We start from the raw sequence: 120,974 nt of genomic DNA, 5'->3' as shown, positions 1-120,974 counted from the left end.
CCTGAAAACTCACGCAGAAAGTTAGGTTGTGTGAGAAAGATCCATTATTGCTTCTTGTAGGTGACTAATGCCTTTAATCACACTCCCTAGTACAAGTGTCCCCCTTCGACATTTGATATGTAGGAGGTATAGCGTAGGGTGAATTAATATCAAAACCCTTGATAGCCTGATCTGGCGTGTTGGAGAATACTAGTATAAGGCAAATCACCTATTCGTTTACCCCCAGGCGATGGATAGAAGTTAATATAAACCCTGTCTTCTACCAAAACTTCACCCTACGCCTTTATTTTAAGGCCTTTATTATCCAGACCACTACAATCTCCTCTCTGTGCAAAGCGGCAGGTGGGAGGTTGGAATCTCAGATATGCCAATGTGTCTCTACAGAATATTTGTGTATTCCGATCCTCTGCAACTGCATTTTAACCATTTCTCATAAAAAAGGACTCAGAATTTAGAGAAAACCCACCATTAGGCACAACTGTGTTCGGCAGATAGCATCTATCATTCCCAGCCACTCGAAGGCCTATCTCTGGAAAGAACTACAGTAATTAATATAGAGAAGGTAAAAAAATGGTTATCTGGGGTATCTAGTTTGCCTTTTTTTATACGTCGTTACCGGACCAAGAGCCATACACTGTACAGATGGTCTCACCCTTCCTCAGGTAGGCTAGAACGTGAAAACAATGTTTCCTGGGAATGGTGGAGACAGAGCAGACAAACTGTACCTGCGAGATGACTTGCGTTACCCATGCTTTGCTGATGTCGAGATCATCCCTATTGAAGCACAAGTCTGTATGATGTCATTATGGTTCATTAGGAGTACTTACTGATGCCAAACCTAGTTTTTCCTGTTGGGAGAGACCTGTCAGAAGAATAGTGTTGTTGTTGAATAAAAAAGTCGTCTTTTACTTATAGGAAGGCAGATGCTTCAGTGGCCATAAGCAGAGAGAATCAGCGGATCCTTTAGGAAGTGGTAAGAATTATGGCGATCCCATGGTGGGGGAGGCATGTGTGCCTGCCATTATCAGTCAGTACTTTTCCTAAAATGTCTGCTCCAAAGCCTGTTGTTGTCTACACTTGACGAAGAAGTCCTGAGATCTTATTGCCGTGGGCCACATGAGTCACTATTTTGGAAACAACATGCGAGTCGTAAAACACACCAACAGAGCTTGCTAGTGAAGTAATGTGGTCATTTCATACAGCATGGATCACTGAATATGTGAAATGCCAGTACAAGTGAGGTCATATTTTGTTCTCATTTAGAGATCTCACTGAAGAAACTGAATGACAACAAAGGGGTTCTATCTCAATAGCATTAATACCATCAGCCGATTACTATAAAACAAAACAATCTTTAGCGCCTGTCATTTTCACAAACAAAACAAATTCACCATCTTTGGTTTACAATTGCATCCTATTCATCACCATCCTGAGCATGGTGGAAGCGCATCAGCAAGGGATATTATTTTTATTTATTGTTTTATATAGCGCCATCAAATTCCATAGTGCTGTACAATGGGTAGGCAGGACATAAGAAGTAGTATATAACATAACAATTTGACTTACAGAAACAACAGGGGAAGAGGGCCCTGCTCAAAGGAGCTTACAATCTATCCCTGATACCCTGTCTTGATGACTATTAGCTAATGCATAAATGGCACACAAGGCACATGGTTAAATACATAGAAGTGGATAATACATCAGGAGTGTCAGATCAGAACACTTTAAAAAAAAAAGCCATATCTGAGAAGAGGGACAATCTTCCTCAAGATAGAGGAGGCAAAGCGTCAGATTTTTTTATGTTTTATAAACACAAAAGTTATCACATAGACCATCTTCCTGGATCTTATATCATCAACTATTTATAAAGTCACTATTCTGGTCTGGCTTTTTCTCAGACCATGGCCTGCGATGCCCTCTTTCGATTGCCTTTATACAGACCACATAGTGGTTTGGAGGGATCATAGTATATTGTATATAAATACAAGCACTATTGACCAATTCAAACAGATGGTTGCACTTATAGTATTTCCTTATCGACTTTTATTTACAGAAATAACAGATCTCTAACTGGGTCATGATTGATCAACTTAATGGTTGTAGGTGGTTTAAATGTCCATTCGTCTTTTCCAAACAGTAGTATTTATGCACCCAAGATGACTTCTTTAAAGAGTACAGCTGGGGGAGCCTACATGACAATGAGCCCAAGGTGTGGTTTACCAAACGTGGAGGAATATCTACCAGGGCTGAGCTGGCAACAACTCCTCCTCTCTTTTAAGGATGTTGGTCCAGTTTGCCCACTTTTATCAAAAAGTCAGAGTTCAAACTACTACTGCCATAACTCCCCTTCCAACTCTCCATTTAGTGCATAAACTTCATTGTGAGCAAGGAGGGCTGAATTCTTGCCTGGGTCTGAAAATGTGAAGGAGGGAAGGCTTGCACATAATACACTCGACAGCGGGCACCCATTCTTGTACTGCAATACAACTAGACGACAAAGAACGCTACACCACCACCTAGGTCCGACAGTAGCCTATTACTAATAAATCCATGCTAGAGCTTTCCCTCCATCCGCCTTATGTTAACCCAGCCCTGATAATGAAGAAGCGGCAAAATGTTGCCCCCTCATGTATGTATCCTGTTTTTTGAAGCTTTATAATTGTCTGAACACGTATCGTTATGAAAGCAAGGTGACACTTGCACAAAATAAGCCAGCGCTATGGAAAACACCACCTTATGCGTTCTGGTAATAAATAATTACAGAGGTAATTGGCAGCAGGTTTTACTTGAACATTGAAAAGCCATAACCACCCCTTTGCATTGTAAGGGGGTATTTTACAACCCTACAACCTTCCAACATTTTAAATGTCCAAGTAGGCAGAAATGTGTTTACCTTCTGCGCTATGTATTAACCCCCAGCAGCCCCCTCTGCTTATTAAAAGGTGCCTGTGCCTTTAAAGACACAATTCAACAAGCTAGGCCTCCATAAAACATTTGTATTAGGATCTATCTACTTCCATTTTTCTATTTCTAATCCATGGATATGTAATTATGTTAATTGTCCTATCCTAGTCCCAAAGGAAGAAGCTCTCAAAGGCTGGAACCTCAGGTGTGTTTTCCAAGATACTGCTTCACCTAACATCTCTCTTTGAGAGAGTTTCTTCCTTTGGGACCAGGATAGGACAATTAAGCAGCGTATCCTTGGATTAGAAGTAGAAAAAAGGCTGAAGGAGATACATGCTAACACAAAGGCTTTATGGCGGCTGAGCCTGATGAAAGGCTTTACATAACGCAGAAGGTAAACACGTTTCTGCCTATTCGGACATTTAAAATGTTGGAGAGTGCGAGCTGCGCTTACGATAAGGGCTCAGTGTCAGGTAAGAGGGAGCAAGAGTGTGTGAATGAATGTGTGTGTTTTAGCATTTAGTGTTAGAGTGTCAGGGGTAAGCCTATGGCTAGTGCCACCTGGGAGGGAGTATTAGAGATATTGAGTATGTCTGCATGTGAAAGTGTATGGTGTTAGAGTGAACGTGTGCAAGTCAGTTTCCTTGTTAGTATGTGTTAGTTACAAGAGGGGACAACGAATAAATACTGCACCTAGACGTCTAACCCTAGGCTCATCCCTTCCCAAATTGTTAAAACTGTATTAACATGTAACACCATCTGTGTCCCTCAATTCCATCCCCCAAACAAGTTATAAAAAATAATAAATGTCAGAGCGTTCTGAACACATTGCAAAAGTAAATTTGCAAGGAGGACTCGCGTCGTGATTATACAACCATGTGTAAATTGAGATTGTATGCAGAACAGGTGCAGTGTGGGACGTAGCTGTATTTCCCCCTCCACAATGGTCTTTGTTTTTGTGTTTTTTAAACTTCGATCAGTATAAGAACAGCTGCAGCTTTCCCACAACACAGACTCACACAGCAGATAAGAAATAGCCACTTGGCAGTCTTTAAATGGGGAAAAAAAATATCCAGCACATGAAACATGCTACTCTACAATTTGTAGCGCCCCTTGAGACTGGAACGTCTGACCTCCAGGACCACGTGTCTATGCTTGCCATTGCTCATAGTCCAGTACTCTGGAATCTGTTTACTATATCAATACCGAAAGTTTTTTTTCAACTGCAAAAAAGGGCACTGGAACCATCGAATGCACATTAATGCATACGATAGCTGCGTGGTTTCTCTACATTTTCTTATTGATCCCTGCAAACTCTGAAGAATCTCTATCTTTGCTCCTTTCCTCAGCTAAACGACATGCGGGAGATGCGTTCAGCTAAACATCTCCATGCAAGCGAAATAGCTGCCACTGGTGGGCTCCAGCACTGCCTCGGGGAACACATCTGGTGGGGGTTCAGACCCTGGCCGGCATGTGTGGAAAGCCGCCAATGCATTTCAATGGGTACAGAGGATGATGCAACGAAAAAAAACCCTGATACTTTATTGCATTATGCAGCAAGAGAACATCTTCCTTGCCAGACACAATAGGCAGACTCAGATTAGATTGTTTTGGAGTGGGGGGCACAGACAGAATAAGATTTTAATTTTACACACTTTGACATGCATCGTATAAACAAGCTCTTGTGGGAGACACCGGGTGGCTTAGTATTCTGCATTACTGGCTACGGCTGAGAAACACAAGTCCTTAGGTGCAAACACATGGAAAAGCCGTTTTGTGACATTTGTGAGCAAGTCCATGAGCCACACTGGGTAGCAAAGAGCTACATCAGCATAGAAAAAAATATTACATGATACAAAATTCTGTGAAGGGTACTTGGTAATGTTTGTACATCACTAAATGTAGAATAACAGTGGAATGGCACCTTTAAAAATGTAATCGGAATTTTGATTCCCAGTAGCATGTAAAACAAATGATCACATGCTACTACATACTTGAATAGATAGGGGGATAATTTTTAATGAAATACAGTAACTGAAGTCAAATGAAATGTAAAACACAAACACGCAATTAAAAAGCAGACAGTTCCCTTGTATAGCAAGTCTGTACTAAGTGGGAATGCAGATTGAGGAACATCAGTATGAATGCTTCAGTCCTGGAGTCCTTGGCTATATCTCAAGCGCTCAAGGGCAAACAAAAAGAAACTCCTGAGATTCATTATTTTACAGCGACCCGGGTCCTGATTCCAAGACTGGTAAGGAATAGGTTTCCCCACGAAATGTTTGTCACGCTTGTCCTGCAGTTTTGTTTCAGTAATAAATGGAGAAGTAAGTGTATGTAATAGCTGACGCACAAAAAACAAACACACTGTTTCTTGGTATTTTGCTAATTTTTATTAAAAGGTTTTTCAGGTCTCTGGATATCGGCTCTCCGATGCTGACCGCTTTAAATTCACCTTCCGCTCTTATAAAATATTATTCAATGCTGCTGCCTTCAAGGTTTCTGGCTCATCTTCTTGAGGGTCTTATTCAACTGTGAAGAACAGGAACAGTTATAAGCAAAGCAAATCTTTCAGGATTCTTCCACTTTATTTAATCTTTTCATGAGATATGCACACAAACTACAAATCAAAGCAACAGCATCAAGTAGGCTTGCATATGCCAATTTTGTCACAAAATGTGGAGGGGCCCCAACAAAGCAAACTAAAACAAAGCAGAGAGCTCGGAAATTTTTGTTTACATTTTGCCATTTTTTTCTGTCACAATATAGAAATTATTCTCTCCGTAGATCAGTCTGCATTATTCTGGCCTTGTGTAGTACTTCCACGATAGGGTGGAGCCTCAGGACACCACAGAGACAGCCTCCCCCTATTCCTCCAATCAGGGTAGAGGTGGAGCCTCAGGACACCACAGAGACAGCCTCCCCCTATTCCTCCAATCAGGGTAGAGGTTGGGTGCCAAGGCTCCACCCACACGGAACTATTACACCAGGCCAGGCCAACACTGGAGACACAGATCACCAGAGAAGACAGGAAAAAAAATAAAGGAGAACATGAAGCAGAGACATAGAATGTAGGGAGACAAAGCGTGTGGGTGAGAATTTCGTTTCCGAATGGGAAAAGCACTTTGAATTTCGTCTAAACAGAGAGGACGGGAAATGAAATTTGTCTGAAAACAAATGGGCACAAGTTTCTCTGATTACACGCATACCAGGTATAGAGGAATTTATTATTGCCATCTACAAAACTAAGCTACTATCAAACTGATTTACAAACAAGGAGAACAAACATCCAAAGTGAGAGCTCTAAGCCATTTGACTTGTCACTACTTGACCCTCACCTCCTCAAATTTGTGGATTTGTCGAATGAAGAAGTCCCCATACCGCCGAGCTACTTTGGTATCAGCAATGTGAATCATGTCCTGAAAGAGAGAAATCTAAAGTTGTCAATCATTGGACCAGCTTTAAACACCTATACAATGGTCAGGTAATGGCTATTTTAACTTTTATCATTCTGTAATAAGATGGTTACCAACGAAGAAATTTCCCAGTGAAAGACAATGCTTCATAATAAAACTGGTGACACTAACTCGCCTAACAGAGGGCAAGGAATCAGACATTCTTTGTGTACTTATTCTGCATCAAATTCCTTCAGTGCAATTGAGGATTTGCATTTTTTATGGGTCCACCGCAGGAATAGCTGTTAAGACATTACATATAAATGGTGGCCGTCTGTCTTTTCTCTCGCAACCCAATTGTCTTTATAACAGAGTGCAGAGATTGTTTTTATTCATGTTACGGTTAATGGATTAAGACAATGGCCGGTCCAATTTCCTCACAAACTCTATTGATGCGATTTGTTGACACTCTAAATACAGTCAGATAACATTGTGTTACACAGTTACCTAAATGCAAAAACAAACAAAAACAATCTGATGTAAAACTCAGTGTGCAATGGAACTACAAACATAGGATTTCAGATGTTCTGGAATCTGCTATCTTTAATTAAATATACCTTCTACCAGATTGAAATTACTAAAAACCGGGGAACTTTTCAGGTTAGGGCCAAGCAATGCCACAATAGTTTAATTGCTAAGAAACCAAAACAGGTTAATAATTAGACTTTTGTCACGTAAACACTGATTGCCTGTTATGATATAGATGTGCTACACAAACTACACAAACGGGGGTAAAATTATGCCACACTTGATATTCTAGTATCTGTTGTCAAACACCTCTAGGCATTTATGGGGCAACAAAAACATGCTGGCGTTTTCTGTAGGGTTGCAACTAACGATTATTTTCATAATCGATTAGTTGGCCGATTATTACAATTAATCGGATTAAAAAAAAAATTAAATTTAAAATAATTTAATAAAAGTAACGTAGGACGTAAAAAACAAACAGCAGAATAAAAAAAAAAATTTGATAAAAATGCATTTCTTGTTTTTATTTCCCAGCCTGCCCCCCCCCCAGTTATGCACACTTGAGCCCAGGGGCTTGCCACACTGCCTGCCAGATATGCCACGCTGCCCTCCGCACATATGCCTTACATACCCTATATGCCATATACCCCCAGATATGTCACTCCGTCCTCCCAAGGTATGCTTTATACCCCCCCGATATGCCATAGTGCACTCAGATTTGCAGACAATACTTTTATAAATAAATACAGGGTTAATCTTCACTGCCCCAGGATTTAGATTCCCCTCAGTTTGCCCCCCTTTACCTCTAACTGCACCTTAAATTAACCCTCAGCATTAAATTAACCCTGAAGAGAAGACCCCATTAACCACAACTGCCCCTAAATTAACCCTGAATACCCCATCAACCAAAACTGCCCCTAAATTAACCCTAAACACCCCATCAACCACAACTGCCCCTAAATTAACCCTAAACACCCCATCAACCACAATTAACCCTAAACACCACACTAACTATAACTGCCCGTAAATTAACCCTAAACTTTCAGCAGCCCAAATATACATTTTTCTGATGAGTTCTTGAGCTGCTTGGTCAGTATAGGAAATAGGCGGGGCCAATCGGCACTTTGGCCCGCCCCTTTCTCCCTGTCCCTCCTTGCAGCCAATTGCCAGTGACTGCAGGGAGGGACTGGAAGAAAGAAGTGGGTGGGCCAATCGGCAGTGACTGCAGGGAGGAACTGTAAGTAGGAGCTGCAGCTGTGAGTCGGACTAAATGGATTATAAAACGAGGGATATCTTTCAGAGCATTTGCGCTGAAAAAACCCTTATTTTATAAATTTATAAAAATCGATTCAACTAATCGATAATGAAATTCGTTGGCAACGATTTTCATTATCGATTAGTTGTTGCAGCCCTAGTTTTCGGTAAAGTTTATATACAATGTCTAAGCATCACCAACGTCTTCAAATCAACTGGGTTTTTTAGCTATTCCTTATACTGAATTATTTTCTAGACATGAAAAATGCCATCTAAATCACAACTAAAAACTTAAAGTTCTACATATCAGATGTTGGTATTTTGTAGGTTTTCCTCAATTAACGTACATGAAAACTGAAAGATCATTTTGTCCATTATAAGAAATATCACAATGAGTCACCTTATCTATGTAGAAATCTACTTCTGAAGCAGACTGGAATTCACCCTCCAGAGCAGAGATTCCACTGGTCCAGACCAAGTTCTTCATCTTGTGTTTGAAGACCAGCAGTTGAATCCGGAACTCTTGCTCAGGCAGATCCAAGAACCCGGCCAGTTTGGCCACTGGCATAGTTGTGTAGAGTTTCAAGAAGCTGGAACACAAATCGGGTTTAATGTTTGCAACAAGGAAGAACATCAAACTATTTGGTAGATGTGGATCGCCGCTCACCTGCGGATGGTGGAAAGCTGGGCCTGCTGTTGAACTTCATCCAGAAAAACTTTGAGTTGCTGCAGGTAAGGTTCCTTGTGGTAGTTGGGATGAACATTTTCATAATTTGGGACCACTGGGGACAGGAACTTGGGACAGGCGTAATTGAACAGCTCCTCGTAGATCTGAGCATCGCTATAGAAAAACAAGAGGGGAAGACGGTAGTAAAATTTAGCTGCTGATTTAAAATGGATGAGTTCCCTTCAGTGTGTTATATCCACCATTTACTTAAGGATGTACCTGGTTATTACATTTTAAAAATAAAATCTCCAAATTCTGCTACAGCCTCTCCTCATAAGCCTTAAAACACAATAGCAAGCTTTAGTCAGGAGCTGACATTTATATGTATCTGAAGGGCAAAAGGGCACCAGTCCGGGCAACTTTAATCCTGATCTGTAATGAGATGGTGGGGGGGTCATGGCTACTCGCAAGCAATAGCCAAGTCATTTTAATAGTCAGTTATACTGGAAATTTAATAGCTCCGGCCCGCTTCTGGAGTTGTGATGCAATGACACCGACTTTACTGCGTGCAACAGACTCAAGCTAGCAGCTTTCACTCCCAGATTGGGAGAAAAAAATCTCTGCAATCCAAAGAATTTATGGTGCAAGACAAAACTACTGGCCACATAAGAGGAGGACTGAGAACAGGCTGAGCAGGTCCACCTCGCTCCTGTAAAAAACTACATCAAGGCACCATCATTGTGATTCCATGTGGCAGGTGGACACTTATGTCCAACAGGAGGTGGAATATAGCAGACATCTATAATAAAACAAGAGAAAGTATAGCTTCGAGGGTATCATAGGCACGAGTTTGAAGGTCAGTGAAGAAAAATAACCTGAGCAATTCCCCCTGTAACAGATATGACCACATTAGCACTTGTTAGGGATATTAATGAGACAAAATAGGCAAAACCAATATTTTATCACATACGCAAAATAACGACGCTATCAAATATTGTAGTACCACATCCACAATATGAATTTAAGGAGATACCCTATATTTTATCTCCGATCCTAAATCCTTTCAGATCGCCGAAATTATAATTCAAATCAGATATATATCACAATAATAATCAATCAAAAATATTTATTGTAAATACAATTTATAAAATCTATATATGAGTCAAACAGTGCATAATATAAAACACAAAGTTCTTAAAACATGTCAAAAAATGAATCAATTCAAATACAGTATATTATCGATAGTTATCAATATGAATTGGTACTTTGAGTCTAACACACAATTAATTTCCATCCCACTCAGCAACCAAAAATTGATAGTAATCAGGGCAGTAATAAAGATATCACTATCTCTCTAATATTAGTTCAACTAATATAACAAATTAAAAATAATTTAATTGTGTCTCAAAGTATTTGTGAAGTTCCTAATAGATGCAAATAATGTCAAACTTCATCTATAGGTAAAAATACCTTTTCATTATTGTTATTATCACGGGTTATAAGATGCAGTCTCACAAGCCGTCATATACAATAATGCAATATACTACTTCCCAGAAACAGGGAATTCTATACGAAGAAGACAAAATTCATCTCTATTCAGAATAATAAAACAATTATAATTACCACCACTTGTTGCTGTTGTCCCACCGATCCTTGTAGAAATTAATCCAGGTTCATTGGCAAGAAATTAAGTGGAAAAGAATATAACTTTCTACCAGTTATATAGGTTAGAACTCAAGTAACTCCAAGAGTGAAATATGGTGCCAGAATCTTCAGATTTCAATTCTCTGGGGTAAATTTGGTGAATCAGTCCGTCAGGGTCTGTCCATTTCAGGGTGCGATCTTAAGGTTTTTTTTTTATTAAAGACATAAGCTTTTAAAGACAGGGCTTATTATCAAAGCCTCCACCTCTTGATTGGAATTCTCCAATCATAACGGTGGGTTTTACCCATTATAATTAGGATTTCTACTCATATTTACACCGTTGTAATTTCTTAATTTACCTGTGAGAGACGCTCTGGTTTAAAAATTAACTTAAAACCATTACATATGTGTTTGGAATTTATCCTTGGTCACCCTAATCGCCAAATGTTACTTCCTAGATAGTAACTCAGGTCTTGGTAGTCTTCCCATGTATCCCCCATTCCAAGTTACATTTCTAAAGATATGCAGTGTCTACTCCTTAACTTTCTCATGGAAGATAACATTAATTGTATCATATATACGCTGAAACATCATTATACATGAATACTCCTTTGTTCTCAATTATAGAGGGAACAAGGACAAAAAGAAATAATCACTACATAATTAAGTAAAATAAAACGGCTCTGACTCCATTTTGTGTTCATGTAAAGTACAGAATATATGGAATACATGTTTTCTATCATAAAATATCCGACACACTAACACTGAGGGCAAGGTGCCGACATTCAGATTCCATACTGGAAATATTAGGAAAAAAATTGAAAGTTTTAGCTATACGTTAAGGAGGCAATAAAAGTAAAATATGTACACATTATCCAATAAACCTGCAACACTTTCCTCCATCTTCCCGCAACAACCCTGCAGCTGAACCCCAAGCAAACACCTACACCGCTGCAAAGAAAGGTATACGGATCGGATCAGGAGATCTCCACATTCATCTGTAACGGTTCTGTTATTTGGCCTATTTATGCCATTCCAGTGTTCGCTTAGATTTTTTTTTTCTTTTTCTGTTCCAATAACCCCATATCTGCCCTCTTATTGCCTCTGTAACATTATACGTAACACTCTACTACAGCCTCTCAAAGCCTGGAATGCATTCCTCCATCTTTCCACAATTCTGTACTCCTTCCTACTTTCCGAGGGAGAGCGAACGTGAGCGAGTGCGCTTTTTCACCTGACCCATTTATACTTAAATTTCTTATCTCTTCACCACCGACTATCCTCAATTGGCTAAATTGTTCTACACCTTTGTCCGCTACGTCTGGACGACTCTCCTGACCCTCCACATGTTTCTCCCGTGCTCTCTCCCCCATATCCTATGTTTCTCTATCCCCCACTCCTAGATTGTAAGCGGGATCCTCTTTAATGTATCCGTTTGACGTAGTTTGTCAATTCTAGTTTTGTCGTACCCCTTGAATATATATCTACTGCATGAAGCACTGCGTAAATAAGAAATGCCTCTGTACAAAAGCGAGTAGAACTAATAAAAAGCGCATTAACACTGAAAATTGGACACATAAAAACAGAAGTTTACGTTATGGAGCAAACTAAAACCCCCAAACTATCCATATGCCAGTATAAATTTAAGTAAACGTAAGTGTTTAGTTGTCATGGCGATAACCAGTTTCTCTTGTGCAAAAATCCCAGAGCCAAAATTTTGTGCGCACAATATCTGCGCCGCATAAAGTATAAAAAAAAATGTTTTTTGCACGTGTGCACTCTCTAAAAAAAGCTATGTGCGTGCGCACAAAGCTTAGAGGGAACACTGGCGATAACTCAATTCTAGGTCTATACAAACACACATACTAAGTTATCCAGTTACACTTTAGCAGAACGCTCAGACAACACTAAGATACAAAACCCAATAGTCTTGTTATCAAATTATATCATTCAGAACAGCTGAAAATCATGCGTGATGGCCACCATTCCCTTACCCTTTCTGCATCCGTAGCATCTTGTCGCCATATTTCTCTCTCAGCTGAGTGTGGATGCTTTCATCAATTCTCATCGGGTACATGGTGAGCGCTATGGCCAGAAGACCATGCATCTGCTCGTTCTGCTTGTTAATCTAGGAGAAATTGGGAGAATGGAGAAAAGGGTCAGTACAAGTTGCTATGAAGACAGCATCCACGCAAGGTAAAAGTGCATAGTGTGTTAGTGTGAGTGTGTATTAGATACTGGGGATACAGGGTGTCAGACAGTCTTGGCCCTCCCCTGCAACGGAGAGGAAACCGAACAGTAGTGAAAGAAATCTAAAATGGAGAGAAAAGTAGGGTTTTTCTAATCACTAACAGCGAGGTTCTCACCATCTCATATTTGTATGTAGTCCTTTGGAACATGCTTTTTGTTCTCTGGATATACAGCAGGATGTTGGCAAACACACGTATAGCGTCCTGATATCTTCGCATCATTAGGTATGCAAAGCCCACGTAGTAGTAGGTAGTGACCTGGCACTCGGGAACCCGGGAGTACATGCTCTGTTTAGGAACAACATGAACACACTTAATACACCATGACTGGTAGATCTGCTAATAGTTGGAGAAGTCCTTTGCACAGGCACGGAAAAATACACTACTTGAATTCTGCGTAACCTTTGTCTGAAAACAATCAGTTTAATAACTTTTTAAACGAGATGCTTGTGCTCAAGATTCTGATTATGGGCTAGAGCTGTGCCCCCCCACCACCACCTTATAGCAAGGCAAGATAAAACACCATACCTTTTTATTGAGCTCTATGTTCTCCAGCACCTTGATAGCTTGGTAGTAATCACCAAGCAATGAGTGCAGTCGCAGCAGACCAACCAGGCTGAAGTATCCAAGCATCTTGTAGAGGGAGTGACGTCCATATTCCCCAGCTACACTCTCAGGATCCCCTGAAACAGACAGCCATTAACTTATACACTTTCCAGTATCCATGCAGATCTGTCTGCTGGAAGCCATATGAACAGAAGCCACACTCCAGCAAAAACACCGGTCTGCGTGACAAGTAGTCTGAATGAACAAAGCAATAATCAGAAACTTAAGGAGAGCTAGTGCTTCAGGGGAAAGGAATAATCATGCAGACCCCGACTCATTTTATTATTAAGTATGTATTGGTTATGTGAATCTGCTTATTAAGCCTGAAGAACTGTAAAATAGATATGGGGAAAAAGTGACAATTTCAATTTAAGGATCCATGCATCACACAGGTTCCATCTTCAAGAGCGAGGTCACTCATCTCTGGATAGCTACACAGACCATGTATACATCAGTATATGTAGATGCCAAAAAATGGGTGACCTGACCCTTGATGGTATGGACACTTAAAATCAAAGTTACTGGTCGTGGGGCAGACAAGTAATTGCAAGGGGCTACATAAAGACAATGCCAGAAACTCTGGCAAAAAAACTAAAATCTATATACAAAATGTTACAAGATTGTGTGTAAAAAAAAAATAAATAAATAAAAATCTAGAATGTTTAATCTGTCTAACCTCCACTAGTGTAAACCTCCAGCTGGCGGTTGATGTTGGATTTGTCCACCAGAGAGTGTAGAACATTAAGAACGCTGTGCACATTCCAGATTTTAGGATTGGAGCGCAGAAACTCAATCTCCTCTTCTGACTTCTTAGCCGTTTTGCACCGGTACTGACTGAAGGACTGGAACTGCGACAAGAAGAGAACAAAAGATGTGATGGGTTACAACATAGGTAGTGTGATTAATGATGTAGGCTAGTGAGGTAGCTCCAATACAAAACAAGGTAAAGAGTACTTCACATACCTGATATATAAATTCATCAATGATATCCCATAGCCACTGGTTCGGTAGTTCAAGGGGAGCTGGGCCATCTGCATCTGAAAACACATTACAATACATATTATATACATATACGAGCAAGTGGACTCCTGTCGGCCAGGTGCCAGACTACATGGTTTTTGTAAACACGCTAACCTACCAAAAAAAACCCCACAAACGCCATGATCCCTCCACATACAGAGATAGCAAGTTAACTTGTCTGTAATCAAACTGTGGCCCCTTGATGCAGCTTGACTGTGTAAAGTTTGGCAAAAACCCTACACACGTATATCTTGTATACTTACTGAGGATGTAATTAAACAGGTTGCAGTAATTATAATAAGACTCAAAGCGCTGCTCCAGCGTTGGTCCACCCTATAAATAAATAAAAAAACTAAAAACATTTGCAGAAGTTCAGTGGGGGGGTCATGTCTGCAGAGATGCGGACGAAGAAAGAAGAACAAAAAGATGAAGTAGAGAAGAAGCGGAGCTGCTAGTCACGGAGGCAGAGAAGGTAGGAGACAGAATTAAGCGGGAACGAGAATTAAGTGGAAAAAAGGGTGAATGTGGGCCTCTGACAACAAATGTTTCCGAATTGTTTTAATGTAAGGAAGTTTTACTTCATGGAGAGGTTAGTAGATAAATCAATATCACACCAGATATGGTAGAGGCTAATACTGCAAATGGAATTTAAACGCACAGGATAAGAGTAAAAGTTATCCCGAATCTAATACAAGATGAAGGACTGATTAAGATCCGGGTCTTGTCTCAGGAAAATGGGGTGACAAGAAAGTGGGGTGACAAGATGGGCTGAATAGTTCTTATCTGCAGTCAAATTTCATGTTTTTTTCCCCTCAAAAAAAATAACACATTTTGGAGATATACACGCGTGTGAATGTTTACTTGGAAAATACATCTTTATTTCTTAATTTTTCAACACGGACCTAGATTTCTTTACAACAGCGGTTTGGAGAGATGTCTACATGACATGTATGGAGCTATAAACCCATATATCTATAAAGATATTAACAAGTTAACCCGGGCTCAACAAACACTCAAAATAATTTCCAAATGTATCTACCGCTTCGGATACTTACGCTGACTTTTGCATATATGTGCCTGTAGTAAAGTTCTTTGTACAGGATCAGGAACACGGCATCTGGAAATAATCAGAGAAAGTACTGCTTCTAAAAACACATTTACACTTCATATTTTCAGTAACCCTGTAATGATTGGACACATCATGCAATGCAATCCCCTTATATTCCCGGTTCATATAAGCATTGTTTGTATTGTTGGATTACCAGATGATTTATTTAAACAAATATATAAATTAATTGAATAATTGTGATGCAGCCGGTTGTATAAACTTAATGTCTCAGTTAAGGGGAAGTCTAGTCACCTAGTAGTGACCAGATGGCTGGTGATGTTAAAGAGGCCACATCCCTCCCCCACTGCTGATGTCGGCAACCAAGGAGAATAAACTGGACGAAAGTCTAAGCTTTTAGTGCGTGTGCGCAGTATCCGAGCACCCTTGACTCAGTTATTGAGTACATGACACCAAGAGGCTTCCATGAGTTAAAGAACACAGCAGAGTTCATGCACTTAAGGGAGCACCAAATATTTCCCAACAGGGACCCGACCGATTAATTGGCCGATCATTTTCTACCCGTTACCTCCTTTCTTAGCTAGCATCAGATGACTGCCCAGAATGGGTGTAGACTGATTAAAGCCCCATGTTGTCTCCTAAATGGGTTCACTTTTACCCTGTTATGACCTCTATGGAACTCAACTCACCATTTCCAACCTGTGGGGCAATGGCTTCTGCCTCAGGCCAGGGAGAATTTTTGAAGAAACGCTCGGTCAGTTTAGTCCAGCTGTAGAAAGTTTGTTTTTGTTAGTGGTCGATTTTAACAAAACATAGTACGCACACACAACAGTTAGATTACACACGTGTGCATGTCTAAAGTGTATTAGTATATATAGAGTAGTTTTTCCAAATTGTCAGTATATAGATAGTCACTCTACTCCCTTCTATTTCCTCATCTACACTGACTCCCACAAACTTATTTTTCAACATAAGGATTTTTGGATGAATGAATGCAGCTGGAATGTGTGTCAATTATGAAGATCGGGGCTATAACACTCACCTGTTCTCATAGATGTCTTGAATCTCGTAGACCTTCTGGTCAATCAAATCACTGGACACTCTGCTAGCCTGCAGCTCGTATACCTTCTGGTCAATGAGGTCAGAGACGGTCTTATGGAAGTACTGAATGAAGTTCTTAATCACTTCAGGTATGACTTGGTAAGTCTGCTGCTCATATTGACGCTCATATGCTAGATCTTGCTTGGGGTCGCCTTCAAAAAAGGAATAAGTCATTTCAATGAGACTCGCTATAGGGCTTAAGAGTGAATAGTTTTTTGTGTTGACTTTATTTCTGTTTCAATAAACTGAGAATTGACAAAAAAAAAAGAAAAAAAAAAGAGAATAGTTTTTTTCTTACATGGAAGGCCAGATCTTTACCCAAAGCGAGTGAAAAGGAATCTTGTATTTTAAAACTACCACAGATTGAGCCGCCATGTTTAACAGATTTGCCATTTTCTTATTTCCACTGAAAGTGTAATCTCTAAGAAATAAAACACTCAATAGCCTCTCAGTTTCCATGGCAACAGACTCCTTTTGTCACCCCAATTTTCAGATATCTGCCAATCCTGCTCGATACCAACATTTCACTTGGGAAACATAGTAAGTTGCTTGAACAGCCCATTGGGGTCCTTAAATAAAATATACTAAAATAACAGAACACACTACGAACAAGATCACCTTAAACACCAACTAAGGAAAATAATTGGACGCAACTTAAATGTATTAAAAACCTGAGACATACCTGTGTGCATGTCATAGTCCGCCTGGTAAGTATATGGATCGTAAGAAGTCTACAAAGAACACAGCATAGTTAAATCCCTTATACAAATCTATCAGGCATTTTAACAAACTACAAACTACAGTGTAAGTGCACTACAGTTTATTTAAAAACTTATTTTTCTTTAAAAAAAAATCTTTAATGCTACCTTTGGGTATAAATCCACATCTGCATTTACATACATGTGTATTTATAGACAAAACAGAACTATTGATCTGAAGAAATGGTTTGGCATAAAGTGAGACTCTAGAAATGGTCGCCAGATGCGTATTTCAACTGGGACGCTTATAGAATATACACACGGCAGGGCCCCCCCACAATGTTTTTTTTTATCTTGCGTCCTCGATATACACCAAACCTCCCATAAACTGAGTTGATCGCTTATTATAGAGCTCTTTTTGCCAGATGTTCAGCTGAGATATTGTTATACTGCAAATTTCCCAGAAGCCAACCCATCGCTTCTGCCGATCATTCATATCCACTAAAGGAACATAATTTTGCGTCTAAAATGGGCTCGAAAGCAATCACAACATCTTTATAATAGTTCAACTACTCACACTCGCATCATATTCTTCGGTAGGAAAAGACATGATGCTGCAGCACAAACCGGAGATCGTCCACCGGTAACAACAGCACACAGCAAGAGCAGAGGAGGAGGAAAAGAGAGATGCACATCCGGCGTTGTTCTTTCACGTCACTTCCGGCAGTGAAGTCGTCCAATCACCATCGCCATAGCAGTTGTGAATACCGACAATTCCTTTGTTACTCTGAAACTGGTTGGTTAAGGAAAAGTGCGACCAAAAGTGAAGCACATGTGCGGCTGGCTGGATCCCTGGTATCATTAGCATGCACTGGCGGTTAATAATATATGAGAAAAGAGTATAATAATACACAGGACACGCGGGTTGGTTTGTGCCGTCCGTTTAAAGCAAGCCTCTTTAAAACTGGACTTGTTGCTGCTCTGGACGTGGATCTGCAGTATGACAGATGCCGATCATAAGCACATCCCACATAGTGAGGGTTTTTTTATGTGCTGGTCAGCAACTAGTTAAAGTATATGAAGTACAAATAAATGCATATATATATATATATACACACACATACACACACATACACACACATACATAGTTATAGAGAGAGTTGTATGTGTGCTTGCTGCATACCTCCAAAGTGTCTCATTTTTTTTTAATATCCAGATCCTGTTTGTTCTGCTAATGTTAGTTTTGAGACCAGCTATATAGCACATGAGCATTATTTCACACGTCAGTTTACCGCTCCCTTCCTTTATTATATGCCTTTTTAATCTATAATTGGAGAAATTAGGATGAGGTATTGCAGCAGGCAATTTCATCAGAAATGTGTATGGGCAGTGGCTGGGCAACTGCATCAGAACCCAACCTGCTTAAAATTCAATATGCAGAATTTATAAAATTCACTTGTGACAGGATTAGGCCAGTGAGACCCAATGTGTCGCTAATAATTGATCAGGTTGCAATATTTTTTTTTTATTTGTAATGTATTAAAAACTAAAATGTTTTTATTCATAGTTTGTGTGTTATTTTTTTACTTTGGATGACCTCTGTGACAGCTGTCACTTGTGGGAGGGGGACATTAAGTGGCTATCGTAATGATTAGATCCCTTCTATCGGAGTGATCTGATCTTCATCAGCCCACTCCTGACTAGCTCTTCAGCGCCTTTGTAGATCATCCGGCCAGCTTCTCCACCTGCAGGAAGACTATAAGATATCCTGTGAATGTTAAGGCATATAGTTTGTGTATATATGGTATCTTAAATATACAGTCAATCAAAGCATAAACTATGGTTGCCAAGTGGCTAAAGTGTGGCACACAAATAACACATGTTTGGGCTTGTCATTTTGTCATCCTTCCAGGATTGAAAACCCAAATGATGGACACAACTATGCCGGATTAAGAGCATCATGGGTGCTGAGGCTGAGGATTTTGGTGGGCCTTTTTATGGAAATAAATAAAATAGAATAGACAGAATCTTAACTCCTTGGCATCCATGTGTACTGGATAAAGAGAACATCAGTGCTAGGCAAATAGTACAAGATAGAATTTTATGTGATGGGATTGGGAGTAATCAATACACTAAAAAAAAGTCATCACACACGGGACGCCTGAAGCCACAATTTAGTGCGATTAATCCTTTCAATAAAATACGCAGATTGGAATAGATTAAATCACACAATGTCTTTACTTTTCTGGTCACTGATTTCTGGGCCTGGAAAGTTTTGTCCTCTGAAGTATAAGTGTTTTATTGCTGGATAAGTAAAAATCTGCCCCCAAACAGCCTGCCTATGGCATTTTTGCCCCCAAACAGCCTCCCTGTGGCATCTTTCCCCCAAAACACCCTGTCTGTGGTATCTTTGCCCCCAAAAATGTACGTGTCATGACTCCGGTGGATTCCTGCATCCCCTTGGCAGTACAAGAGACACAGGTAAAGCACAGGTAAGTAGCAGGCCCCTGCAGAAGTGAAGGCATAGGTTACCCGGGCCCATTAGTGTGGCGGGCCCATTTGCAGTTGTGACCCTCCACGGTTGCTGCAGCCTAAAGGGGCAGCTGCCCCTTTTGCCATGCGTTAAAGACGGCTCTGGTGGTTGCTTCGGCCATACATAGGCCCAGTCAATGTGGTCCTGATTGGGCCTATTTTCAGGTAGGGACCTGGAGCTGCAGCTACATCAGCCCCTACGTTAATCCGGCCCTGATAGGATGTAAGATTGCCAGAATGGCCCCCTTTACCTAGTGTATTTGTTTGTCTTAGTCCAGGGGTGTCGAACATGCAGCCCGTGGGCCAAATTCAGCCCGACTGAGGACAATGCAGATGTATATATGCTCCCTGTTTGATACTTGAAGGGGCTCAGCGGCAGTGGCCTCCTTGGCAGTGGCTTCCTTGGACTAGCCCTGACCCTCCCCAATTGCGTAGCGTTAACCCCTTCAATGCTGCGATCGCACCAAAGACATTTTAGTGGTTAATGTTTGTGTTTTCAGTACCAAATCACAGTCCAAGCTGTGCTCATACGGAGCGCCAGAATCGAAAGAGCAATAATATTATCGTGAATTGCGGGCAGGTTGGGTCATATTTTCTCTCAAAGAAAAATGAACACGGCACGCACACATACATATTTCTAATCTAATGGCCCGCTGCAGAACAGACTGCCCTCGCCTTAGATCTACCTTCGAATGTATTGTAAAAATACAACCTAGCGTAATAAGCTATAAATACATAATTATAAAGGAAGCAATTAGTTCACAACGCCCTGGAGTATTTATGTGAATGAATGGCTGCTTACAGAGGGAACCTGGCCACCATTACAGTTATTCAACATGCTCTGTGTAGCCATATCATTCCCTTCCCTTGCATGCTAGCATGACCAGGGCTCATGTTCCCTTTCTGTGCGTCACTTTTCCCGCGAATACAACAAATAAGCTCTGACAGTAAATGGTCTGACACGGCCTGCGCGCTGACAGCCAACGATCGCCACTGTCAGTATCCCTCTGTGAGGCGAGAAAGCGGGGGTAATGGGGGGGCGTGCTTAACCAGCGCTCAGGTTCTCATATTCTATTGGTTAAATGGCCTTGCGCTCTAGGCGCAGCTTCCGCTCTCGGTTCTGTGGTTGGCTGTGACTTTCGTTACCGTGACAACGAGGGCCTTGCGGTTTCATTGGAGCCTGTGGTGGGACGAATGGAGCTGAGTGAGCAAAGCAAAAACACCATGTCCTCGGAGCTGGGGCCCGGGGCCACAGGCGGGGAGTTATGCTTGTCAGTGGTGCCCGAATTATTGAGAGCGTTATGGGAGGAGCCGGACAAACCGCGGAGGGGCCCTGTAGGTCGCGTGAAAACTCACCGACAGCACCGTCTCCGCCCCAGCCCATTGGGTAAAGAGATTTACGGTAAGGAGGTGACACACGTCATTGAATCTGGAAGTATAAAGCCGTCCGAACGTGTAGTTTAGGAATGCTGGGCACTAATTTCATGTAATTCTGGGTCAGGGTGCTAAATGTGTTGTTTTTATCTCCATTTATGGTATCCTTTTATAAAGAACATACTTGACGTATTGGGCATTGCTGATCCCTAAGTCACTGGCCTTTTCACCAGCCCTCATTTTTTCACCCCTTAGCACCCCCTCCCTTGGTGGAATTCAGTTATTGATGCCAATGTTTTTGATGCAAGACTTTAATATCTGATGACGTGTTAATGACAGGCCATTGATCATATGATTTACATGCATAACTTTACTTGCTTGGCAATGGAGCAAAGACTGGAAGGATAACATGGCTTATTTCCCAAATGTTTTCTCCGTCCCCAGCTCTGCGGAAGTTACGGGAAGCAGCTAATGGCAATGATTTGGATACAGGTGTGTATTAATGTCTATATAGTATATATGTAACTTATACGGAGGAGATTGCATCAGTTCCCTGTGTGTCTTATCTTTTACTCTGTTGCTTTCTTCTCTTTTTCTAAGTCCAACGTTTGCTTGATGAGGGTGCAGATCCCTGCGCAGCGGATGATAAAGGCCGAACAGCACTTCATTTTGCATCTTGCAATGGGAACGACCAGATTGGTAAAATAGATTTGATGAGTGAAGCTTTTATATATCTAAAAGAACATTATACCAAAAATTCATGCATAACCATATAGATTTAATCAGGTCTTACAAACCATTAACTACGGAATGTATTTTTATGATACGGTAATTGTAAAACACTGTTTTTTGTGAAAGGGCTCTTTTTGCTTATGTGTTTCACTAACATCTCAATTTAGAGTTGCTGTAAAACTGTCAATCCCTTGTATTTCATGACATGTTGATGTAAAATATATTCTATAATACACTGGACTGATAAAGTTGTCTACTTTTATTTTTAGTAAGATTGCTCCTGGACCATGGAGCTGACCCAAACCAAAGAGACGGACTGGGAAACACACCATTGCATTTAGGTACAATAAGAAATAAATATATATATATATGTTATTCCACCAGGATATTGCATCATATTAATTGTCATTCTTTTCACAGCTGCTTGTACCAGCCATGTACCAGTAATCACAACTCTTCTCCGTGGAGGTAAGTTTCCATTAGGATTGTGTTTGGGGGTATGGTGACCATGTTGGTCGTGTTTTCCAGGACATATAAATGTGACATATTGCTGACCGGCCCAGATAAAATGCTGCTCTGCAGTATAGGGGGGATGTATAACTGACTAATTGGTTCCCGTCCATGTCTATACATCCCACATACTGCAGGGCGGCATTTTATCTGGGTAGGCCAGCAACATGTCCTGGAAAGCATGGTCGATGTGGTCACCCTAGTTTGGGAGGATTCTGTCAACTTGTCTGCAACACCCTTCTCCTAGCATAAGTACATAAAATAGTTTTCCCCTTGTTGAAGGAGCCAGAGTGGATGCTTTAGACCGAGCAGGGCGGACCCCATTACATCTCGCTAAATCAAAGCTGAATATACTACAGGATGGGAAGTCACAAAGTTTAGAATCTCTGAGACTGGAAGTTAAGCAGGTGAGTGAAAAAACTTTTTTTTTTTTTTTTTTAAGTATACCTAACGCCACAGAGCACTTTCTTTTAGTTCACCTTCATAAACTATGCTCTTTTTTTCTTAGTGTAATAGTTTTAAGATTTAAAAGTTATTTATAAGACAATTTTACCACTTATTAGCCACTATAGCTACTTACACCTTTTATTTTTGACTCCCTTTGTGAAGCTGATTCCAGGGTGCGCACAACACAGAGGTCCTCCCGTTGTCACCCGCGCAGCCCCTTGGCAAGTGACAGCAAATGCAGTTATAGCACAATTAAAAGATTTATTTTGAAAATGCTTGAAATTGGACTTCTTTTCATTTGTTATATATGTAGTTATTGCATATATATATATATATATATATATATATATATATATATATCTTGTATTTACAGTATGTTGGTCTATCCAGGGTTGTTTGGAACAAAACGTCTGTAATCAAACAAACAAACGACTAGCAAAAAATTACAGATGTGTGGCAGATATAATTCCGGGCTTCCAGATCTTATTGCCCTGTCATAAAGTAAAATCATTATAAACACACACTATATAACTAGGATATAGTGTGTTTTTTAAAGAAATATTAATCGTACCAATTCTCTTTGAACAATGTTTTTTCTGTTCAGAAACGGTTAATGCAGAGAATCAAAATAATCAATATAACTATTTTCAATAAAACCGGGCTGATTGTCGTTGTCATTCTAATACCTAGATAATTCAAATGTTGCGGGAATACTTGGAGAAGCTGGGGCAGCAGGAACAGACGGAGCAGCTGGACCAGATCTGCTCTAGGCTGCAGAGGACTAGCACCAAGGAGCAGGTAATTAATGCGGGATACGCGAAGAAAAGCTGCAAAAATACCCACATACTATCCCAATCTGGCAACATAGGCGGAGATTGAATGCTAAATAATATTAAGGAACATTCATTCCTTATTAATTTGCCTTAAGTCGTTTATTTGATTTTCATCGGTATCGGTTACGTTTTTAATCGTTGAACTGTGAAGTAGTCTCGTAACGTTCATGAGTGAGACAAACGAAAAGCGACCTACAAACAGGCAAATAAACATGGAGTACCGCATAAATTCTGAAAGATCTGTTTTAGAATACGGTAGCACTTCCCACCGACTCCTCAGAATTATGACGTTTTTAGCAGCATATATATCTACCATTATCGTGTTTTGTTTTGTACGACTTTACTATGTTAAAAGTAATTGTTGGGTATGTACAAACCACATAAGCATTCACGTTGCCAGCGTTTACATTTGATGTGTGATGTGCTTGCTAGTAACGGAGAGGCTTCTAAACACTTGGCTTGTGTTTTCAATCACACTTTTTATATTTCCATGTGAAATTGTTGTGCTGAAATGGTTTGCTGTATGTAAGTGCGTAGATCATGTGCCCGTTAACATTAAGCTGTCCTTTCCCTCGTTTTGTCTTCAGGTAGACGAAGTGACAGAGCTTCTGGCCAACTTTACGTCACTCGGCCTCCAGATACAGAACATGGAAAGCAGGTAGTAGCCAGTGGTGCTTGACGGCAATCGGTCAGAAGTCTCCTCACTTTGTGGCACAAGGAAGCACAACCAAGAATGATTTAGATGTGAGATTTCACGATGTCCGTCCCTCAACGACAAAGCATATGCTGACTTATCATTATGATGAACGCCGGGATACATTTATAATGACGATATCAATATTTATTCGATAAATATAAGCTGGCATTTGTGGAACTGTGTTCGATGGGCCAACCCTGTGCATCCTAACTGATGTTAAACATCCAGGAACAGTTCTGGAGTTTATTTGAATCTACAATGGCTGCCCCAGCCAGCTGACAACACCTTGCATCCATAGAAAGTCTTGAGAGACTAACTCCTCATTTTCCACTTATGTCTACACAGGAGTATTATTGTTGTTGTGAGAAAATAATGTGATACATGTTACTATGACAATCTGTTTTACCTATTCCCTTGTTTGAGGTGCTACCCATTTTTATGTGTGTGACTTTTATTGTCCTGTGCTTATGGAGAGGAAGATGTACATTGCTGTTTTGTTACTGGTAATCCCTCACCAAATGTGTAAAGCCGTTACCAGTGAATTATTGCACGTTTTAATCCATACAAACAGTCCTGAATGATGTTGTGTCTCAACCTGGGTATGTCTGTGTTAATGCATGGCTCCCTTTTTAATTGCATCGTATCCTCCATTCACTTATTCTGTAAAGTGACGATGTGTCTGTCTGTTTTTTCTGCATGTGATTTTGAAAGTTCAGCGTGTACCGTCTTGCCTATTATTCACAAAATCCAAAAATAAGATACGAAATAATATATTATAAAAACGACTAAAATGTCTGAAGCTTATATATGTTTGAAGATGGAGTATGTTATAAATATTGTTTAAAGACAGACTTAATGCTGCAGAGGGATCTCCAGCTATAAAAGTGTATTATTATACAGGGTATCGTTCATGTTTTCATTTTTGTTTTACTTTCCCCACTGTGTATCCTCCTGGCTGTTATTTGGAAACAGATTATTTTATTTTATTAAAGCTTGTGTGTTGTTTATGTACGACTTGTGATCCAGAAATGTTATTCTTGAAAACACAAATTAAGGAAGAAACTGATTTTTTAACTCCCAAGTTTATCTATCCTAAACATGTTTTATATTGCATAATATTACATTGTTTAAGAAAAAAAGTTACAGTCTAGACATAAACATGAGGTTTATATAGTAGCAAAATATTGTAATATTTCCATTTAACATTATAGCTCTACTAGCAGGGGGAAAGGTTTAAAAGTGAACCTCTCACCATCGATCCAAGTAGCAGGACTATCCCATTGCTATGATGACAAGACCACCTTAAATGTTTAACGGTTGGTTAAGAAACCTAATTAAATAAATTTGATCATACAGCTACATTAGTTTGAAATTTTCACAAAAACAGAAAATTATATTTAAAAAAAAAATAAGTGATCGACTATTAGGTATGAGTTACTGGATGAACTACCTCTGGTTTATTGAAATTTTATTATACGTCATAATTTTGTGGCATTAAACGATATTTAACTGCAAAGAGCATATTCCATACCGCCAATTCACTAGGTCTGTCATGTGACCGGAAGTGATTGTTGTACTGTCAGCTTCGCAAAGCGACGTAGAGCTGCATCTTGCGTTCCACGGTGGTTAAGGGCACGTCCAACGTCTGCACGCCTTCAGCTTGGCTTTCTTCTTACATGATGGCGGGAAGCCGAGGATTCGCTTCGGTTCGAACCATTCTGCCGGTCTGAGCTACAAATCGCAAGGTGTGAGGCATAACCGGGGGGAGAGTTTTGTGTAGAAATAGCAGCGAGCTATGCACGATGGGAAATGTAGTCCCCAAAGTCATTTTTATTCCGCATGCCGGAAAGTGTAACCCTTTAATGTCTGCTGCGGCGTTATTAAAGTTGTAAATCTGTCATTCACGAACGTCCTACGTTCATTAACTACGTACTGCCCCGATTGCTGTGAGCTTTGACCTGTCCTAGCAGATGCTGTTAAACGTACCCCTGCCCTGCGGTAATGTGCATATGTATTTGTCAGACATTGTTCTTATTTTATTATAAAGAGGCTTTATGAAATGCACCCATTCATCAAAAGGTGTAGTGGTTGCAGAAACAGACACGTATGGGCTCATGTTTACACACTGGATACATTCATACATTTCCAATAGCCAAAGAATGACAGTCCTGCTTAGGGGTTAATTTAGAATTTGAATGGGATTTTGTGTATCTGCTGATATATATAACTGGCTAAAGTATGTAGATGGACCTTGATCTATTTACATATTGTGATTTATAAATCGATTTTCTTTTGTTTATGTATATATTATTGGGACACTAAACTGTATAAAATACACTCTTACTGAAAAGACTCCTAGAAAAGAGGGAGAAAGCGGGGACGGAGGGATTGTGGTGCTGATGAGGGAGAATGGTTTGGATGCATGGCTAACGGGAGTATCCCTATGGGTCGTGTTAACAGATTTCAGACTGATATGGTCAGACTTATGGTTCCCATAGGGGTTATAATATATCATCGAGATGTTCCTTCTACAGATTTGATGCCCCAAGATACCGCCAGCAGACCTGGATACCTGATGAACCGAGTTGGTTATGGCATACAGTGACCTCAGAGGTAGGTGCAGAACCTTAAAATGAATACCCTCTGGAGAGCAGCATTTCCCATCCCCAGTCCCAACACAGCGGTATTTTTTTTTAATGAAATCTGTGCTTTTGTCACATGAGCCAACACACTTCTATAGGAGTGGAGTTCTGGATCTCTTTTATATACCGTAATTGCTCAGTTATCTTAAAAAGCATTTTTTTAGGACTACGATCCATTTCATAGCTTGACATTCACATGTACGCAGTTAGATTTATCCTTTTATTCATTATGATTTCACACAAAATGCTGCTTAAATTTGCATGGGACGTTATAAAAATCTGTAACAGAATACATCAGCGTATACAGTTTTGTTGATTAGTATAAAGTTATGATTATGGCAAGTTTGCTCTAATAAGAGTTTCTTTTCACAGTGCCAAACTGCTGCAGACTTTAAGTGTTAGATACTCGACTTAAAATCAGTTCTTGATGCATGCACAGAAATATTTTAAATATTGGTATCTTTAAAAAAAAAAAATTTGAGATCAAATGAAGTTTATTAGATACGTTATATTTTATGGTGGGGGAACTATTAGAGGCGTCTTAGAAGGGGAAGTAACGGTAACCAAAAAGAAGTGCAGATATTATCTAAAACGCATACCAGTTTGAATGACATTCTTGCCATGAATTAAACTATTTAGTATTTCTTATCACATTTTGCTTGGGATGTACATAGGAAAATCTCTTAATTTTTAGATAGTTATTTGCAAAATAACCTTAAATCACTACTATATTGAGCCAGTGTGGTGATGACCTAGTTTGCTAAATTACATCTAATGATGGCTAGATATCTTTTTTTGTTGTTGTTGCTAATTGTGCCCTCCTTACCTAATTTATCGGTTTGTCTTAGTCTGTCAATTCTAGTTTTCATACACCTTGAATTTATATAGTGTATAAAGCGCTGCGTAACTTGCTGGGCCTTATATAAATAAAGGATCATCATTTGCATTCATGCATATAAGAATACTGTGGAGAACACTGTGCATTTTGGAAAATAATTATACTTAACATAATGCACATTGTTTTTAAACAACGCATTTTGGTTCCAGTCTATGACAAGGGTGTCCAGCCTTACCCTTAAAGAACACAATTCTAGGATGCTATTAATATGCATGAAATCAGACAGTTTTAAAGTTATACGTTTCATCATGCAGACATGCTGTGTTGGCTGTCTTGTTCACGTTGGACATCCCTGCCCTAGGAAGCAGTTGATAGAGAGAACCCGCATGAAGCATTTTGAGACATGGCTGCCTACATGGGCCAGTGCTTTCTGCCTTAAGTCTATTTGTCTTTGCCTGTGTCTTTCATCTTACCTCTCGGCCAGCATCCGAGAGTTTGGACACAGAGCGTGGGATGGAGGATGTGGGGTTGGCAGCCGGCAGGACCCAGCGGGAGAAGAAGCGATCATACAAAGACCTTCTGCGTGAGGAAGAAGAGATTGCTGAGCAAGTTCGAAAGTCATCCAAAAAAAGGCCCAAGGTGGGGAGGGAGTGGGATACTTCAATTGTTATTCTTTCATTGGGCTACATGTTTTTGTGCTTGTGGAATAGACCTTTGTTGTTTGCACAGGCAGAGACACTTTTTTTTTTTTCCACTCGTTATATGATTTGGTAATGTTTGGCAAATTATATACTTGGTATGCACATCATTGTCATTCTCAGATGAGAAGAAACCCAATTATAATTGGGCACCTGTAAATTTAACTTGGCCAAATTGATGCTCTTCAGTTCCTAACATTTAACCCTTTTCTAAAGAGGTACTAAGAGTGAAAATACCAATGCCATCTTTCCAGCTTTTCTCCCATTTAGTATTCCCTAAATAATTAAATGATGATGCCGTTGTAGGAGTACAGTGTTTTGCAACAGATCCATATGATGGTTTTCTGTAGCCTCTCAGATTGATTTAAGATTATCATTTTCTTGCAGGAGCCAGACTTTCTTCCTCCAGGATCAGAGTCACACAAGAAGAAAAAGAAGCATTCATCAGATGATGCGTTTTACACAGGTAGGAGATGGCATGCGCCCATGTTTTTTTTATACTATAGAATATAGGCCTCCAATTACACTGTTGAATTCTGAAGTCAATCCCATTTCTAGAATATCCCATTCTCAGACCACCTACATCCTTTCTTTCATGTTCCATACTGCATGTCAGTCTATTTACCGTTTATCTCGTCTTCAACAACGTAACCTTTCTTACTTTTTTATTTATTTGCTAATTTGTACCTTCACCATCTCTGTATTTTAGACTCTGGTTCCCCAGACTTTATAAAGAAGAAAAAAAAGCCTCCCCTTCCTGGCCCATCCTCACCTTCCTCAGATACAGCAATGGATCTTCTCAAAGCTATCACATCATCACAGACTTCCTCCAGCAAACCTCCCAGCAAAAAAGCTGAGAAAATCCTTGCGCCCCCAGTAAACTTTCCATCCTCCTCCCAAATACCGAGCAAAGAGCATCGTAAAAAAATAGGGGACATGCCCACCGAAGATCCTTCTCACCGAGCAAAAAAACCTAAACCTCTAACTCTGCGTGAACCAGATGGATTGAAAATGAAACTCATCCTTTCCCCCACAGAAAAGACTGAGGAACCTGCAATCTCACCACAAGTAAGCCCTGTGCTCAGCGATGGGCCAGGGTCTAAGAAAAGCAGCAAAAAAGTGCAACGGGAAGAGTCTGAGAGCAGAAGTAGCCACAAGAAACACAAGAAGGAAAGCCATGCCCCACGGCACGGTGATTCAGCCTCTTCCTCTGGCGGGGAGCTGGAAGCTGGAGAATTGGTGATCGATGACTCTTTCTGCGAGGTGAAGAAAAAAAAGAAATCGAAGAAAAGTAAGAAGAAAAAAGATAAACATAAGGATGAGAAACACAGGAAACACAGCAAAAGCAAAAGAGAGCATGGGTCTGACGGAAGCCCAACACAAATTCCACCACCGACACTGCCCTCATCCCCGGCCCCTGCAGGTGTTACACCACCACCGGCAACTCTGTCACCACCCGTTCTTATCACCCATGCAGAAGTGCCATTGGACAAGAAGAAGAAGAAAGAGGAAACCGATAAGGTAGGGATAGTCAAGCCACTTAGTCCTTCCACCCAATGAGGTTTTAAGTGAATCTACCGTTATGTTGCTTAGTTCGGGTGGCTTTTCTTAAGATGGGCCGAGGACAAGGGAGAAAACAGAACAGGGAATTCAGTAGAGAATATCGGCCCTACCGCTCTGATAAATTTAAGCTTCTATGATCATGTGACCATTTAAACTTTAAGCTAAATATCTCCAAAACACTTACACTGATTCCCAAACAAAAAAAAATCAAAGCTTTGGTAATTTTAGTGAATGGGTTTAGAAATTCTAAACACTGTGACAGTTCCTCTTTATATATGAGGTGAGTTGCAGTTTTAACTTGACAAATGATCTATATGTCATAAAGGGCCAACAGTAATGAACAACTACAGCAAGGACAGCTTTGTTGGCCACATACATTGTATAAGTAAATCCCCCCTGGATCTTATAACTTACATAACTTAACATTTTTGTTGTGAAAACCTGTTAACCAAGAATATGGATCTCAACATAAGAAAACCACTATTTTGTATTATATTATGATCACATTATGGATGCAAAGGTAGTGCTAAAGACATCCAACTCAAGAAGTAAATGTTGATCTGTTTTTAACCGTACTTAATTCCGTCGGACTATGTGTAAGTTATACATGTTTATTTTCCTTTTATTTCTCAAAAAGGTTTCATCGCAGTAGTCATTGTATTCTTATAATATTTTAATTTTTTAATGTCTTTGCCCTTGCTTGTGTATTTTTCATATGCCTGTTGAACAGCCCAAGAAGAAGAATATGTCTGCTTACCAGGTTTTCTCCAAAGAGTATCGAGGCAGCATTATTGCAGAACACCCTGGGATCGGTGAGATGATTAACTCCTTAACGATGAGGTTCGGGAGTCGTAGTAGGGGATGGCATGTCTAGAAATAGTTATATATAACATATTATATGCATAATTAATTTACAGAAGACCTAACCAATTATTTTACATTTTTTGCTGAATGGCTTAATAGATCTGATAAAACTAACTGATTTATAGAAAGTTAGAAGGGTCAGTGTTTTTGGAGGGGACACTGATAATTATGGCATTTGGCCAAGGAAGTGCTTGCTGAGAAAACACTTGATGCAATAGACAGTTAATTGTTTTCCTTTTTTCTGTAGACTTCGGGGAGTTGAGCAAAAAACTGGCTGAGGTGTGGAAGCAGCTTCCTGAAAAAGACAAGCTTGTAAGTTGACTGTCATTAACCCTATTCGGCCCTGGGGCTTTCTCTTTTTAAAATACCCTAAAAAAATTTGTCCAAATTTTTTCTACACAGTAGGTGCCATCGAACAATGACCCAATTTATGTTCGGCAACATCACCTGATTACGGACATACCCCACATACATATTTTTTTTATGTTCTAGATGGTCACATCCATCTCTTACATAATACCCTATAGGTTAGTTTTTTTAATACTTCTGGCTTAAGGGGTTTAGGGGTAGTGAACGGTGGGTTATACTTTTTACGCGTAGTGCCAGGGCAAAGGGAATGTAAAGGCGATTTTTAATGATTTTTTTTCTGCAGTTTGAATAGCGATGCCTTTACGGATCACTCATACATGTTATGGATGCCACAATGACATCACTGAGCTCACTGTATTGTTTGTTTTTATTTTATTTTATTTCTCTTTTATTTATGGTTTGTTTAACCCCCCCCCCTTTTTACTTTTCCCGTTTGTAGGGAGAGGGAGAAGTGTTGTTTCTTACGATCTTTCCTCCGATCCCCACCGCACTGATCACACTGTGATCAGCGAGCTGGGTACACCCATCAGACATTTATTCTGTGAAGCTTCATACTGCAGTTGTGTCCTTTTTAGTAGTACACAGCTTCCATTTGGGATACCAGATACCATTTGTGGCCTTTGACATGAGATGCCTTGCATTATACCGTGTATTGCTGAAAATAAGACAATTTTTAGCCTTTTGGCACCATGAGGCTACATTGCATGCAGAGTAATAATAAAACATGCAGAAAAGCTAATTAGACAGTAGTCGTTGAGTGTGCTGCTTGTGAGTTGTATCAAAGAAACTCACTGAATGAAGCTATGTTTATATTGTGTATAACAATGCTGTACATCACGTTGCCCCTATTAATATAAGACATGGTGAAAGCCGACATAGCCTTACCATTGCAAGGGCAGGGTGTAGAATGCTATCCTGATGGCTATAAGTAGTACTAAAGATTATTTGAGGTTATTTATAAACAATGTCATTTATACACAATGGAGGTTATTCATGAAAAGCAATCCTGCTGCAAAAGTGGCCTAAAGCCATTTGGCATTTGCCTGCCTTAAGTTCTCTTGTTGTGGCCACAGGCTTGGAAGCAGAAGGCTCAATATCTCCAGCACAAACAAAATAAAGCAGAAGCCACCACAGTGAAGCGCAAGTCCAGCTCATCGGAGGCCACCCCAAAGAGCAAAGGTATTAACTGTTCCAAGCGGGAAATAACACCCAAGTGTCCCCTCAAGGATCCTTGCTTGCATTATTGTTCTTTGCATTACTCTACACGTGTGTTTTTCATAATATATATTTTTTTCTCTCTCTGTCTCTCTTCAGGTTCCCCTTCTGGTGTCTCTTCGCCTCACAAAAAATCTCCAAGCAGTGTTTTGTCCTTCTCGTCCTCCCCTGCAAAAGTCCCGGACACGGAGCCCATTGATGTGGCTGCCCACCTACAGCTGCTAGGAGAATCTTTGAGCTTGATAGGCCATCGGCTACAGGAGACCGAGGTATGGATGTTGGTATCATGCGGAATCCACAACAAAGCGATTAACTTTTGTATTTCACTTACAATATATGTAAAAGGGATGAGGACCCCTGCATAATATGCATATTTTTGTTAGGATTGGTTAGTATTAGTGATGTAAATGCCGTTAGTGACAACTGACGTGCCTGGCATGTCATGCAGTGAAAATAGCTTAGAAAGCAATCTATGATTTTGTTGCAATGCCTTGATGTCGAGGCATTTAGCAACACCAAAAAATATGCAGGCTCGCCTGGTGTTCGCTCTCCGCAGCGTTCACACGCCTTTTAAATAGGGCACTGCCCTTCTGGCAAGAGCTTCGGAAGTGATAAGTAATGGCTTCTGTCGTTCAGTGGGTGTTGCTGGATGTCGGCAACATACAATGATATTCATTCTTCCTAGGCAGTGATCTTTTTTTTGCTGTCTTTACATTTCTTTTCTAATAAAATTATTAATTTATAATTATATATTTAAATAAAATAATTTACATTTAATTAATGAAATAAACTATTTTTTAATTAAACAATTATATTATTATGTGTGTGTGTGTGTGCGCATATAATGAAAAAAGATAAATACATTTACAAAATACATGTTGCTGAACATGTTGGTTTTTAGTAACCCCTTAAATTATCTGTTACATTATACTTCAATTGCAATCGGTGTGAAAAAAATAACCAAAAGATATTACCTCTGGAAACTTTGGCAAAGATTGGAGGTAAAGTGGCTGCATGAAAAGTGTCGGAATACCCTGTACGTTTGGGTAGGTGATTTGGGGTTTCATGACAGATATCAGTGTTACAATGCCACTATTGCTAATTTTGAGGGAAAATGGTTTTGAGATTACAATACGCTACTTGTACTTACCTAGAAAACCTAGAAAAGCATTGTGTGTGTGTGTGTATGTATATGTATATATACCGTATTTGCTCGATTATAAGACGACCCTGATTATAAGACGACCCCCCAAAATCTGAATATTAATTTAGGAAAAAAAAAAGAAAAAGCCTGAATATAAGACGACCCCAAAGGCAAAAAGGTTTACCAGTAAATGTTAATTCATGTAAACTATTTTTTTTAATAAAAGCTATGATTGAGAAAAATATATATATTTTTTTATTTCTTGTATTTTCCAACCTGTCCCCCAGTTACGCACATCTGCCCCCAGGCTTGCCACCCCAATATGGCACTGTGGCCCATGATATGCCTTTTAACCCTCTATATGCCACTGTGCTCCATGGTATGCCTTTTGACCCCCTATGTGCCACTCTGCCTCCAGAAATGCCTTATACCCCTATATCCCATTCTGGCATTTAGGGGGTTAAAATGCATATTATGGGGCAGAGTGGCATATAGGGAGGTATAAGGCATTTCAGGAGGCAGAGTGGCATTAAGGGAGTTAAAAGGCATTGTATAGAGCACTCTGCCTCCAGAAATGCCTTATACCCCTATATGCCACTCTGGCATTTAGGGGGTTAAAAGGCATATTATGGGGCAGAGTGGCATATAGGGAGGTATAAGGCATTTCAGGAGGCAGAGTGCTCTATTAAATGCCCCCTTAACACCACTCCAGAAATGCCCTATGCCCCCATTTAACACACACACACACACCCTATACCACCATTTAACTAACTAACACACACACACACACACACTCTCTCTCCCCCCCTTCCCCCTCTCTCTCCCCTCTCAGCCCTCTCTTACCGGTGCGTCCAGCCGGGGCAGCGGGTTGACGTCGCCTTCCGCTGCAGCCGCAAGGAGGTGGAGTTGGCAGCGGGGGTTTGTATGCGTCCGTCGCGTATACTTTCCCCGGCTGTCAGAGGTCAGAGATCAGAGTTCCCCGCACCGGTGCAGGGAACTCTGGTCTCTGACACTCGGGGAAGGTCTACGCGACGGACGCAGACAACCGCCGCTGCTAGCCACACCTCCTTCCGGCTGCAGCGGACGTTGTCTGCGCGGATCGCGTAGACGTCAACCCGCTGCCCCGGCAATACTGCAGGAAGCACCGGTAAGTGTGTGTATGATGGGGGGGGGGGGACAGGAGGATCCAGGTCCCCTGCAGCGGTGCGGGGATCTGGATCTTAGTCTCCTAATCAGACCTCTATTTGAGGTCTGATTAGAAGACGACCCCGATTAAAAGAGCATTTGCTCTGAAAAAAACCTTGTCTTATAATCGAGCAAATACGGTATATATATATATATATATATATATATATATATATATATATATAATATAAATATATTCAGGGTTTTTCATTGGTTTTTGTATATGATTTTGTGTGGTCAATTTTTCACTATTTTTGTACAAATATATTGAATGTTATTTTGGATTTGTCTCTCATTTCTACTTGATGGTAGGGCATGGTTGCAGTGTCTGGTAGTCTGTCTGTCCTTCTGGATTCCATCCTTTGTGCCCTTGGTCCATTGGTCTGCCTCACCAGCCATGTTCCCCAGTTGAATGCTTGTCCTAAGCAAGTACTGGTAAGCACTGGATACTTACATTTTAAGTGACAATGTTTATTTGTTAAAGCATAACTACATTATTTAATATATACCATAAATACATTTTCACGGTCAGTTTGTAGACCTTTGTGCAGTTTTTGCTTGTGTAAACTTGCATGCAGGGCCATCTTTACCTTGGCTTTGTCAAATCAAGTTTTGATTGGTTTGTCAAATCAAGTTTTGCTGTACCCTTTGAATATCTATTGTAAAAACTAATCTCAACATGAATTCACTGTGTTTGTTTTTATGGATATGATGTGTAACCTTGTGTCCCTTTCACAGTCTAACACACTGGACAACATTGCCTATGTGATGCCTGGCTTATGACCACAGACATCTCCAGGAAGATCAGTGGCTCCTGGATCTCAAGAAACAACTTTTATACTTGTACAGTGCTGTATTATATGTACACAAAGTGTGAGCTATTTTATATGTTTTTGTGTTTTTATTGTGATATTTAGACCAAGAAAAAAAGGTGTATGGTGTTTTTAAAGGACTATAGTGGTTGTATGCATTGCATTGAAACATTGCTTTATACCTGGCAGAGTGGCCACTGTGACAAAACAAGCTCCATACCTTCATCATCTTAGTGATATCGACAGATGGCTTCCTACCAGCCCATTTTTAAAAATAAATAAAAAATGAGACCAGTGTCAGAGCCTGAACAATAGCCTGTTATGGATTCCTAACACTGAAATGGTAAATAATATGCCTAGTTTGGAGATATTAATTAGCGGAACTGTACCTTAAAGCAGACTACTAAATGATATGGTCAACAAATGTTTTTATGTCGAGAGGGATTTTATTAAATGAACATGATGCGCTGCACAGAAAGCGAATAGCTTCATTCAACTCTTAAATGGCAAGTCTTGTGTAAATGTCATTGTTTTAATTTTGTATATAAATAAAAATCCCTTAATTGCCTGTCAAACCAGATCTTACGGTGTAATTCTTCATACACTGTGCATTGTTTATTATTGTTAGAGCAGACAACACTCCAACCCCGTCTCTCTGAATATTCCTTCTCTCAAAATAAATGTCTAATACAAGGTGTTTTTCCATATTGAGTCTCACGTAATACCTCAGTGTCTACATGGTGATCACAGACCTAAAAAGGAACTACCGGTACTGTGTTTAAATTTGATGCGTTCCCTCAGCGGCTGGGTGCCCTGCCATCTGCCATACTAAAGGAACATCTATTCTGTTATATTAAATACCGAAGTCCCATCCAGCCTCCATCTACACTTCTGAGACTTTCTATGTGAAACACTCTACAGAGCTGCTTGGCCCAACTCTTACACTTTCATCGTAATAACCCAATACACAGAGCATTCCGATGGGCGAGTTTTATTTTTTTTGTACGGGAGGTGCTGTCCTGGGACAGGGGCAAGCATTTAGGTGGGCCCTGGGGATCTGCCTGCGATCAGCCCTGCTACATCCTTTTGCAGTGTGCCAGATCTTCTAAGTGGCATGCAGATGTTCTAGACCTTGGGTTTGTAGCAAACACAGGCTGTTGTATTGTCATCTGGTTTTGGTGGCTTTAGTTAGCTGCCATTTGATGGCATTCAATCAGTAACAGTATTGTAAAAGGTTAGCGGTGCCTCGTTCTGCTGATGCCCACCTATTCACATAGATGGGCCACGATAGCCCTAACCAGCTGTTGGGCACACTGGACTTTAATCGATCAGTGATGTTGTTTCATGTCACTTGTTGCTCGCCATTCCCCAGTTTCTGTTACCGTCCAATAATCTCCGAGGGAGGAGCCCAGCACTCCAGACGGGTGAACGCAGTTCAGCTGATTAAACCCGTGTGACCAGCACGCGCTTCCTGGGTAGGCGGAGCCTAATTAAACTGGGCGTTTGCTGGGCGAAGATCCGCTGAATGGGCGTGGCCGCCAGAGCGAGGCTGGGTCATGTGATCACACCTCACAGACGAGACAGTGGTTGGTGTTGAGAAGCCGCCGAATTAGGGCAATGGACTTTCTACTGGGAAATCCGTTCGGGACTACGGTCGGCCAGCGGATAGGTATGTTACCGGTACTGTGCTAATACAGAACTAGCGAGAGACTCGGTTATACACCGCTTCGCGACCACTTACTCTTTAGCACCTCGGCCAATAAGAAGTTGCCTCGTTCTGGCGATAAGCCTATCAGCTTCCGACTAGAGTGGTCTTTGGCCAATAGCGACAGAGTTAAAGTTGTAACTATCCAATCATCTTAAGCATTTCGTTGTAGTTTCAAGTGTTGGCCAATAACTGTCCGATATACCTGTCATGGGGTGGGATTGTGTTTCTGATTGGTTTTCAGCTTTGTCAAACGCAATATTAACTCTTTATTCAAATTCATAAACGCGAAGAGCTTAAAAAGACCCCCCCGTGGCCCTGCGTGTTGACTTGTGTGCCAGCTGAGCGTATGTAACCAGCTGCAGCTGTTTTAAGAAAAAAGTGAGCATTGTGCTCCCAGTATTTTATGATAGCTGCATACATACATACATGCATGCATGCATGCATGTGTGTGTGTGTGTATATATATATACACACAGTTAATATGACAAACCTGTGGAAAACATGGGTGCCTGTATGACATTTACTCGGCCACAAGCCTAGTGCTGCGTTCCCCTCGCTATACAAGCTGTCCCATCATAATTATTCTACCTGTATGCATTTGGCGCATCACAGACATAAGGGAAACTGACTTTAGATCATTATTATTATTGTATATAGCACCATCATATTCTGTAGTGCTGTACAGCGGGTAAACATGATACAACAAGTTGTTATATAACGTAACAATTCGACTTGCAGAAACAGGGAGTACGTTGACGTTTAAGTGAAGCAGAAACAATCTGATCTGGTTAATATTCTTATTATTCTGGTCATGTAAATACTAAATTAATGTGGGGGATATTGCAGAGCCCCCATGTTCACCCCCCCCCGTGATTTTATTTCCTTGCCAAACACATCCCCTGGCAAATGATATACTTAACACCAGTCAGCTCCAGCACCGATTCATTAGACCCGAGCGGTCCTGTCGGTTTCTATGAGAGCACTTTAAGCAGCCAATCAATGTTGAGAATCGTTACGCCACTGAGAAGGTGGGGGGCGGCAGGTTCTCTGAGGTCCGTCATTTATTTAGTAACGTTTGTGATCGATGCGTATTAACCCACGCAGCAGTCATTTTATTCTGTTCATGTAGCGGTCCGTATCAATGAATGATGCAGTACCAGAAAGCTGTAAATACCAGACAGACGTTAAAGCAGGTCCCTCGTTGGTAAAGCAGCATCTTCGTCTGTGCATTGATTAGGAACGTGGCGTGCTCAGATTTTGTGGTGCACAGCGACGTGTACTATTACTGAAATTGCGTTAAATATGCAGCGTATTCATACGGCCTTCTCTTATGTTATGCAATACACAATATTTCTTTCTCAAGGACTGTCATAGGAATATGATATATTGTATAACTGTGTTATCTAACAGACCGAGATAAAATGATATTGTTACAGCTTTTACTGGTGTGTGCGTGTCTGTGTGTGTTTATACATATACATATATATATTACTAAATTAATAATGGTGCGACTACCCATGTATGGCTCCCTCTAACCTTTAACATCTTGGTTTTGTTACTTGTACAATAATCATTTTGAGAACACGGTTTGTACTTTAGAAGCCCGTCACAGCTTTCACCGTTTGCAGACAGCAATTCACTCATTCTGCAGGGAATGACTCCATTTTCGGTTTGCTCAATAGATCTTCACTCAAGTTCCCACTACCGGTTTCATTAGAGAACCGGCATCTCTGACCGTAAGAGGATTGAGAAGAGATTCCTTTTTGCACTTCATCTAAAAACCGATTGGCCAATGCAGTGCTGACAGCATCAGCAAGCGCCCGCAGATGGGATGAAGCAGACATAAAACACAGTTTATCTCCATAGATACACAATATTTAATTAAAATTCTGGCATCATATGCACTTCGATGCATACATAAGTTTAGAGGCCGCCAGGGGGAAAATGGTCTCATCGGTTTCAATGAAAGTGCTCTCCTGCCACTGATTGGCTGCTTCAAGCTGCCAATAAGTGTTGAGAATTGTCAGACCATAGAGGCATGCTTCCTAAGTTACTTCTGTGAGGCTGTCATGGACTTATTTCCCTGTAATGTAAGGAAGTCTTTCTGTACCAAGAGAGTGGTAGATAAATGGAACAGCCTATCAGAAGTCATAGAGGCTAATACCAAAGCTATCTTCAATCTAAGGACCCATGAGTCTCTACATGAGGAAAAATGGAAGACTAGATGTGTTCTTACCGACCATCAAACTGTCCCTTTGATCATAACAGGCTTCTTCTTGAAAAGATAATCCATAATAACCATTAGCAGCCATAACCTTGTGCAGCGAGGGGCCGGGTAATGAGAGGGATACCAGAGATCACAGTACTCCATCACTTGGCCACCAGGATATCTCTGAACACAAGGTCTGATCTTCCTCATTATCGACCTTTGTTTATGGTATTTTTTTCTTCTCGGTGTCCATTCAGCATATCAGCTCAACAAGGTTTTCTTATTATTTTTTTCTGGTAATATTTGTTAGCAAAATAAATAGGTGCAATATAAGTGACTTGTGATATAGAAAAATCAAAAGTATTTGTTAAGGGTGAAAATAAGCTTTCCTACATGTGAATATTTGAACTTTAATGCAATTTGCTGTTTTTTTTCTTTTTGTTGTAAGGCAGTGTCACACTTTGGAGTTTGCCCCAGTATTGTTGCTGTCATATTTTCATAGATATGAACCAGTATTTGTACCAGGAATGATCATTGTTCAAACAGTCACTGTAGAAACCAAATTTCTTTTGGATAGCACAAAATTTGGAATTTTGCGCCAGAATGAATATGGTTTTAAGGGCTGGTCTTGGGGTTTCTATTCCTAGCTGAATAATATATTTGCCTAGCTGCAGTTCTGGCCACCACACTTGCCTGTGTTACCGCAAAATAGCAATAGCATACAGAGACAGGAATTACGGGATATTTAAATATTACTAACCTGTCGAAGTGGCCCATATATCTACTGAGACACTTGGACACTTTATATTATTAAAGTATTTCAAGGGTGTTTAAAGTGGTAGCAAGCACTTTTCGTGACAAGTTAGTGCATTGTGTGGATGCATATTACGCAATAGGTGAAAGTGCAGATGTTTTAAGTGGACCAGCCACAGAAGTATATCTCAGTGTAAACATCGATTAGTTAAAATGTAAATCAACTTTCTATAGAAATTGATTGAAGGGTTGGTGGAAGATGCTCAACAGCAAGAGTTAGACTAGGAGGTGAAGCAGTGGTAGGAAGAGGTTTTCCCTGTCGATGGGTCTTAACAGATCAGTTTTGAAGGACTAAATAGAAGGGTAGAGTTTGATGAGCCTGCAGGACGTTCCCAAGGACAGGGGCAGCCCCTGAAGCCTTTTATACGAACATGAAAGGAAAAGATCACAAGATGAGTGGAAGGGCCAGGTAGATGTATATTTGGAGATAAGAGGTGTAGGTAGGGGAACCGCTATGAGGAGCTTTGTAGGTGGGAGCGATTTCTAATGCACACAGGGAGAGAGGAGATATCGGTAGACTGATGGATTGACGAAGAGAAGACTATTATGAGGGAGATCAGCTAAGACTGAGCTGCAGTAGTCAAGGCAGGAGTGCATGAACAAGAACTTAAATAGATTCTTGCGTGAGTAGATGCAAATACAAGCTATGGGTTTTAAAATGTGAGAGGTCAGAGTCAACGGTGACACCAAGACAATGAGTGTGTGGGGTAGATTGGCTGGTTTCACCATTGTCATTGGGGTAAGGTTTTAAAGGGGTAGTAGCAATAGAGGGAAGAAAATAAGTTCAGTTTAAGGGAGATGGCGTATTGAGAGTTGTACACATATCCAGTGTGAAATCGAGGTGAGGCAACATAGAGATAATTTTAATGTAATACATAGTACTCTTCATGGATCGTCTCCTGGCCCGAAGGTCTGCGTGCTGCTATGGATGTGTGCATTGATTTGTCAGGCTTGTCAGTGTCAAACGACAAACCAGGCTTATGTTGTTGTTGATCTCCAGCTAAAGAAACCCTTTGGACTTTGTTCAAGCTGCAAGTCTCTGATTACATAGGAAGCTGGTGACTGTCCCATGGCCAGTCCCACCAACAGCCTGGGACGCGCACTATTTTTTATTAGGGAGGGCATCCCACGACCCAAATTATCCCCTTAGTGACCCAGAGAAGCATCACAAACCCCGGAGAGTACCTAGATAGCTTATTAGAATGCATTTCAGGACCCTTTAAAACAAAAAATCAAAATAAGATAGCGATGCGCCTCTGTTTGTGTAGACTGTAGGAGCCGGGTAGATGCGTTTAATTAGTAAACCAGTGTTATAGACTCTTATATAGAAAGCACATTTTTTTTTTTTGCTTGATTTCCACAATGTCATTCAGCTAGCGTAGAGCCTGTATTTTATTTGCAAATCCCAAACACCGTTCCGTTGACAGGTACTCTTTTAGTTCTGACATCTACGGGTTTATTGATCAGAAATTCTCTTGTGGAGGAATCGGCCTTTCAAAACCTATTGATGATATTTCAAGCTTAACGGAACTTCCTACCCAACACCCCTAAAGCACTTTTGCTTTAGTCGGTGTTAATAGAGCCGTGGCTAGGCTTTGTATGTTGAAAGCTATTTATGAAATTGACTTAAGGCATTAAGAAGAAGACTAATGTAATCTACCGTATTTTAAAAAAATTATGAATTTTTATTATTATTATTTCCGATAACTCTAATTTGCCAAATCAAATGACATGTACTATAAAAATAATAAGAAATTAAGTAAAATTAGATTTCTTATTTTAGCAACACACATCCGAAGCTTCTACCTCAACCGATTTTTCATTACTTTTTGTTGTTTTAAAGAATTCATGTTAATGTGCATTCTTCCTTAGTGGGGATGTGAGGGACAGTAAATTGCCCCTTTTATATTTGAAAACACATTGTGCGATATCACCTTGTTGTACATTCTAGGAATTCAAATATTTACTCATCTTTTCACCTAGCTCTTATCATGCTGAATCCTCACAAATGGCTCTAATTTCCAGTGCTTAAGGTTTTCACCTGCAGGTAAGCGGTTAAGCGGGTGTTCACACATCTTCAGATGATGCCGTCATGTTCCTATTTCAGCCGCTTGCTAAACCACTCCTAAAGTAGCTGAATCATTTCACAACAGGAACACGAGCTCAGCCAGAGAGACCTTTTCTGCCTATAAATCTGCACTACTTACATTTTTCTTCTGTCCCCAAACAATTGAAATGGCCACCAAGGGCACTTTTCTTTTGGGGTATTGACTCAAAGCTTAGAGGGGGGGTCACTCACAGCTTTAGCATTTTTTAATATAGATTTTTCTGTATATAATTGTTAAGGCATTTAAAAAAGGGTAACAATGCATTTTAGTTATTTTGTGCTTTTTCAGCACGATGAGGAGGCTAGAGACGCGTGCCTACTAAATCTGCCGTATTATTGCCACGGTAACCACCGTGCATACTGGTTACAAATTAGATATTTGAAAAATACAAAGTTTTTTTGATACAAAAAAGACCCAAATGTATAAAGGCAGCAGATTCTTTTCTGGCGCTCAGGGCGGCTGCCTGTGGTTTTTATGCATTCTTTTTTCTTTTATTGATCCCCACTGCTCCTCGGGAAGGAAACAGGGACTTCAAATAATGTGTCTTATCCTATGGATATTGTATAGAACGTTATTATTAGGGTGCATTCACTATGCTACAAGTCTGAAAGCGAGTTGAATATTTAATCTGCCCGGTATCGCTTTGGGTTGAAAGACAAACCCCAGCGAGCTTCCTTTGCTTGAAGAGCCAAACATGCCCACGGCACCAAAGGGAAGGCTTGCTTCGCTCTTTTCTTCTGTCTTGTCTCATCTTTCCTCTTTCATACATTCCTTGATATATCCGCTTTTATTGTAACTAGGCATCGCAATCACTGAGCCAAGTCAAATGACTTTGTAGTGTTATGTTGAGCCTGTCTCTTAATCTTCAATGCTTTACCCACAACCCTGTTGCTTGCTTTGTGAACACATCCTTGGCCAGATGACATTCTTCTCAAGCAGAACCAAGCACAATAAAGCTTGTTAGCCTGCAAATGATTCATGGTCTATGAATATGTCAAAGGATTTAAGGTTTAGGTATATTGTAAACTAAATGATGTACTTGTTTATTTGCTAGCAAATAGTTACCATTAATCTTGAGAGCGTCAAACAAGATTAACCCCTGTTTGGGTAGACTACGGAATTTATTATATATGGTTATATTTATAAATCTCTATGCTTCATTGATCTTTAGAAAACAGGTTCTTTACTGCATGACTGTATTCGTTACAGAAGACTTGTATGAAGGCTGGTGATCATGTTGCTCTTTCAAGCATCACACCTAGCGTGAACCACCTTTATTTCATGTCACCATCTTATCGACCACAAGGCATTTATGATAAAGACTTGTTATTTTTGTCTGCTGCTTTTGAGTGATGATGACAGAACAAATCTGCAGCAAACAGACCATTTTTAAGAATATTCTTTTAGAACAGAAAACTGTTTCTGAGGCTACAAGTAACACAAAAAGGAGCTATGATGGGAGTACTGCTTTAAATAAAGAGCTTTTGTTTCAGAATCGTATCCACTCCACAGGCTAGCCCTGCAAATCCTTGGCTTGTAGTGCACTTGACTTGGCTGTTTGTGTACTTACTCACACACCCATAAAGATCAATGTTAAGAAGCACACTTCCTCATTCATGCACAGTGCATGAATACCTCAGTAACAGGCTGACCAGAGATGGAGAGACTTTCTGTTTAAAGAAATATTCCCATGTATGTTAATCATTTGAAGTCATTGGGGCTGACCTATGGGCGTAACAGCACCTGGTCGCATGCATGTTAGCAGAATAGTTGGCTGCTGCCATGGATTTTTAATGAAACTTAAGTGGGAGAGCCTCAGCGCATGTACAGGAAGCATACTTAAGTATGCTTCCTGCTTTCAGTAAGGGGTTAGGGAAATGAGACAGACATCTATTATCCTAACTCTAAACAGCAAAAGAACACATGCACCAATTCATGCTACATGTCCTTTTTAATGTCCGCTGTATATCCAGCAGGTACGCATCCCATGTGTCAGATATTAGAAATGTTCACATATTTACACGTCTTAGATGGGTGCTCCATTTATTGGATCTATAACAGAAAGAAGGCAATTCCCCAACTGTTAGAAAAGTCGTTAGCAGGCACAGGTATATTTTTAAAATTTGGTCTAATGCTGTACTGTCCCTTTTAAAATATATCCCTTTTCATATGCTTTTTAAGGTGCTTTTCCCAAAATATTCTTTATATAGAGCTTTCTTAATCGTGTTCAGGGTAAGATCCATTTTCTTTGAGAGTGCATTTGCACCCAATGAGGATATAACATGCTAGTGTAAAGCCTATAAAACAGGCATGGGAGCCTAATGCGGATCTACCCTGGAAAAACAATGGAAAGTGAATACAATTCATGATATGGATCTTCCTATAATGTTTATAACATTATTTAAAAACATTGTATCGTGCAATTATCTGTTCAGTTTGATGACAAAATAAGTCAAGTGATGACGAGATTGGATCATGGGAACAATACATCTATATTTTAATTATTTAATCATTGGACATGATTGTACATCAGACGAGTTATCTCAATGGCAATAGCTGATTAAACCCAAAGTGACATAACCGTCTGGCTCAGTAAAGACATACATAGTAATGACCAGCGCGCTATGAATGACTAGCATGACTTTGTAGAAACGTTCACATTCCAATACACATTCTATCGTGATATTTTCATATTACTCGCTCACCCTTCAACTCTCTTATCCAAAAGTATGTTTGCGAAGGACAAAATGTGAAGATTGCTGGAAAGTTAGACACGGTAACTTTATTGCAGTCAATGTATGTGTTGGGAACACAGTTTGAATCTGCCTAGACTCCTGCGGTCTTGGCAGCAGCAGATTTTTTGCACTTCGCCTCTGTCTGTTGATTGAATTTAGGTATAATGATGCTGAATAGAGGCATTAAAGCTCTTAAACCAGAAAACCACTTTGCTCAAACATTTTCCTTCCACAATTGAATCAAATGGCAAAGCAAATATTTATAATATTTCACCCTTATGATGAATGAGATGGGCATTAGTTCTAGAACATTTCTACGTGTTCCATTGCCCACAGACACCAAAAATATGAATAGACTTGAACTGTGGAAATGCAATCTTTAAAGATACTCTAAACACTGTTTTAACACGTAACTGTGCAAACCCGACATAACGTATAAGTAAAGTTTGTGTATTTGCAAGGGTTGAATTAATAAAATAAAATAACGCATGAGCTGCCTGATTGCAGAACAAGATGGTCGCTTCTTCTGTAAATTTGTCCTGGTATTAGGTGTAGGAATGCAGAAGCGAGCAATGTCTTGGTCTACGAACTTCATGGAGGAAAGAACCATTTTTACCAGTTGCATTAAACGTGGACCTTCTCAGCCTTGTAGACAATGATTGTACTTTCTAGTCTGCCTTGTCATTGACTTTTTGATGTTCTAATCCCACAGAGAAGGCGACAGATGGGTCCCTACGTTCTGAAGACTGGGCCCTAAACATGGAGATCTGTGATGTAATCAATGAGACTGATGAAGGGTATGGACACTGTACTTTTGTCAAATCCCCTTTAACCCTCATTTCATATTTGATGACTGACTTATTATCTAGTAACATTTATTTTTCCTTTGCAGTCCAAAAGATGCCATTAGAGCCCTAAAGAAGAGGATTGTTGGAAATAAAAACTTTCAAGAAGTAATTCTGGCCTTGACGGTAAGAAATGAAGAAAATTTAAAGAAATAATTGCAACCCACAGTTTGCTTATCTATGTTATTATATATAATTACAGTTTGGGGTCACTTATCTTAAACTTGGATTAGCCATCACAATGTGCCATTGCAACACAGGAGTGATGGTTACTGATAAAAGGCCTCTTTTTGGAAGATATTCCATTAAAAATCATCCATTTCAGCTACAATAGTCATTTACAACATTAACAATGTGCTGTATTTCTGAACCACTTGATGTTAGTTAAATGGACAAAATTAGCTTTTCTTTCTAAAACAAGGACATATCTGAAAATTGAGGATATGTTCTTAGCCATGGTATGTATTAAGTGCACAGGGGATGTTATGGTCAGGAGTCATCTAGGTACTGTATAAGTATATAATTTTATGTATGTTTTACATGTTTGTTATTAGAAATGCTATTTTAATCACTAACCGTGATTGTAAAAAAAACAAAAAGAAGAACAGTTCCTGTAAGTAAATGACTCCTGGCCACAAAATAATAATTCCAGAAATTACTGATTGTGTATTACCATTCTGTACAAATCACATGCTATGCTTTACATAATTTTGTCAATAAGAAAATAATTTGGCCCAAATGCCTAGTCATGGTGCCTGCTTTTTGGGATGACCCTGCTATCCAGCTAATACTGGTGAGTAAATTAGGAAGCAAGAGGTGGCTTGGATGTATGCTTAGAATACTTCTACTGAAATATATTAAAACAGCTGGAATGTTTTATTGTTTTTTTGGTGTACTTTATTGTCCTGATTATAGGATTCCTTAATTTAAATCTTTAAATTAGGGATGCAGCCTATAATAAGGGTAAAGTTATTGTCAATGTCCTCTAATTTATACTCAGACAGCTTCCGTGCCCCAGTCTCCTTTCACACAGCTCTGCTTCTTCTCTATAACTTCTTGTTCTATCTTATGCCTTCCGCTTGTCCCTCTGTGTTCAGTCTTCATTCCCGGTGTGCTTCCACAAAGGGGCGGAGCTTCTGGGACCTCCCGCGCCTCCAATTGGAGGAACAGGAGAGAGGCTGAAAGAGTGTGAGAGAGCATGAAACGACTGTTCTAGTTTTTTGTTTTTGTGTTTTTACTACAATTTCTTTAAACTAATATCAAACTTTAGGAGTGAAGCCTATTATCAGGCACGGCCTATTTTTGGGACAATAAGGTATATTCCAGAGGCCGGCTTAAGACCTGAGACCTTTTTTTATTATTATTAAACCTAAATTTTACATCATTTATGTCACTTTGTTGTGATTCATTATACTACCATTTTCTCTTGTTAACACATTGAGCGTATGATTGTTCCATCAGGTTCTGGAGACATGTGTGAAGAATTGTGGGCACAGATTCCATGTTCTAGTAGCCAGCCAAGAATTTGTGGAACAAGTGCTGGTGAAAACCATCCTTCCCAAGAACAACCCACCCACCATAGTGCACGATAAAGTGCTCAATTTAATACAGGTAAGCAAGAGGAGGGGCACTTTAGTGGAAAACATGGACATCATCTTCATAATATCAGTGGATTTCCAGTAATGTATATTTTGGTCAAACAGTTGCAAACTTCAAGCCAGTCAGAATTCAATACTAGTTGCCTCTCCACTGGAGCAAAACCTTTTAATGAAGCAATCTCTCAGGAACATGCTGGATTTTCACCACTTGAGGGCAACAAAGTGACTTAATTTTGTTTCACATAGACAAGCAAACAATGCTACCTGTATGAGTTGGTCTGGAGCCATTAGGGGTGTAATTACTACAATTGGAGTTGTCTGTTGAATTAAATGGTTAACTTGATGGTCAAAACGTGACACGGTTCGCATGCACTTGCCTGCTGAAACTCATTAACATTCAAGTTAATGTTAGCGGCTGTGAGTTTAAATTTTGGGGCTTTTACTCCATTTCCCTCCACGCCCTTTACTGCGACTCACCAACCCCCCATTAACCAAGGTAAGGTCAGCCTTTATTAATAGTTGACCAGACTAGTGAATAGCAGGGCCACACAACACCATTCCCCAATGTCCACAAGACGGCCATAAATTCTGAGTATCCCTGCATGAAAACAAGTAGTTAAAAAGTACACTAGAAAATACACTTCCAAATGAACACTGCATGACCAAGTGTAATATGTTCTATACAGAGGGGAGGAATCAACATGCAGGTCTTTTCCAACTATCTATGTGTCTCTCTTTTTATAGGCCTGGGCAGATGCATTCCGAAGCTCACCGGACCTGACTGGGGTGGTTACTGTGTACGAGGATCTGAGAAGAAAAGGACTAGAGTTTCCAATGACTGATCTAGATACACTATCTCCTATCCACACACCTCAGCCGGTAAGAAGATACTATTCAATGTATTCTTACATTTATCAGGGAATCTGGCTATGCTGTTTTACTTTAAGTGTCGCCCGTGCGTGTTTTTTCTTTCAGAGTTTCTCCAGACCAGATCCTGTCCCCCGGCCAGACTTCCCACCTTCTAACTCTGTTCATAGAGCAGGTTCCGAGAGAGGTTCTGCACCTCCACCATACGTTGTTCCAGCTGCAATTCCTGGAGATTCACCTATTATACCTACACCTGAGCAGGTAAAGAGAACATGCTAACACTGCAGAGAAACCCAACATATTAAGAAATGTAAAATTGTGTACTGAAGCATTTACTTTGACTCCAAAAATGGCAATATTTCCATATAAATTAGCATGCTACTGGTATTTAATAATGCCATTGGACAACTTTATAATAGTCTTTGTGCTATAACAAATTGTTTCCAATACCGTATTTTAAGGGCATACAAATCTGAATCAACAATTACATTATTTATTCTATTAAATGACTCTTTGCTTCTGATGTAGCCTCTTGTTATCAGATTTCCGCTGTGCCCTGTATCCTTTTTAAAACGGATACCATGAACAATTGAAAATAAAGACTTTGATAAGAACCTAGAACGATTTCACTAAGCCTTAGCCTTTTGCTTCACATTCAATAATCATTCAATAATAAGCCCAGTGACCTAATCCAGCTATAGATTCTCTTTTAACCATGTTAAAAGTTCCCAATCCTGCTTATTGATGTTATTAACCATTGTTGATAAACTAAGCAGTCCTTTTGGAACTGGACCTGCAGGTTTATTGGCATTTAGAGTACATTGAAGCACCAAACCTTGCTGGCAGCTAATTTATTTCCGCTCTATAAAAACATTGTTCCAGAATCGGACCTTGTGGTATCAGTTAAGAATCTATAACCTATAACATAGGCATACTTGAACTTCTGGTGCATTAGACCTATGAGTGCTAGACTACAAAGATGAAAATTCATAGTGGGGGGGGGTTTAAAACTTTGCCTGTATATAAATGTAGTTTAGCAATGTACTTTGTAATGTAGTAATTTAACGCCTTAAGGACAATGGGCGGTCCCTAAACCCATTGAAAACAATGCATTTTGAGCCCGTACATGTACGGGCTTTGTCATTAAGGGGTTAAAAACCATTTACACTGTTTCCTTTTTAAAACGTCAACGTTTTTTTGTTTAACTCCACTCAGTGTCTGATGTTTTCTTTGCAAGTCACTTTAGGCATTAATGTGTTATTCTGTGAATATTTTTATCAATACAAAATGGAAACCTTGTGTGCTGTTTTCAACTATTTTTTGTGTCTGATTGTGTCGCAACCTTTATTCAGCACTAGTTTGTACATAGCACCACCTTTGATAAGTCTCTCATTGTTCCATCACCCTCAGCCAGCCTTGGTTTATAGGAGTTGTTGTCTAGCAACAGCTGAAGAGCCCTAAGTACCCCAACCTCGCTGTGTGATAGGGTTCATTGCAGGTTAAAGCTTTTGTAACTACAAATATCCAAAGATTAATTACATTTTGTATCGATTTGTTTAATGCACTGTTAATGACCAATGTTTGGTACTCTAGTGTCCTCTAGTCCATTAAAGTCTTTTATAATTAACCACTAATAAGCCTTAATTAAACACATTTTGCTTGCTAAGTGCCAAGTTTGCCTACTTAAATGTATAATTGGGTTTCATTTTTGCTTAATAAGAACAAGTTTTAGCAATTCCCATTTCACTAGAATCAGGAGAGCCATCAGGTGTATGACTCCAGCCAAGCTGGACCTCCGCAAGCTGGCCACAAGCCGAGCCAGACTTACCTGCCACAAAAGGGTCCACAGGGACACCGTGCTTACTAAGAGGAGTTCTATCAAACGTTGGGCTTATGCTAGCGCCAGCTCGCCCGTTAATAACCTCGCAATGCAGCTTGCCATGGTTGTGAATTATTATTTCAAGGCAAATAGAATAAACTAATAATCATTTTAGATTGATTTAGCTATTAGCAGGATGGATATTTTGCCACGTAACATTTTGTAAATACTTTCTGGGGGAACAAAGCATAAAAAAAATATGTATTGATATTTGTAAATGTTTTATGTTGGTTCCAAGAGGACATGAATGTTGCCCCTTATAACAGAAAGTTGAATACATTTGATGTGTTACGCAAGCTTTTTTAAGGAATGATCGGTGAACCTAGTATAGAATACACTTCGTGTTTTTCTCATGTTACACCAGATCCGAATTTTGTAGTTAATTTTGTGCAGCTATTCACTAATAATATATAACGTATATAATGTATAAGAAATACAACTACTTAAACATACAAAACACACTTCCCACTAGCTAAACATGAAGCGAATCACCCTACAATACTGCTGAGGGCTTGAAGTGTTTCACAATAATAAGGCCCTAACAGGTCTCGGCAAAAAGCACAATGCAGTATAAAGGCATACAAGTGAAGGGTTCAGTTGCCTTTATGTAGAGTCCTTCATTTTGTGGAGACCCATTAGTGGCTTTCTAAGTTGTCGCAGTTTACTGATTTTATCAATCTTTTTCATCTTGGAATTGATACAATATAATCTGTTATTACCAATGCCTTTATACTTTCTGTGGTCTCCTTGTGTTTTATTAAATTCTGTGAAGTTTTATACACATTGTTTGTTTGTTTTTTCTCATAGGTTGTAAATTCATAACCTAGATTACTGTGGAAATGACTCTGTAGAGTTAGTTTTTTTTATTATTTTATTGTGAGATTACATGACTGTCTCTGATCCTCACAGGTGGCAAAGCTGCGCAGTGAGTTGGAGGTGGTGAATGGGAACGTGAGGGTCATGTCAGAAATGCTAACAGAGATATCGCCTCAAAAATCCACACAGGCTGATGTGGAACTGCTACAGGTGAGGCAACATTTCATCGTCCACCTATTGAATGAGAGAAAATAAAGTCTGTAATTATTTACATGGAATCTGTCTGCAAGGTCTATGAGTACAAGTAGGATGAATGAAAGCGACTGTTAAGTACTTATCAGAGGCTAAGGAGAGTTGTGTTAGAAGTTCTAGGGCCATGTGTCCTTTAAAGGGACAATTTGCAGGAATCTATGATCTGCAAACTGTGTCCAAGGGATGGGCATAACCACCTAGCAATACCTAGTGGGTGCGCTTCAGCTTCCAGGAGAGACTGTTGCCTCTGAAAATGCTTGTACCGCACTCGTACATGCCGCGCTCAGCGCTTCTTAGCCAATCAGGTGCTTCGGGACAGCCGTGCAGTGTGCAGAAGTCCCAAATCACCTCAGATTTCAAATGGGAAACTGCGAATGGTTAACTCATTCCAACAAGGAAAAGAAATAAAGAAACGGTTACCACCTCCTAAGCAAAGGATGAAATGCGACCCTGTCAGGAGGTGAAAATGTGACTTCTTAATAAACAATTTTACAACATAGCAAAGTTGCATTCGCTACCACGCCCTGAAGTAGCGAAGCCCAATAAAATGAAGATAACACAAATAATATACATGGTAAGAACGTTATAATAAAATTAGTCATCTGTACCATGACCTAACAGGAGAAAGTACAGTCCTACAGAAGTGTAATTGGACTAATGGTTATCCCTATGACAAAGAGAGTCTGCATATCTTAGATTTATGCAAACTGAATTTTATCCCTCTGGGAGGCAAAACTACCACGCAACAGTTAGTGGCTAGAATAGCACACCCCTGGTGGTAGTCCTGAGGAATCTAAGTCTTTCTACTTCAGATGACCTCCAACAAAAACAATAGTTTTACTAGAAGACTACTGAGCAGCATTTAAAATATTGGGATGAGGAAGACCTTTAGTCATGGACATGTCAATGCCCTCATGACAAAAGAGAATGTAATAAATAGTAAATGCTCTGAAAAATACCCCTCGTCTTATAATCGGGTCGTCTTATAATCAGGCCTCAAATAGGTCTGCCTCTGAGACTAAGATCCAGATCCCCTGCTTCTGAGTCCCCGGTGCTTAGTCTGGGCAGCGTGTAGAACGCTATGCGATTCGCGTAGAGCGGAAGTTGTCTACGCGAATCGCGTAGAGCTCTACATGCTGCCCGGACTAAGCACCGGAGGACTCAGATGCAGAGGACCTGGATCCTCCTGTGTTATGCCCCCCCAACTTACCGGTGCTTCTGAGTCCCCCATGCTTAGTCTGGGCAGCGTGTAGAGCTCTACGCGATTCGCGTAGAGTGGAAGTTGTCTACGCGAATCGCATAGAGCTCTACACGCTGCCCGGACTAAGCACCGGGGGACTCAGAAGCACCGGTAAGTTTGGAGGAGGGAGGGGGAGGTGTTAAATGGGGGGCATAAGGCATTTCTGGAGGCAGAGTGCTCTATGAAATGCCTTTTAACCCCCTTAATGCCACTCTGCCTCCAGAAATGCCTTTTAACCCTCTATACACCACTCTGCCTCCTGAAATGCCCTATACCTCCCTATATGCCACTCTGCCCCATAATATGCCTTTTAACCCCCTAAATGCCAGAGTGGCATATAGGGGTATAAGGGATTTCTGGAGGCAGAGTGGCACATAGGGGGTCAAAAGACATATCACGGGGCACAGTGGCATATAGAGGGTTAAAAGGTGTATCATGGGGCACAGTGGCATTTAGAGGGTTAAAAGGCATATCATGGGGCACAGTGGCATATATGGGGTATAAGGCATTTCTGGGGCAGAGTGGCAAGCCTGGGGGCAGATGTGCATAACTGGGGGGGGGCAGGTTGAGAAAAAAAGGAAATAAAAACAAAATATTTTTCTCAATCGTAGCTTTTATTAACAAACAATTGTTCACATAGTTTACATGAATCAACATTTACTGGTAAAACTTTTTTCCTATAGGGTCGTCTTATATTCAGGCTTTTTCTTTTTTTCATAAATTTAATATTCAGATTTTGGAGGGTCGTCTTATAATCGAGCAAATACGGTACAACTGTAAGGAGAGAACTAGGCATAAGCCTGGATCAGAACAATCTCTGACCTAATCAAATTCTACCAGAGCAGAATCCATATGTGCTGTTTTTGCTTCCCCTTAAGAATTATATGGAAATCCTAAGGGGTCCTAGAAAGCTGTGGTTTTTAAAACGTGATGTGAATTCCAAAGCAAATACAGGTGCCAATTTTATTGCCGACCATCTTAAGTCAAGATTGTTAAGATTATTTAAGAAGTCTAAGGGATCAATGTCCCAAGTTGAAGAACACCAGAATCGAACGGGTGTGTGAGATTTTGTATCAAGATATTTAGAGACGAGTTATAGGTTTTAATCGTTCTAAAGCCGAATTACATTTGTGAGTTTGAGTAATTCCAAAGCTAATGGAATATAATCAACCTATCAGGAAAAAGAGCAAAAGGACACTTTCCAATTATTAAACGCCTCAATCATTTTTATAAATCTCACTCTGGTGTGATCTCTTAGGGAAGAATTCATCAACTAAAGTTTGATCTGATAAAATAGAGGCAAGAGCCCCCATCCACAAGGAAGACTGAGAACCATGTCTCTGGTTCCCTGAGAGCAATCCCAAATGAATCTTTGCGCCTTTAATTAGGGGTTGAATCGGGGGGGTACCGCGGTTATGTTGCTAGGTTATGGCTCCCGGAAGACACAAAGAAGAATGCATATTATAGGACCCTGCGTACTTTAATAAGCATTGATCAAAAAAAAAATCCACTTACCACTCGGTGTGTTCCAGGAACTAGATATGCGATCGGCTCCATTATTATTATCCATGAGAGTGCCTTATTTAGAGTCTAAGGCATCAATGGTGGTAGGCGACGCAGAAGTCGATTCAAAGACAGTCCACAAGCCATCATTTTTGAAACTAGATGAAAGCAGTGTGAATGGCCTCCAGTCCTTCAATCTTTGGTATTGAAAGAATGGTAATGTTGTCTTGAAATGCTGGGCAGTCTGAGTCTCCACCATGTTATGGCTGGGGGAAAGATGTTGTGTTTGATGGGGAACATAATACGTTGTATTACTGAATTGATTTGTCATTTTTCAATTAAAGGAGTTGAACCGGACATGCCGAGCCATGCAGCACAGAGTCCTGGAGCTCATCCCCAGAGTTACCCATGAACAACTGGTTGAAGAACTTCTTATAGTGAATGACAACCTAAACAATGTTTTTCTTCGACATGAGAGGTAAAAAGATGCCGTTGTCTTCCTACTCCAGTAGTTGTGGGATGTTTGTCCGTGACTTGAATAGCTTGATGGTAGGAATGAAATCTTATCTTACATGTTTTCTTTGGTGACCATAAAGTGGATTTGTATTTGTGTAGTATACAAGCAATACCAAAGATATTCATTCACTTTTTTTAACAATGTAAAGAATCCCTAAATTGTGTGTTTGCTTTACTGTGTAAAGTCCTGTTTTCATTTTGTTCCAGTAAAGTGACTGCCTTATAGAGCATTTAGTAAGCGGTGTTTAGCTGGAATGTTTTTTTTGTTCATAAAAAGACTTGGTCTCAAAGCAGTTTCTCGGTAACACAAAGTAACATATTCTCACCTCTTGGGGAATATGTTTGTATGCCATTGAGCAATGTTATTTTATTCCACTCAAGTGTACCATAGTCCTCTATTTACTGTGCGCAGCCAAAATTGTTTGTTTTCCTGCAATGATCTGCTACATATGATGCGACATTTTTAACAATTGGCTATATTTTCAGGTTTGAGAGGATGTTTGCTGGTCAGCCAGTAGGAAGTGCAGCGGAGACACTGGTAATGTTGCACCTCTAATTTCTGTGTGGTTTGAAAAGTTTACTTTTCTAAACACCCTTATAGTGTCTTAAAAATAAGGTGTGTAGAAGTCCTTAGTGGTCTATTCAGAATTTGCATGAAAGTGAATATTTATCTCCCTGATATCGCTATGCCTTATCATGAAGGTCAAGCTTTCAGTGAGCTTCTCCTGTAAGGATGGATGAGGTGACCCCTTTTCACTCCCTGTCTTGACTACCATAATATCATTCCAATTGACATTCTTCAAACTCCTTTCTGACCTCATACATCACTACTTCTGTGCTGCCAAAATGGTTTTCAAATTCAGAATCCTATAAGCCTATTCCTCCATATATTTCTATGTTCTCATGACAACCTATTTCCCCCCATGTCCATATCACCTTTTCTAGCGTTCTCAAGATAAAAGAAAAAAACAAAAACCTTGAGGCTTCTCCTCACCCACGTAACCTTACCCGTGGTCATGGCTTGGGTTTCTGCTGATATCACTCCCTAATGTATTTGTGGAAGAAGGTTCTAGGCCTCAGAATACAAGGGTGTTATTTGGTATTAGTTTTCAAGGACAACAAGTGTCGTGGCATATATCTTGATTAGAATGATTAATAAGTGGCATTATGTCTCCTATCATTGTATTGATTCATTTGTTCATTACTTACAAAGCCTGTGGCAGTGAAGTTGCTGTGCTTCTTCAATAGGTATCTGGGGACAGAACCTCTCTCATTGACCTTGAAGCTCAACCCTCCACAATTCAGGCTCGTCCTTCAACCCTGCCCGCTCAACAGGCGTCAGCCCTGCCCGCTCAACAGGCGTCAGCCCTGCCCGCTCAACAGGCGTCAGCCCTGCCCGCTCAACAGGCGTCAACCCTGCCCGCTCAACAGGCGTCAACCCTGCCCGCTCAACAGGTTTCAAGCCTCTCTGCACAATTAGCTGGAATAAGTAAGTACACAGAAAGAATAGCGTTTTTTTTGCAGCGCATAATAATAGTTTTACATTTTAATTCTGAGAACTGCTTATTTACAATACGCACGTTTGATTTACTAGACAGACATGCTAAATCCTTGTGTATTGCAGTAAACGAATATTTCAGTCAATCACCCAGGGACACTGACATATACATGTGAAGAAATATGGATTTAACTAGATTAGCATTACGTTATTGCCATTGACTTCAATGACTTCGGTATTACTATATGCAACACCATATTAACTATATAAACCATATAACTAATAAAAATGTGTTTGTGTGTTTCTACAGTATTTCCCCGGTAATCTGTTTAGACACCACAGGCCCAGAACATTCGTGCAGTTTACTTTCTTTACCATAACTCTCTCTAAAAATTAAACAAATAAATATATATATATAATATAATATACGTACTACTTTTAAAAAGTCCTGGCCCATGTGAGGCCTGAGGTTACCCTACATTTACCTGTGCCGGAGTATGCTTGATTCTACTGAATTGCATAATACCTAATAATTGAGCGCTCTAGTATATTATCCAAATAAACCTCACCGTTTGTGATTTTATTCTCTCCACTAAAGGTTTCATGATAGCAACATCACAAAATGAAAGATCACTTTTCTGTTTCTATGGCAGCGACCTATCAGTTCCTGTCTTTTTTTGTGGCAATTAAACATTTCTTTGAAAAATTCTAAATGATGCAAACTTTTACATGATTAAATAGTTAATCCAGAGTAGGTTTTTCGCCATTCCAGAATATTGAGAAGGATGTTCTATAAAAGCATTAAGTTCAACCTTGACATCATGCAAAGGCGTATTATGTATCACAGATCAAGCTGCAGCATTCAAAGTGGTGGAATATACCGGGCATGTCCATGCTCGGTTCAGTAAAAAACCAAACATATCAATTTACTAGTCCAAGTAAAAACAAATAATAAAGATGACAAGGAATAACAGCATTCCTGTTCACTAAGTCATAAATAAGAACACATGACCTTTTCAGGGTAGGTTTCGTTTGTGTAGTCTGACCCATTTGTGAATTACAAAGCGAGTCTTGGACCTTTGCAGAAGACACTACTTGGAATTGTTTGGCTTTTAGTTTCTGCCTGAGGTGACCTGGTCACCCAGATTTACGGAAGCGGTGTGTATACTCCATTTTTAAAAGTTGCTTGTAAGTTGTTTCAGAAATAAGGAAATGTTAATTTGCTTCTGGCTTAATTGCTCTTCATGCTTTCTAATCGAAAGCTGGCCTACAAAGCACTTTGTGTCCTTACAGAGCTCTTTAATGCATAATCAATCAATTAAGGATTAGTGTTGTATGCAGCAAAGTAGTAAACTGCCTATTTAATATGCACGAGGCATAGTTCTGAAGCAGTGTGATTTGTTAAATCTGCGTTTATTGTTCTAAAAACCATAAGCTGTTGTGCGGCAAAGACAATGTGTAATAGCAATAACTCAAGTCACCACACAGACCACATAACATAAAGAAACCAGAAATTATATCGGGTCACGAACAAGGGAGCATGTTAAGTTCCCAATCTCTGTTATATGATGGCGAGTTATCTATTTTTCTCTAGGTAGTATGTATAAAATCAAAGCTGTCCACCATTTTGATAATTACTTACTTTTCTCCCCATCATGTCAGCCCTCCTCCCCCCAATATGTAGTATCTGCACAATGTTTTACTGTTGTCATGGTTACGAGGGTCCATGCACTGATGATGATCATCTGGTTTTTAATCAGCAGGAATTTTCTGCTTCCCCTGTGCGGACTTGGCATTAAGGCATCTACCTTTAAAGGACGACAGCAATGAGATGCAAAAAGTTCGCCCTGAGCCCACTTTGTGTACTACATATAATATATGCAGCTGAGCATCTTAGGGTCATGGAAACCCAACAGCTAGTTTCATGTAGCTTAGATGTTGGTGTCCAGTTAGCATGTATTTTGCTGCAAATCTTTACACGCTCTCGTTATTTATTAGCGGTAGAAAATATGATAGTTGTCTAATTTTCCTTCTCATCTGGCTGCCTTGATTAAACACAGCAAATTATTAGCAAATTACAGCATTCGGCTAACGTATGCAGGGTTTGCTGCCTTTACTCTCGTTGATTTCACAGTGAGTTTAGGTCCTGTTGCTGTCTGCTTTGGTGATAGTAAAGCATTCCCTGAAAAATTATGTAGTATCCAAATTTGACACATTTTTTTTTACAGTACCTGAAGTAATGCTCCTAATGCACACCTTTATATTGGGCCGCAATGTAACCATTTCCTTGCTAATAAGCAATACATCATTCATTCCCAAGATTATATCAGTGGTTAACTAATGAATCTTTGCCCAATAACATGTGATATATTAAAATGTTTCGATCTATTAGAAACATCAAAGATGCTGCCACCTGTCCGAGTGTGGTTCTGCAACCTAACACTGTTGATCTTGCATTGGAGAATGACATTCTTAACAAGTGTCAGATCTGTCAATTTTTATATTTACTATTATTTATTTGTACAAAAATCCAGTTGTAGCATCCATCCTTCATTCTTGCAGTGCAGTGTCTACAATCACTCCGGCAGCATAATGGTATCTATATGAAAGGAATTATCTTCCTTTATACATTTTTTCCAAAATCCAATGAAATAGTAAAGTAAGAGATGTGCCATTTTTTAATTGTACTTTTAAACACACATGCTTCTTTTACAGAGACGAGAAGGCTGTTGATCTGCAACTGATTGGCAGCTTCTGTAACAGTAAAGTAAAGGTGAAATCTGATCATTGCCTTCAGCAGTGATAAGTCCATGGACAAGGCAACCTAATATGGCTGCTTGCTTCCATGGTAAAACAAAATAGATTAACACTCAGCTGGGAAAAAAAGCAAGAAATACCAGTACTTAATATGAGATGATAAACTTGTTTATAGAGCAAAGCAAAATGTATCCATGTCCAATCAATTTCATTCACATTTTTAGGCTCACCACTACCACTTTACCACAGTCCGTATGTAGATGGCTTCTGGCTGGGGTAAACAGCTGCTGACCAAGTAGAGAAAGTCTTTGAAATGTATAGGGTTCCTCAAAGCAGCCACCACCTAAAATCTGAGCATTCTGTTTTCCCCAGCCAGCAGGGATCTACATAAGGACTGTAGCAGAGCGGGAAAAAACACAAAGTTCTTATTGTTCTGAGAAAACAACAATGTATAATTTGTGTGGGTACACTTAACAAGAGAGAATAACATTAACGCTAAACACAAGCAAAAATGTTAAAACAGCCTTGTCACGAAGGGTACAAATAGAAAAAAACAGCCCAGTCCTTAAGGAGTTAATAAAATATTGAATATTCTCTGCCCACCACCTTGGCAAATCATAGTGTTTCTATTTGAAATATTAATGCTTTTCCTTTTGGACAGGATTCTGGATTTCACTACTTAATCCCGATTTTTATTTAGCTTTGGCGATTGATTTCTTCTGGTTCAAAGCTAGAACTGGTTGTATCACCATAGCAACCACTGGTATAGTTAGCAGCAGCATTTTATTGGTTGTTATAGTGATAGCAATGCAGTATCGCTTATACGCAAACCCCTACGTGTCTCCCGTTACCTGATATATTTATTTTGCTGTCTGTTCGTGGTTCAGTCATAAGGTTTCCTGAGTACTTCACGTGGCCGAAATGTTTAGTGAGGTAAGTGAGTAAGCAATGTGCTCTGACACCACACTGTGGTATCAGTACACATACATAAAGGGACGCTCCTTTAATGCATACGATAGCTGAGAGGTCCCTTTAAGTGTCGTTGGTGCCCCCTTGCAGAATCCCCCAACATGCCTTTTGCTTCTTTGCCCGCCTCACGGCTGTTTTCCATGCCGGAGATGCGTTCAGCCGAAAACATCTCCTTGCATGTGATGATATACTTACTGCCAGTCCGCTCTGCAGCAAGGGTCTATCGAGACCCCCTGTGCACATGCAATGAAAGCTTTTTTGTATTTTTGAGCAATACTATCACAATAGGTTTCCAGGCATCAGTGAAGCAATGGTGTTTTCTTCACGTCTGACGTCCTTTTAGCTGAAGAAGCGGTTACTTCATTTCTTGACTGCTGCTTACCTCCCAGCAACAGCGTTGCCGTGCGCAGGCATTGACATTCATGATTAAATGTTCCCATTGCATTCTTCCTTACTGTAAATGTCATCTATCTAAAAGGGACGAAGGCAGGACAAGAAGCTCTGCAAAACGTTCCTACAGAAACATACTGCAGAGCAAGGAGAAGCAGGGAGAAAAAAACAGTCTCATGGGAAAAAAATCTCCACATTTAATAATTTTTATGTTGTAAGTGTTTTATTGTTAGGATTATGTGCAGCAAATTATTTTGCAATGAGTTGTTTTGGCACAAAAAGATCAACCTTCCTTATGATTCTGTTGAGGGGCACAGATTGCTTTTCATCTACAGAATTCATTTACATAATTACTAGTTCCCAGACAACCACTTAACCTTTACTTCTTTTCAGCATCCAGATATGGCTTTCTAGTGCGTTAATATCCACGTGGAAATCCGTTGGGATTAGAGCATCAAGGACATAAGGCTTTCCGAGTTGCGTATTTTCTTTGCCAAGGGAGAAGTCTAGTGTGTGTTCCAAAATATTTTGACGGGAAAGACTGGATGTCAAGTTGCCTGCTGTTACTGAGGAATGTGGAGACTAATAGGCTCTTTAGATTCCATGAGACTGCGTACTGTATTAATAATTTAGTTTGGTTGCTAGTACGTAGGTGGGTTTTGAACAAGTGAGTCATGCCATCGATTTTAAAGCCTTCGATCTATATTTCAAAATGTTAGCCTTGTTTTTAAAGAAAGAAGCTGAAGATTTTTTTAATGAAAACATTTCTAGATTATTTTACCGGTGAATGGACTTTCTTTCTTTGATAACTATATATATGTGTAGATGAGTGTTTAATAATACTTCTACAGACACCAGACAAGGGACTTGTTTTCCCCTCAGAAATCTCATGGTGCTGCCACAACTACAAGGGATTCTGGGTAGGCACATGCAAATAAGGTCAACAATTATCACCATTTGCCTTTATAGCCCCTTTATACATGGATCCCTTGAAAGTAATTGCCTGCTCTATAGGACAGCCTTTAAATATATGGCTGGACAGTTAGGTGCAACTGGCCTGGCTTCAATGTAAGCCGTGGGTCTAGCTCTGCTGCAGCTTTACTTGGCCATACTGCGGCTGCGGGGAATTTGCCCGTCCCATGAGATGTAGCACCCAGCAAATCATTGTTTATGGACCCGAGTCCATCAAGGTGTCTGTATGTGGGACCCTGACTGTCACTTAACTGGATGGAGTAGGCCCTACAAAAGAAACTGGAAAATGGTAAAAGGTACACTGCGGTATCTGTCAGTTTTGCTAGTAATCTGATGTCAACTAATTTTTGTCTTACAAGGTGTCTGATATTCAATTTTTTTTTTCATGATTACTGCAGTCCCAGAAAAGACCGTGTGCTAGTTTCATATTAATGTATTCCAAATACATATTCCGATTCATCAGCCTTTCTTGTTCTCATGTCACGATGGTTTTTGTGCTCTTATGGAAATTGTGACTCTTTGCGTTTATCTCCCTCACTCAGCTGGCTTCTCAGTGCTGCTTTGACAGACCACTGAGGCTTCTGCTACATCAATCCCTTATACGTGATCAGATCTCAGGTTGTGACATTTATTGGGTCAAAGTGTCTATTCAGAAAGGGCAGAGTTACCTCCAATAGCTTTGAGATTAAGCTTTCTTTCTGATCTTTTATGGGTCATAAAACGTTTGAAATGTGTTCGCCACTGACATCAATTGGGACCGAGCACACTGTATCTGGAGGTTATACAATATAGAAACTGAATGGTTGATTAAAAAAACAATTCGCCCTGTCTAAGTCTGCCATATTTTCCCTCTGTAAAAACAATAAACATTTTTGGTCCCTGGGATAACCTAATATCCAGGATAGCCTTATGCCTATCCAATGCTGCCCTAGGCCTGACCCAAGGCAGTTCCCTCCATGGTCGGATTTGGCATCAATGAAGTCTATGAAGGCTGCGCAGAACTGGCACAGCTTAAGTAGGCCAGTTGGGGATATCATAGATCTCCCTTGTAACCGACTCATTATGCTGCGGGACACCGAGGTTTTATCGCCGAAGGGGGAGACCTGTCCCGATTTTGTACCAGGGGGACTGTTGCCCCCTTAGACCTTCTTGGGCCCAGTGGACCTAGGCCAAGATATGTCACTGGTACAATGTATTTAAATGTTTCCATCACAACCCCATTCTCTCTCTATCTCTCTCTATTGTGAAATGCAAACAGAAGCTTAATTCGTAGATTAGTGAATACACCCCAAAGCCTACAATGTTTCCTGCCAGCTACCGATGCCAGTTTTGCAGACAGCAAAGGGGGCATATTGCTGCAGCTATTAAATTTCATACATTTATGAAGTGTAAGTTTGTTTTTCTGAATGTATATAAGTGCGGTATGGATTCTTTGTTGGTGGAGCTGTATGAGGCACTGGCATATCCCATTAAGCAGCACTGTGGGATGTGCGAGTGGAGGGTTGGATACAAAAATGCTTTTTAACGCATTCCAATATTCTTGTTTAAACACTTTATTTTAGGGTGATGACATTTGTTGTGACCATACAATACTGTACATTAGTCACAATTCTGTAAATCAATATATGTGAGCGCCATTCATGCCTTTTGCATTAACGGCACCATGTTACTTTAGTCAATAAATCCAACTTTTTGATGGTGATATTCTTAGTTACAATTTAGTGTATATTTCACATGTCTTTTTTTCTTTAATATTAAGGTGTCCTTTAGCTGTATAAGGTGTTTTTCCCATTACCATTTTTCTCCTTTTTATTTGTGTTTTTATCTTTTCTATTCTCTATTCTTTAGATGTATGATCTCTCTATTTGCGCTTTTTGCAAGTTGGGGAATTTATATTTCTTTTTCTTCTCCAGATATGGCCTCAGGCTCTGTAAGTGGAACACTACAAACACTGGAAAGCTCCAAAAAAACAAATGATGATTTTGACATGTTTGCCCTCACACGAGGAAGCTCGCTTGCTGAGCAGCGTAAGAGGTTAGTAGAAAGTCTTTATGCTTTTGGCACCACATGGAGTACGCAACTAACTATGTAAAGCATGTATGTGCGCACAATGCTACCATGTGATATAACAAAACATTAACGTAATCATCTATAATAAAATTTCCAACAATAAGCACTAACTATGTTCCATAATGCAACAGGATACAGAGAGGCAATTCTGGTCTTCAGCTCAGACTAGCGTCCTTTCTTGGTATCACACATTGTAGTAACACTAAAATTTAGTAAGGCTGACTTTCTTAGACGTTACGAGACCCAGAAGGCCCTGGTTAGGTGTGTAAATAGGACGTATATCACCTTGGAGAATGTGGGGTCTATGACGGAACTACCGTAATATCCCTGTCCTGTGTACCGAACTGTAATAGAGAGGGGTTCTGGCAAGTGACAGATCCACCTTAAGAATCTTTCCTTGTCAAAACATGGGAATTAACTAATTTATCTTGTGTTTCGGATGCTACCCTGAAACCATCTTTGTTAGAAAGCAAGCTACTGAGGACCAGGTTGTTTATTAGAAAAATGACAGGGTTGCTTCCCTGAACTGTTGCACCGTGGTTGATGAAGATCGTTATTAGGTTCTTCGATTTAATTGACGAGAAGCAGCAGTGCTACATTAGCTGGTTTCACATGTAGCAGAGCAGGCATTAGGGTATAAGTGGTTTGTTTTGGCATACTCTACTTACCTGTGTTTTTAAGAAGGCAAAATAACCTTGCTTTGGTTGTACTTTTCTGGGGGGGGGTGATATAGATCTTTCTCCCCTCTTCTAATTCCTACATACATTTTGAATACACATTTACTAAGCCACCAATATGCTTTACATCACTTGTGGCTATTGATTTTTTTTGCCCATTATGGTGGAAATACTCCTGTTAATGAGAAGATAAGGTAGCTATCATATATGGAAATGCTATTGCACGTTTCAAAACATAATTTATTGCCGCAACGACAATACATCTACTTTGTATTTGCACACGATAGGCGTCTGTGTATATGGAAGGGAAGGCCTGCAACCAATAACAAGTCTCCATTGCAGATTTGTATGCCACTGAACGTATATATAGGCATATCGCTGTATTAGCCCCCCTACTGAATGTCCTATTTATTTTCTCTTTAAACAAATGGTTTAAACATTGTGACTTGATGTTTATTTTAATAGATGAAAGACGCTAAGTGTCCTGTTGCTCCAAGGCAGTAGATTTATTTTGTGAAGTAGACAGATGTTTAGAGGGCACTACGAGAGGCACTCTCATCTCCTGCCAGGTGATAAAGCAGCCAACTCATTATTGGCAGGCAGCAGATAGAGGAGGTCTGAGCTAGAGCCAGGTGGTGTTCAATCTGTCCAGAATCTGCACAGTCTGTAATCTGTAATCCACTACCCAGGTGTATCCCTGTCTACCTCCTCAACTTTGTAAACCATTTGCTTTCCTTTGGTGGAGGGTTATCTATTCTTCAGGGCACAAGTCTATAATTGTCTCTCAGACCTGATAAGAGCCACGAGCTCTAAAACACTCTCCATGAGGTACGAAGCTGTTTTACTAAAACATTGAAATGTTTGAGAGACGTGGTAATAGAGTCATGACACCCAGAAGCCATTAATCACATGCAAGGCTGTGTCATTCTCTACGCCTGAGTCACTCTGCTCCATTTACTGTCATATTGCAAATCAAACGTCTGCTGGAGCTTGAAACTCCAGTCCAGACGGGTGCGGACTGCATGAGGTGTAAGTTGACCCACGGTATAATCTGATCCACATTCGGTTTAAAGGAACTGCCAGCCAAGTTTGGGCGGAGGGATTGTCAAATTACTTTTTTGTGGGTGCTTGTTCTATTTCTGCCTCCTCGCTGGTACACACAGACCTTCTTCTCCCTGTTTCTGGTCCACTCAGTTTTTGCACTGATCTACAGGAGAACAGTGAGCTGCCTGGCTCTATCCCTCAGGAGAAGCACTTTCCTCTCTTGTGCACTCTATTTGTAGCTCTTACTTTTTTCCTGTATTGTAGCACAGCTTCCATATTTTTCTTTCATCGGAGCATGGCTTTCTGCCTTTCCTCCTTTATTTCTTTTTATGTTATCTCATCTTTGCCATGGATACCACTGGGCTTTGTGTTGGGTGTAAGCACTTAAGGGCTTTCGTTCCATTCTTCCTCATCAGCAGCATGGTGGCGGGCCTCTATTTTATTCTGGAAGCTATTGTGTACAGTGGACCCCTCTCTGACGAGCATTATTTTGATCACATTGACCTTCATCCAGACAGAGCCAATCTCACCCAAGCAAACACAGGATTAAAGCCTAGCAACCCCACCACCTCTTGGTTTCCCACTTACCCTGCACGGTACTACCTCTTTGGTACACCCTGGTATGGGTCTCTGGCATACTTTGAAAACACTCCTTCAACTTTTGCCAGAGAGGACTTGTTGTTTTGTGCCAGGCGAAGTCATTGCTTAAGCATGTCTTGTACAGCTTATAATGCTCAGGATGAGTTTACCACCATCTGTTTTGTGTGGAAAGAGCTCTGACATGCATTGTTAGACTGTAATTGTTTATAATACCATAATGTTCTTTTGTATGCCTGTAATATATATCTTATTCCCCATCCTCTGTTTGTTCTTAATTTTTCTCCTGTTGCCATTTATTTCTAACTATATTTCTGTTCCTTTCCTCTCTTTTTTTTCAACCCACACGTTTCCTCTTCCTTTCTTACATGTTATAGTGTAAAATATGAGGAACCTCAGGCTACCGATGGACTTGCAGGCGCTCTGGATACTCGGCAGCAGAACACTGGAGCAGTAAGTAGCTTTTTCAAGCTTTTTTACATGTATTAGTAAAGTATTACGTCAAACAAGCCTTCTCATTTTCCTTCGGCAGCTTTATGCCAGCATAACACAATACATTTAACAGCCAGACAACCCTGTTCACATTCCTGTCTATTGCCCCATCTAATCTCTCTCTATCAGTTGTGTTACATGAGAAAGTTGTATGTATGGTAAAATGTACTCACTCATATCTGAAAATGTAGGCTTTTTGATGCTTGCTTAACGTCTTAGTGACATTAGGCCCAAGAACAGCATTTGGTAATGCTTATTCAGACCAGCAAACTTTTGTTATAACCCATTATCAAATAAGATTTCTGAGCTCTGATACCCACTTTCTGGTTCCACGGTGTCCCATGTTTGGCTGCTGGATTGCCAGCATTTGTGTTATACCTGTAAAGTCAATTTATTTTTTTTAATGCTTGGTCCTGAAATGCACACTTTGTGTAATAAAGCTGTTACCTTGGTGTGTATGTGTGTGTGTAGACAGAACACTCTTAAATAGGGCTTGTGGTTCCAGGTCTGAACACCTGTCACAGATGGCCGTTTGGTCAGTGCTTAGTTTGTTTTGTTACACTTTAAAGCTTGGCAGCCCCTCAGGCTTCCCTCCCTTTTTAAAGTGTGGAATTACCAGCCAAGTGGAGTAGTACATAATTGTAACTTACCCTTTAAAATACCTCCCCTAGATGTGATATGTTGTCCTGTTGTAGCACACTATGGGGCTGTGAAGGAACCTTGCTTGATACTTGTGGTCTAGGGGCCACTATAGTGCAGCTATGCTCAGTCTCATTCCAGTTTATTATATCTATTTCCACTAGATCCCTGCCCCTCAAAGCAACTTCATGGAAGACATTGAGAAGTGGCTTTCTGTTGATACGGTGAGTAATGTTAAAGAGAATTTAGTCAACTGGGCAAACCAAGGAGCCCTTGCTTTATGGAGCATCGTAGAGGTCTGACACTCCTGCTGTAGGGATAAATATGATTTCCCATGTTTTATGGCTGCTTTCACAGTATTACATCAACACTTTTACCACCCGTGTATAATATATATATATAGTCATAATAAAAAAAAAAAAAACATTGGTCTCAGCAACAGTATGTGTTATGATTAGAGTCCTAAAAAGTTTAAAGGTTAGATGGGATATCCAGGCCAGTAAATCCTTATGTTCATTATACCCTGGGGGTTTGTATACTTACCCAGCAATGCTTACAAATGCTGGTTCTCGATCATCTGAGCAATGGCAATTATGGTTTAAAAGCTCTATGAAGTCTCCAGTAGGGTTCAACACTTTAGTATCTAATCATCTCCTCTGCTAAAGACATAAGGGCTTCATTGCCTCAAGTTCCCTTGTGTACAGAATATTTGTAAAACAGCACCTCTTCATGCCATGGTTTTAAGTAAAAATCTTCTGTAATCCTTTAACAAGTAGCTGATAAAATTAAATTAAGACGAGTTCTATGTATATCTAGAAACATTTTTATTCGCTCAAATAAAAGAACACTGATATGTCTTGCCTCAATGAGAGCTCTTATGCAGTGTTATTTTATCTGAGCAAATGGAACTATTGTATTGTAAGTATTTCTGAAATAAAAGATTTGCGCTTGCATTTATGTGTCGGTTGTTAAGAAGCAGATATATCTCAGCATGCAGTTCATCTTACTGTCCTTTGGAGCTTATTTAACTGCCTTTTTAAATCTTTGTAATATGGTTTATAACCAGTGTAGAAGGAGTCTTTAGTCGAAGTTGACGCTTTTGTTGGACGAATATAGAAAAAGATGAAAAGCCACAGGCTTTATTGACCTCGGTGGTCATCTAAGGAAGTATAATGCAGTACTAAGTGGATACACCAGCATGTGTTAATACCGTAAGCTGGACACAATACTCATTAAGTTGATTTGTTTGGCGAATGTTAAGTTATGTGAGCTGATGTCATATAACAGACCTTATTAACTCTTAAAGTGTATATGGTGAGCAGTTTATTGTTTCACAATCTGTGGCATACAGTTTAATTTGTATAGGCTTAAACTCAATAGCATTGTCCTGCATCCAAACGGCAAGCTTGTGCTAGAGTAACAAAATCTATAGTTATTCAATATTAATAAAAGTCAACAAAGCTCTTACATGAATAACTTTGTCTCCAGACCCTCTAGCAATTCAGCTGTCTCCCACTAGCTGAGTTAGGTGATAAAAATGCAAAAGACTTGGAAGTCAGACAAGTTCAGTTATTCCCTGGAGATAAAAACTAAAGTCCACGGCATAAAATTTTTCCATAACATGGCGATCCTGCTCTTCTTCGTTCTAACAATGTTTTGTTTTGGTGGTTTTAATGATTCGGAACTATAAAATACACTGTAGGAGGCTCAAGTGTACCGCTCTTCGAATACGCTTATTTCAGAAGAACTCATTGTACTTTTCAATAACCCAATTATTGTTCTTGTTATGACCAGATTATTATAAGAACATTATTTGATTTTAGAGACTAAAATCTCTTCATAAGAATGTGCTTGTGTTGAGTCCAAAGGGTTATTATGAAGGTCAAGTCCATTTTCCCCCCCGAATGTCTTTTAGGAAATAAAAGTTTTGGAATTAGTCATCTTTATCATAACAATATCTGTTTTATATGACTGGCTTCTTGTTAATATTGAGTATTTGCTGCAAGTTGAAATTGAACAGATATATTATGAAATACTATTTATATAAAAAGATGACAAAGCTGAAATATCTGGACACATGTTTTAATCTGATGATAAACTTGAATTCCATGGGACAGTTCGGACTCAACATTCAATTTTACAAACTGTCAACATTTGTGCTGGTTTTATATACAGAATTCTGATCTTAATATGGGGAAATAAATTCCATAATATTATCAATGCAGACAATTGTGCTCCTTTGTAATGTAAAGTCCAATATTACTTTCCCAATTTCAAGATGACCATCTACACTCTCTTTTGTCAGGCATAGCAGGCTAGTGAATTAACCAAGCCTCCATATTATTTCATTCACAGGGCGATGAAGTAGAAGGGGAGGATGGTGTAACCAGCGAAGGTACGCTTTTACAGTTTTTGCTTTCATCTAGATGGAAAACCTTTAGGAGATCTTTACCTTTCCATCGGCAGTAAAAGTGAATTTAATCAGGCTTAATATTTTTCTAAATGAAGTGGAATGTTGCATTTCAAAACATTAGAAAAAGCCTCACTCCCATAGTTATTCCTACTATAAATTTCTATTGAATTATTTAATGATACAATGCTATGTGGAGGAGTCATTACTTAACAAAAAATATATACTTGTAAAAAGCACAAGATGGAAAACCAGTATAAATTATATATATAAAAAAAAAAGCACTTACAGTGTAGGATACATTAAGAGAAATGTGAATATATTCTGGCTTAATTGGCTGATGTGGGAGGGCATATTAGGAAAAGTAGCTCAAAATAGTTTTATGTATTTGAAGGGTTTTAAACACTTATATTTACAAGCCCTTAACCTATTTAAATGTAGGCAGTTAACGGCACTGACGCTCAAATGGTTCATGCACTTAAGCTTAGGAATTGGTAGCTGTTCAAGGTTCCGGCATGGGAATTTCCAAGCTACTGCTAACACCCACAGCTAGACAATGACTGCATTGTTAACATGTGACATCAAATGTCACACGGTGAGTTACGCTGCATGGGGCAGTGATGCAGAGTGCTTTAATAACAAACACACAGGACTAGATTTATATCCCGGGAGCAGCCGAGCATGCCCTAAAAAATAAAGCAGGCAGGAGCCAGAAAGGACGTCTGTAAAAATGGGTCCATAATGAACAGAAATCTTTACATCAGGGTGCCAGTGGGCCGAGATATCGTTATGCACCATCCTTATTCTCTCCCAACCCAACTCCCAAAAATAGAACACCTCTCCCCAAATAATGCCTGTTGAATCAAGACTAAAATCAGCCTGTTTTGAGGTTTTGCAATTAAAATGAAAGTGCTAGATGGAATACATTTTGCTAATTGTTTGTTCGCATTGCAGAATTTGATAAATTTCTTGAAGAGCGAGCGAAAGCTGCAGATCGAATTCCAACGCTGCCATCCCCACCCACTGAAATGCCCAGGGCAGCCCCCAGTACAGTTCGGGACAAGAAAGATCAAGCGGAAGATGCTCTGTTTACCTTGTAAGGCCTTCACGAATAGGTGAAGTATCCGGAACACAGGGGTTGAACCTCTCCAATTCAGGACACACACACAACTCCTTGAGTTTGTAAGCAGGGGATTGTTTTCCTACATCAAGACCAGCTTTCTTTGTGGTACGAGTCTTCACAAACCTGGAGAGCACTTTTTACTCTAGGTCCCGGGACAGGGGATATTATCTCAATATTGATTGGATTGTTTTTCCTTCCCTGTTCGCTACCTACTCATGACAATTCCTTCCATACAAATGTGGAGAAGAATTTTGTCCCACCTCGCGTACCATCAATGCTCATCTTCTTAGACGGATTCTGATTTCCAGCGTGAGCTTACAGCCTCTTACTGTCAGAATGTATTACCTGTAACACAGATCTTTTGCCATTAGTGAATTTTTTTTCAGAAATCTATATTAGCGGTTTATCTTCAACAAAAGTATTTGTGTGCTTTTGGCATCTGAAAATATTTCTTTGTAGTCAGTAGGAGGAGTTTATCATGTGTTAACGCCTAGCCCCAAATCCCCGCATTTGTACGAGTCTAGCTATTACCTAAGGTGCCTTTTTTAATATTGTTCTATAATCATAACCAGGTATGGAAATTCTATATCACAGAACAAGGGTTAATAATATACCTTATTTTGGTACAGCATTATTGCACACTATTTCTTAACCAGTGCTGCTTTTGGGTTTGACGTTTCTTGAACTTGGGGTGTTTTTTTTTTTGTTAATGCTTGACCTGTAAAACTATACAGCGTTCTTGCTCTAGGTTTTCCTCTCCTTTCCAAGTTTTAACATTTTAATCCTCGTATTCTGATGAGGATCATGCGTCAGGAAGAAGGTTACATGCCTCTGAAAAGTGTACACTTTATTGTTCAGAAAATAAAAAAAAATATTATAGCCGCCTAGAATTCTGCTTAAATGTCCAGTATTGCAGCCAGTTATTCCCTTTTTCATATTTCATTAATTAATGCTAAAATTAACTTAGTTTCAGATTACACTACACCAAGGGACCGATTTACCGAAAATTCAGGGTGGATTAGGGGGGAGCCACTGAATAATGAAGTTATTCTATAAGTATTTTCATATATATTCTTTTACCCTACAAAAATGAATAGTGCTTAGACCACGTAGCTCTGCCTACTCTGAGGTAAGGTTTTGCATCACTGAGGCAGGAAAATACTAAAATCAATACGCGAAGGGTCTCGTAAGACCCCTGCAGCATCCCTGAGCCAATGCTAGAGCTGACGAGTGAAAAAATATATCACACGGGAGGAGATGGTTTTGGCCGAGCACGTGGCTGGCAAATGGCTAGAGGGTTGGGAAAAGGGCAACTGTATATGAGGGGGGATTCTGGAAAGAATTCACGGGGGCTTTCAGCTATCATATATTCGTTAAAGTGCATATGATGGGTGTTATGGCCCCTTGATCTAAGATAAATAATTAACATTTTATCTGCTCTAAAAGGCTTCTAATCGCGAATATGGATTCTGGTGTCTGTTTCTTGATTCTAAAACTATATGTAGATCTTTTAAATGGATGCAAGATCTCAGTTATGTTATAATTGCTTACTCTAATTTGGGTTATTTAGCCTGGTTGCAGTAGCTCAGAAGTTGATATACACTTAAGTCAACACAACGGTCAAAATGTGCTACAACAGAATTGCAAAATTCTATGTCCATGATCTGCGCAAGCTGCAGAAAAATAAAAAATACTACAAATAATGAAGCAGAGTTGCATATGTCAAGATTGTATATGTATCTATCTTTGTAAATCTTCCTTCCCAATGCAGTTTAGCGTCATGTTTCTATTGTGTTTACTCTTGGGCAAAGCACATGCCTACGCCACTAACTTAAATGGGAGCTGAAAGAAATAGCGAGCCATGACATTTTGTGTACCAGCTTTGTGCAGTAAACTGTGGGCAGAGATATGTAACCTTAATGAAAAAATAAGAACATTTTAATAGTTTTAAACAGAATGGTCCTCTAAAAAGTTTGTTTGCATTTTAATATAAGCCTTAACATTGGTTACACTGAAATACTCTATCCCAACTCAGTCCCCTGTCTATTTTCTGTGCATTGACATGGGTCCTTATTTGCAACCATTGTTAAGCATTTTTGCAGCGTTGTCTTGTTTGTAGCAGCTGCACGGTGCATTTCATGCAAAAATAAACTGATAAGTACAACTGCGTGGAATAACTGCATATGTTCATTTTTATTTTCCCTTTGGGAATACTTGCAGCAATTTTTCTCATGCTATCCTGTGTGTGGATTTATATGAAACATACGAGTAACGTTATGGCCAGAAAGATTTATATTTAAAAGTCTATTAATGTAGCTTTAAATAAAGAAAAGATAAATATTCCATCTCAGCACCCCATAACATACGTGTTTACTATACTACAGTTCATTTGATTGAAGAGGTATTACTAAGCTCATGCTCTGTCTAGGGTTTCAGCCTATAGTAAAGATTCAACAAAACCTTAACAGCTCCTATTACATACATCACATACCTGTCCACTCTAAACACACTCACTAAACTCTCCAATAAATATGCTGATGACTTTGGGGTGCATTTACTTTTTTTTTTTTTTATCCCATTATTTAGATTTTGTTGATGGTGTATATACAGTATACACCCCTCACATTTTTGAAAATATTTTATTATATCTTTTAATGATGTAAAGGTGGCGGACTGGCCAAACATGTCTCCAGACCTAAACCCTATTGAGCATCTGTGGGGCATCCTCAAACAGAAGGTGGGGGAGCGCAAGGTCTTCAGTGGCAACTTGTGAAGCTCTGGCGAACTCCATGCCCAAGAGGGTTAAGGCAGTGCTGGAAAATAATGGTGGCCACACAAAATATTGATACTTTGGGCCCAATTTGGACATTTCCACTTAGGGGTGTACTCACTTTTGTTGCCAAGGTTTACACATTAATGGCTGTGTGTTGAGTTATTTTTAAGGGAACAGGCTGTGTGCTCACTACTTTACATTGTAGCAGAGTGCCATTTCTTCAGTGTTGTCACATGAAAAGATATAATAAAATATTTACAAATATGTGAGGCGTGTACTCACTTGTGAGATACTGTAGGTAGTTATTATTTTAAAAGAAAACTGTACTTTTCTTTCCCCATAAAAAAAAAATGCTAATGGAAAGTTGAATAAAGACAAAATAAAATAACACTAGACCTTAAGGGGTTAATAAAATTGCGTACTAAAATTTATGTTGGTTGTTTACTAATGTAAGCTGTCAGAATGTTCCGATCTACACAGCTGGCAGTCCTAAGCACACAGCTACAGGCAACCCCTTATAACGTGAAGAAATAAGTGCTAATAACAAGGATATTGCTGCTACTGCCTGTTTGTTCAAAGAAGTAGAGTAGGTGGGGGAATTAGGAGTGACTAGCATTAAACCAAGGCTGTTTTTCCTCAGGGATAAACCTATAAAGAATACAAAGAGCAGCCTAGTTTAATGGCTCACTGGAAATATAATAAGTGTAAACTGCTTTTGGTAATATTTATTTTGAATTTAATACATATCATTGTATTATATAGTATAGAAATCAAGAGACCATTTAAAAAAATATATATATATATCACTGGCCACTTTATTAGGTGCACCTTCCTAGTTGGACCCCCTTTTGCCTTCAGAAGATTCATCAGAGATTTCGGTCCACATGGGCATGATTGCATCACGTAGTTGCTGCAGATTTTTCTGCTGCACATCCATGATGTGAATCTCCCATTCTACCACATCCCAAAGGTGCTCTATCAGATTGAGATCTGTAACTGTGGAGGCCATTGGAGTACAGTGACCTCATTGTCATGTTCAAGAAACCAGTTTGAGATGATGTGAGATTTGTGACATGGTGCATTATCCTGCTGGAAGTAGCCATCAGAAGATGGGCACACTGTGGGTCATAAAGGGATTGCCATGGTCAGCAACAATACTCGGTAGGCTGTTGCGTTGAAATGATGCTCAATTGGTACTAAGGGGCCCAAAGTGTGCCGAGAAAACTTCCCCCACACCGTTTCACCACCACCAGCCTTCAGCAAGTTGTCATGACCACGTCTACAACGCATTGAGTTGCTGCCAGTGTATGTATATATATATGTGTGTGTGTGTATATATATATATATATATATATATATATATATATATATATATATATATATATATATATATATATATATAATTAGGGTCTATTTACTAAAGAGAGAGGTTGCAGGAGAATTGACTTCACTATACATGAAGGGCCAGGGCTGCCAGAAAAGCTTGGCTGGACTTGTATATTTAAATCAGATAGCTATCCTCACAGATTGAATTATGCATTAGACATGGTTATATGATAATAACAAGGATATTGCTGCCACGGCATGTTTGTTCAAAAGACCAGAGGCAGCTTTACCTTTTCTATGTGCCTTCGGTACAATTCCTTGTTTGCTTATTTCAGTTTTAAAGAAGCATTTTTTTTCAACTGCATTCCATCACCGGCTTGTTTCTCTTTGATATTACAAACACGTCACACATATTCCTCCTCTGTTTCCCTCCCCATCCTGTGCATCCCTTTTATTGTAAATAGCTGTTGTTATGGTAATCTTTGGTGCCCATTTGCTCTTTGGAGTTGATAGCATTCTATCAGATGTGATTTTCATTCTTCATCTTTCTCACCCCGGGGTCAGCATTACACATTCTTGCTGCACATAGCTGCTTGATAATTGTTTAGATTAATGGGTTTCTAACTGTCTTAAGTCTAAATGCCAAAAGGGCAATCATTATCTTTCCCTTTGCTAATGCCTCTAGCCACCTCTCTTCATTATTAGTAAATGAAAGAAGTCTCATGTGCTGCACATTGTTAGTAAATAGAAGAGAAAATAAGATTGGAGACTGCGCTAACAAATTTATAAAACATACTTATAGATTGTGACCTTGCGAGAAGGGCCGCCTTTACCTAATGTATAGGTTTGTCTTAGTCCCATAATTCTAGTTGTGGCATACCCTTTGACTGTGTGTACTGTAAGAAGTGTACATTGTTGGTGCTATATAAATAATAATTATATTAACCTTCTATTTTATGTTTATAAAAAACCTCCACACCATTAAGCTGTGACAGTGTGTAACATTTAGCCCTTAAGGTAAGCAACTCCTACACATCTCAATCATATGGTAGGCTGTCGCCCACTGCCCCTCCCCCTTTTTCCTGCTAATATATTTATTTATTTATTTTTCTTTCTTTTTAATGCGGTATTGTAGTAGTGCTGCACTGTAGAGAACTACATTTTATTTCTGATTCTCCAAATAAATTTTATCTGCAGATCCAGAGGTTATCGTTTTAGGCAGCTTTGATATTTGTGGCTGCTTTCCAAACTCAAACAGCACACTATGTTGATTCATTATGGCAGTGTTCCTGAAGTTCCTTACCCATAGATCTTAATTAGTTAAGGGATCCTTTGGAGGATTTGTGCTGTTTACCACAAGGCATTCTGAAGAGAGCCCAATGCCTTTTACTAGCAGATTAAGCCAAGATAAGAAACTTAAACTTGTACACAACACTACTATTTTGTGAAAACTTGTTCTTAAAAAAATGAGATTATGTATAATGTTTAAGTGATACCAGTATTAAAAAAGGAAAAGACTATGGTAGGAGCTTTCATTTAAGCATTATACTCATGATATTCTAAACATGATCCCAAGGCCAAATGCTACCGGCTCATGTAACGTTATAGTAGGGCGCCTGCTTGTAAGGAGATTGAGAGCTGCAGCGAAGACAGGGCTACACACGAGGTAAGAGGGAGGCGGGGGAAAGAGAGCTGGCAAGCTGCACTGATGATGGGATGATGAGTGTGTTCGTGACCGTATGTGTACATTTATGCTGGTGGAGTAAATTTGTGTTACTGTATGGTGTTAGCAGGTATGTGTATGCAGGTGTATGGTGCGAGTGTGTGTTACTGTACAGAAGTAGGCTAGTGTATTAGCATGTATAAGTGTGCATGTTATTGTGAAAATGTGTTTTGTATATTGTGTATTGTGTGTCACCATATTGTTTGTGTAATTGGTGTCAGCAATGTGGGTGTTTGTGTATGGCGGTAGGTATGAGGGAGAGAAGGAAGAAAGATAGCTGGGTGATGTATGTGTAAGTCCATGTTAGAGCAACTTTGTTTGCTAGTACGTATGTTTTTTGTTTTTTTTTTAGTTATAGTAGCAAGTGGTGCCAAACAATTGCTGCACCTGGGTGCTCCTAACCCCACCTGCCTGACGCTATATCAGCTCCTCATCTATCTAGCTCAGTATGCCCAGTGAGTGGCGTTGTGTATTTGTACTTTGAAAGAATGCAGGTTAAGGGCAATTCACTGCTGCTTGGTCAAGCAAACCCAAAATGGAAGGAATAGCCAAAGAGCGTAGGAAGAACTGTTCCTGACATTAGCATGGGTTCCAGTAAAGCCGGACCCTTTAAGTACCGGTATATAGATTCACAATATAAAATATTTGCATAATGGTAACCAATGCCTGTGAGGTATAGATTAATAATCTTAACAGCTAAAATGATTCACAGGGTTCTTAACACTGAACCATGTTTTATTTAATGAGGAATGAGAGCTGTAACAGGCAGCACATACAGTGTTAATTCTGCTTTGCAGTCTGTGTATAGATCAGAGAGGGAATAATTAGTATGTTGTGGAATAAGACCTGAAATTATAACTCTGTCATCCTTATAATTTACTGTTAGTGTTGATATGAATATCCAGGAATTCAATGTTATAAGATACGTGTGATTCATTCTTCATACAAATACAAAAAGTGCATTTAGAAATAGAAGAAAGGGATGGTTGGGGTATAAGGCGAGCCACCTTATGTCACTAATTCAAAAATATATTTTAGAAAAGTATCACTCGGGTACCACAGATAACAGGATCTGGAAGTGATGTATTCTGGCCTAGACAGACGGGTTCAGAGTGGCAGTAGAACTAGGGGGAAGATCTACCGCCTCTGCGGTGTTGCTGCTCGTTGGGCAGGTTACAAAGGAGATCTCTGATCTCCCAAACCAAACTATACGGCTTATAGAAGTTTTTGGGAAGCCGGCAAAGCTGATATACGATACATTGCAAGGTGTTGCACGCCTTTAATACGTGGAACACTGGAATATAACATTGTATCCCTGCTCTCTGCAGTGAGAATGACAGCTGTGCAGGAGAACAATTGGGGGGCACTTTCCTGGTTCGGTGAGGTAGATATGTTGCTGCCTCCTTTACCAACACTTTACCCAATACATATCAGGTTAGGACCGGTGTACAGGGATTCCGGGAAATTTTCCTCTAGGCTGCCTGCTCTGGGGCCAATCTTGTGGCCATCCATCTAGGGGTGGGCTTGCCTGGGGGGCTATTGTCCCATGGTCACCACAAAGAGGCAGAAGAAGGAACGCGGTGGGGGAATGTGAATGCGTGCCTGCTCTTTAAAAAAGAGCACCTGAAAAAAGCCTTTGGGAAGTTAAAGGGTGAGAGGAGGGGATTAGAGAGTTAGGGAGTGAGTATGTATGTTACAGTGAATTAGTATGTTTTAGCATGATCATGTATGTATGTGTGTGTGTATGTATTATTATTAATTTTATATAGCGCCATCAAATTCCGTTACGCTGTACAATGGATGGACAGGACATAACAAGTAGCATGTAACATAACAAATTGACTAACAGAGACAACAGGTGAGAAGGGCCCTGCTCAAACGATTTTACAATCTAGAGGGAGGTAGGGTGTATTACACAATAGGTAAAAGCATGAGTATGTATGTTTAAGCGTGTATAACTATTCCGGTGCTTTCCCATTTGGTCCGAGTCCCGACCCATTATATGATGGCCCCATTATGTCATGGGCCACAGTTATATTAGGAACTATGTGTTTTCATATGGATGAACAATGAGAAATTATGTATGGAAAATTATGTTTTCAGTTTTCTAAACAGTTAAGTACTTCTGAACCATATGTTTAAATGGCCAAAGCAGTTTCCTATTCTAATAAAGTTTAGAAGGTGTACTTATATACACAAAACTGTACACTAAATAATGACTCGCATAATACCCAGATATATCTGATTCAGTTCCCATGATATAAAGGTTTATTTTAAAAAAAATGACAAAAATTACATGCTAGTGATGTCCTATTAGTTCATTTTTTATTTCTTACATTTCTATTGAGTTTCAGGATACGGTGCAATTATTATTATTTTTTTTTATATTAATATCCATGTATTCTAAGCCTCACAGGCGCAAAATGAACCTGCAATGTGGCAGATAATATATTTTAATAAAACATGGTGTTTATTAAATCTGCTTATCATTGTAATTGTTTTACAGCTTGAATGCCTGGCACAAAGGAAATTAGCCTCACAAATGCACTAGTTTAGTTTGTCATTGTACAACATTTTTTATTATAACCTAAAAAGGAACTGGTTGTGTAAATATTGTCTAACAATGTGAATGATGAGCAAATGTATAGGTAAAGAGAAATAATTTCATTAATGTAGTCTAGACCTAGGGGAGTGATGTTTGCCCTTGCCCCATCTTCATCCGCTTCCCGTCCATTTTTGACGGGGCTAATATATTTAGAAATAAATGGAGCTCAGAGGAAAAGCCACAATTTAACTTAATCATCTCATCTGCTGAATTCATCGAATAAGCAAGCACGATACCAGCAATGCTTGGCATTCACATAGGTATGTTATTTAATTTAGATCACATTTAAATTCTGATCTTATGTCAAGCCATGTTTAAAACATGAACATGCTTAACTGACATGTATTTCATCAACCCGCATAAACCAGGGAGACACCACAGCTACAGGTAAGCTGAATTCTTTGTTTTTACATCCTGACATGTTTCGACCATACTAAGTTGGCTTCGTCAGTAGAACCTTGAGCTAGTTGGCGTCTACTTTAAAAAGTGAGAGCCTATTGGCTTAGAATGCTGCCATACAAAATAAATAAATTCCCATAGAGGACCGTGCCTGCAGAGGTAAGTGTGGCAGGGGAGCAGCCCCAGCCAAGATTTGTCACTGACCCTCAGTATGTGACATTGGAACATTGCAAAGCAAGTCATTCAAAATGAAATAGAAATTATCTCACAGTATCTGCATTAAGAAAGGAGGCGTACATTCAAAAGCACACAAACACTTCAGCCGCTCTAGCCTTGGAGGTTACAGAAGATATTAAGACCATGAAGGCTATGTACTTGAATGCACAACAATATCTTTTATTGCTACAAACCATTCTTTGTATGATTCAGTTATTGTCATAGGTACTTATCCTTGTGCAAGTTGAACACAAAGCTTGTTTCTCCAGCAGACTAGACCCACATGCAAGTTAATTCAAGCCTTTAGTGCTGTGATGCATAATCTCAAAGTAGGTAAAAAGATACTGGCATCAATTAAATCCAGCATTTATAAAGGCATGCTGCTTGCGGTGCTCTACAAAGGCTCATCACTTTATTTAAGGCCTCCTCTTTTAAAATAAACGTTAATCATGCTGGCTTACCTGCTGGGATATCCGATGACTCCGACGAGGCATTGATCACAGACACTGTGATCTCTATGCAAGTCTGTGGGGATCACAGTGGGATCGGTGCAGGGGGATCGCGGGGAGGAGAGTGAGAAACCATGTTTCTCACATGCTGAAAGACAAAAGAAGAAAAAAAAAATACGATAAATAATAATTTAAAAAAATAAATAAAGTGAGCTAAGTGATGCCATTGTGACACCACTGGCATTAATAACATGTTCAAGAGGTCCCTAAGAGAACCTCTTACGATTCTGCACTGATAACATAAAATATAAAAAAATTAAAAACTCTTACATCCCATTGCCCTAACACAACATCTAAAAGGTATAACCCTCCTGCCCCCCCGTTCACAACCCCCAAACCCATTAAGCCAGAAGTATAAAAAATACTACACTATAGGGCGCTATACATAAGGGATGGATATGGCCCTCTAGAAAGAAAAATACTAAGGATGTGAGGCATTTTCATAATCAGGAGATGCAGAAGTGTTAGTGAAAAAAAGCGCAGGAAATCATTTCTGCAGCCACCTTTGACAGTGATTGGTGGCCAAATAGCTGCATGAAGAATGCCCAAATACCCCTGATACTATAGTCTGGGTTGTCTGCTTTACAGAAATATATGCTTTTGTGGGTATTTTTGGTTTATTTGTTTAAAATTAGAGTTGAAATCCCATCATACCTAATGTAAAAATTCTATGAATAATGTACGCCTTATAGTATGTTCCCTATAAGTGCTTGGGAAGTATGGAAATTCTATATACATTAGGCATTTCTGGACACCTGAATTGATAAACTTGGAGGGGACTTTCCATCACTGAACACCTTCAAGTGATTTAGGGCAGTCTGTATCCCATTATATATATATATATATATATATATTTACTCTTCTGTGTTCAGTTGGAAAAGACGAACCTCACAGCTACGCCTGCATATACTCGGAACAGGTTTGCTGCCAACTTGGTATGCTGAGTTAGCATGCGTCTGCTGCACATGTGATGGATGTTGGATATCTCCAAGGGCAGTTCACACCTGTCACTTTTCCTTCTCAGCATTTTGCTTCTGTATTTATCTCCATTCAATCTACTCCCTGTCTTCTTCCTCATCCTGCTCTGTGCTGTACATCCCATACTTTCTATCATTACTTCTCCACACGTATTAACATTGTAATTGATGCTCTCTGTGTGTCTCCGCTTATCTGGTTCTATTCCCATGTAACTGAATCTTATATTGATCCATAGTTTATTCCTTTTCCTCCAACCTCATTCCTTCCAATTCCCTGCGTTCTCCATATATCTTCATTATTCTCCATTTTCTCTGTGTCCTGATTCTCCCCCTTCTTCTGTTACATTCTCTATGCATGTTCTTCTCTTTCTGTCCATATACTTGAATCACTCCACTTACCTCCTATATGTCATTTTGTTCCAGTTACTACCGTTCCACAACTCTTGGAGATATTTTGTACCCTTCATTAAAAACTACTTTCCTTGTAAAGCTCTTCAAAATTGCGCAACAACGTTCCCTGTACTCACACACCAAAACGCATCCTCATATATTTGTAACTGAAAATTGTTGTCTCAATCCCCTCGGCTTTCACATAGCTTTTATTCCTCGAGTCTGATTTATTTGGTAGAAAATACTTCTTGCTTCTCTGCTATTTTTATGTCGAGATAATATTTCTTTTACTGTCACTTTTTTTAGTGGATTTATGTCTCTTAAAGTCAATTTCTGCTTAGTTTTTTTTGCTCTTTAGTCCCTGCTTATGTCTTGTCTCATATTTATTATGAAATCATTTTTTTTTTATTATACCTATCCCTCTTTTTAACCCATATTTAATTGGTAGAGACGTCACAAACGACATGTTCAATCTAATCTAATTGAATTGTTGAGTCTCCATGTTTCTAGTTAACAGTTTTCACTACATATAAATCATTGAAAGAGTATTAGACGGGAATTATGTCTCCATCACTTTTCTTATATGCCTCTTTTCTGACTATTTTGTCTCTGTAATGCATATTAATCACAATCAACATTCATCTTTTTTCGCACATTATTTTCTGCTTCCTATGTTTATCCTGTTTACTCTGTAACTCGGTATGTTTATTCCTGTGTCTTCTATTATAGAATTCGCATTAACAATTTATGAAGCTATAGTGGTACGCTAATTTCCCCAGAGGACAGCCAAAGCCCTCTGCCCTCATTCAGATAGCGTTTTTCAGTTCTGTAATCATTCCCGGTATGTGCTTACAAAAGCCAATAAGAAATGGTGCGCCACTATTCTTATAGAACCGCCACCAATTACATCTCTAATATGGTTTTACGTGGGCGCTAAAGAATTTGAGTTGTGACCTTTACAGTGATGACAATGCATACATTCAAGATGACTTTTAACATGTCACATATTTAGATACTCTAATAAATTTGGGAAGGTAGGCACTGCAGGCACTACAATAAAATGGCCGTCTAGCTTATTTCCTAGTCAAAAGGCAGACATATATGCGAAACACGTTTCTCCTTATTGTTACGCAGCCAAACCGATGCTTCCAGCTGCATCCCTGTAGCTGATTTTCCGAGATTAGAGCTACACAAAAACAGACACAAGACATCGGAAATGCCATGTTTATTAAAGCATTGGAATAAAGGTATTCATCTGTGTCTACTGAGAAGTATGTTGACTAATTAGCCGCATTTTGGACTTGACTGTAGGGTATGCCTCATTTCAAATCATGCATGCATTTCCTAAGGTTGTGCTGCCATATTAAAATATTAGGATTGGTAAAGATGTGGATTTCTCACAAGACATGTTAGATCAAATGCCATGTTTTTAGGGGTGAATTTTGAGGCAAAAAAAGAAAGGCTCTGCCTAATCCCACTCATGCCTTGCCCAATATATGCTCACTCCATCCTCCTTTTACCTATTCCCTTCACCTTCCACTCACTTTATGAGTCCATCCCGTGAACTTTTTTAATTCAAAACATGAAGGTATCAGTGCGTCCCTGGGAGGGAAATGTAGCACTGATAGTACCCACTTCGGTCTATATCAGGTGCATCCAAGTTTTTTCTGCCGTGGGCCATTTCATAAAAAATTTATGTATTTTTATTGAGCGAAAATATGGCCCCATCTGCCTATAATTCACAACAATATGCAGTATTATTAATACAATTGTAAAATTAAAAAATATATATATATCTTTTTTAATAATGTAATCACTGTTGCAATAAAAATACTTGTTTTTATTCATAATTTGTGTGTGGTTTTTTTTCTTTACCTTGGATGGACTCTCTCTCTGTGACAGCTGTCACTTATGGGAGGGTGACATCGAGTGGCTATCATAATGATGAGATCCCTCCTATTGGAGTGATCTGATCATTATCAGCCCACCCCTGGCTGGCTCTGCAGCAGTTTAACAGTCTGACAGCAATTGATCTGGAAGCACATCCATAGGAGTGCAGCTTATGGGAACTAAAAACACACACATTAAGCTTTAAAATGTCTACGATGAAATCATCTCATTGATGGAGGGGTTAATGCTGCACGATCGCTGTCATTGAGCGATCGGACAGTAGGGGAAGGTAAGGCCAGTACAAGGGAGCTTCTGCCCCTGGAGCCCCAGCAAGCAGCATTGTGTTAAGAAGCGCATGACGCATGTTAACACAGGAAGTATATATACGTCCAGATGGTCCTCAGATTGGCCACACCTCAATGTCTAGAGGACCACATCATGTTGGACTCTATAGGTTTTCCATTGCAAAAAGAAGGAAAGTAGTGTTGTGTTAGTGGATGGAAATCTGAAATCTGTCCCCTATATACATCTAGCTTCACTGTATCAGTGAATGAGCACAATATAAAAAAAACATCTGAGAGCAGTAACCATTCTTTCTTTTAAGAGTCAATTGCAAAATATGATAATTGCGTGTACAGTTGGGGTTGCAAGGCTTGATGTGGAGTTACGAGGAAAGGAATGAGAAATAACTCTCATAATAGACATTCTGCAACTGGCCTTTTGTAACAACTATTTTCAAGGAAAAACAGAACACTGCATAGAGATGGATGTGACTTGCTCATAAACAACCACGCTGTTTTGATTTCATTTGTCAGATATGCTATTGGGAATAGATTGGTATGACAATGAATGCGAGAACCAAAGTAATGCATGGTAGAATAGCTATAGCAGTAAATAACAATAATATGAGAGAAGGTAAAAAACAGCACTCAATGTTTCTCGTGATTGAAGCAAGAAAATTGTTATAATTTTAGTGAAAGGTGTAATAGATTCAAATTTCAAAAATAGAACAACAAATAAGTGTATGTCATGCTTGGCGATAAATGTGTCAAAAAGAGAAGGACTAAAATCAACATCAGGTCCAATACAGGTTGTATATAAAAGGGATAGAGATAAATGAACCTGACTATGGCAATGAAACGTTAATTAATTGATTAAGCTTTTTTAAGTTTTATTATTTGGTGTTTGCATTGTGAGGATTGAAGACAGAGACTCAACTCCCACAGTTCTTACCCTTCCTCCTTATGATTATCTGTATTTGGACAGTAAAATATGAACAGAAAAACGCCAACCACACGTGTTGACTACAGATAAATGTACATATTGTAAATATCAAGAATCGTGTTGAGCGCAAAAAGCCTTAATTTGCGAAGCATCTTTACAATATGACAATAAGTAATCAGAATTAGTTTTTTTTGCTATTATACTAAAGCTGATTCAAATAACTTGGGACTGTGTGTGTATATATACATATATATATATATATATATACATACATATATATATACCGGTAATCTGTTATTCAAAGGCAATGTTCATTAAGACAGTGGGAAAATAAGACAAAACATGTGTGGAATGGGCCATATTCCCCACTATCTGCCTTTTTATAGGCCTTGGTAGAAGTGGGGGATTAAAGATAGCCCCCACTACATCTTATGTTCCATATTTTATAACCCAACCCATACTTACTATCGTTTCATCATTCAACTTCATACAAAGCTTATTTCCCATTTAAACAGAAATCCCACAGTTTTGTAGAAAACTTGATTGTGTGGCCCCTTTCCCTTGTTCTAAAATTGCTTACTTGCAGAACGTGTAGCTGTGGATTTGTAAACTCAATATTTAATGAGTAGAATTGTTGCAGTTATTTATTTTGAGCTGAAATGTTACTACATTATATTTTCTACGCAGTGGGAGGTAACCCCGTGCTAGTGCTTTAAATAAACCTAAAATACATCATGTCAGAATGAGATAGAAACTACTGTATTTGCTTGATTATAAGTTTTTTTCGTGTTTTTTTTTTTTTTTTTATTCAGCTGGGGGGGGGGAATGACATTGTCTTTCCTGTTACAGAAGGAAAAACAAGGCTGACGAATCACCCAATCACTGTTCCAGCAATGGGCGGTTAAAAGTGACTGGCCAATGATGTTCATTACTGGCCTGTCAATCACGCCCTCAAACCCAATGCAAAATGAGTGAGGGATGTTCCAGGATGCCCCTGCATGGAGACAAGTCTCTAAAATAGGTCTGCGATTGCTGGGACTGCTAAGGGGATGGTTACAACCCACAGCCATCTGCCCACAAATTCATGGCGGTGGATTTGGTGGGTTGATCCTGGTTGCCTTAAAATTTAGGCAGACTCAGATCAATAATTAATTTTTGAATTTATTCATGTGATCACTGTGAAAATCAATCAAAGTGATCCCGTGCAATAAATGACAAATTAGTGTTCTAATCCCTCACTCTTACTGACACACTTTGATTTTGTGTCAGAGAGAGAAGAGAGATATTGTAATAGTAAAAAAAACGTAATGAAACCATTTTTTTATTCTCACATTCTTTGTTGTATTTCAGACAGCAAACAAATGGTTAAGTCTCTAAAGATGACCTCAAAAGAAAGCCCCATCTGTCCAAAAAAAAAAAACCACTTTATCACCCAAACTCCTGCATACCCTTTGTATGTCGTCTCATTCATAAATGTATGAATGAGGAAGTAGCAGGGTGTGAGTGTGAGTATGAGTGGGGGGCAGAGTGTAAGTATGCGTACAAGTGAGTGGCAATTTTTGATTTTTTTTCCTAATAGGGTCATCTTATATTCAGGCCTTTTCTTTTTTTCCTTCAATAAGATCCAAGGCTTATAATTGAGCAACTATGGTATGTTCAGCAGAAGACACTTGGAATACAAACAGAAATGTCCAGATCAGATTGTATGCTGTAGTGATTAATAAGACCTTTTCCAGCCAAAATAATATGTTCACACATTCTCTTACGTTTTTATGTGTTTAATTTTTCTTTTTAGGATAGATTTCTTTACGCCAAGAAGAAAAAAGTCTGTTAATCATGTTGTGTGTGCGATAAATGGTGTGTCAGAGTTGCGCTGAAAAAGCTATGTCTGGGATTTTTAGCTCATGATAGCCAAAGTTTGTTGGATCTTTGTGTAAAAATAAAAACAACTAACATTGCAAAAAAAACCTTCACTCACTGTGTCTGTTCTTCAAAATTCTTTCTTTTATAATCTGGCCTAAAAACAAAAGGAGACACATAAGGTGGCTGCCATCGATACATTGCACACCCTCCTAACACCTCTTCATCCACCATATCAGTGATAATCTGACTCTCCAGTGCTTTTGACATTTCATCTCTGTGTAATAGAGAGATGCGAGGAAGGAATGAACAGCATACTGATTAGAAGCTGAGGCTACCAGGTCACTTTGTCATGAGAGGAAACAGGAGTTAGTTTTGAGATAACAACCGGCTCCCTCCCATATGCTCAACTTTTCTATGATACATAACCGCCTGATAGATTTATCTTGAAAGCATATTACAGAATGTCTGGGGAGTCAGCGTTCTAACAGCAGGGATATATAAAACCTGCCTAGTGCCTACTGATCTAGACAAAAACAACCAAAAAGAGTTAATGATGGGTACATAATTATACACAATAGGTTGGCACAGAGTAGGGGGTAAGTTCTTATTTGAAGCTTTTGGACAAATACCACATTGCCTTGTTTGAATTTTAAAATGACCAGAACGGATGCCGCTAACGATTTAGGCGGAGCATAGACCAAACCTCTTCTATTGTACCTTTTATGGGCTTTATATGCATTCCCTTTTTGGTAAATGTGCATTGAACAGCACTCCATGGGAACTCTCTGGGTTTGCTCCAAGGGCGCCACAGATTCATTTTTCGCATTGCCAGGTACCAGATGTGAGTACACTCCTCACATTTTTGTAAATATTTTATTATATCTTTTCATGTGACAACAACGAAGAAATTACACTCTGCTACAATGTAAAGTAGTGAGCGCACAGCCTGTATAACAGTGTAAATTTGCTGTTCCCTTCAAAATAACTTAACACACAGCCATTAATGTCTAAACCTTGGCAACAAAAGTGAGTACACCCCTAAGCAGAAATGTCCAAATTGGGCCCAAAGTGTCAATATTTTGTGTGGCCACCATTTTTTTCCAGCACTGCCTTAACACTCTTCGGCATTGAGCTCACCAGAGCTTCACAGGTTGCCACAGGAGTCCTCTTCCACTCCTCCATGACGACATCACGGAGCTGGTGGATGTTAGAGACCTTGCGCTCCCCCACCTTCTGTTTGAGGATGCCCCGCAGATGCTCGATAGGGTTTAGGAGACATGCTTGGCCAGTCCATCACCTTCAGCTTCTTTGCAAGGCAGTGGTCGTATTAGAGGTGTGTTTGGGGTCGTTATCATGTTGGAATACTGCCCTGCGGCCCAGTCTCTGAAAGGAGGGGATCTGCTTCAGTATGTCACAGTACATCTTGGCATTCATGGTTCCCTCAATGAACTGTAGCTCCCCAGTGCCAGCAGCACTCATGCAGGCCCAGACCATGACACTCCCACCACCATGCTTGACTGTAGGCAAGACACACTTGTATTTGTACTCCTCACCTGGTTGCCGCAACACACGCTTGATACCATCTGAACCAAATAAGGTTATCTTGGTCTCTTGGTAATCCATGTCCTTAGTCTACTTGTCTTCAGCAAACTGTTTGTGGCTTTCTTGTGCATCATCTTTAGAAGAGGCTTCCTTCTGGGATGACAGCCATGCAGACCAATTTGATGCAGTGTGCGGCGTATGGTCTGACAGGCTGACCCCCCTCTCTTCAACCTCTGCAGCAATGCTGGGAGCACTCGTACGTCTATTTCCCAAAGACAACCTCTGGATATGACGCTGAGCATGTGCACTCTGGTCGACCATGGCTTGGCCTGTTCTGAGTAAAACTTGTCCTCTGAAACCGCGGTATGGTCTTGCCCACCGTGCTGCAGCTCAGTTTCAGGGTCTTGGTAATCTTCTTATAGCCTAGGCCATCTTTATATAGAGCAACAGTTCTTTTTTCAGATGCTCAGAGAGTTCTTTGCCACAAGGTGCCATGTTGAACTTCCAGTGACCAGTATGAGAGAGTGTGAGAGCGAAAACACCAAATTAACAAACCTGCTCCCCATTCACACCTGAGACCTTGTAATACTAACGAGTCACATGACCTCGGGAGGGCAAATGGCTAATTGGGCCCAATTTAGACATTTCCACTTAGGGGTGTACTCACTTTTGTGAGATACTGATAATATGATCTAACCAACCTCTTGGGGGTGGAACCTGAGCACCAAAATGCTTATTTAAAGTAAATAATCCTTTTGTCTGTTTTCTTATAAGCAGTAGTTGTCATATCACTCTCACAAAAAGGGACTGTTCCTCCTAAAGTGGGACACTTGGGAGGTATGATATCGAGCATGGCTTTCCACAACTTTTTCCTATTTATCAGTCACATAACACAGACTAGAGAGCTTGATTGGGGGGGTGTCAAGCAAAGAAGAAAATTATGAGAAATGCATAGTAAAAAAACAAGCAAACTATAGGATGCATAATGTGATCAAAAGACGATGCGCTGTGTAAATTGGAACATAAGCACAGATCATGCGTTAAGATACTGGTGTTCTAGAAAAGAGGTACTCATGGGGAGAATCAAGAAACAGTTTATTATTATACTGTAACAAATGTATAGATCACATTGCAGGAGCTGTTGAGCGAGAGACAGACGTCTCTTTGCAGAGGCAAAAAAATGCATATAGCAACAGGTGATGAAAATAAAGTTTCCAGCGACATTGCCTTGTGTGTGGATGATTAGAAGAAGTCAATGAGCAATGGGAGATGTTCCGCTTTGTATTCTGTTTTGATATTCTCATGTTCTCAGCTATAGAGAGAGGAAACTTGTAATTTATTCATGTGAAGCCTGGAGAGCAAGAGAGACTCAAAGTGTCAATGGCTTTGTTGCTTGTCAAATCCTTACCAAATTATACACATAATTACACATAGATGTGACCTTTGTCTAATTTAAAATGATCCATTTCATGTTGATGGTGTAGCAAACAATAATGCTGTAGATTGAGTCTGCATTGGACATCTGACAAAACATTACAACACAGCTCAGTATGATGGAGTTGGGGAGATCACATCAACAAGATTTTCTTGAACATGAGATTCAGTGAGACAAAGGGAAACTGGCAAATTGTTGAGTTCCGTAGGACTTGGATTGCGGAAATGTTCTGGTATGCGTTCAGGTTAAGTATGCCCTGGAAATTGATTGTTTGCAGAGCATCTCTTGGATCCTTGGATCTTGGATCTTGGATCTTGGTTCAAATTCATAAGAGCAACTCACATGAAACTTGCAGCATCTGGGTTGGTTTCTCTGGTGAAAGACAAATTCATTTCTGGCTTATTAGGACCTTAGTGAATACAATTTTGCATGGACCATAATATGTCCATCCACGGCTCTCATCAGTCTGCTGATATTTAGATAAATGACTTCTTTTGTCTATAGCCAGACAGGCAAGTGGAATTGTAACTCACATCACACGCAGTCAGCCAGAAAACCTCTCAAACATACAGACATGTTAGAAAATCTATCCTCTGTGTAATAACCAGACACATCTACACTGCTTCTGCCTTCGCAGAACCCACGCAGTCTCCCCGGCACCTCTGTGATTCCAGCCTTCACTGCACTGATATCCCATGATGCCGTGCAGGAACTCGCCTCCCAACAGCAGCCTTGTTAGAGCAAGTTTTACCGCATTGACGTTTTCCTAAAGAAAATGTATTCCTATGCAACACAGTAGCTTTCATGACTTTGGTTAATTATTTGGATACACAAGGTAATAATAAGAAATGTAAAATGATAATGATGTTATTATACATTATTATATTATCATCATTTCATGTGTCTAAACAAATTGAATGCACAGTCTTTTTTAAACGGTTACTACTGTATTTCCTACCCACACTTACCAGTATTTTTTTATCCTCATTCCATTTATTTAATTCTATCTTGTTCCCACCTCATTTCTATCTAGCCCCTTTTTTATACTTCCTCTTAGCCTTATGGGAACATTTGGAAATTGTATTTTTATTTTTCGGTGTGTTTAAGAGCAGCCAACTGTATGTATAGTAGCAAAACATCTGTGTTCACATAGCAGATGTGATTGGCCGCTGCTACTCCCATTTACTTTCAGTGGGAGTTTTACTGAGCACGTTCAATGTGTGCAAGGGGCGGAATAATAAGGAGTGCAGCCGATGAAGGTACCATGCCCCCCCCCGAGATTATATTATCTCCTTTCACTGGCCAAACTCTCATAACGGAGGCCCCTGCATTGCTGGGGAGTACCTGTCCAGTGGTGGGCCCCCAACACCAGACCATAAACCCCCCGGATTGTGAAAGCCACTAGGCAATCAGGCCACTGCCTCATTGAATCTGACTCAGTGAGGCAGTGGGTGAGGACCGCCAAGGAGCATCAGAAGAGAACTGTGTTCCACAAAATAACTGGCCAGCTTCAAAGATGTCCCAAATAGGACATTGGGACAGGATTACCAGTTTAAGAAAAAACACGTCTTGTACTTATTGCCCTATAACTTGCAAAAAAAAAAAAAAATACATATGTATTTCTAAATGCAGGACAAAAATTAGAATCTATTTAGCAGCTTCATTAGCTTTTGTAGATGAGTAAATCATTGTCAAATAAGAGTGAGAAAAGGTGCCTTTTAAATTTTTCACCATATTTTATTATATTTTTTGTAGGAATTTAGATGATATGATCAAAAACAACATATAACTTGTGTGGGTACTGTGCTGTCCTCTGTACTATTCTCATATTTATTTAATGTGCACCATATTATCAGTTCTTCCATCACCATGTTGTTTATATGTATTGTTGTTTTGCTGCAATCTGCTGGCCAGAATTTGTATGCTGCACGCCTCTGCTCTTGTTAATAAAGTTTTCTTTTTCTGGGCGTGTTTTGAGGAGCCTGGGTCCATGTCACTTCCTGCAACCCTTGTGTGAGGGATCTGCTTTCTGTGTGACTGGACATTCATCACTTGGGCTCGTAAGGCATCAGTTTTTTGACCAGCAGTTAGCCTCAGGAAAGATATCAACAGACAACACCAAGGTCATTTCAGTATTATACCATTGCTTGTATTTTGGGTCAAATAAACCCACATTGATTCAAATCACTGTGTCTACGTGTATCTGTCTAACCTGAGCCTTTGCCGGTCCTGTCTGCTCCACTGCTTGGACACGAAGGTAGGAAAGTCACACAGCCACTACCAGTTACACCTTCATTCGCCTTCATGTGGGGACAGAACAGGTACACTAAACGAGAGAGAAAAAATTACAGCTAAATACGAGCATTGCAAAAATGTTAAAACAGCCTTGGTCACGAAAGGTACAAAAAGAAAAAATTAGCCTGCTCCTTAAGCATTATTTGGGCTACACCTGTGCCCTCCCAGTTTGTCCCAAACCCTTAAATGATGTCATGGGCCATATTTTTTATATGTATCTTATTTATTACTAATATTTTCTTCAAATATGCACGCTAAACAATACAAAGATTACACTAGCTAACCTATATGCACCAAATCAAAAGCAAATTACATAATTGAAAAATGTTTATAATGCTTAGAAAAACTACACTCAAAAGGGAGTGCCTATTAATTCTTGCCATGTTGGACAATTCTCTTGACTCAAGCTCCTCAATCCCTAAGCCTAGACACATAAATCAAGCAATCACAGTTACATCTTCCCCATGTCTTACAACCTCCCCATTGTATCTCCCTCATGGCATTCCCATCCTGTCCGATTCCTTTGCTTCAGGCTCCTGTCAAATTCCTTCTCCCTATCATATACCAGTCCCTGTGTAATTTCCCCAGCCCACTCTCAGATTCCCCCGTCCATATGCCTTTTCCTTAGGCCCATATCATAACACCTGGACCCTGTATTGTTATCTGGTGGTGGTAGTGGAGAGAAGGCCTCTAGCAGCTGTCTGAAGGTCTCCGCTTTTATCGTGGAGAAGGAAGCCCTCCCACAGCAATAAGCTGTAAGCAGCCATGTCAATTTATTTGATGCTGTGTACGGCCCTGCCCCACTTGTCTCTGGGAACTGGTCAGACTCTTAGATCTGACTGCTGCTCTTGGTAGCTGTTGTGGGTTTGCTGTTATCACCAGTGCTGCCACTTTGCCCTGAAACTCAGCTGCACTATGGTGCACAGATGTTGGTTGATACCAGAATTGTTGAGCTATCCTACCACTTTCCCCTGGCTCACTTCCTTATGACACAACTTGCACCTTGCAGTGTGCCCATCTCCCACACTCTCAAAAATGATAATGACCCCACACTTTACTACAGCGGTGTAGACCAAGATAGTAGTGTTTGTTCCATGCACTCCTAAGGCTAGCGAAAGTGAGAACACCAGACTTGATGAGCTAAAGCTGGGAAGGGACAATGCAGGTGTACAGCAGGAATCCTGGGACAAAGCTGGTAACACAGCAGGGACACAGCAACACTTCAAGTAACCTACAGCATACAGCCGGATGGCACAACTGGGCAGAAGGTAGCTCTGAGAGAACCCAGTGACAGACAGACGATACTGGGTGGTAACACCGGGTATCCCAGCCAAGGATCAGCAGAGACTGAAACATATTTAGGACCAATGAATCAGTAAGACTAGGATCAGCCAAATTCCAAAGATAAGGTGCTGAAAGAACTGAAACAGGAGCAGAGCCAGTAAACAAGCCAATGGTCAGCATCAAGTCAGCAAAGATCTCAGAAACCTATGGTCAAAACAAGCCAAATGTCGCAATGGAAGAGCAGGATGTGCAAAATGACAAGGTAACTAGGGTCTGGAGCAAAGAATAGGTGGTTGCAGTGCTGGTAGAAATACAACCGAGCACCTGTCAGCTGTTTAAGTAGTCAGAACACCTGACTCTGGAATTAGATGTGGTTGCTTTAAGAATCCATCACTCTGTACTTACTAAACTGAGACCCTCAAGAAATGTGTGACAAGAACAGCGAGTGTCATATCGAGTTATGGAGATGCCTAAAGGTTTGCTTTTTTGCCAGTCCTCCTAGCACTCTCAGTTATCGCATTGTCTGCTCCCTCCTACTAGAAAACTGTGATACCTTCTCTTCTGGAAACAACATAGGGATGTGCACCATTTTATAGCACAGCTCCCTCTACCAGTTTATTTTATCCTATGATACAGATGGACCTACCTATATTCCAAGTTCTATTATCACAACTGCATATGTTGCAATCACCTTTCTGACCCAAATGATCAGAACACTTCTTTATCTAGTCATATTTAACTGATCCCACACTTGCTAAGTTTTCCTCTCAATTTCAGTGTTGAATGTGGAGAAGACATTATGACACGATGTGATTGAAGGCCATATAACGAGATATTTTCAGATTGATTTATCAGCAATTCTGTCTCACTAGTTTTTTAAAGTCGTTTTTTGCCTGCAGCAATTCAACCTCACAATTAACCTCCACTTCACGTATGTTACCGTCTATTGCCGTAGTATCCTGGTTCCTAACTTCCGCTTACTACATACTGTGTTTTTCTGTGTCCTCTTCTGTGTTCCTGCTTAGGTCCTTTGTATTACCTATCCAGGCCTGGATTAATCATGAGGCATGTGAAGTAATTGCAGGGTACCTGAGTCCCCATCATATAGCAGACTTAGTTAAGTGCTGCGTTAATTGTTGGCGCTATATAAATAAAAGATAATAATTTGTTGCAGTCTGAGCTACTCCACTGCGGTAATAAACTGCATGTGAGCTCTGGATTAGTGTGGCATGACTGACATTGGCAGAAAGGAGCCGGCTCTACAGCAAGTTTGTATATGATCTGATTAATTCGGTACAGAAGACATTCCTCTCTCCCAGTGTCCATATGCACACAGAAAGGGAGAGTTGGAGGCCTTTAGGTCACAGAGTGTACTCTGATTGGCATACCTGGGCACTTCTCTACCCGGAGCCTTCCCTTGCGGGACGCGGCCCTGCTGACATTGGCGGGGGGTCCTGCTGACGTTGGTGGGCGGTCCCGCTGCCGTAGGTTGGTGGTCCCGCTGACGTTGGTGGGTGGTCCCGCAGACGTCGGCAAGACCTCGGTCACCCGGCAATCTCCGGGGCAAACCCGGAGAATTCCCAGATATGTAGGTCAGTTTAGAGGAGATTATGAGCTCCACTCCTATGCTGTGTGGTATGAATAATATTATGGTGTGTCCTACATTATATTTTATTCCAATAGTCCTGATATGAATGGGGCAATCTTGAGCAGAAGTTATGTGCCCTTGCCAACAGTTCATTGGCTGCACATGTTCAGTGCCTGTTTTGCATTGAAACATGATTTTCACATGTGTCCAGGACTTAAATTAGCTGCAACATAATATTATGCCAACTCTTAATAATATAAAGACAAATGTTTTTTATTTTATATTATTTTTCCACAAGAAAAGAAGGGCACTTTATGTGTAAATACTTCAGATCCCCAATCTCTTTAATCTGTTCTTATACCTACCTTTTATTTGGTCTCTAATGCTTTTTCATCTATATATCTGATTTATCTCAAGTGTGTATGAGGCTGATGATGCTCAGGGAGTCTGTAGGATTGCATGCGTTGGATTCATTAAGGCCACATTCATAATGAAACAACACAATGTAATCAACATCATTACAATATAAATTACGGCTAGCAAAGGCATTTGAAACCATTGGCCACTAAGGTAATAAACTGCACGATCTTCATTTTACATATAATCCTTATACAGAGAAATCCAACACAGAAAGATGTGCTGTGCAATGATTTCCGCAGCCATTTACAGAACTACCTCAGCTCAAACAATATCTGAGCTTCTCCTGGCTGCCTACTGGGAGCATCGAAGGGTTTTCCCTAGTCTGGTGGTGAAGGTTGTGGAGATCTATACCTCTTCTGTCTTATACTAGTCTGTCTCTGCTTCCTTGCACTGTGAGGATGAAGAACACTTGCATATGATGTAATATTCAGTATTTCTCTATTCTGACGCTTTGGGGTGGTGCAGTGCCACAATAAAGTCTTCCAGTTGAGGCATTTAGCTCCAGATCCCTGCAATTGATGGAGATAGAAAAAATAAAATGTCTTAGGTTGCTCTGTTAGCCTTCTATAAGATCTAGTCTGGCATTCACTCCTATTAAAGACGTTTTCAACATTAAGTACCAAAGTAATTATCACGATTCTGAGTCTTTCACTATGATGTTAAATTGCAAGATAAGCCTAAGGCTTTATTAAAAAGTTCTTACTGCATGAAAAGGATATATATATATATATATATATATATATATATACTCATTAAAAGGCTTTATTAAACAGTTCTTACTGCATGAAAAGGATATATATATATATATATATATATATATATATATATATATATATATATACTCATTAAAAGGCTTTATTAAAGAGCAGTACATTGTAGGTTGTTCCTGCATGAAATGGGATATCTATATATAAGTGCTCATGTAAATTGTGTTGAAGTGTATCTTCTAGTGGTTTGTAGATAGAGAAAGCACACAGCAGAGATGGTTTTAATGCTTAAGCTGTATTTACAGCATATTTATTTCCTTATAAAGACAATGCAGTGCAGACATTTTTGGGAAGATCCCTAAATCTTTAGTGCAACCAGTGTGTCTCATAAAAGGTTTGCTGTCCGATTAAGTGTGCATTCAGAACAGTACACCCCCGCATCTAAAAGTGAAGTAGGCTCTTTTTACATTAGCAATATCCTCTCTATGAAGAAGTATAAGATGTCGTTGGGAAAACGGAAAACCCAGAAACTGGTGGCAGGGTTCCCTGACATTATTCATCTCCTAAAGCTCTTCACAGGCTGCATTCATGAGAATTGAAAATGTTTTCCAATAAAATCAATATCAGTCAGCTAGATAATAAGGAAAGTCATTAAAATAACCAGCCTTGACACTTCCCAATGTCGTAGATGTCACTGGCAGAACGATCAGGTATGCAATAGTAAGACATGTTCCAAATGTAAGTGTTCTCCTACATGCTTCAAAGTTCAGAATCCTAATATATTTAGTATTGTCAAATACAATCAAGTCATCCTAAATGTTCTTTCAGCAGGGACGTAGCTGAGTATCAGAGCTGAGTGGAAAAAAACAATGTAAAGCAATGCCTTGCTCAGGCTTGTGGCACCCAATAACACATAGGATGCCAGATCTGAGTAAAACATAATTGTAATTGCAAATCATGTTGTTAACCCAAGAATACAATCTGTAAAAAGCGCTCAAAATATATTTTATTTTGAAAATAGCTTACTTTTTCTTCAGACTGTGATATTTGAAATAAATCTTCTCTAGAATTAGGCTTGATTAGATCAGCACTTGAGAAAAAGTCACGGATTCAAATCTGTAATGTTATATAAATAACAGATGCAATGCAAATTATGTATTCGGCATTTTGCCACAGACTAGAGCACATGCAAGACAGTGTTATAATTAGTCAATTGATTTTATGTTTCTCTACACAAAAGTGATTCAAAAGAAACCTTTTTTGCAGCATTAACTGTGCACAGGTCCTCGAAAAAATGTCAATGTATAGATTGCAGCTTAATGAAAAGAGGTAATGAGAGATACATAGAAGCATTAAACAGCACAGGTTCCGGACTTCAGGTAATAAATTAGAAATTTTAATTTTCCAACTTGAAAGACAGTAGTTAATGAGATATGCGATGCTCAGAATAGTCAGAAAATCGTTCCGTCAAGTGTGAGGTCCTGATGAAGGCACACTACTGAAGATATTTATAATACATCTTCTTTTTAGCCTTCACATTTCTTGGCATATTCGATCACTCCTTGGCTCAAAGAAGGTAAACTTCAACAGTATCTTGTGTTGTTTGAGGTACAAGAGATAGTATCACTTGCCTTAAGTCACAAGGGTACTTATCAATGGCACCTGAACAGTGACCACTCATTGAAAAAGGTAAAATATCTGCCATACTGCGACTCCAACTTTTAACTTGTTTTTTTTCTTATGTTGTTTGTGCAGCAAACACCACAGGTTTAGGCAAACGTGTCCCCCAGGTCCCTGCCCCTGTGCTGAGATTCAGTGGCTCCCCTGGACTATCACCCTCAATAAGTTCCTCTCTTGCAACTCTTCCCCCACGACCACTATCTTCTTGAACCTGGGTCACCTCGGTGTGGCCAGCATAAAATCCAGCTACAGTGTTGGCAGTCTGTACTGCATGAACTTTGTTGCGTGCTCGTTTCTGGGTCAGCATACAGGTGAAGACTTGTTTAAATCTCTTGCGAAAGTGTTTAGAGATAAGAGCATAAACAATGGGGTTGAGGCATGAATTGGCATAGGACATACAATGGGACACTAGTCGAAAAGCATAGGTGGCCCTGTTAAAGGGAAAATGACCAAACCAGAAACAAAGTATGACCACGTGGTGAGGCAGCCAGCAAATACAGAACAGCACGGCAACTATTACTATCATTTTTGTTACTTTATGCTTGGCTTTGCGGGATTCAGAAGCAGTCTTCACTGGGTCCACAGAAGTCCACAGAAAGCAGATAGTCCTGGCATAGGATAGTCCCAGAATAAGCACAGGTAGGAGGTACCCAAATACAAAAGTGGAGACATCCATGATCTTCCGCCTTCTATCTTCCCAGTTAGGAATGCAGATGGGAACTTGGTTGTAGAGGATAATGTGGTAGTAACTCAGATAAGGACCAGCAAACAGAATTGAAAGGGCCCATATAATTCCAATGGCAGCCAGAGCATTCCGAGATGTACGAAGGTCTCTGGATTTAAGTGGATAACGAATTGCAAGATACCTGTCGGTAAATGGAGAAATAGACAAGAGTCAACATTAACGCTTTGGCATGTTAGTGGATAACCTCTCTCTTTACATACAACTAGGATAATGTATGTTAATACGTTTTTTAATAAAGGCTATATGTTCATCTTATTACCATTTTTTTGGTGAAATTAAGGAAAATAAGTATCTAATGTCTTCAAATCTGTGACCTAAAGCTCTCCTACTCTTCATGTCATGGTGCAGATGGACACTGAGAGAGAGGAACTGGCTCTGCCCTGGATTAACCAGGTAATACACCTACCTACTGTGGAGCTTTCTGCTAGTGTCTGACAGTCCCTCACATTAATTCAGAGATCATATGCAGTACGTTTTATAACAGCAGTAAAGCGGCTTACACTGCTACAAACCAAGTAAATCTGTAATAAAACAGAGAGTCAGTGTCCTCAACCTTTCTGGTTGCTTTATTTGTTCCTTAGTTTTTTGTTTTTTTTGCATTGGTGTTTTTTCCTTGCTCTCTGTGGCAGGATTGCAACAGTCACAGTTAGTATATCAATCCACAATGTGTTGGCGTATGGATTTAGGGATAATCCAGTTACCTCACAACATCTGTGACATTCAGATATTGAGCTAAGTTAATTCAGTTAGTAAAAATATTGAATGACGCAGAGCCTATGGAGACAAAGGGAAACAGTCTGTCAGAACAGAGGAATAAGAAAACATCCCCTAAGACATCAGAATGAGAATCGGGCGAGATCTGGAGAGAGGTTTATTCACTTAAGTGGTAGTTTACAGGTGAGTTTTCACTAGACTTGCTTCTTTAACTCCAATTGTATAATGGAATGTGACGGATCAATGCTAGTTAGATTTCTTTTGCAAGAAAGGTTAGACTGGACCTGTGTAATGCATGTCACAACTTTCATGAAACACCCGTGACTATTCATTGGATTAGGTCATAATAGTTCTCCGTGCAGCAGAAGCCCTCTGGAGTTGGCCCTTCCAAGTGCACAGTGAAACTACATCACGGAAAGGAAACATACATCGCCTTCAAACTCCCATAGACACTTTATACAGAAAAGGCATCACAGATATTAAGGAAAGAGTGGAAGGGGAATGTGATTTTTGTGGTATCAACACAAAGATTGGAGATTGAAAGAATGGCCAATGAAAGAAGACTCACAGAACAGTCCAACCTTTCAAATCTCCTGATGTATTCTTAGAGATGCCATTGTACTAATAACAGTACTAAAGACCCCATGGCTCCAATCTGTCCCCAATCCTCTGAGGTATTTAACGACTGTAGTGCCGTGATTCCAATCCCCATCACATATAGGTCAGGATGTACTATCCTGCAAATCTCCTATGGCATTTGGGCCTTACAGATTTAATCTCTAATACAGTACTTGCGGTCCTGGAGGGATCACATCTTTGATTACCAGTCATTGTAATACAACGCTCCTAGTATGCACTTCCATGGCTATACTTCCAGTCCTGCATATGCAGTGCATACAATTCTTTCAGTCAATTCCAAGTTCAAAGGTTACTTTGTTTTTTTGATCCATACTTTACTCTTATGGGAATATAATTTGAAGTGTTATAGCAACCCATTTAGTTTCTAAATTTAATTTCAAGCCATCTCAGCCCTTTTTAAACAATTTTGAACCGGTACAAAGAGACAGGCACAAGGGGTCTCAGGGGTCCCATCGGGCCCCCTGTAGTTACACCATGTTTAACAAAGTGATTGTATCTATATAAGCAGGGTTTGGTCAACATATGCTGACTAAAGCCGTACCTCTTGTTAAAGCCACATCCCTTGTTCCCAAATAACAATATGAAAATGTCACTCTATTTTACGCATATTCTAAACTACAGGATTTACATAAAAAGGCTAATTAATAAGAAAAATAGAAATCTTTTAAAAATAGCTGAAGAAAAATAATTCTGGATGCATTTTGTGAATTAAACTTTTATCTTTTTTTGCATGACTAATACTTTATCAGTGTGTCCCCCGTTATAATGTAATAATATAGGTAATTTGTGGTCTTTACTCTAGTGTTGACTTAGTTAATGAATGTGGCACCTCTTCCACTGTTTGGTTAATTAAATCCCATGCTAACCTTTGCATCTGCAGCCCATGACAATATTATCATTTCATTTTGTCCACAACAGGCTTTGAAAAGGGCTGCACTATTTATATACCAAGCATCTTTTCAGGTAAGCAGTTATTGAACACAAATAAAACCAAACCTGTTCAATGGGACTTTTCTTTTGTAATGAAGTAGAGCTTAATTTTATGATAAAGAAAAAAGGTATACGGAACAAGGAGCCAAATACGGGAATGGCTAACCATAATCTTCAATACACTTGTGATGCAATCATGACTAACGTCTATGAGAAGTCCTGTTTATAATCCGATTGGTGAGGTAACTCAAGAAATCTCCCTGTATTTTCTACATATTATAGATGACTGTGAAAGCCCTTCTTACAAGAAACGCTGCTTGGGTTGACAAATTATTTTGCATAAATAAAGTCAATGAGTAGAATTGACTTGCTGTTGATCATCATGATAGCTTGTATGAGATTTCAATGCATTACATGAAGATTTTGTTATGATAATATCCCTTAGATTTTTTTGTGGTTAAGGTAACTACCAATTTCATTGTTTTTAAAATGCAGAGCCCTGCTCATTGAAGTTAATTTCAAACAGAGTGTTTTCCCTTTACTTGACTTTTTAAAGAAAGCATACTCTTTCAGACAGAACAGGACACGACACATGGAGGAAAATACCGGTACTAGGTATAGAGGCAGAGAAAACACAGGCCTGCAAGTATATGAAGATCTACAGACACCCGAAACACCAAGAAGTTCCATTTTTATACCTGAATTGCAGTTGACAGTCATGAGAAAGAGGAGCTAAATATACTATTCCTTATCTTTCCACAAAATTACTATACAATATATAGCATTTAATGCAATATCATAAAGGGCAATATAAGATAGTCCAGACTTTTGTGGAAATTAATTTTACGCAGCTATCTCACCATGCAGAATATCCTGTTCAGTTCAGGAGAGATTCTTGTAGATGCACATGTAACAGTTGTGATGGTGATTATGTTTACTGGTAGTTGGGGAAATCAAACATTCTCCCCTATCCAGCCCACTAACCTAGAGCACATATCTTAATCACAGCTCCCACGCTCTCAACCTGTGACCTATTGAAGCGATGTGATAGCACATTGTAACATGGCGCTTTGCTTCAATAGGCTGTGAAGTGGATTAAAACACAGTGCTCTGCCCCTAGCAACACCCCACATCTTGCTTTGGCTGCCCTGGGAAGTATGCAATGCTAATAACATTCTGCTTACGTTAAACATTTTGTTAAAAGGGGACCTGTCGACATGACAGCTGAACATTTGTTATTGATATGGTTAAGTTCTGTTATCTTAGCCTAGTCTTCCAGACAAACACAAGGGTTTATTCACTAAACACTGAGTTACAGTGAAGGAAAAAAATATTTGATCCCCTGCTGATTTTGTATGTTTGCCCACTGACAAAGACATGATCAGTCTGTAATTTTAATGGTAGGTTTATTTGAACAGTGAGACAAAATAAAAAAATCCAAAATAACATTTTTAAATAAGTTATAAATTGATTTGCATTTTACTTAGTGAAAAAGGTATTTGATCCCCTATCAATCAAATACAAGATGTACAAGATACAAAAAGCAAGATGTCTGGCTCCAAGGTGTCTTTTATACACGTAACAAGCTGAGATTAGGAGCACTCTCTTAAAGGGAGTACTCCTAATCTCAGCCTGGTACCTGTATAAAAGCCACCTGTCCGCAGAAGCGATCAATGACTCAGAGTCCAAACTCTCCACCATGGCCAAGACCAAAGAGCTGTCCAAGGATGTCAGGGACAAGATTGTAGACCTACATAAGGCTGGAAATGGAAGAAACACAAATAACTGTCAATCTCCCTCAGTCTGGGGCTTCATGCAAGATCTCACCTTGTGGTGTTTCAATGATCATGAGAACAGTGAGGAATCAGCCCAGAACTACACAAGAGGATCTTGTCAATGATCTCAAGGCATCTGGGACCATAGCCACCAAGAAAACAATTGGTAACACACTACACCGTGAAGGACTGAAATCCTGCAGCGCCTGCAAGCACATGTAGAGCCCTGCCTGAAGTTTGCCAATGAACATCTGAATGATTCAGAGGAGAACTGGGTGAAAGTGTTGTGGTCAGATGAGACCAAAATCAAGCTATTTGGCATCAACTCAACTCGCCATGTTTGGAGGAGGAGGAATGCTGCCTATGACCCCAAGAACACCATCCCCACCATCAAACATGGAGGTGGAAACATTATGTGTTGGGAGTGTTTTTCTGATCATGTCTTTGTCAGTGGGCAAATGCACAAAATTAGTAGGGGATCAAATAATTTTTTGCTTCACTGTAATGTTTACTGAATAGGATAAACTACAGAAATTCACAGGCAGCAATATAGAAAACAAAAACAAATTGTGGACGGAGATATTAATATGACTTGACAATAAATAAACGGATGAAGAAGTGTTATGTGTTACCTGTCCACTGAAACGGCAGCCAATGTGAAGCTGCTAGCATACATGGATAAGTAGATAGAGAAGTGCACAGCTTTGCAGAGAAAAGCCCCAAACAGCCACCCATCCAAAGTATATATAGTGGCCTGAAAGGGCACACATAGCAGTATGAAGCATAGGTCCGCTACTCCCAGGTTGAGGATGAAGAGGTTGGTAGTGTTGTATTTGGTCTGTCCATTTCTCAGCAGCACAACCAGGACCAATCCATTTCCCACCGTACCTAGGGCAAATATCAAGGAGAAGACGACTGGTACGATGATTCCACCAGGGGGCAATTCTGTAGCGACTGAGCCATTCCACGTCTGAGACATCTCTCATTCATCAATCTCACCAACCCTGCGGCACAGACAAGGTCCACATCATGAAAGAATAATGGACAATAAAAAATAACATTATGTTTTGTATGTAATAAGGCAGATCAGAGAAAAACAGCTGTTATTTTATTGTTGTATAGCAAATCCCACGTACCCCAGATAGCCTTAAGCTTTGATGAGGCTCATTGGCCAGCTGAGGATCATGCGAGTTGTAGCTCAACTAACCTATGTACGTAGAAGTCCATTGTAAATATATTTGCAGTATATATTGTATTTATATATAGTGGGCAATGCAGTAAACAATATTTCATGCACAAACTGCCATACATCATTAAACATACACAACCAAACACACCGTAAAGAATACCTAAAACAAAATAATAAACATAATAAATAATGCCATTAAATATTTACCAACATGACCAGGGCATGCTTACACTCAAAATACATTTATTTACAACAACAAAATATTCCTGTAAAACATAACCTGGACAATTAAACACAGATGTCCTCCAAATAGTTATGTTAGTGTGAAAGCTAACCATAAAAAGATACTAGTTTTTGAACGGTAATAAACGTAACTAAATACACATGTTTATTAACAATTAATTAACACGGCACCTTATAATGGCAATGGTCACCTACTAACAAATACATGCAATTTAAAGCATTCCTAAGCACAGACAACATGACTTCCGTGGACACCCAAGCCCACAAAACTAAACAATATTGTCAAAATGCTCAAAGATTGTATGTTGTGCACACATACTAAAATGATAAAACACACTAAAATGATAAAACACATTTGTACACAACTATACATACCCAGAAAGATAAATTGCTGTTACATTTATCTGTAAGGTATATAACTACCACCAAGAAAATGATTTGTCTCTACAGAAAATGCCACAATTCTATATCCTTTACACCATTATACCGACAAAACAAAATTCTATTACCACCTAAACAAACGTCTCAAAAACTACATCTACACTACTAGATACTCAATACGGAAAAGTAAACCAAATTCAGCATTAGACCACTCGTAAGTAAAACCATATTAAATATATAAAACCAAAACACAACTATAACACTAACAGCAGACAAATATTAAAATGTCATGAAACATTTTATTGTAGCTAAAGATGAAAATGTCTGCATATCTTGTAAAGACAAGAAAAGTCAACATAAAATGATTTCACAGCACACATAAGTCCCACAAATATAAATCTCAAACCACACTCAAGCCTATAAAAGTCATATTATTCCAAGTGGACACTGGAAATATATGGCAGTATTAAATGGTCATTACACAGCTTGCAGTGTACAAATACCCCCATACGTGCCAGATCTATCTATCTATCTATCTATCTATCTATCTATCTATCTATCTATCTATCTATCTATCTATCTATCTGTCTTCTCTTGAAAAAAATAATTAAATGTAAATTTTGCTTGTGTAATACTAAGCATGGATATCTAGGCACAGTCTGCAGCCCAGCTGTATTTCCGTGTATCCCTTATTAGAATAATGTGTAGTTACCTAGTTGCAGATGAAGCTATATCCGTTTATGTGAGCTGTGCTGGTATGTTTGAGTCCCCTGCAGCAGTGTGGTTGTGTATATGTATATATAGTTTGTGTTCCTTTACAGCTGATCAGTGCATTACAGATTTTGCTCTCCTTACCTCCTGCCTAAGCTGATACACTTCGTTCATCTCTCTCTCCCTCTTCCCTTCTCTCTTTCCAGATCCATTCGGTTCTCTTCCCTCCTCCTTCTCGCACTCTTTCTCCCTCCCACTTTCTAAATTCCCTTACCCCTTTATTCAGTTTATTTCTGATTTATTCTATTTGTATGTGTCCTTATTATCAAATCTATATGCACTGTTTCCATTATTTAGTAATCAATTCAATTCAATTCAATAAGGAATCAATATCCTTTAGCAAGACGCTTTCACAGATACATCCTGTCTAGTTCTGTGTGTCTTGTGCTTGTGGTCCTCTCATTATGTAATGAGTCTTTCTTGTGGTCCTTTCAGCATGGAGTATGGCTCTTGACTATCTTCCTTTCTCGGAGGTTATGTGATTGTCATTCTGTCACTCATTTCCTATTTTTTTTCTTCTCTTACAGTCTCCTTGGCACCCTGGCAACCCAGTCTCCGTTTTATGAAGGACCTTACTTTGAAAGCATATGTAATTATGGGTGGCATAATAGGTGGACTAAGGAGATACTTTATGCATTGATAGGAAGGGAGAGACGTGTAATATTTATACACAACTAAGCAAAAGATCATCACACAGCCAGCAAATACTATTTAAAAGCAGCTGTTTGCTTGGGTCCATATATTGCTTAGCCCGCCACTACATCACGGTACCTAAATTTCGGTGGGTCACACCCAATGCCTTCTCATCGTGGCTGCAAGCCAGAGCCAAGCTTGCTGAAACTCTTCTTTTCCTTAGGTAAACTGATCATGGGTGTTGCTCAGCTTGTTCCACTCCAGGGCAACCTTGCCTATCTATAATATTATACGACTAATGTATTATGATGAAATATATATATGTATGCAATATGTATATGTATGCAAGAAAAGTAAGTGAGCCCTTTAGAATTACCAGCATTTATGTAGAAATGTGTGTTAAAAACATGATATGATATTCATTTAAGTTACAATAATGAACAAACACAATCAAACTAATAACACACACATTAATGTATTTTTCTTGTCCATATTGAATACATCATTCAAACATTTACAGTGTGGGTTGGAAAAAGTATGTGAATCCCTAGGCTAATCACTTCGACAAAGGCTAATTGGAGTCAGGAGTTAGCAAACCTGGAGTCTAATCAATGAAATTGGATTTGAGGTGTGTTTTAAAGCTGCAAAAAACACCCATTTTCATTTGCAATTCTCAAGAAGCATCTGCTGACATGAACCAAGAATTCTCAGAAGAGCTACAATCAAGAATTGTGGATTTGCATAAAGCTGAAAATGGTTACAAAGTAATCTCAAATAGTTTATATAGAAATCAGTCCACAGCTAGCCAAAGTATTTATATATTGAGACAATCTAGTTCTGTGGCTACTCTCCCTAGAAGTGGAGATTCATCCAAGGTGCTTACTGTAATGTAAAAAAAAGAACCCTACTGTAACAGATAAAGGCTTAAAGGGATCATTGGAACTGGTTAACATCTCCATGTTCATGAGTCTACTGGGAAAATGTTTTGTGGACTTATGAAACTAAGGTTGAATTTTGTGGGAGGAATACGTAGCAATACGTATGGTGTAAAGAGGGCACCATCCCAACGGTGACATATGCTGGAAGGAGCATCATGATTTGGGGCTGCTTTGCTGCCTCGGGGTCTGAACAGCTTGCCATCATCGAGGGGACAATAAATTCCCAGGTTTAACAAGGTATCATACAGGATAATGTCAGGGTGGCTGCCTGCCAGCTAAAACTCAGTAGAAGTTGGGTAATGCAGCAGGACAATGACCTTAACATCAAAGTAAATCTGATACAGAATGGTTTAATAAAAAGAAAATTTGCCTTTTGGAGTGACTCAGTTAGAGCCCAGACCTTAACTAATTAGAGATGCTGTGGAATGACCTTAAGAAAACTGTTCACACCAGACATCCTAAGAATATGGCTGAGCTTAAGCAGTTTTGTTAAGGAAGAATGGTCTAAAATTCCCATTGTGCAGGTCTGATCCAAATCTACTAGAAGCTCTTGTTTGAACTTATTCCTGCCGAAGGAGATTTGACCAATTAATAAATCCAAGGCTTTTTTCACTGTAAATGTTTAATTGGTGTGTTTCATAAGGACATAAAGAAAGATTGTCAGTTTATCGACGCTTGTTAATGAAATGTGATCTGATCTACATCTAAATCACAGTTAAAACCAGGTAATTCCAAAGGGTTCAATTACTCCTGCCACTGTATATATAGTATACAGTATATTCGTTTGTGTTACAGGTAACTCCCTATATACTTTGCTGGTAGCAATACAAATCTACAGCCTCCGTTATATGCTGGAAAGAAATGTAATATGTAACATTTTGGACTTTGCCTAAAAACTACTATAAATATGTTCACTCCCTACTGCTGCACATCTAGTAAGTAATCTATCATCCTGTGGCTCCAGTTCCCCAGAGATCTTAGTGTTTTGCTTCATGTGGGAGCTACGAGAGAGTGCCGGCCATGCCAGAAACATAGAGAGAAAATTGGCTAAATGTAAACTCCCCAGACTGGAGATTAAATTGTTGCCCTGTAGACACATTAACCAAATGTATTACACAAACTCTGGGTGTCAGAATCTGAAATCTGAGTTTAAATACTGTATTTGCTCGATTATAATCTGAGGTTTTTTTCAGAGCAAATGCTCTGAAAAAGACCCCTCGTTTTATAATCAGACCTCAAATCAGTCTGACTATGAGACTAAGATCCAGATCCCCCGCAACGCTGCAGGGGACCTAGATCCTCCTGTCTTATGCCCCCCTCAAACTTACCAGTGCTTCTGACTCCCTGGTGTGTAGCCGGGGCAGCATGTAGAGCTCTACGCGATTCGCGTAGACAACTTCCGCTGCAGCCGGAAGGAGGTGCGGTTAGCAGCGGGGGTTGTCTGCGTCCATCGTGCAGACCTTCCCCGACTGTCAGAGAGAATTCCTCGCACCGGTGTGGGGAACTCTCCTCACTGACAGCCGCGGAAGGTCTGCGCGATGGACGCAGACAACCCCCGCTGCTAACCGCACCGGCTGCAGCGGAAGTTGTCTACGTGCCTCCAGAAATGCCTTTTAACCCTCTATATGCCATTCTGTCTCCCGAAATGCCTTATACCTCCCTATATGCCACTCTGCAGCATAATATGCATTTTAACCCCCTAAATGCCAGAGTGGCATATAGGGGTATAAGACATTTCTGGAGGCAGAGTGGTACATAGGGGGTCAAACGGCATTTCATTGGGCACAGTGGCATATTGACACGTTCTACCCAGGCTGCAGAGCTGCATATCTATCTTGCTTCAGTTTTTCTGTTTTGCTTTAATCCATTCCTGGATTTCCGTATGCTCAGTTCTGCTCTTTCATTCCTGGCTTCTGGTTCTGCTCTTTGCTTCAGCTCTGTTTCCTTTATAAGGTGTGCCCCACCTGTGTGTTCTGTTTGTCTCAGTCTGCAGTTAAAGGTATGTCTCAGTGCTATGTGTTTGGTTTACATGTTTGGTTTGTTTTGTATCTTTGTCAGCAGGGATTAGCGTTAGGACCCACCGTCATTGGAGTACTTTGGCGTAGTGGTGGGCTAAGCATACTATGGCCATAAGATGTGATGGAATCTCCAATAGTTATCAAACAGTCCTAGGCTAGTTCCTGTATTTATGTGTGTCCTGTTCTGTATCCCCGGCAGCGGGGTGTCCTGTCTTGTTCCCTGTTGTGCCCTGTATTATGTATATCTTGACTGGTTATGTATATTCATTGTCTTGTTCACTGTTGTGCCCTGTAACATGTATATCTTGTCTTTCATGTTTCTTGCCTGGTCTCCCTATCCCTTGCTTGTTATGTTTCTGCTATATCCTTTGCTTAGCTTCCATACTCCCAGCCTGCAGCATCCTGCCCGTGATTCCAGTGATATGTTTCATGCCTGCTCCAGGGTGCCTACAGGATTTCACTTCGTTTCCTTTTGGACTACATCTGCTGTTATGTCAGGATGCTGGTATGTGGCTGCACAACCCTAGGTGCTCAACACCTGGGTGAGTGTGGTCACCCTGCAACCAGGCCCTGTCTAACTCCACTACTGCACCGTAACTCCTGCACACAATCTTTGGGTGCGCTGGGTCCTTTCAGTCATCTGTATGGACCTGGTCCGTTACACATATAGAGGGTTAACAGGCATATCATGGGGCACAGTGGCATATAGTTGGTATAAGGAATTTCTGGGGCAGAGTGGCAAGCCTGGGGGCAGATGTGCATAACTGGGGGGCAGGTTGGAAAATAAAAGGAAATAAAAACAAAATATTTTTCTCAATCATAGCTTTTATTTAAAAAAAAATAGTTTACATGAATTAACATTTACCGGTAAAACTTTTTTCCTATAGGGTAGTCTTATATTTAGGCTTTTTCTTTTTTTCCAAATTAATATTCAGATTTTGGGTGGTCTTCTTATAATCAGGGTCGTCTTATAATCGAGCAAATACAGTACATTCTTATTTTTGTTATCTGGATTTCAGGTGTTTATCATCTATCATTAATATGTATCTGTATGCTTGCAATTCCTCTTTACTATATGTTTATATTGATGCATCATCAGCAATCAGGATGCTAGTGTTATTATTATGGATGTACTATGCAACAAACTATCTGTCTATTATATTTACTGATCTATCGCATATTGTATTACTGGGCTGTGAAACAAATCTACCTCTTAGCAGCTCCTTCCTCCCCAATCACACAATATATAACATATTTATTACATTAAATGAGGAACTGCTACATTTGAAATAAAACTGTAATTGAATAAGTAACTTATTATTTGTGAGATTTGTGTTTTGTTTTTAAGTGATTGCGACTTATATTTTTCCAGCTGTGATATTCACCAACGGCATGGCCAGGTTATTGCACACAAAATTTCCTAATGGAAGACAGTCTTCCATTCCCACCTACATTGCTTTAGCAGACCATACGACAAGGCATCAATTTAAAACAAGCAAGCAAGATAACAGCTACCACATACAGCACAAAAGAAAATAGCATACGTCATTTTTATACTTATACATCAGAAGAAAAAAACCCGATTAATGTGATGAATCTACAATAGGTTTAAGATCTAGGATTGAGGATAACAGCTACCTTTTAAATTATACACAATGTGATATAGCATCATTTTTTGTATGAATAACAATTTAGAAAAGTTGGAAATGTTTACATTTTATGAAATCCTCTACATCTATAATGTATCCAAATCTCTTTGGAGGACACTTTCTCACTGTGTCTTCCTCAATCTGATGATTTGTGTGAATATCTGACTAAACATGAAATCTACCCCTTATTTTGTGAATATGGGGTAATAAAATAGCTAAAAAAATGAGCCATAGAGTTCCATTAGGAACATAATTATTTCTGTTGGTATCGCCAGCATATTGCGAGTCCAGAAGGCTCGATTTTTTTTTTTTGATTGATTACTAGCTGTTGTAAGTTACAGGCAGGTGAAGTCTGGCAGTTTCTGGCCACTTGTAAAGCTGAGTGGTCCCCCCAGCCCTTTCCTCCCCAGTAATTAATTTACACAGTAGAATACAAACACTCACCATAACAGGCACTCACTAAAATATCCTCACCCATCCTTATCACCTCACTCCCCTACTATGCACCTGCTCCCGCAAGTGGACCAGTCAGACTGGCTCACTTTGCAAAATGTTGGACTGGCCCAGGGGGCAATTGCCCCCTGTCCCCAGGCCAGCACGCCCCTGGAGAAAAGGATATGCATATTATTATTTCACTCACATGCCCTCATCTACAACTCACAATGCTTAGAGCCTCATATTTACTTTTAAGCAACTCATATATTAATGAATATAAATTGAGTATTTTTTTATTTAAATACATAGTAAATAGATCAATGTGTCTCTTATTTCAGTCTTACTGTGTATGAAGCTGATGCAGGGTCAAATTAACCAATGAACACATGGAGCAGCCTGAGCTGCTCTGCTGCCGTTATAACCTGTACTGTCTGTGTGCTCTGGATTAATCTGAGGGACTGTCAGACATGTTACATGTGCTTGTGTGTAAGTCCTGCAACAGGCTGGTCAGAGGACTGCAACATCCAGACAACAAGGAAGCAGTGGCATAACTACAGGGATAGTACGACCCCTCGGTCATCTCTCCTCGTACCAGTTCAAAATTGTTTAGAAAAAGACCCTTCTGACATGGACTGCACCTGCTTCCTGCAGTGAAACCAGGGCTGCTCGCACAGCTGGACAGGAAGCTGCTGGAGAGGGGAGAGGTGAGTGGTAAGTGGGGGCGGGCCAGGGTATGTATGTATGTTTGTTTGTTTGTATATATATTGTGGCAAAATTAGAGAGGCTTTCTATGTCAGTATAAGGTTGGAACACTCTCTATTCCCAGCATGAAATGGTTAATAGATGAACGTCAGCCCTTTCAGTTGAATTCAATTAACCTGTACTGCAATGTTTAAAGGTCAGCCTTTGGAGGCATTAGGAGTCTTACAACAGGGAGAGAGGCAGTTAAGCCTGAGACCTTAAGACTCTAAGAAAAAGGTATGGCTTAAAATATTGTGTGGTACAGTGGCTGTGACTACCTGGTTTATAACTGGGAACTGGATTGGTTGGGCAGTTGGTTAATTAGGGAATATTTAGTAGATGTAGTAGAATTTGTTTTTTTGTTTATTTCCCACTGTGAAACACAGCATTGTGTACCTTAAGAAAAGCCACAATAAACTAACTTTTACTTTTATTCTGATGTTTGTATTTGAAGTTTTCTTGTCAAGAACCAGGCTATCCTGCCATAAGATATATATATATGGATGTCTATGTATAGGTCTGAGTGCATGGATGTTCATTTATGTGTGTGTTACTCAAAAATAGTGTGTTGATGGTATATGTTAAGAAAGCAAAGTAATCTTAGAGAGAGAGAGACCCAATAGAAGGTACTGTGTGAAAAGCTGCGGGGCTGCATGCTGACGTACGTATCCAGCCGGATGAATACTACATGACGCTTCAGCAGCAGTGTCGGTGTGCTAAATGGCCAGTCCGGGCCTGATAAGACGTAAAAAACATTTTTTCAACCGTAAGCAGCCACGCGGTGATTGTAGGATTGTTCTCCTTTCTCTTTGTAACAATACCTATTGCTGTATAAAAAGCTATCCCTTTTGCTTCAATTTACCAAGAATGATCACTGATTCACACAAGACAGCACAGTTAACAGATTAACTTTCCCCGTTTATTATGTTTCCAATATGTATTCTCAGATAAAGCAGAAAGGGGGGTTGGGGGTATTTTAGAGGTGAAGCCAGAGATTTGTTACTTGCTGTGATGTTTCAGTTAATCCATAACACGGTTACGCATCTGCGGGAGTTTGAAATTACGTTATTAAGGTTTTCCTTGAATATCATATGATGATTGGAAGCAGACGAAGAATCCACAGCAGGTGAATATGAATTGGCATACAGTGCCGGACTGGGACTGAAAAGCAGCCCTGGAAACAGCCCCATATAATTTATCTCGCGATCGAGCTCTTATACCCACACGCACCCCTAATACATACCCAAGTCACACTATTTTCCATACAAATAACTATAAAACATTCTTTTTATCACATTATTTGTATTAAAATGCCAGAAAGCAAAAGTGGTAAAAGGCCCTAATACCGTATTTGCTCGATTATAACACGACCCTCCAAAATCTGAATATTAATTTAAAAAGAAAAAGCCTGAATATAAGACGACCCTATAGGAAAAAAGTTTTACCAGTAAATGTTAATTCATGTCAACTATTTTTTTTTTAATAAAAGCTATGATTGAGAAAAAATATTTTGTTTTTAATTCCTTTTATTTTCCAACCTGCCCCCCCAGTTATGCATATCTGCCCCCAGGCTTGTCACTCTGCCCCAGAAATGCTTTATACCCCCTATATGCCACTGTGCCCCATGATATGCCTTTTAACCCTCTAAATGCCACTGTGCCCCATGATATGCCTTTTGACCCCCTATGTGCCACTCTGCCTCCAGAATTGCCTTATACTCCTATATGCCACTCTGGAATTTAGGAGGTTAAAAGGTATATTATGGGGCAGAGTGGCGTATAGGGAGGTATAAGGCATTTCAGGAGGCAGAGTGGCGTATAGAGGGTTAATAGGCGTTTCTGGAGGCAGAGTGGCATTAAAAAACACACTTGAGCGGAAGTTGTCTACATGAATTGCGTACAGCTCTACACGCTGCCCGGACTAAGCACCGGGGACTCAGAAGCACCGGTAAGTTGGGGGGAGGTATAACACAGGAGGATCGGGTCCCCTGCATCTGAGTCCCCAGTGCTTAGTCCGGGCAGAGTGCTACGCGATTCACTTAGACAACTTCGCGTAGAGCTCTACACGTTGCCCGGACTAAGCACTGGGGACTCAGAAGCACCGGTAAGTTGGGGGTGGGCATAACACAGGAGGATCCAGGTCCCCTGCATCTGAGTCCCCGGTGCTTAGTCCGGGCAGCGTGTAGAGCTCTACGCGAATCGCGTAGAGCTCTACACGCTGCCCGGACTAAGCACCGGGGACTCAGAAGCACTGGTAAGTTGGGGGGGCATAACACAGGAGGATCCAGGTCCCCTGCATCGCTGCGGGGGATCTGGATCTTAGTCTCATTCTCGGACCTATTTGAGGTCTGATTATAAGACGACCCTGATTATAAGACGAGGGGTATTTTTTCTGGAAAAAATCTTGTCTTATAATGGAGGAAATACGGTAATACTACTACAACTTCTAGCACTGCATTATCCACGGTTAATGGTGCAAAGTGGTCTGCGGTATGTTTATGTAAAAGGTCCCCTCTTAAGGGGCAAGGGCCGTGAAACCAAAGGGAATAGCAAAATTAGTCCTTACAACAAAATTGGGTTTCACTCTGAAGATCCCAACCACCATTCAAGTTTCTGCGATTAATCCTTTGTGATAAGAGATGCAGATTAAAATAAGAGTAAATAACATTTACTTTTCCTCTCACTCATTTCTGGGCCTAGAAAGTTTTGTCCTCTGAAGTGACTACAAATTCAGGAGGGCGTTTTATCTCTGGATAAGTAAACATTAAATAAATCAATGTATTACTATTGATGCCCCAGCCGGGTCCCCCTTTAGTATTGATTACTGTCTTCCCCTCACAACACAACCTTGTGTATTGCCCCCTTTGTGCATTTATTCCCACACACCCTTGTGTATTGCCCCCCCAGCATTGATTTATGTGATGCCCCAGCTAACCCCCCTCCCTTGATGCCTCTAACATTTTTGTATTGGTTAATGTGAAGCACACTTGTCTATTGTTGATGCACCCCACTGCCATGTGTATTACCCCCAGCCACCCCCTCCTCTTGTATTATTGAATTTTAAAATTTAATGAAGGTAATATTTTGGTAATACTAATACCGGAACTTACATTTGTGTGTTTTTGGTTTTTTTGTCCTGCTCTCCTTGACGACATGACAATCCTTTCCCTGTCATGAGGAACACTTCTGTGAGGCTGAGCCCGCCCCTTTGAGTGTCACCGCGCCGCCCAATCGCCGTACCGCACCTATTTGTCCCACTCCACAACACATTCAACTCACGCTAATGAAATTAAAGTGGCTGGTGTGCACGCAACGCGCTGCCCAATGGCCTTCATCCCACCCCCTTTGTGAGCCCACGGACCCGCCGGCCCACCGGGAAATTTCCCGGTATCCCGGTGGGCCAGTCCGGCCCTGTTGGCATATTCACCTAGCAACACAGGCTGCAATTGTAGAATACAGATTGTTTGGCCAGATGACTTCTCAATAATACATTTCTTAACCCCTTCAATCCCCTATAGACGTACCGGGACGTCCAAAAAACACCCACAAAGAAACCCCTATGGACGTCCCGGTACGTCCAGCCCTTCGTGGAGCGTCAGGGACACATCCCTGCCGCTGCACGGGAGACCAGGCTGTCGTTTGACAGCCTGGACTCCCCACTGACAGCAGAAGCCGGCTTTCTGCTGTCCGATCGCCCGTAACAGCTTCCGGCATGAAAGCCGGTAAGCTGTTACCGGTAAACTGCCCGATCGCGCAGTTGCAAACACGCGATCGGGCATTCCCTTCCGGGTTACGTCACTGCTGACGTAACCCGGAAGGTCATCGGAGGACAGGATATCCCCTGCGGGGATATCCTGCCCTCCGATGAGGCACAGAGACGCTACGATCTCTATGCAGGTCTGTGAGGACCTGCATAGAGATCACAGTGTGATCGGTGCAGGGGGATCGCGGGAAGGGGAGTGAGAGACCATCTCTCTCACTCCCCCTCCCGTCCTGTAAGTGAAAACACAGAAAAAAAAAAAACGGTTAGTGATTTAAAAATAATATTAAATAAATCATTAAAATATTAATATAAATAATACAAAAAAAAATTATAACGTGAGATGTGATGTCATTGTGACATCACTGGCATGTTCAGGAGGTCCCTAGGAGGACCTCTAACCATTTCTGTGTAAAAATAATATATAAAAAATAGAAAAAAATGTAAAAAAATTAAAATTAAAAAAAAATATATAAAAAGAGATAATAAAAAAATTATTAAAAAACCTTACTTCCCATTGCCCTAGCATAACATCTAGCCAGTATAACCCTCCTGCCCCCGTTCACAACCCCCAAACCCGTTAAGCCATAGGCATAAAAATTATACAAAATTGTACACCTAATAGTATGCTCCCTGGAGCTGGCAAATTCTGGAAAATCTATATAAATTAGGTATTTCTGAAATCAGGACATCTGAATTAATAAACTTGGAGGGGATTTTCCATCACTTTACCTAATTTTGTGAGGATTCAGAGGGAAAATGTAAAAAAAAATTAGTTTATTTTTCTAATCTTCGCTAGTTTTTACTAAATTTCTCATTCTAAATTTTCAGCTAATCATCCAACTATGGTATCAAACGAAAGCTCTATCTCTCCTTGAAAAAACAATATATAGTTTACATGGGTACACTATTCACAGGAACAGAGAATAATCGCTAAACCGACATACCCCAAAAATGGCAAAATTTCTCTGGGCTTTGAGGTACCAAAAACCCCTGGGATTGAAGGGGTTAATGTATCTGTTGTTGATTAATTTGTTGTAATTTAGGCCTTTAGACAAATACCAGCGTCCAATAAGCACAATTAGTGGTCGTTAAATTGCATTTATTTGTATGTCGTCAAATTCTAATGCTGTGCATCCATCACTTTATAGCTGTGTCAGTCTGTGTGAGCTTGTATGTTAATGAGGTCATAAGTAAGGTTAACCATTTTGGTTAAACAAATGAAATATGTGAGTTATATCATTTGCAAAAATCAATCAATGAAATAAACTGGCTTTAGCAAAAGAACTGCCCTCAGCATACAGTGAAATTAGAGGTTCTCACTTCATCCTCCAAACAAGTGTAAATGTTTTTCGTTTTGTTTCCACATTTATTCCTGTAGATCAGAATCACAAGGCTGTCTGACAATTCTTAAAGTAAAATTTGGAATGTATTGAAAAAGTGATTGGTAGAACCAGTAAAGCGCTTTATGTAATGGTAGCAAAGTAAATCCCTACAGATTCTGCAATATATTCTAAATGATCCTTGTGTCAAAGGTATACCCTGCATACGTTTGCATTGCCACCATCCACAATTTGGAAATCATTCCCAGAAATGACGGTCTCCATCTTTTCCTTGGCTGGTGAAAAGGATAACGTTACCTTGCCATGGCTAAATCAATATTTTTCAAGGCCAATAATGACCTAAAACTCCAGGCAGTTTCTACACATATTATAACTACACAATATGGACAAAAGTATTGGGACAACTGACCATCACACCAATAGGGACTTTTATGACATTGCATTCAAGATACATAGAAATGAATATGTAGTTGGTCTCCCTTTGCAGTTATAACTGCTTCCACTCGTCTGGGAAAACTTTCCACAAGATTTCAGGGTGTTGCTGTGGCAATTTTTGCCCTGGAATAAACATTTTTATTTCCCAGAAACCACTGGGCTACCTGCAATTCTCAGCTTTCAAGAGTGCCTGAACATGTGATGTGGACACTGTTGGGGGTAGTTGGAGGGAGAAAGTTCAGCGTTGCAGGGTAAGATAGATGTCATCCCGTGCTGTGCATGCTTCTGAAAATGTGTGGGAATTGGATATCTCCTGCTGTGTTGCCTGGAGATGGAAGCGGTTACACAGCGTAGAGAGCAGAGACTAAGGGTGAATCAGAGGCTATCTGGAAATTGTAGCGCCCAAAAAGTAAAACTGTGTGTTCTTTCTTTTCTTTTTTCCTGATGCAGATGCATTAACCTCAAACACTTAAAGTGTTTTTTTTCTCCCCTTTGTTCTTTTCTCCTCTCATTTATGTCTTCTCTCTCCTTTTACTTTTTGTCTTTTCTGTCATGTTTTTGATTTTGTCTATTCTGTCCTGTCTTCTCGCCCCTCTTGCCTCATCTCTGCTTCTTTTTATCTGCTCTTTCTCGTCTCTCTCTTTTCTTTTTTTCTCTCATTTCTTTTGTTCACCCCCTCTCTGTCAGTGTCCCCTGTGGCCCTGCCAGGAGCACAGTCACAGTCACTATTTCTTCACACCATGAAGTGAAAACATGATACCTTAGGCTTTACAATTTAGTCTCATCAATAAACACTGCAGGGTCCTCATCAGATACTAACTTTCCCCAGTACCAATAATACCAGTTACTCATTATTATTTATTGATTTATATAGTGCCACCATATTTCTCAGGATGTACAATGGATAAACAGGGCTGACAAAAACAAAAGATGAGTGGGACCCTGCTTAAACAAGGTTACCATCTAGAAGATTTGTTTGTCAAATATTTAATTTGTAAAAATGTTTACAGAGGTTGATTTTGCAATCATATTTAACATGTAAGGTTCACTCAAGAATGTATCTATATGTGGAGTGGGGAAAGCAATATATTCAGTTATAAAAATTATAATTTCCTTCAAACAGTTTCATATGGCCATTTATATATTATACAAAGTAGAATTGTCTTTAAAAAAACATGTATTCTTTGGATGTCTTAAGCCCCACCTTAAAATTCTAAGCACATAGTTAATAAAAGACACAGAAGGAAACTCTTGTGGTTGAAGGCAAGTGATCTGTAACATCAACATTTAGTAATGAAAACTTGTACCAAAAGAGATTAACAACCATGTTCTTAAGTTCAAGAATGAGCCGTTATGAAAAATGAACCGTTAACACATCTCCCACCCTTTCACAATTTAATATTTTACTTTAATAATGAACACGGTCTCACTGTGGAATTAGTAAATAACAAACCTGATTTTTTTTTTTGCTGTGCCCCAAATATATATCTGTGAGTAGGTTACTTGAAGGTATGATTTTCTGTAGATTTAAAGCTCATTGATGACAATTTATAAACCTCTTTTTTGATGTCTAGAAAAAAATATATATTTTCATCAACTATACCGTAGCTTTTACAATATATTAATGAGATTATAATTATTTTGGAAACCTTTTCATATGAAGATGCACTCATATCCGGCAAAATATCATATTGGCCTGAACATAAGGGTCATTTTTTATACCGTATTTGTTCGATTATAAGACGAGGTTTTTTTCAGAGCAAATGCTCTGAAAAATACCCCTCATCTTATAATCGAGGTCGTCTTCTAATGAGACCTCAAAAAAATGTGCGCTGGGGCCAGGCTGCTTACTGGTGCTTTGGTCGCGAGCAGCGTCTCTTCTAGCAGCAGGAGAACAGGAAGCTAGCAGAGTGTCACATAATTCTGCCTCCCCCCCCCTCCTTCCTCGGGGGGCGAGGCCAGAGAAGTTGCTCGCACAGTCGGGCCACTGCAGAAGTCTTCGAGTGAGAGATCTGCAGTTCAGGTAAGGGGGTGGGGGAGGGTTTTTGTGATTAATGTGTGAAGTATGTGTGATTAATGGAATGAATGAGTATTTAAATGTTTGTGAATGAGTGTGTGTGTGATAGCATGGATGTGTAAGGGGGTGGCGGTGGTAGCATGGCATAAGGAGGCTGTACTCACACTCCCATCATCCCCAGGTTCCAGCATGTACTGGCTGCCTTGGCTTGATAGGAGTGTGATTGCTGTTAGCAGTTATATATATATATATAGATATAGATATAGATATATATATACCTCCAGAAATGCCTTTTAACCCCCTATATGCCACTCTGCCCCATGAAATGCCTTTTAACCCCCTATATGCCACTCTGGCATATAGGGGGTTAAAAGGCATATCATGGGGCAGAGTGGCATATAGGAGGGTATAAGACATTTCTGGAGGCAGAGTGGCATATAGAGGGTTAAAAGGCACATCATGGGGCAGAGTGGCAAATAGGGGATATAAGGCATTTCTGGGGGCAGAGTGGCAACCCTGGGGGCAGATGTGCATAACTGGGGGGGCAGGTTGGCAAATAAAAGGAAATAAAAAAAAATATATTTTTCTCAATCATAGATTTTATTAAATATGAAAAAATTGTTTACATGAATTAATATTTACTAGTAAAACTTTTTTTCCTATAGGGTAGTCTTATATTCAGGCTTTTTGTTTTTTCCTAAATTAATATTTAGATTTTGGGGGGTCGTCTTATAATCAGGGTCGTCTTATAATCGAGCAAATACGGTATTTATCTGTAATAACATTAATTATTAATACACTCTTTGTTATTCCGCAAGCAGTGAATAGGTAGAACAAACTTTATTTAGGTTATTAACCCCTTAATGACAAAGCCCGTACATGGACGGGCTCAAAATGCATTGTTTTCAATGGGTTTAGGGACCGCCCATTGTCCTTAAGGGGTTAATATCCTGGTTTATACTGTTTTACTCTTGTACATTTAGATAATTGACTCCAACTGGACAAAATTGGAACACTTGTGATATCTGCATGGGATACTTAATTTAATAGATCTGTGACAACAAGGTGCCTTTAATCATGTCATTGTTTGGAAAACAAGCATTTTCAATGTCTTTTGGGGAACAATATACAAAACTCCTGAAAAGGTTGTACTTAGTCAATATAACCTGTAAAGGATTCTCTCCAGGGTAAAAAAAAGTATTCTAAAATGCTTTATTATTCCATGGAGCCTCATTTTCAGGCTGAGAGCTTTTTGCAGAGATTGAAGGATAGGCTCTGTAACACAAGCAAGGAAGATCACCCAACACATCACTGCTTACTCAATGTACCGGATGATTACTTATTCTTATTATTATTATTATTATATAGTACCGTCATATTTTGCAGTGATGTACAATGGATAAGCAGGACTGACAAAAAACAAAAAGGGAGGAAGGCCTTTGCTTAAACATGTTTATAATCTACAGTATTTATGTTTAAAAATTATTAAATCAGTACAGACTTTTAGGTTAATTTAATTTAACCTATTATATATAATCATATCTGGGAACTTCTGGGCCCTAGAGCCTTCCTTTGCGGGACGCGGCCAGGACTGCCCACTGACGCCAGTGGGAGTTCCCGCTGACATCGGGGGAGGTCCAGATGATGTCAGTGGGAGTTCCCGCTGACGTCGGGGGCTTTCCCGCTGACGGTAGCGGGAAACACACCCATTTAAAAGGAAAATTGGCGGGGATCGGGGCGTGTCAAGATTCCACTCCCGCGAACCTGGAGAGTTCCCAGGTATGCATATACGGTAATATGTAAGGTTCACTCAAAACACGGTAACTATATGTGGAATGGGTAATGCAATATATTAAGTTATGCTAAAAGATATAAAAGCAATAGTTTCTTTCGAAACAACTGATTTTGTTAAATCTGTGGGTAGGTTACGATTTTCTGTAGATTTAAAGCTCATTGATGATTATTTATAAAACTGTCTTTTGTGATGACTAGAAAAAAATATGTTTTCATCAACTATTGCTTGTACAATATATTTAGGTTAATCATTTTAAAATGATGCTTTAGTAGAGTTATTCATAATTGGTAAAATATTATGTTGTCCTAAATATAAGCATAACTTTTTCATATTTATTCATAATAACATAATATTGTAACTGATAGAAAAGAGAGATAAAGAGAAGGACCATAATAATAAGGGGCTCAAAGACAAGTGGGAGATATAGGTAGAAAAGGGAGAGAAGGAAAAATAGGTGAGATATGGAAAGGGGAGAGATAGGGAAAAGGGTGAGGTATATTGAAAGAAGAGAGGAGATAGAAAGGTAAGAGAGAAAGAGAAAAATGAGAGCTGGAATAAAGAGAAATGGGAGAGGTAATAAGGGGAAGATTAAAGAGAAGGGGACATAATGAGATAGGGGCGAGAAAGTATGTCTGTATGTTAGAGGAAGTATAGAATTTTTGTT

The 120,974-nt window shown here is 39.7% G+C and overlaps 5 protein-coding genes across 6 annotated transcripts; 3 read left to right on the top strand and 2 right to left on the bottom strand.

Moving 5' to 3' along the window:
• Positions 1-5,274: 5,274 nt before the first annotated feature.
• On the bottom strand, positions 5,275-17,816 carry EIF3L (eukaryotic translation initiation factor 3 subunit L). Its single transcript, XM_053469259.1, has 15 exons — positions 17,710-17,816; positions 17,117-17,165; positions 16,376-16,586; positions 16,023-16,102; positions 15,323-15,384; positions 14,531-14,600; positions 14,211-14,284; positions 13,924-14,095; positions 13,170-13,324; positions 12,759-12,929; positions 12,387-12,520; positions 8,749-8,922; positions 8,482-8,671; positions 6,243-6,323; positions 5,275-5,436 (listed from the first exon to the last, which is right to left on the bottom strand). The coding sequence occupies exons 1-15, from the start codon at positions 17,740-17,742 to the stop codon at positions 5,398-5,400; spliced, it is 1,695 nt and encodes a 564-aa protein (XP_053325234.1). The 5' UTR covers positions 17,743-17,816; the 3' UTR covers positions 5,275-5,397.
• Positions 17,817-20,827: 3,011 nt separating this feature from the next.
• On the top strand, positions 20,828-25,268 carry ANKRD54 (ankyrin repeat domain 54). The gene is made up of 8 exons (XM_053469380.1): positions 20,828-21,066; positions 21,483-21,530; positions 21,639-21,737; positions 22,040-22,111; positions 22,191-22,238; positions 22,563-22,687; positions 23,418-23,525; positions 24,148-25,268. Exons 1-8 carry the CDS (start codon positions 20,859-20,861, stop codon positions 24,220-24,222), a joined length of 783 nt encoding a protein of 260 aa, XP_053325355.1. The 5' UTR covers positions 20,828-20,858; the 3' UTR covers positions 24,223-25,268.
• A 594-nt stretch (positions 25,269-25,862) lies between these two features.
• On the top strand, positions 25,863-36,155 carry HMGXB4 (HMG-box containing 4). Of its 2 annotated transcripts, none has more exons than XM_053469197.1 (11): positions 25,863-26,002; positions 26,792-26,870; positions 28,222-28,376; positions 28,823-28,901; positions 29,145-29,956; positions 30,729-30,810; positions 31,110-31,174; positions 32,305-32,410; positions 32,546-32,715; positions 35,088-35,210; positions 35,514-36,155. In XM_053469197.1, the coding sequence occupies exons 2-11, from the start codon at positions 26,849-26,851 to the stop codon at positions 35,556-35,558; spliced, it is 1,659 nt and encodes a 552-aa protein (XP_053325172.1). In that variant the 5' UTR covers positions 25,863-26,002; positions 26,792-26,848; the 3' UTR covers positions 35,559-36,155. The 2 variants fall into 2 exon arrangements, with proteins under 2 accessions (XP_053325172.1, XP_053325173.1); XM_053469198.1 differs by lacking the exon at positions 25,863-26,002 and adding an exon at positions 26,237-26,255.
• A 928-nt stretch (positions 36,156-37,083) lies between these two features.
• TOM1 (target of myb1 membrane trafficking protein) lies at positions 37,084-72,491 on the top strand. The gene is made up of 15 exons (XM_053469218.1): positions 37,084-37,256; positions 45,873-45,957; positions 46,053-46,131; positions 47,467-47,616; positions 48,348-48,482; positions 48,579-48,731; positions 51,259-51,375; positions 54,505-54,638; positions 55,163-55,214; positions 55,925-56,165; positions 63,176-63,296; positions 66,028-66,103; positions 66,946-67,005; positions 69,137-69,176; positions 70,146-72,491. Exons 1-15 carry the CDS (start codon positions 37,205-37,207, stop codon positions 70,289-70,291), a joined length of 1,641 nt encoding a protein of 546 aa, XP_053325193.1. The 5' UTR covers positions 37,084-37,204; the 3' UTR covers positions 70,292-72,491.
• Positions 72,492-96,464: 23,973 nt separating this feature from the next.
• Positions 96,465-104,709, bottom strand: GALR3 (galanin receptor 3). Its single transcript, XM_053469804.1, has 3 exons — positions 104,632-104,709; positions 102,596-102,967; positions 96,465-98,026 (listed from the first exon to the last, which is right to left on the bottom strand). Exons 2-3 carry the CDS (start codon positions 102,940-102,942, stop codon positions 97,219-97,221), a joined length of 1,155 nt encoding a protein of 384 aa, XP_053325779.1. The 5' UTR covers positions 102,943-102,967; positions 104,632-104,709; the 3' UTR covers positions 96,465-97,218.
• Between the last annotated feature and the right edge of the window lie 16,265 nt (positions 104,710-120,974).

This window comes from Spea bombifrons, chromosome 6 (assembly GCF_027358695.1).
Source record: "Spea bombifrons isolate aSpeBom1 chromosome 6, aSpeBom1.2.pri, whole genome shotgun sequence".
Lineage (NCBI taxonomy): Eukaryota > Metazoa > Chordata > Amphibia > Anura > Pelobatidae > Spea > Spea bombifrons.
This window is presented reverse-complemented; position numbering and strand designations above follow the sequence as displayed.

Coding starts and splice junctions, on each gene's coding strand:
- EIF3L (XM_053469259.1), bottom strand. CDS start 17,742: ATGTCTTTTCCTACCGAAGAATATGATGCGAGT. Junction 16,103..16,375: donor CAAGACATCTATGAGAACAG/GTGAGTGTTATA, acceptor AACTTTCTACAG/CTGGACTAAACTGACCGAGC. Junction 8,672..8,748: donor CAGCTTTCCACCATCCGCAG/GTGAGCGGCGAT, acceptor TTTGTGTTCCAG/CTTCTTGAAACTCTACACAA.
- ANKRD54 (XM_053469380.1), top strand. CDS start 20,859: ATGGAGCTGAGTGAGCAAAGCAAAAACACCATGTCCTCGGAGCTGGGG. Junction 21,067..21,482: donor ATTGGGTAAAGAGATTTACG/GTAAGGAGGTGA, acceptor CTCCGTCCCCAG/CTCTGCGGAAGTTACGGGAA. Junction 23,526..24,147: donor GGACTAGCACCAAGGAGCAG/GTAATTAATGCG, acceptor TTTTGTCTTCAG/GTAGACGAAGTGACAGAGCT.
- HMGXB4 (XM_053469197.1), top strand. CDS start 26,849: ATGGCATACAGTGACCTCAGAG. Junction 30,811..31,109: donor TGCAGAACACCCTGGGATCG/GTGAGATGATTA, acceptor TTTTTTCTGTAG/ACTTCGGGGAGTTGAGCAAA. Junction 32,716..35,087: donor ATCGGCTACAGGAGACCGAG/GTATGGATGTTG, acceptor ACTTGATGGTAG/GGCATGGTTGCAGTGTCTGG.
- TOM1 (XM_053469218.1), top strand. CDS start 37,205: ATGGACTTTCTACTGGGAAATCCGTTCGGGACTACGGTCGGCCAGCGG. Junction 55,215..55,924: donor GAAGTGCAGCGGAGACACTG/GTAATGTTGCAC, acceptor CTTCTTCAATAG/GTATCTGGGGACAGAACCTC. Junction 56,166..63,175: donor TGCACAATTAGCTGGAATAA/GTAAGTACACAG, acceptor TTTCTTCTCCAG/ATATGGCCTCAGGCTCTGTA.
- GALR3 (XM_053469804.1), bottom strand. CDS start 102,942: ATGTCTCAGACGTGGAATGGCTCAGTCGCTACAGAATTGCCCCCTGGT. Junction 98,027..102,595: donor GCTGCCGTTTCAGTGGACAG/GTAACACATAAC, acceptor ATTTACCGACAG/GTATCTTGCAATTCGTTATC.